Genomic DNA, 144,179 nt, shown 5'->3' on the forward strand with positions numbered 1-144,179 from the left:
CATATTGATCTCAAAGACTTTTGGAGAGTCTGCTTTTTAGATCTGCTTTAGATCTGAAAATAACATACCAAGAGTCAAACATGTCTGGGCCCATCACAAGTCAGGACCTGGACAACTTGCTGTGGTTAATGGACCCATGAATTCTGCTCTCTTCCAGAATATCCTGAAGAAAAAGGGCATTGAATTTAAGGATCTGAAATTTTAAAAACGTTTCTGTGCAAACATTTAAATTCCCGTTCCGTACGTTTCCTCTTCCTGAACACTTATTTAATCACTTACACTGTCTTGTTTATTATGTTGTCATTTATACCATACATTTGAACATATTTACTATGTAGAATTGAGAACCAAGGTTTTAAATGTGAATTTAGATAATAATTGCCTAATATAATTAAAACGTCTTTAGGAGTGAGGGGAAGAAAACCCTCCAAATATATTTAGTTCGTATATAATGGATTGGACAGCAGTAACCAGATGTTAACTCAGTCATTACAAAGGCAAAAAATACTTTGATTCATTAAAAAATTCAACATTAACGGGTTATAATCTCTATTATTTTTCTTAAAGCAGAAATTCTTATTTATATTTCCACTGAAATAACATAAACCAGTCATTAGCAGATAATTATTGAATGTCGAGGTAATAATTTAGGCCTGAGGACAAACGTCACAGGTTTGGATTCAGGGTCAGAGGTGACCTAGATGTTGGGGATTTGATGAGATTTGTTTATTTCACTTGTTTGAGACGTGACCCGGACTTGTCCCTCAAAAAATTAAGACTTGGACAAAATGACTTGTGAACATGTCTGACTAAAACTCAGTAGTTTTCCAGAGGCCTTGATGTGTTTTCAGAAGAGACATCTGACTGACTCAAACCACCTGTGACACGGGTTTAAAATCCAACTTCCCGCTCTGGTTGTAATCATCAGTTCTGACTGCAAGAAGCAGAACTGGACCAACGATTTGGGAAGGAAACAACCCAGCCTAGTTTACTGTAAGCAGTCAGCATGGTTTGATGAATGACCGTGGAAGATTGTAACCAACATTTCCTGCCTCAAAGCTGTGAGCGAGCAGAACTGTGTGGTAATTTTTATGTAAGAGAAGTCTTTAAAATTACCTCAGCTTTGTTTCACAGCAGTTCTCACAGCTCAAAGTGTCTCAGTACATGTTGTAATTATTTTTCAACGCTCCACGTTCACCAGGAAACTTCGTTGAAATAACAAAATGTCCCTCCTTTGTCACAAAATGTTTAGTATTGAGCGAGCAGAGAGTGGCATCAGCATCAGCAGCAAATTCCCAGTTACAGAAACTGTCAGGTCACACAGTGGAACCAGTTTACATCCACTGCCATCATCATGGTTCTTTTGGGCCTTTAATTTACTATCTGAACCATTATTTCCCAGGTTGGAATAAATAAGAGAGAAAACAACAGACCCATTCAATAAATTAGAATATTATTACAGAGTTAATTTATTTCAGTAACTCAGTTCTCTAAGTGAAGCACAATACATTGATTAATTAACCACAAACTGATGTTTTCAGGCCTTTATTTCTGTAAATTATGACAATTTTTCTGCTTCCAGCCAATGAGATATGACATTTAAGATTAGAATATTACATCAGACCAATAAATAAAAACATTTTAGTACAGAAATGTGGGTTTAATGAAAAGTATGTTAAATACCTGCTTAAAGGTCATTTCCAAAAGCTACTTTTAATCTGACAAACGAGCCTCACTGGAGTGCAGATTCTGATTTATTGAAAATGATTGCATACTGGTTTTTAAAACAACTGGATGCACAAGTTCACGTTTTTTTTATAGATTTTCTCTAAACTGAGTTGGATCACAGTCATATAGAGAGTCAAACGTGGCACAAAGAGATGATAAGGCAGCAAGATGGATTCACCTCTGCTGCTCCACCCATGAATGCATTTATTTAGTTTTTTTTAGAAATGTGCCATTATTTGGGGGGCATAAACTCGCTCTCTAGAGGAATAAGATTTATAACCAGGGATCACCGTCACGCCTGATAATTAACTGCAGGGTCCAGCCTAATGCTCGTCTGCTTTATTCCATTCCTCAGCCAGTTCAGATGAGTTGAGCTGAAGTTGAATAACTGGTGCATGGCATGATACTGCCACCACCATGCTTGAGAGTTGGTCCAATGTTCTTTGGTTTGAACGCCTCACCTTGACTCCAAACATAGCTCTTTACATTGTGGCCAGACAGCTCATATATCGCTGTAAATATATATGACTAAGTATTATTTAAGCATATTAATAATGTTTTCCTCTTTAGTTTGGACATTCGAGTCTGAAGTCCCACAGCTACCATGAATCCATCCCTTCAGTGATGAAAGAAATACTCCAAAAAAAGGTAAGAATTTACAACAAATCAGTTATCTGTTGAAAAAATACCTGTTTTATCATCATGAGTTTAACTACCGTGGGCGGTCATATGATGCCTGTGAGGAGATGTGTGTGATCAACGGCAGGAGAGGAAACAGAAAAATCCCACAATGCAGCTTAAAAATGTGATTTTGGTTAATTTATCACTTTGTGGCTGTTAAGCAATGATAGGTCTGGTTTGGCTATTAACAGCTATTAATAACCCACAACAACTTCTCTCCAAAATATAAGAATTTCTTAACAAAAATAACTCTTAAACTAGGCCAATAACACTCAACTAAAACTACTAAGCAAAAATGACGAGAAATTAGGAAAACTAATTAACTATAGAAAAAGGAACAGGGAATAAATCAACTACAAACATGGCTGCGAGGAACGTTTCTCAGCCTCACAAGACGGCGAACCAATGAACAGACATGATGAAGTCTCCGTCGTTTTCTGTCTGACTTCATCTGTCTCTCCGATTATTGTGGAAGAAATTTGGCCCAGACAGATGCTGGGTTAAAATAATCTAAAGGACATCATGTCTTTATTTAGACTCTATTTCTTTAAACTTTAGCACCTAAAAACAAAAGTTTTTCCATGGTATTACTTAGTTTTACATTCATAGACGAGGTAAAAGAATACAACCTCAATAACTTCTGCTTTTAGACTAAAAACAGGATCTGGTCTTTTGTCGGTTTTTAAAATGATTTCGATCTAATCTCAAATAGACAAAAATACAAAAGAGATTTTCACACCATCATTAGTTATTTAACAACCATGAGGCCAAAAACGAAAATCTGCCAAGGGGCCCGGGTCCCACATCATCACCCCTCCACCACCGTGCTACAGTTGGCATGAGGTGTTTGGGTTTTCTACCAACATGTCGCTGTGCTTTATGACCAAACAGCTCTTCTTTGGTCTCATCTGTCCAGAAATCTTTACGGTGATTTTCTGCTTAAACCTTTTCTAGGAATTATTTAGTATTCCTCTAATTTTTCTGTCCTGAACCTAAATAGCTGAGGTCTGCAGGAGCTGTGATAAGAGCTCCTAGGTTTTTAGTCTGTCCTCTGAGCACTTCACGCTCTGACATTGGGTTGACTTTAACTGGGACATCTACAGGAAAGATTTGTCTCAAATGTTTTCCCCTCATGAAGAATCTTTTCCTTTCTTGAATGATGACCTTAAAATACTTTAGAGATGACTTTATAACCCTTCCAGATTAACGTGCAGCAAGTGTTGCTTCTCTAAAGTCCTTGCTGATCCCACCTTGATGTTGTGTTCACAAACTGACAACTCCTGCTTTTTTTTTTAGACCCGATGACTCTTGCTGTAGTTCCTCCTTCACCAGATTCATGAGCTGCAATTTACACCTAAAGCCTAGATGTGTGCAGGCGAACAGCTTCTACTGACAGCTAATCAAATTCACAAAGCAGCTTTTTTTTTTTTAAACAGATTTATTTACTTCAATAGTACATACAGGATAAACAGTAAAGATTCAGGAAAACATTGATGAACCCTCTCCCTCTAAAGAGTAAAATACAGGAGAACTTTAGAGCAGAATCAGTGTGAAGGTAACAGTTTAAATGAAAGATTTACTGCATGAAGAGGAGGCACAGAGCTGTGTACGAAACAACCTGGCAGTTTTTATTCGAAGTTTGGTTTGTTTGCATCTTCTGAATCGATCATGTTGAACGTTTCACGTCGATTTATGGGTTAATTCATTAAAACACGCTGCAGCTGAGACACGAGTCGACTTTCAGTTCAGCCATCTGAGGTATAATTTGTTACACGTCATAAAAATCAAACTTAATGGAAAAAAGAAAACACTAGTGTTTAATCACATTTCTAACAAGCATAGACATGCTAACACTACTTTTGTTTAGCTAATAATGGCTTCAGTAAAGCGGGTTAGTAAAGTACATCATTTTCACTCAACTCTGGACAAAATCTGCTGAATTTTCCAGTTTGAGGCTCCTCTGAGGAGGCGGTTGAGTCACTGGGAAGTCTGGAAGTCAATTACTAAAGATTTTCTGTGATTGATCGCTTCGCATTAGCTTATAGGGAGTGTTGGATGAGCCCCGCCCCTCTGGCACGTCTGGAAGGTCAAAACAAACGTCACCAGAGTGATTTTACAGGTGGCTGGTGACCCTGGGTTTGTACTGAAGATGTGAAATAAACTCAAACTAAGGTTAATGCATCGTTTTTTAAAAAGGAAAAGTATAAAAAGTCAGAAAAACATGCCACTGAGATCAGCATTGCCGCTGATATTCGCTGCTTTTTTTTTTTGAAAGGTTTTTGGTGTAATTAGGAAAATAAAACAGCAGATTATTGTGAAAATGTTTCAGAAATGAAACGTGACTGTTCACCTTCGAAACAATGAAAAACGTGATACATTTGATTTAGCTGCACTAAGAAATGTTTCAAATGTGTCCCCACTGCTCAACCTTTGTTCCAGATGGAGGAAGTTAGCACCACCTGGCGTTTCCCAGGAAACGGATTTCTCACATTTATTCACCGACAGACTGCGGCGACAGGCGGCGCCAAGCGGCTCACAGGTTCACAGCGAGACTGACGACAAAACCCAACATTCTAGAGCGTCCCGGTTCTGCTAGAAGCGACGAGGTCAGCTCCACCCCTACAGCATGGTTAACGCAGTATGTGCGAGTCAAGAATCTTGTGCGTACAGGTTTGTGGTTTGTTTAAATGTGTGCGCTTAAGTTGCTGAGTTGTTGTTGCAGACAGATTCAGCGTCGACTTCTCTCGCTCTGGTTGCGGAGGTCGAGCCGACTCCGGAGCTACTTCAGGTCATCGGTGAGAGCGGCGGCGAGAGGTCAGCTGGACGAGGAGTGAAGATGTCCCTCATCAGAGCTGCAGGAGACACAGATGCAGTCACTGTAACGTAAAAAAGGTGAAGGAAAGATCTCTGATGGTGCAGACCTGATGTTGGAGCTGAATCTGGATTTAAAGCATCCATGTCGAACATTATGATTTAATGTGAAAACTCTTTTGTTGCAGAAGCAGAAAATCACACTGAAAAAAAATCGTTTTAAACAAAATCACCAGGAGCAGAATTAACAATCGCTATGATATAAATAAAAATGAAGCATTTTTAGTAATTTTTACTTTAAATTGATCAGACTTTCTAAGAACATTTAATTGCTAATCCCTGTTTTCCCGTTAAGGGAATAGGAGTCAAACTGGGACCCATGGGCCAAAGTTGGAAGCATGCGCCACCAAAACTACGTATCCCATAATGCCTCACTGGTACCACAGATGTGTCTTTTATTTGACATTTAATTCCATATGTGTTTATAGTATTGCGCTTTGCACATTTTAGATTCAGTGTTTCTTAAGTTTGTTTCCATATATAAAGGTTTAGTGTTTTTTAGGATGAGAAAACTTCCTTCTTCCCAGATGCTACAGATTTTAACCCCTCAGGTACATTTAGAAACCCATTTATTTATTTTACAGGCTTGTGTCAATCTCCTCATTTTGGTTAAATGCTTATGTTGCCTGAATCCCACGTAGGAGAGAAAACGGGAAGTGGGACATTAAGAATAAAATCTCAAATAAGGGTCTAGATCTTTAAGGAGGGATCTTTTAGTAAAGCGCTGTATGCGTCTGTGGCCACCAGGGGCATCAGACCATAGAGTTTTCGGTCTTTTCAGCGATCTTCTAAGAGATCTCTAAGAACATTAAATCAGAGTCTGCAGATGCATTGTGGGAGGTTCCTGTTAGAGCGTTTGTTTTTACCTGCAGTGTCGCACAGTTCTGACACGCCTCCCAAAACCGGATCCCTGTCTGTGAGCAGCTGACTGCGTCCGGAGTCCAGTATCAGATCCGACTGGTCTGTGTCTTCCAGGGAACCCTGAACAAATATTTGAACAAAAAGAAAAATGTCAGAGAGGTTTCTACATTGTTGTTGAAATCTAAAGTATCAGATGTGTTGGCGCGGTGCTGGTGGTGTAGGGGTTAAGCGCGCAACCATATACGGAGGCTCCAGTCCTCGAAGCGGCCGTCCCGGGTTCGAGTCCCGGACCTGGCGACATTTGCTGAATGTCTCCCCCTCTTTCCTGTCTACCTACTGTCAAAAATAAATAAAGGCCACTAGTGCCGTAAAAATATCTTTCAAGTATCAGATGTGTTTTTCCAGATATTTTAGCATTAATTGGCATCTAAATGAATTATTTCTAGAATAAAAACTGACATATTTTATATGTTCTGTCTGCAGATCCTCATGACCAGCATGAGGTCTCGCTGCTACAGTTCATGACGACAGAGGAGAATTTCTCAGCTATTTCTTCTTTATAACTTTACCAACAAGATGAACAAATTCAGAGCAAAAACTAAATACGTAGACAGCTACTGTTAGGTACGGTGGAAGATCTGGACATTTAAATTAAAAAGCTGCCGCTCTCTGCCAGGAAGAAAGGACATCTGCTGACAAAGCAGAAAAACTAAATCTAAATGCTTTTAATTTTAACGTCAAAACAACCAAAACAGGCGTTAATATGGAGGAAAGGTTCCTGGATGTTCGTGGCTCAGGTACCGTTATCTCAGTGGAGCAGATGTTCCTGAACTCACCAGCAGTCTGTGGCTGAGGTGAAGTTCTTCTTCTATCGAGGACGGATCTTGTTTCTGTCTCTTGTCCCGAATCTTCAGCTGAGGCGTCGTCTCTTTGTCCGAGGCGTGAGTCCTGAACGAGAGACGGACAAACAGCTGCGTTCAGTAGAGAAATAAATACATAAAATAAAACTATTCAGACGGTAAATAAACAAGTTTTTAAGCTACATGAAAGTACATGAAAATCCTGAAAATTGATATTTTTATATTGCTTTGTCTAATTTATTATTTATTCAATTTAATTTTTTATCAGAAGAAAAAAACGGGTTCCTTTTTATAACAAATTAAGTTTTTAAAGAATCAAAGCAGCTGTATGTAGCTTCTGCTGGTTGCACAAGAAATATCAATATTTAACTGTTCAGTAATAGTTTGACTGTGCATCAAAAATAATAAAAAAAAAGGAACAAATATGTAGAAACAAAACACGCTGGTGCCCATTGTTGAGTATGGTGGGGGATCTGTGATGCTCTGGGCCTGCTTCTCATTCAAAAGGCATTTATAAAACAGTGTCTGTATTTATTTAAACCAACTGCCTGAAAACATTCAGCCTGACCCTGACCCTGACCCTGACCCTAACCTGGCAAAATTAAAGGAGGAAAATGTTTCCTCTGGCGCCCTCTTCAGTTTTAGACGAGAGAAACACTAAATATGTAAAATTATGTCACTTAAAAATGTTGGGTTTCCTGTGGTGACCCTTCAAAAGGAATGAAACAAAAATCTGATTAATTCTTTCCCTCTTGTTCAGTTTTTCTGCATTTGGATCTCCAAAGAACCGGGATGCCCAGGTCCAGTCCAGTCCAGTCCAGAGAGCTTCTAGATATTCTAGATCAGCAGTCATTTAGCTCTGCAGAAGCCTGGTAGTGAGCCACTTATTTGATTCAGGTGTGCTGGTGAAGGGACGCATCATGAAAGGTAGTAGCTCTCCAGGACTGGAGTTAGGCACCAGATCTAACTCCGGTTGTTCTGATGGGAAGTGATCCGACTCACCTCTTCCTGCTAACGGTCACTGCAGGAGTCACATCGGAGCTTTCAAACAACGGGGTCGAGGGCTTGTCTGCTTCCTCGGGCAAATCGCTGAGGAAGGTCAGCTGGAAGTCGTCGTCCATGGAGATGTAAGGCGCGTACATCTCCAGCTCCTGTCCTTCGATGTCCTGAGAAAAGATGGAAAACTGGGAGTTAAACCAAGATCAGGTAGAATGAAGGAATGTGTTCTGATCCATTTACTGCTTCCCACCTCTATAGCACCTCGTTTCTTCTTCTGAACATCCTCTGGGCAGACGGTGAAGAACTTCTCCACCTCGCTGGTGTCCATCACCTCCTCCTCACAGGGGCTCTGAGACCAAACGGAGATCAGGTGTTAAATCAGACCCTGAAGCTTCCAGTAGGTTAAACAGTTAAAGGAAGGAGTTAGGTTACCAGGTCGGGCTCAGAAGAGGAGGCCTGGCCCGGATTCAGGCCGTCGAAGATGGGCGACAGCAGCTGCCTCAGCAGTGGGCTGCACAGATCTTTAGGATGGTCCGGAACGGTGTTTGGACTTTGGGGACTGGAGAATGACAGCTCGGCTGGAGCTGATGGAGACAAAATGAGCAGCATTTAAAAAGATTTGAAACGAAGAGTCCAATCAGGGGTCTAAACGCTGGGGAGGCGATAAACGGCGGTCTCACCTCTGCTCAGCGGCACAATGGCGTCTCCTGCCTCAGGAGCCAGCTGCAGGAGCTCCTCTGGCTTCTCATTCAGTTTGAAGAAGAGCTTCTCAACGTCGCCGCTGCCGACGTCCTTCTCGCCAACCGGCTCCCCGTCGGACTCGCAGGTGTCGGATATCCCGCTGTCGTCTGCGTCGTGCTCCTGGGAGAGAGGTTCGCTTTTAGGCAGGAGTCTACCGCTGGTCTGCTCGATGGAGAAGACCACGTCTGGCTGCTCCACAGCACTGCAAACAAACATCAGGGATGATTGTTAGAGAAGCAGCTGCTGCTTCTCCATTTCCCTCCTCCTGTCACCGCTCTGAAAATAAACGCTCTCTGACGCTCAGCGCACCTGAGGATGAAGTTGAGGCAGACGATGGCTTCAGGCTGCGACGTCTTGTTGTTGTAGAGGACGGTCGCTTGAGTCTCCGCCCACACGAAGCCGCCGTTGTTGGCCAGGAAGCGATAGCAGCTGGTGTTCACCTGACCTTTGGAGATCACTGGAGAGAGAGGAGAGGAAGAGGACGAAACTATTCAAATGTTTAATGTTGCAAAGCTTTATTTTTCTGGAGAAACAGTTAAAGTTCAACACAAACAACATATTAGATCATGTCAGCATTCATTTAGTTTTACTGCATTAAGGGGAAATATTCACAAAACTTCATTCTGTTTTTTTGTTCCCAAAGACATGATTTTGTTCCTGGGATTGATTATATAATCAGTTTTTATCCATTATTGGAGGTTTTTCGTAGCAACATTTACTTCACTTATTTTTAACATTTATTAACCTTTTTTCAAGTTTTCAAATTTTAGATTAAAAACTTTCTATAATTTAGTCAAATTTTCCTCACATCTGTAATAAAACTAACTTTTTTTTCTTAACATTAGATTTGTATTTTTAAATTAGTGTTAATCTTTTAATTATATGTATCTATTTTTATTGTGTGAAGTTTTTTTTAAATTGAGATTTTGGATTATCTTGGAGAATTTATACTTTAATTTTACACATTTTATGTAGTATTAACTTAAATTCTTAACATTTTTAAATTTATATACATATTTTATTTACTGCCTTTTTATGCTTTATATTTTAACAGTTTCTATATATTTCTTTACTTCTACATTGTAATTTATTTTAATATTTCCCCAATGCTTTTATTAAAACTAGATTTCTTGTCCTCATTTTTTTTTTTACACAATATAAATATTTTTATTATGTGTCAACAGCTTTTTTAACATTTTAAATCATTAATCAGCTAACTCACGTGTATGCAGGCTCTTCTTGACGCGATCGGAGTCGAGCGCATGATAAAACTCGTAGGTTGAGCGTCCAATCAGGTCCTCAGGTTTGTATCCCACCAGCTCTGTGACCCTAAAAACATGTTGAAGTGAAACATCTGCAGAATAAAAACTGTATTTTTTCTTATTTTTTCCTCCTTTTATCCATGAAGGCAGAGCTGAGCATCCCACCTGCCCTCGCAGTGAGTGAAGCGCAGGTCCATGGTGTGGCGGGTGAGGAAGGTACAGGTGTCCAGGGGGAACTCCACGCTGGACGGGTGAGGGATGGGCTCACACAGCAGCGTCATCACTCTGGCTGCAGGGGGCGACGCCGAGCTGCCGCCAAATGGACGGATGTGGCCGGTGCAGTGGAGCACCTAAAGGGAAAAATAAAACTGTCATTACCATCCTAAAAGAACAATACGTTTATTTTCTAAAAGATGTCTCACTTTGCCTGTTTGACGTCATTAAGAAAACAAGAACTATATTGTGGACTTCAGGCTTTGAAAATGCAGGCATTTTCCTTGCAAAAAGTCTTTTAGACCAAAAAAGGCATTTCCATGAGCTTTTTTAAATAAAATGCGATGGACTGGCGACCTGTCCAGGGTGTCCCCCGCCTCCCACCCATAGACTTCTGGAAATAGGCACCAGCTTCCCCGCGACCCGCTATGGAAGAAGCGGTAGAAAATGAGAAATGACTATAATGTTCTCCTGCAACCTGTTAGGACCCTTCATTATTAGTACTGAGGGGGAACATCCGCTGGAATTGGTCTTGGAACTAAAGGGTCACAGTCCCGGTCCACTGCAGAGTTCGGCAGGACGTGTTCTGAGTCTCTGATATCTCCAGATGAAGTGTTGACGGAGAGGCACGTCCGGAGACCTTGGCTGCCCTTCAGAGATACACTTACTGACTCGTATCGCTTTCAGCCTGGACCTCAGCCTCACATATTGGGACAAATTTAGCTTTTACACCCCAGCAGTGAGGACCTCTCAGCTGGTCTGGAGTCTGTGAAAAGCCTTCAAATGTCCATGTGAGGAGAAACTGCTTGTTTCTATCCTGTTTGTACAAACACCAACTAATTTCAGGGTTCTGTCCTTTTAATTTGACTTTTAACCACAAAGATTTGCTTCACCTTCATGCAGGTTAGGAATGGATTAATAGCAGACTATACTGATCAACCTCCTGACCGTACAGCATCTCTGTGTGTCAGAACCTACCTTCCAGGTGGCAGATTTGATGTTGACGGTGCGCCCCCTGTTGGTCAGGGTGCTCTTCATCCGCAGGAAGAAGTTTCTCTCGCTCGGTTGTTCTGCCATCAGTTTCTTACTCAGACCTGAGAACATTAAAGAGGACATCAGTGTTTCACACACAGAAATTACAAAAGGGAGAAAATGTAATATTTAGGCCGTAGGAACTTCAGAATAAGTTAATTTGCTCCCCACATGCTGAAAACAGAGACCTAAGCCTGGCTTCTGTTTTCAGGGATTTGTGTTGTAGAGATGAACGGCGGGTCAGACCTGGACGTGGAGTCAGGAGGTCTCGGAGCTCCTCCTGATCACAGGGATGAACAAAGTCGTAAATGCTCTGACCCAGCAGCTCCAGCTGTGGACGTCAGAAACAGAAAAACACGCTGGTCACAGACTCAAAATAAACATTTAATTTGTTGGCTAAAAAGTTTATTTGAAGTGTTTCTGCAATGTTTCTGGTGCTGCTCAGATAATCAGCAGCAATCTAATGATTAATCTGATCAGAACACAAGGATGACCCATTTACATAAACTAGGAGCCAGTAGAGGCTTTCCTTCAGAACTGTCCAGTTAAAGAACCATTTGTTCAGAATAAGAGGAGTAAGAACCACGCAGAACCTGTGTGATGCCGATGTGCTTGTTGACGTTTTCCGTCAGAAAGACCATGTCCCCCTCCTCGGTCATCACCATGATGAAGCCAGCCAGCGCTTGAGGGAAGAACCCGTCCATCGGATCTTCGTCCTTCTCCTCTTCGTCCTTCTCCCCTTTGTCCTCCTCTTCGTCCTTCTCCTCTTCGTCCTTCTCCTCTTTGTCCTTCTCCTCTTCGTCCTTCTCCTCTTCGTCCTTCTCCTCTTCCACACCTTGTTCTGTTGGGAAAAAATAAAATAAAACATTCAATTTTAATGCGTCTTTAATATTTTATTTAAACATGCAGGATTACCGATCTTTAATCAGCATATTGTGGCATTAAATGTAATTTCAGGCTTGCAGTTAAAACAGGTTCAGCTTTAAAAGCAGAAGCAAAACTCACAATACTGACGTCTGTAATTTAGATGCACGCAATTACGTTAGAGGGGAATTAGCTTCAGTGTCCTGTAGCCTGACGGACTCCTAACGAGACCGGATCAGAGCGGCTACAGGTGAAGGTTCACCAGACCTCAGGAGGAGCTTTAAGGATTAAAGACAATCTGAGCTCCCACTGACAGACACAGCAGGGTTCCAGCTGATGATTAAAGCACTCACTTTACTGATCATCATCAGTGTGAGTGTTGGCAGTTTGCTGCTCTGGAGCATAGAGGTACATGTGAACACAACGTCAAGATGGAAAGACATCAGCAATGACCTTCGAGAAGCAACTGTTGCTGCATGACACTGGGAAGGGTTGAAAGGTCATCTCTAAAGTATCTGAAGTTCATCATTCAAGAAAGGAAAAGATCCTTCACAAGAGTGGAGTTGATCTTCCCAGGCGTGGACCAACCCAATGTCAGAGCGTGAAGTGCTCAGACAAGAGGAGCTCCATCTCAGTGTCTGCAGACCTCAGCTGGCATGATACATGTTCAGGTTCAGGACAGGAAAATTAGAGGAATACTGAATAATTAGGAAGATGCATTAAAGCAGAAAGCTTCTTTTGTGTTTCTGGATCAATGTCCTTTGGACAAATGAGACCAAAAACAAGATGTTTGGTCATAAAGCACAGCAACATGTTGGGAGGAAACCCAAACACCTCATTCCGACAGCAGCACAGTGGTGGAGGGGTGATGATGCGGGCTTGTTCTGCAGCAGCACAGGGCCCCTCGCAGATTTTCCTTTTTTGCTTCATGCTTGTTTAATAACTAATAACGATGTGTTTTTGTACATTTGTAAAATCTGACAACTTGATGCTTTTATCAGCACAAAACCTTTAGAGGATTCAACCCATCAACCTTTCTTACCGGGGCGCAGGAGCTGCTGCATTCGCAGGAAGCTGAGGGTCACCCTCATGATGCCAGCTTTGTCCAGGTGAGTGCAGACTCGGCGCGGCAGCGGCAGGGTGCGGGCGAGCTCGTAGAACACCTCGGTTTCCTGACTGCGCCGACATCTGGCCGCATCACGAGAGCGCAGCTTCCTCTGCTCCGAGCTGCTCCTGCAGGAGGAGGAAGAATCGGGACGTGAATGAAGCATTAAAAACGAAGATGAAAAATCAGAGGAGTATTATTAGAAGGTTGAAAGGAGGGGAGTGAGGGTAAGAAAAGGAGAGCAACTCCTGCAGTCTGGAACCAGCAGGGAATTACAAATAGACATTTTATGCACCATGTTTTTACTCTACAGCCATATTCTCCCTTTCAGTCCCATTTAGGTTCCAGCATCGTTTCTAAGGGTCTTTCTCAGCAGCCAAGGAATTAAACTTCAGCCTCCTTGGAAAACTTTTATCCTAATCTGCTCTGAAGGACATGAAACTAATGAGGATTTTAAAGAAATCTGCTCCAGCATCCTGCAGTTTCTGGGATCCTAAACACACTCGGACGTTATGTTCTGTGCTGGGGTGATGGTGATGATGGTGATGATGGTGATGACCACAGGGCTGGCTTCAGTGAACATTTCTCCAGACTCACAGTGCAGCCGAGGGCAAAAAAAACCCCAGAACTGAGACCAAATGTCCCAAACTGCAGAGAACAGAACGTTTTCTATTTCAGCTGCTGGGATACTTCCAAAACCTCCACCCCCCTTCCTTTCCACTTCCTTCATGCTTCCCTCTGACCCAGATCGATGCAGCCGGGACGAGAGGAGAGCCCAGCTTCTCTGATTGTTTTCAGAACAGAACCAAAGAACAAGCTGCAAACCCCTGGCCTCTGTTCCCGTCAGCAGAAACAGGAACGATTAAAGTAAACAAAGCAATAAAAACAGGCTCACTGTGACTCATCGTCGGGCCTGGGAAATCACAACCAGAACCTGGGCCAGCAGCAGATAGACGCCAGACCAGAAATATCTTCACAGAGTCAGCAGAGCAGAACACAATGTGAAGCGGCACCGTAGATCCGACTGAGGTTATTTACAGACACGGATCGGCTTTCTGTTCAGGTATGGAGTCACAAAAACATAAGAGCAACGATCCAACACGCAGCCCCGATAAACCGGGTCAATATTAACAGCAACATTCTCTCAATTTGTTCATCTCAGTCCAGGAAAAAACAAACCAGGAAGCTATGGATGAAAGTTATTGATTTATAATTTAATCTGAAGATGATGATCTTATCGATCGACTAACGATTAATTGATAAGTGCCCATTTTCCTAAAAACCCGAGTTTTCTCCTGTATTAAGAGACTCGCTCCACAACCTGAAGGGTTCATTATATTTTAACTGTTTATTGTACCAGCTGTATTAAATACTGACTGAACAGACAGAAACGTGGTTTCCTCACGCATGATTAAACTGAGACATATTTATTAAAATATAACAAAACAGGAACATTTTAATTAACTGAATAGAATAAAATGAACAGAATAAAATATGTGAAACACAAACTATTACTTAACAATTAATAGTAAGTCGATTATTTGTTTGCATCCAGCAGGAAACTCCTCTGTGGACGTCGAGCCGCCCCAAACTGGCCCCAGAAACCTGCAGAAGACTCTGATTTCAGTCCCTCGCCGCCTGTCTCCATGGAGACGTGAGCTCGGCGTTGGCGGCTTGAAGAATAATTAATGTGCATTATACTAATCTGGCGGCCATTTTTAGATCGACCTGTTCAGTGAAATCTAACCGACCTATTTTGAATTTAATTTCCTTCCAATTTTAAATAAAATGTTATTGTTGTTCTCTGGTCAATATTTGCTACATTAATGATATGAAAACACAAATGAATGTTTGTATGCGTTAGAAGGGAAAATCAGAATGAGTCCAAATCCAAATCAGCGGATGAAATCCAGAAATCGGCATCAGCCGGTAAAAACCTGATCGGTGCATTTTTAATGGGAAAGATTTCAGGTTGTAACAGAATGTCAGGACAGTAAAACCCTTCCAGACCAACGAGTTGATGTCACATTCAGCCATTAATTAACGGAGTTATGATGATTCTGACAGCAGTGAAAAGGAAAACGTTGCTCTGGTTTGAGCTAATCTGAGTAAAATCTGAGGCACAGTCAGTCCACCCAAACATGCATGTCCCACGCCCACTTCACAAGTCCAAAGGCAAAACAATCTTGTTCAGCCCAGTGGAAAAATACCAGCAGGATCTCTAACTTGTGACATGGGGCGCAGCCTGGAACCAGCCCCTTGTTCTTCCTCCTCCTACGGTTGAGTTCAGGCACAAATATGGAGCGGTGGGGGAGGGTGGGTGGTTGCTTACTGGGTTTTCTGCAGACCCAGTAAACTCTGCACCTTCTGAGTCTTCGATTAGGATCAGAACCAGAGCAGAAATAAAACAAATCACAGAGAGACGCTCCAACGTTTTGTGGGAAGCAAATAAAAAAAATGACTCAGACACTCGGCCTGCTTCAAGTCGCCACTGTGGACCAAATCATACTCAAACCCGGTGTCTTTGTTTGCTCAGTACTGTAGGAGACCATGACATTCCTCTCAGAGGAAGGAAGGTGGAAAATGGAAAACCAAAGGAGGATTTCTGGTGGTTTCCATCAGAGTAAAAGACAAATGGGAGCTTTCACATGTCGTCATCATTCTGCAGGCAGTTCCGCTGTTATTGACCAGTTAGTTGATTAAAGCAGCAGAGGAATCATCAGGCTGGGAGAGGAGGGTAGCTACGGCTCCATCCGAGATGTTTAGTACATCCTTCCTGACTCCTGGAGCTGCAGGGTTTCTTTTTTAACTTCAGCCGGGAGGAACCATCTAAAACGCCCTAGTTCTCACCAGTATCAGGGGATTTCTGCTGCAGAACACCTAAATGGTTCCTGCTGGTTCTTCCGACTACATTGCCTCGTTTGGGTTGAGACTCCCAGCACCATCTTCTGAGAGAAACAGAACCGTTCATTGACATGCCTGAGGGCTCATGTGGCCAACACGTGCTCACGTGTCCTAGGGAGTGAGATGTTGTGAAAGTTCCTGCAGGGGGAGGAGGGAGGTGGGTGAGAGTTGAAGCTGCGGTGCTCCTCCTCCTCTCCCTTTCAGTAACCACAGAGGGCCTCTTTACCTCCTCGTTTTGAAAAGGAAGAAGCACGACAGGCATGTTGAACTCAGAAAAACCAACGACGCTCATGTTTACTGCGTGTTTCAACGGCATGTATGACGTCAGCGAGGGGTCAGATGTCAAATACCTGGAGCTGATTACAGTCAAACAAAACCTCTGTGGAGGTTGGTGGAATGTGTCCAGGAGCCAGGAGAAGGTTGCTGAAGAAGCAACCGTGACCCAGACACACCCAGTTTGTCTCTGCAGCTAATCCACCTGAAACCAGCCAGAACATCAGAGGTAGGATCAGAGTAGAGTTACGCTTAATCCCGAATGCCATTACTGCAGCCAAGAAGCAGAACAAAACAGAACACCCAAACAACCCAGTCAGGCTGACTAGTCGGGTTTAAGGTTCTTGAGTTATTTATTCTTCTGCTAACAGCGTCCTTCCTGCCACTGAGATCCGGTAGCAACCAGAGTCCAACTGGGAGTAATTTCACCCCAGTAGAAATCCAGCTGTTCTGTTTCTGGCTTTAGAGGTTTGTTGGAGAACGTTAGAGAACTACCAGCATCATGAAGACCAAGAATCACAGCCGACAGGTCAATATCTCAAGCTCTGATCAATCCGTCATCTGAACGTCACTCAGAGAAGAAGCCAAGAAGCCCATGACAACTCTGGAGGAGCTGCAGACTCAGATGGAAGAATCTGTCAGCTAGGTAATTATTAGTCATGCCCTCCTGAGGTCTGGTCTTAATGGTAAAATAGCAAAAAGGCCGGTTTACAGTCGTGCCACCGACTATGGAGGGAATGCAGAAGAACACGCTCCAAACCAGAGAAATATTTTACTTGTTGTCCTACATGCAAAACAATGTAGGAAAGATAAACCTCCACATCTCCCTGAGCACAGTGAAACATGGTGGTAGAAGCATCATGCTGAGGGGGCGTGCATTTCTTCTGCAGGGCCAGGCAAGCTGGTCAGAGTTGATTGATGGATGGAGCTAAATCAAGGGCAAAGAAGAAAACTTGTTAGAAGCTGCAGAACACCTAAGACTGGGGTGGAGGTTCACCTTCCAGCAGGAGAACCACCCTGAACATACAGAACGGTTTAGATCAAAGCATTCATGCCCCAATTAAAGTCCAGACCTCAATCCAAGTGAAAATCTATGGCAAAGCATGAAAACCTTCACAAATGCTCTTAATCTGTTGAGCTATTTTGCACAAACAAATCTTCAGTGTGTAGCCGAGTAAAGCTGGTGGAGACGTTCCCCAAAAGACAGTGGCTCTGCTAGGATCACTGCACTACGCTGGGTTGCTCCGTCACTTTAAATGCATTAAAAACTTTTAAATGTTTTGACAGCTGCTTCATAAACCTGAACTGCTGCAGGCTGGAGGTTGCATCAGGATACACCTGAGACATAAGACACCCTTTAATCTCAGGTTCAACACTAATATTATACAATATAGTCACAGGTTTCATTTATCAGAGCCCACAGACCTCATATCTGGCTGAAGATTTCAACAGCGCTTAGATCATTTGGCCTTAATTGTTCTCCTTCTTGTTTTTACAGTTTAACCAGTTTGCAGCTGAACTCCACCTGGCTGTTGAGCCACAGTGACGTCCTTAAACTGAAGTACACCGTGTACCGAGAACAGGAAGTTCTGGCGTGTTGTTAAAAGAACAAAAACACGCCGCGTAAACAGGCGGAGACACTTTTCAGTTTAATCACGTTACAACGGACCACAGACGCAGAGAAGATCCAGATTACAGTCCAAAAATCGCTGCCGTGTGGACACGCCTGGCCATGCCCACTCCCACAGCTGTCCTGAAACTTCACTGGGCCTCAGGCTGCGGAGGAATGAGCTTCAGAAAAACTCCAGCTGAGAGCTGCATATCGGCTCAGCAGATTATTCAAATGGAGGAGCTTCTGGGGCTGAAGGAGGAATGTGCTTTTGCTTTCAGAGCCACTCCCAGGGGTCACCACAAGTACTCAGGGGTCAAGAGACGACAGAGAGGCAAAGAAATGGCAGAACATTTTTTTTTATTTTGATTTAATTAAGGTAAAAAAAAAATTAAACAAGATATATTGGATTTTTAGTCTGATTTATGCAGAGTAATCAGTGCAGAGTGAAGCTGAGGCATGAGAACATTGATGAAATGTTGCTGATCTAAGCCTGAAGTTGAATCCAACTCAGACGAAGCGTCCAGCCTTTAAATGGACTTTGGACCCAGACAGTCGATGTGCTTATTGTTTTATTTTTACAGCAACAGAGCACGCAGTGATCTGACACATAAACAGGTTAATGTCGGCTATACTGTAGCTCACAGAAGTTCCTGAAAGCCCTTATATTCTGCTGCATCACAAGTCATTCCAGGTGGTGAGAAACGGCTTGGAGCCACAGTCTGTCGAACAAAGATCTGGATTTCTGAGGAGGTTCAGGCTCCAAAATGTGGAGCCTGAACCTCGTCATTAATTAATTAGGATTGCATAAATACATTAAATGAAGTAGATTTTATTTTGTGTAGAAGATGTTGGATTTAATGCCATTTAACAGGATCATTTCTATCCAAAAAACACATAATTTGTCCTCTCTGCCTCGCCTCCATTTTGATGCTCCCCTGATCACGGCTGCAGAGACAAACCTCTCTTTGAGCACACCTGAATCACCTCTGCAGAGCAAGAAGACATGCTGAGGAGGTAATTGAACCATCTGAATCAGCTGCATTGAAGCAAGGACACATCTAAAACCCACAGGACAGCGGTCCTGGAGGACCAAAGTTCAGACGCCGGCCCTGGAGGACTGGAGGTTGGACGCTGCTGCTGTAATCTGTAGTTCTAAGGAATATCTGTGTTTGCCATTTGTTCAGATCTTTGACGCCTTCCAAACAAACAGGCAGTTATTACTGCAGTGATCTGCAGTTTATCTTATTAAATCAGATGCACACATGTGGAGTCAGATTTTTAGATTTCAAAGCAGGGGGGAAAAAATCAACCGGAGCTCACGATGAAGTCTGATATGTGAAGAACCCTGACCTTAAAATCCAACATGGCTGCCATATTTACAAAGGATATTCAGAATCAGAATCAGAATCAGCTTTATTAACCAAGTTCATACATACAAACAAGTAATTTGACTCCGGTACACTTTGCTCTTTTGTTCTGTTTTTGTATTACAGAATATACATATTTACAATGTACAAATATACGCATATATAATAAAAAGGTGCATTTGCAACATCTGCATGCTGTTGTTTTGTACTCTATTTAATGTTCATCAGAGAAACAGCCTGGGGGAAGAAACTGTCTCTGTGGCGGCTGGTTTTAGTGAACAGTGCTCTGTAGCGCCACCTGAAGGTAAAACTCTGAACAGTTTATGTGCAGGGTGTGTGGGGTCTGCAGAGATTTAGCAGCTCTTTTCCTGACCCTTGACCTGTATAAGTCCTGGATGGAGGGAAGGTCAGCTCTGATTATTCTCTCTGCAGTCCTGATTATTCGTTGCAGTCCGGACCTGTCCTGTTTTGTGGATGATCCAAACCACATTGAGATGGATGAAGACAGGACAGACTGAATGATGGCAGTGTAGAAGATGACCAGCAGCTCCTGTGGAAGGTTGAACTTCTTGAGTTGCCTCAGGAAGTACAGTCTCTGCTGGGCCTTCTTTTGAACAGTGTCTATGTGTGAAGACCATCTCAGGTCCTCAGAGATGGTGGTTCCTAAGAACCTGAAGTGGTCCACGGCTGATACAGTGTTGTTGAGGATGGTGAGGGGGGTGTATGGGGGTGGTGTTCTCCGAACGTCCACCACCATTTCCACAGTCTTGAGTGGGTTCAGTTCAAGGTAGTTCTGACAGCTCCAGTGTACCAGCCGATCCACCTGCTGTCTGTATGCAGACGTTGAGCTGGGTGAGCTTCTGGTGGAGGATGTCTGGTATGATAGTGTTGAAGGCCGAGCTGAAGTCTACAAACAGGATCCTGGCGTACGTCCCTGGGTGGTCGAGGTGTTGCAGGATGAAGTGTAGACCTAAGTTAACAGCATCATCTGCCGACCTGTTTGCTCGGTAAGCAAACTGCAGGAGGTCCAGCAGGGGGCCTGTGATGTCTTTCAGGTGCTTCAACACCAGCCGCTCAAAGGATTTCATGACCAGAGACGTCAGGGCTACAGGCCTGTAGTCATTTAATCCTACGATGGTGGGTTTCTTGGGAACCGGGATGATGGTGGATCGTTTGAGGCAGGAGGGGACCTCACATTTCTCCAGTGACTTGTTGAAGATCCAGGTGAAGATCGGAGCAAGTTGATTTGAACAGGCTTTCAGATATGATGGGGAGACGTTATCAGGTCCTCCAGCTTTCTTTGTTTTCATGAGCTGAAAGAGCCTGTTTACATCTTCCTCGGAGATCTTTAGTGCAGGTAGAGGATCTGAAGGTGGGGGGTTGGTTGCTTTATGGGAAGAACTTGTTCCTGAATGGGATGTGGAGGAGATGATTTGAGGTGTGAATGGCTTCTTGTCATGTCTACAGTAGAAGCCATTCAGACGGTTGGCCAGGAGACGACTCTGTTCAGGATGGGTGGAGGGGCTCCTATAGGCAGTCAGGTTTCTCAGATCAGTCCATATAGCTGAAGTGTCACCAGTAGAAAGGATGTTCTTCAGCTTCTCACTGTAGCTTCTCTTAGCTGCTTTGATCTCCTTTGTTAGTCTGTTCCTGGCCTGCCTGTACCGCACCCGATCTCCACTGCTGTGAGCTTCTTCCTTTTCCCTGCGCAGATTCCTGAGGTGTGGAGTAAACCATGGCTTGTTGTTCCCAAAGGTGCAGAAGGTCCTTTAAATGAGTCCTTTAAAGCTGTGTAACAATGGTCCAGTGTGTTTTTGTCTCTGGTGGGACAATTAATATGTTGTCTGTATTTGGGGAGTTCATTGGAGAGGTTTGCGCTGTTAAAATCTCCCAGTATTATGATGAAAGAGTCCGTGTGTTTTTTTTCTACGTCTGTAATCAGCTCAGCAAGATGTTTTTCAGCAGCAGAAGTGCAGCCATGCGGTGGAAAATATGAGCCAATTATTATAAACGAGGAAAACTCTCTCGGTGAATAAAACGGTTTACAGATTATAGAAAATGACTCCGGATCAGGACAACATGTTTTTCCCAGCACTTTTACGTCTCTGCACCAACCTTTGTTTATATAAAAGCAGATTCCGCCTCCTCGCCTCTTCCCTGATAGCTCCACGCTGCGATCCGCTCTGAACAGCTGGAAGTCCGGCATCAGCAGTGCGCGGTCCGGGATGTTTCCACTCAGCCATGTCTCGGTGAAGCAGAGAACCGCTGATCCGCGGAGGTCCGTGTTTTTACCGGTGAGAAGAAAGCAGCTCGTCCATCTTGTTGTTTAGAGAGCGGACATTTGCCAGGTGGATTGAAGGCAGTGGTGTTCGTAGTCCTCTTTTGCGGAGCTTTACCAGCATGGTTTCCACTCTGGCGCTTTTGGCGCAGTATCCCATATAGAGCTGCAGCTCCGCTCGCCAGGAGCTCAGTGAACTTCGGATCGATGAAAGATGGTGAAAAAAACCCAAGAGAGGACTTTCTGATGTTGAGAAGATCCTCTCTACTGAATGAAGCCACAGGATTGTGGCTCGAAAAACATAAAAACACACAAAATACAAAAACAAAGAGAGAGCGAAGCTCCGAGGCTGCCATCGTCGCAGGTTCATTGATAGCTGCAGAAATAAACTACATATTTACACTTATGTTTTGCACATAGAGTCCCTCTGTTAGAAATGTCTATAGGCCTGCATTGTAGTTAGCAAGGTTACTGATCACAACTATTAGTAAACCCCATTAGTATTCTAACCTACAACCGCAACACAATTAAGCCAAGTGAGTTCAAACTTCCACACTAAATGCACCATTTGTTAACATCCAGCAACAGGCTTGAAATGCACAATGTTAACCAAACCCCAACTGGACTGGATTCTGAATTTAAAGAAAACCTGCAAAATAAGTACGATTCTGCTGCAAAGCTGTAAAACTAAAAGTGATATAAAGTCTTTAAAAATGTGCAAACAGGAAGAGAGTTAGACTGCAGGAACTCTGCAGTCCAGACCCAACAAAACAAACATAAAAAAAACAGAAATTGGTAATAGGGAGGAGTTTCAGAGAACACACTGTCCTCGATCAGAGAACAAACTGTGGCCATGATCTGTTATTGCTTAACGAAACTGGTGATTTAAATATCTGTGTGTTTATGGCCTCTGTGTGCTCTGATGTTACAGCCTCCCACAACCTGGCTGGGACTCTAATCTGGATTGTGGTCATGTCTGTGAATTATAATTACTGGAAAAATGGAGAATTACCAGCAGCTCAGCTTTATTACTGTCCTCCTGCAGCGGGAGGAGGGACACAAATACAAACTCTGAAGTTAAAAAGAGCCACGTTTACATATAATAGAACAAAAACAGAGATATTATTTCACAGAGGCTTTTATAGAAATGTGTACTTCAAGACATTCAAATTAGATCATAATGCATCACACAAAAATATAAACATAGTTTAGGTTTCCCCTGGAAGTCCTCAGACCAAAGAAGAACGATTTGACCTCTTCCTGCAGGTCAGTTTTACAGGAAATGTTGTAAACACAAGGCGCAAATGTGCACAAAAACGTAAATTCAGCAGACATCTCTGCTCAAAGCAACATGAATTAAAAGTAAGGCTAAATTCACGCAGGAAGCCTTCATCCGTGACTGTGACGTAAACAATGGCGCAGAAACATGAAGCAGAGCCCACCCACACGCCAGATATCTCCTAAAGGAGCAATTCGGCCATTTTTACAGCAAATGCAGTGCGACTAAATGGAGAGCTAAACTTAAAAATGCAGCAGAGGATTATTTATTTAATCAAGCCACCAGGGAGCAGCAGCTGTTGCTCCCGCAGGCTGCTCCGTCACCCCCCCAGCCGAAGTCGTTGCGGATATTTCGAGCTAATTCTCCCACATCTGAACCATTTAAACGCGGCAGTTTGATTTAAAATGGTAAAAATCTCACCGTTTAACCGCCACGACCACATCCTCCTTCTCCATGTTTCATCAGAACACCAGAGCAAAGGCTCTCGTTTTCTTACGACGTTGACTGAAGCGCAGGAAAACAACGAATAAACAGACCACTGCGCGAGGCAAGGTAGCAACGGCTAGCACAAGCTACTTCCGCTGACCCTTTCAGAATAAAAGCCGCGCCCAAGAGCCGCGCCGCCGCTGTTCGTTAACGCTGTGAAAAATAATGCAAGTGAATATCCACTATATCCTCTTGGTCTCTTAACAAAGGCATAGGCAAACTAGGCTGGTGCTAGGGGTCATAACCTATAACTGCAGCATTCCTTGTGCTAAGCCAAGTCAACATCAGAACCATCTTAGAAAGAGTGGAGAGGCACAGAATCCCAGCTATTTGAGAACCAGTGCAACGTTTCCACAATCAGTTATGATCTGAGGAGCCATGTCATCTCCTTCTGTTGGTCAACTGAGTTTTATCAAGTCCAAAGTATAAGCAGATGTCCATCAGGAAATCTAAGAGTATCGTTGTGCTTCAAACGTCTGACAAGCTTAATAGAGATACTGATTTCATTTTCCAGCAGGACTTAGCCCCGATCCACACTGCCAAAACCACCAGTACGTGCTTCAATTACTGTTGTAACCACGGTGCTTGAATTACCAGCAAACTGACCTGACCTATGGAGAATCTATGGAGTATTGTCAAGATAAAGATAGACACCAGAACCAGATGAGCATTGGGCTTCTATTACACCTCAGCAGAACCAGAGGCTGATTGCCTCCATACCTTGCTGAATTGATGCAGTAATTTATGCAAAATGAGCCCCAACCAACCCATACTTAGTTTCTGCATCTGTTGTTATTAGTATTATGTTATGTTGTAATCTCCCTAGCAACTGGATTTGGGGGTTTCATGTGCTGTAAACCAGCAAAACTAACTGAAATGAACGCTTGAAATAAACCACACTCTGTTCTGGATTGTACTCTTTAATTTGAATTGTTAAAATAAATGAACATTTCAACGATGTTCCAGTGTATTGACATGCAGTGTGCTGTATCTGATGGGATATTCAAAATGTTGGATTTGTTTTATGCAAATGTCAAGGACTCATACATCTCTACAGCAAGACCTCCTCTAGGCAAATCAGATCACAATCTTGTTTTTCTCTGCTCGAAATATAAGCCCCTTGTTCAGAGGCAACCTGTAATAAAGAGGACTGTGAGAAAATGGTCACAGGAAGCTGAAGCTCTGCAAGGTTGCTTTGAGGCTACAGACTGGGACGCACTGTGGCAGCCACATGGAGAGGACATCAATGCCATGACTGAGTGTGTAACAGACTATATAAACTTCTGTGTGGATAACATCATCCCCACCAGAACCATGAGATGCTTCCCCAAAAACAAACCTTGGACCACCAGTGACCTGAAGGTGTCATGGAGTGACATTTTTGGACTTTATGGTTTCTTTTGCTAGTCCTTAGATCTTAGGTTGTTGTGCTACCTCCAGTTCTCGGTTTCCTTTAGTTCATGTTTATTCTTGATTCTGTTTTATCTTGGTCTGTAGTTTTCGTTTAGGTCTGTTTCACTTTTTTGTTAATCAGTCCCTTTCCTCATGTCTTAGTCTTATTAGGTTCACCTGCTCCCTCTGTCTCCCTGCGTCCATGTCACACCTGTTCCCTGTTTCTTTGATTACCTGCCTTTTGTTCCCCTCTCTGTGCTCTGTGTATATTAGTTGTTCTGTTTGCTTAGTTCCTCGCTGGTTCGTTCTGTTGGCTGGTTCGTAATGTCGGGGGAGGACTGTGGGTCGGACCAAAGCGCAGACAAGAGCTTGGTAGCCGCATCTTAGTACTTCATGAACTCTGCAGGTCACTTAAGGCAAAAACATAGCAAAAACGTAGCATAGTCTCCAAATGAAGCAAAACAAAGCATAGACATGGTAGGGAACGGGGTAGTAACAGAACGAACCAGCGAGGAACTAAGCAAACAGAACAACTAATATACACAGAGCACAGAGAGGGGAACAAAAGGCAGGTAATCAAAGAAACAGGGAACAGGTGTGACAAGGACGCAGGGAGACAGAGGGAGCAGGTGAACCTAATAAGACTAAGACATGAGGAAAGGGACTGATTAACAAAACAGTGAAACAGACCAAAACGAAAACTACAGACCAAGATAAAACAGAATCAAGAATAAACATGAACTAAAGGAAACCGAGAACTGGAGGTAGCACAACAACCTAAGATCTAAGGACTAGCAAAAGAAACCATAAAGTCCAAAAATGACCCTCCATGACAGAAGGACCTGCTTAACAAGAAAAAAAGAGCCTTCAGAGAGGGAGACAGAGAATTATTGAGGAGTTTACAGAAGCAACTTAAAGTCAAGATAAGAGACAGCAAGGAGGTGTACAAGAAGAAGCTGGAGAGCAATCTCCAGCAAAACAATATCAGAGATGTGTGGACAGGGATGAAGAAGATCACAGGCTTCAAGCAGAAGGATGATCAGACAAATGGAGGTCTGGACAGAGCCAATGAACTGAACATATTCTTCAATAGGTTCAGTTCAGAAACAAGCTTCACATCCTCCTCTCCTGCTCACAGCCAAACAGACATTCCATCTTCCTTTGACCCACAGGACCCACAGCTGTCCAGTAACTCAAATGTTTTATCTTCCACCTCAGCCCTAGACCCTTCTGCTTCTACATGTTTGCCTTCAACTCACCCATCAGTCCTGAATAACTATAGACCTGTTGCCCTGACATCTCACATCATGAAGGTCCTAGAGACTCCTGTTGGCCCACCTGAGTAAGCAAACAGTAAACCATCAGGACCCCCTTCAGTTTGCTTATCGCTGTGGAGTTGGAGTTGAAGATGCCATCATACACCTGCTTCAACAAACCCACTGTCATCTGGACAAAGCCAGCAGCACTGTGAGGATCCTGTTCTTTGATTACTCCAGAACATTTAATACAATCCAACCTGATTTGCTTTGTCAGAAACTCCAGAAGACTCAGATGGAGGCCTCAACAATCTCCTGGATCAAAGACTACCTGACAAACAGACCACAGTTTGTGAGACTGAAGGGTTGTGAGTCTAACCAGGTAGTCAGCAGCACAGGAGCACCACAGTGGACGGTACTCTCACCATTCCTTTTCAATCTGTACACCTCAGACTTCCAGTACAAGACAGACTCCTGTCATCTGCAGAAATACTCGGATGATTCTGCAGTCGTGGGGTGGATCAGAGATGGACAAGAAGATGAGTACTGGAAGGTGGTGGACCGCTTTGTGGCATGGTGTGGAAACAATCATCTCATTTTGAACGTGACTAAAACAAAGGAGATGATTGTAGATTTTAAGAGAAACAGGAATAAGTCAAAAACTATTTCTATCATGGGAGAAGAGGTGGAGGTGGTGGAGGAGTATAAATACCTCGGTGTTCACCTGGACAACAGACTAGAGTGGAGATGCAACTGTGAAGCCATCTACAAGAAGGGACAGAGCAGACTGTACTTCTTGAGGAAGCTTAGGTCCTTTGGTGTTTGCAGCAAGATGCTGCATATCTTCTATAAGTCTGTTGTGGAGAGTGAGATCTCTTCTCCATCATCTGCTGGGGAAGCAGCATCAGAACCAGGGACTTAAAAAAGCTCAACAATCTGATAAAAAAGGTTGGTTCTGTTCTGGGGACTCCTCTGGAACCTCTGGAGATCATTGTGGAAAGAAGGATTCTTCATAAAATGAAGAACATTATGGAGAACCCTGAGCATCCTCTTCATGAGACTGTCCTACAACAACAGAGTGTCTTCAATCAGAGGCTTCTTCAGATCTGCTGTAAGACGGAGCACTACAGGAGATCCTTCCTGCCCACAGCCATCAGCATCTACAACAGCTCTTTGAGGAAACCTTAATAATATGAGCTACAACAACATTTAATTTACCTTTGGGATTAATAAAGTATTTTTGAATTGAATCGAATATATGGTGCGTTCGTGTTACCTCGGAATTCGGACTTTAGAATGAGGGTACACTCATCTTCCATGTTGTGTGCAGCGTCCAGGCAAACCGTTGTTAGCAATACGTGGTATTTCTTTCCGTTTTGTTAATTCAGACACCCTACCAACATATTCACTGACTGGTGTTGTAAAAGTGAAGCTCAATGAGATGAAAAATAACCCAAACTACCAAGAAACGCTCCATTGCTGCAGCTATCAAACCCATGAGACAGCCCTTATGGGGATTTAATGTCGGGATTATAGAAGTTTCTGAGTTGGGTTTCTGTGTTTTGAGGACCTTCAACATATTTTTTTCCTGACCTTGGAGTTGGAAACTCCTACTTCCCAGTGTGACTGGAACGCACCATGAAACTAGGTCACAGTAGTGAAGAAGGCTTTTATTTTGTATTTGTCTCTGTTTTCTCCGGCTCCCAGTCAGTAACCTGACTCTTTTGACGATGCCGTGACGCCTACGCACCCGCCCTACGTCACTTTCACGTCCTGTTTATATCGTTTTTCCGGAGAGGGGTCTTGGCTGGGGAAGGTATGGCTATTTCGTACCTTCCCAATGCCATGTCGTAGCTGTAAACGAACTATTGCGGACTAAACCATGAGGAATCGGTTTAGTTTTCGTTGTGTCCCGGTGTTACAGAAATTATGGAAAGAAATACAATATAAAAAGCTAAAATCTCATGTACAGCGTAATGAAATTTTGCAATATTATCTGACAACTTTCCGTTGCACTGTATTTTTCATTGATTTGTTTCGATCCCTTTATGGACTAGGTGAGTCTGATGAAAGGATAGATTAGGACCCAGGATCAAAAGAACTCTGAACGGCTTCTTACTAATAAATATAATTTATTGGAGCCGCATAACCGCATTTTTATCATTAGATGGACGAAATTTTAAGTTTTAAATTGTTGAAGAATGTACGAAACGTCCCCCGGCTGTGTACGAATAGACGTAAACGGCACCATTTCGTACCAGAACAACTCGGCGAGGCGAAATGACCACGCAGAGCCACTCCTGTTTGTTCGTTTTTTAGGCAAATATGACAATAAAACACAAATTTATACCTGGAAACCAATGTATCTGGCTGCACTGATGAACAAAGAATAAAACAAATTATGATTTTTTTATTCATCTTCCTTGCAAAATTCTTTCAATCGGCAACACATGTTCCTGATTTTTCTGAAGTATATAGATATAAATAGTATATATATAGTACATGCTAAGGTGTACTTAGTATATAGAGTGCCGTATAATCTGCCGTCTATCTGAGAACACCGATGATTTCTCTTAAAATATGTCTTTGATTAAATGTTTTTATTGACCAGTGCGTCACCATTTCTCATGTTAATTATTTTAATGTTCATTATGTTGTATTTGATCTGAAACAGTTTTAGAAAGGGTCATGTCGTCAGAGGGCCGCAGGCTGCTCTTCCTCACACCAAACAATTCCGCCCTCTGCTGGCCAACTAGGGTCATAGCCAAATGTTTTGTCAGCGACTTCAAACTTTTTTTTGTTGACGTGTCACTTTTTTTTTGATTATTGTGCAGTAAATCGGGTTCATATTAGTTCACTGGTTAAAACTTTCGATTTCCGAAATTTCCATTTTATTGTTGCCCGAAATGATGAACCAACATCATTCCTGTACTGTTATCAATAAAGGTGAAGCAGTCTACCTGAAATACCTCCACTAGTCTCATTATTGGTGTCTGCAGACAGATACACCTGAAATCATTGTCTTGTGTTGCAATGGTTAACTCAGAAGAACAAGCAGGAAACTGCTGCTGAGAATATCATAGCTTTCTGGACCATCAAGAACTTTAGGGTAAGAGGTCCAGCTGAAGAGAAGGCTTTAGGGTGTTCATCTCCTCGTGAGGAAGGTGCCACCAGTGCAGAGCTTGCTAAGCTTCTGCAGCAGCCGTGTGTGAGTCCATCTGCAAAGGGCAGCAAAGAAGTCACTTCTGTCCTGCTTCTCCGCAGGAGCTAACCAAGATAGTTGGCTGAATGAAAACCTTGTCTTGCCATTTGGACAAATATCCTAGAGAAGATGGGTGGCTAAGCAGTTAACTGATGAATGTATTCTGATCAGGGTTTCATATAGCTCATTCAACCAAAACAGCTCTACTTGGAGACTTAAGTGATGTTCTGGTGCAAAGTGATGTAGGAAATGAAATTGTGCTGCTAAATTTGATTCAGTCGACCACTAGATCATGTTGGACAGGCTGAGCCATTAAACTATATTTATCAGACCGTATGTTTTCTGTAGCCGTTTCAAATCCCAGATTGTCTTCCATGTCTACTTCATTATGGTGTACCACAGGGTTCTGTTGTGGGGCTCTTGGTATTTCTGCTGTAGCTGCTTGGCATATTTTAAGCATCTTGAAAAACTTTTTTAAACATGTCTAGACATGATATTCTATTGAGGTTTCAATAAAAGCATTTCACACTGATAACATTTTTAACACTTCTTAAGAACCTCAGAAACATGACTTATGTGTCAGCCAAAATCTTTGGCTACAACACAAAGCCTGGCATATCTTAAGGTGATAAACGTCTTTGTAGTTTTAATCTAAATTATGGATTCATTTTTAACTTGACTAACAGTTGTACATATTCATTTTAACAGTTGCTTTGATCAAACAACTAGTTCAGAATCATGGAAGAGATCAAGTATTGAAACAGGACAGAGAGACGAGATAATCCAGTTTATTCTGACAGTGCATTTGTGATCAGCGTTTTTAAAAGAAAAACTGCACAGTTTGCAGAAACCCCAACGGGTTGTGTTTGCCTTCAATGTGGTGAAAAGGCATTGATCTGAAACTCACTCCAGAACCCCGATCCAGTTTTAAGCTGAGCTCAGAGGACATGCCGTTGCTTTGACAACAAAGATGAGGAACACTGGGGTCCTTTGATGCCTCTGCAGCCGCTCAGAAATTAGGCCAGGAATCCGGTGGTTTTCCTGGCGCTCCGAGTTCCCAACCTGGCATCCTACTGTCCTGGAAGCCGGTCTGTTGTTTTCAACAAAATGCTCCTGGATTGAAACTAGAGAGATTTAGATGAATGAAAGAAGCTTGCCTGAATTATATGAGCTACAAATTACTGACAATGAGCATCAGTATCTGCTGGACATCTGATCTCATTATAAACATGCTTCAGCAGAACAGAAGCACCACACAGCTGGATGGAGATAATCTGATCTGATTTTACTTTAAAGCAGCCTCCACAACAATTTAGCTGCAACAATTGATCATTAGCTTCTCACTAGGGCAATAAACTCCAGTAAAGTAGATGTATTTTAGAGTAATATAACGTCGGAGAAAAGGAGACAAATAGACATAGCCGGCCCAAGGTCGGCTTTATCCCAGGGCAGTATATGGTTTTGGACCCCACTCACAGTTAAGTTTATCCCCCCCATCAGCCTCCACCACTAACATCTCTCTGAACATGTCCCTGCTTGATTGTTTACTCGTTCCTAACATGAGACAGGTTACATGTTGTAACTTTCACTTTGCAATCAATAATGAATAAATAACACTTCACATAAACCATTTTTAGAGGGGGGACAACTTCATTACTGAGGTGTATTTAACCCTCCAGGTTGGAGGAGTCACGTTTATTCTTATATGTGCAAACAAAAAATGTATGTTGGCCATTAGTTGTTCGGGTTTCTTTGCAAAAAGTTCAATTGTTTTCTAAAAGTAATTTAGATACAAGCAGCAGAAATCGGAAATCTGGCACATTTATTCATATAATAATAATAGTTAAATATTAAACTAAAGATTTGTTTTCTTTGAATGTTTGATCACAACTAATACATTTGTCTGTTTTTTAAATTTAAATAAATTCATATATTTAAAGTGATCAGTTGGATAATATCTGGGGTCCTTTCATGACCTTTTACACAGTTACGCATTTCCTGCATTGTGATGTTATCTGTTGCATGTCTGCTTTCTTCAGAGCCGGATCATAGGGAAACACAATCTGGTACCAAGGAAAAGATGGATGGAAGGAAGGAAAGACAAAAGGAGGGACGGGAGGTAGGACAAAAAGGAGGAATCAAGGGCACAAGGAATGAAGGAAGGACACATAGAAGGATGAAGGACAGTAAGATATATATGAGAACGGACAAAAATAGGGAAGTTGGACATAAGGAAAAGAAAGGAGAGAAGTACACAAGGAAGAAGAAAGAACAAAAAGAAAGAAACAAAAAATGAATTAAGGATTAAAGGATGAAGAAGAAGGGAGTTAAGAGAGGTAGGAAACAAGGAAAGACGCAAAGACTCAAGGAAGGAAAGAATGATGTGCACAGATGAATGAGGAAGAACACAAAGAAGCAAAGAAAGGAAGAAAAGAAGAAAGGTAATAAGGAGGAAAGGAAGCAAAGAAAAGGCAGAGGTAAGAAATAGTTCAGGGAAGAAAAGAGGGAGGACAAAAGGAAGAAAGCAATTTAGAAAAGGAATGAAGGAAGGACAGAAAAGAGGATGGATTGAGGAAGGACAAAAACAGAAAAGGAAGGACACATTTAAACTGTGGTACAAAGAATAAAGTCTGGAAATACAAATATGTCTGCAAATTCTTGCTCCCTTTCTATCATTCTATCCAAACCTGGAAAATATTGAAATCAAATTCCAGATTTTTCCAAAGTGCCCTGGAAACCTGCAAATACGATAACACAATTCAAGTGCTCTTGGGGGCCCCCTGGTGGCCTTGAGGCCCTAAGCAGTGGCACAGTTTGCTTATGACTCTGGCCGGCTTTCTTTAAGGCTTGCATCTCAAATTCCAACTAAAGTTTCTCATTTTCAAATGATTTCCAGGTTTCTTTTTAAGCCTTAAGTGAATGATCAGAACAGAAAGATGGGATCAGAACTGAATTCTGCAGAGCTTGGACAGAGCCTGGAACGTCTCCGAACCTAGAGCCTTTCTGGATGTGGGATCGGTATGGAGAGCGAAGGGAAGCCGCTCCAGCAGCACAATAAAAACAACATCCCGCCTGCAGCCGCTCAGAGGTGTGCACTGTGAATTTATTGGATGTGCAAATTCTTGCAAGAGGCAGCTCAAGTGACACAGTAAGTCCAAGATGCTACACCGTGACGGGCTCGTGGTTCTGTGTGTTGGATCGTGTTTGTGTGTGGGTGTGCTGTTCAGTGGGAAGCAGGATACATCCGAACCGTTCCAACTGCTCTCAGGGACAAAACACCAAATAAAAAACAGTGACATTTTCTGGCTCCCTACATAACTGCTCTCGCTATGTACAATAGAAGCTTATTCATATATTTATACTCTTCATCTCTACTCCTTCGTTGCTGCCGAGTCATCATCTCCTTTTTGTATTTATAGAGCATTTAATATTTACAGTATAAATTACTATGCAGTCCGGTGATAAATAACTTAAATAAAATGACGTGGCGTTCACAGTCTGTTGCATGAGATGAAGCTGAGGCTCGCTCCTTCAGGGTTACTGACAGAGAGGATGAGGAGGGTTGGAGCTGAAGCTCTGGGAGGGAAAAAGGTGGAAAACAGGTCCTGAACACCAGCATTGCAGTATTTTAAATTCAATGTTTCTAAACTAAAACTAGAGATGCTGAATCAAATCTGATTTAATCTGATGGAGTTAAAACAGAATGAAAGAATTATTCCAGAAAACACATCTGCCGGTTACATTTGCACATTTTCTTACAGAAGTGTTTTGCAGAGCAGTTACAGACATGATAAAAAAGAAAGTACACGCTCCTTCACATCTCAGATTTGATGTATCAGGACATATTATACTGATCTGGTCTTCACCGGCCTCCAAAAACATTTAAATCGTAGCTCAGGTGCTGGACGAACACTTCAGGTTCCACCCATCTATCGTCTTTACCCTCTTATCCTTGATGGGACCTTATTTATTAAACAGAGATGAAGCCAAAATAGAAAAGATTTGCATCAGAAACTAAGTACACCCCATAACACTTCTGACTTTATCAGTCTCATCTCCGTGGAGAAACTTCGGTACAACCTTCTTAACGTTGCTTCTGGTTTTTGAAGTTTCTAGACAGATCATTTCCTGCGGCTGTAAAATGAGCCCTGATCATCACCCCTCCTCCACCATGCATGACAATCGGCATGAGGTGTTTGGGGTGATATGCTGTGATTGCTTTTCTCCTGACATACTGCTGTGCATTATGTCCAAATGTCTCTACTCGGGTCTCCTCTGTCCAAAGGACATCCTTCCAGAAGTCTTCTGGTTCACTCAGATGCAGCTTAGCAAACGTAAGTCCTGCTGCCACATTCTCGTCAGAGACAAAATAGACTTTTTACTTCAACCTTTCCACCAAGACACCCTGTCATGAAGTTTAACATTTAACATGCCAGCTGAAGCCTGCAGTGGCTGAAATGGAGCTACTGGGTTTGCAGTTATTCTGTGCGTTGCATGATTTGAATTTGCAGGGACGTCTACTTCTGGGAGGACTTATGAATAATCTTTCTCTTGCTTTCATGATGGATTTGAAATGCTTTGAAAATGACCTCATGAACCTTCCCAGATTGACGTGCAGCAACAGTTGCTTCTCTGTGGTCACTGCTGATGTCTTTCCACCTTGGCCTTGTGGTCTATATCAGCTGCCAGAACTCCTGCCTTCATAAAGCTGCTCACACCGAAGACGACCAGTTGATCAAGTGCATTTGAACAGCAGCACCAGGCTTTCCCCTTTTAACCCAATGAAAACAGAAAAGGTGTACTTAGCTTTTCTTTACACAAACTGTGTATTTGGGAATCATCTTTGTATAACAAATCATGACGACTGCTACTACTGAGGTAATATTTAAAAGAGGGTGTACTTTCTTTTAAAGGTGTCTGTATGAGCAGTCAGTATTTAACCTGCGCTCTCTGAAGAATCGGGGGAAATCTCATTTAGAAGTTGAGCTAACAGTAATACCAGAGATGTCCTCCAGGGGTAATTTGTACACTCAATGGAGATGAAAGTACTAAAGTACTTTTGAAATGTGTTAACATCTGCACGTATAATTAAAACTAATTCAGTTGATGTTTTAAGAACATTTAAACCAATAAAAATGTAAATTTAGGCATTTGGTAATGGGTTCTTGCTCATCTGGGAGTTTCCCCTGATTCTTTATCTTGAGATGTCTCTGACTCCCGTCTGCTGCATGTAAGATACTAGCAGCTCTAAACTACTCTGCAAAACCCTGTCTCTCAAACAACAAATGCATCTTAAACAAAACAGGAACAAATGTGGAAATTGTTTCCCAAGTCCAGGAATCTGCATCAGGGTTTCAGGCTTCATGAGCAGTTTTCCACCTCCGAGGTTCAGCGAGCACAGAGACACACCGAGGGGTTAATACTGGAGTGGTAGAGGGGGCTTTGGTCCTGGTCGTTGGCCCCGAAAGAAGGTTTAAGAGGTGGAAGGTGGTGTCGAACAGATAAGACAACGGTGAACTGAAGAGATGGAAGAGGGAGGGATGAGTGCAAAGCTTCTCCTCCAGCTATACCACCGTCCCACTTGGAGAGTTCCCGTTCTGTGCCGTCAGGTTCTGAACAAGGCAGAGAAAACAGGAATTAGACCATCTGAGTCAGAATATCTGCTGCCAGATCGTCTCTGAGCTAAATAAAGGACTGAACTATTTTATTCCACAGGGGAGACAATTTCACACTCATCCATTTTCTTTGTTAAACTTTGATGCAGGTCACCAGTGGCGGTTATTGACCCTGATAATAGAGCTCTCTGCCCTGAGCGCCTTGCCATCATGGGGCGGCACTTTCACCTAAAAAAAAAAATCTCTTTAGACGTTCAATCAATAGGGATTTAGCGCTCCCCTGTGGTGTCCATAGTGAAAGTTCTGTAGGAAAACATGGCTGCATCCTTTCTCCAGCACACCTGAATCAGATGATTGTCTCGTTTCCAGGCTTCTACAGAGCAGACTGACCGAATGCTGATGCGGGAATTCAGCCATTTGGTTCAGGTCTGTTGGAGAAGGGGTGCATCTAACAGTAGTTCTCCAGGACTGGACTGGATACCCCTGTTCTGTTCTACAAGGAAGTGACATTAGCTAAAACACAGTTTGAGATCTAAAAGCTACTTCCTTTTATTTGTAAAAATATATTTAAAAAACCTGGGCTGAATTATTCTGTCAGAGGGGGCAACTCCAGTCCTAGTGGGTCGGCGTCCTTCAACTTTTAGATGTGTTCCTGGTCCAGCACACCTGAATCAGTTACCTCCTCAGTATGCAGTCAAGTTCTCCAGAGTCCTGCTAATGACTTAATTATTATATTCAGGTGTTAAGCCAGTGACATGTCCAAAAGTTGAAGTACCCCAGTTTGACACCTGTCTTTTAAACTGGGAACAGCTTCTTTAAAACAGCTTTAATATGTGAAAAATATTTCTGAGTATTATAAAAAATATTACGCTGTTTATCACCCGACGCACATTTGTGAAGGTTTGCAGATGTGCCAAGCAGTAAGAATGTTGCGCATGAACCAGATGGAGAGGCTTTGGCTGGTTTTGCGTCATTAGAGAAAGGGCTAGGGTCATTTGGGGTTAAGGGTTGAATATTTCCCCACAAACAACCAGAAGAGACGCTGAATTGGTGGGACCTGAATAGAGCACCTGCAGCTAGTTCCTTCTGTCCTACAGATGCCTGTGAAGACTAACTTGGACATCTGTTCCTCTTGTTTAGATGCCACAGGCTCAGGGTGAGACAGGTAAAATAATTAGAAGACGAGGCCCGGCTGAAAGAACCCCAGAGAGATTGCTTGGGTGCTTGCTTCTTCAGACAAGATGTTTCCATTCATTAGAAGAATCCCAGGATGACATGGCTGATAACCAACTATTTTACTACATCATCTATAGCAGGGATCTTAAACTCCAGTCCTCAGGGGAACATTTTCTTGCAACCTTTAGATGTTTCTGCTTCAGCATCCCGAAATTGAAAATAAGGCTACCGGGACTCTGTAGAACTCGGTGTGTTGGACCCGGAGCATATCTTAAAGTTGTAGGACACCAGCACCCAGGGATTGAAGTTTAAGACCTCTGAGAAACCTGAAAATATATTTGGTTCCAGTTTTAGATGTAATACTCAGCAGAATAAAGTCTTTCTCAAAGACGTACCGCCTTCCCCGGCCGCGCCCAGGTACAGATCAGTCCCTCCTGGCAGGCCGTGATGATGCAGTCGTCCATGAACACCAGGACGGTCAGCCTCTCGTGTGCAATCTTCTTGCAGACCAGCGGCTCCAGCAGCGGCACCTCGTGCATACGGGGGCACAGCGTGGTTCCGAGGACTTTGGCGCCGTCCAGCCGGTTGCTCCTGGGTGCCACGTTGATCTTGTCATTGCTTTTGCTGATGTTGCCCAGGCTGTGGTAACGCTTGTGCTCCTTCTCAACCCCTCCGCTTCCAGATTTGTCCGACTTGCGCTCCTGCAGGGACAGCGTGGCAAAGCGGCCGATGCTAAACGGGGTGCTGTTCCCACTGCTGCTGTTCCCTCCCCCTCCTCCGCCTCCCCCGCTGCCCTCAGAGGCGCCTTGAGCCTTGGAGGCATTCGCCACTGCAGGGTGGGGCAGGGAGTTGGAGCGGGACAGGGAGCGAGGCAGCGGTAATGGAAGTGTCGGTGGGTTGGAGGTGCCGGTGTTGGTGCTCGGTGGGTGATGGTGGCCCTCCACCCCACCGCTCCCTCCACCACCTGAGCTGCTGTTGACCCCCCCGCTGCCAGAATTGGGCAGAGAAGGCCCGAAAGTGTTAGTAAAGGCCCGGGACAGAGGCAGGCGGGGGTAGAGCACATCATCTGTCAGGTCCCACAGACAGAACTGGGTGTCCTGCCCCACTGAGCCGAACCGGTAGGTCACAGAAGGCGAACCGCCACCTTTAGAACTGTGCCGAGAGAGCCGCGACAATGTGCTGCTTGTTCGAACCCGACCAAAGTGCATGGAGTTATTTTGCGCCCCCTGATGGAGGTCTTCCTCACTGCCGCTGAGCTCCATTGGCTCGTCGTCTTCCAGCGAAGTCGTGAAGGGATCAAATGCCACAACGTTAACCCAAGACTTGTGGCCGTGGCCCCTCGCCACCACTCGACTCTCAGCAAACGACCAGACGGTGACCAGATCGTCTTCACCGCCGGTAGCCAGGTATTTCCCGTCAGGGCTCCAGGACACACAGAGAAGCCCACCAAAGTAGCTCTTCATCACCCCCTGCAGCTCCATCGAGTCAAAGTGAAAGACGCGCAGGCAGCCATCCTGACCCACGCACGCCACGTGCACGCCGTCTGGGGAAAACGCAAACTCGTTGAGGCCTCCCTCGCCCACGGCCCACCGCAGCAGGGGGTTGCGTGCCGTTTTGCTCTTGCAGGCGTAGACGGCAAAGCCCTCGCCCTGCCGCAGCAGGGAGTACTGCGGGGCTGTTGTTCCACAGGGGTGGTCCACGTTGTAAAGGTAGAGGTGGCCACTGGCATGGGAGGCCAGGAACAGGTTCTCTGACTTAGGAAGCCATTTCAGGCACGTCACCTTGGATTTGTCTATCAACCTCTGGAACACAGGAAAGGGTTGCACAGAAAAGAGGGAATGGTGTTTATTATAGTATTATAAATAATATAAAAATTCACAGTCGTAGTTACACAGAAATTAAGGCAAAATGGAAAAGCTGCAGAGTGTCCAGGCTGTATGTCTGGAAAAGAATCCTAAGTCATCACCCCTCCGCCACTGTGCTTGACAGCTAATGTAAGGTGTTTGGTGTTCTCCAAATATAGTGCTGTGTATTTTGTCCAAACATCCCATCTTTGGTCTCATCTGTCTGAAGGACATTGATCCAGACTCCCTGTGGGTCATTCAGATCTAACTTTACAAACTAATTAATGTAGCCATGTTGTTCTCAGAGAGGACGAGGCTTTTTACTTCAACCCTTCCAATCAAGCCACACTTGTTCAGTGTTTTTCTAATTGTCCTGTCATGAACTTTATCATGCTATCTGAGGCCTGGGTCTGAATCTGCTGCAACCTCCACGTCTGAGAAGTTCGGCAGCTGCCTCAAATGTTTTCCACTTGTGAATTATCTTTCTCCTCGTAGAATAACAAACTTTGAACAAGTACTCGTACTCGTCGTCTTCCGCTTTATCCGGGACCAGGTCGCAGTGTAGCAGACTCAACAGAGACACCCAGACATCCCTCTCCCCAGACACCTCCTCCAGCTCCTCCGGGGGGGAGCCCAAGGCGTTCCCAGGCCAGCCGAGAGACATGGTCCCTCCAGCGTGTCCTGGGCCGTCCCCTGGGCATCCTTCCGGTGGGACGTGCCTGGAACACCTCCAGAGGAAGGCGTCCAGGAGGCATCTGTTATAGATGCCCGAGCCACCTCAACTGGCTCCTCTCGATGTGGAGGAGCAGCGGCTCTACTCCGAGCCCCTTCTGGATGGCCGAGCTACTCACCCTATCTCTAAGGGAGTGTCCAGCCACCCTACGGAGGAAGCTCATTTCAGCCGCTTGTATCCGGGATCTCGTTCTTTCGGTCATGACCCAAAGTTCATGACCATAGGTGAGGGTAGGAACGTAGACCGACCGGTAAATCGAGAGCTTAGCTTTTCGGCTCAGCTCTCTCTTCACCACAACAGACCGGCACAGTGCCCCCATTACTGCGGCAGCCGCACCGATCCGTCTGTCAATCTCCTGCTCCATTCTTCCCTCACTCTTGAACAAGACCCCGAGATTCTTAAACTCCTCCACTTGAGGCAGGAACTCCCCTCCAACCTGAAGAGGACAAGCCACCCTTTTCCAGTCGAGAACCATGGCCTCGGACTTGGAGGAGCTGATTTTCATCCCTGCCGCTTCACACTCGGCTGCGAACCGCCACAGTGCGGTACTACTTTGAACAAGTAGTAATTCCATTATTATTTATTACACCAAGATGAAGCCCAAATGGAGAGGTTATGTGTAGAACACTAAGTACACCCCTGCTGCTTCCAAACGATTTTCCAAAGAAAAAGAAGCAACCAGGTGCAAATAATAACATGCATTCGATTACCTGAACAGGTGAGATGTTAAAACCCCCAAAGCACGTTTTAGAAAGGTTGAAGGAGCAAACCTCATTTGGCTGCATGGCTTAGGTTGGCAAAGTGAGATCTGAATAAACCAACATCCCTTGGACAGGTCACAGGAGACACGTTTAGTCATAATGCTCTGCACCATGCTGGGAGAAAACCAAACAAAGCAGATCAGCACAAACACCTCATACTGTCTGTACGGTGGTGGAGGGATGATGATCTGGGCTTGTCAACCATGAACTCCTCTGTGTACCAAACTTTTCTAGAGTCAAATGTGAGACCAGCTGAAGCTTGACCTAAACCTCTGTCAGAACAATGTGAGAAACCGACATTGAATCATCGGGTCTACCAAGATTTTTATTCAAAGCGTTTCCTACTTGGCTTGATCTGTTTAAGAACAGAGTTAAATCTGTTGTGTGATTTTCTACACATATAAATTTAGATTTAAATAATTGTAGAACCTGGTAAAGGCCAGGTTCTGATCTCATAGACATGAAAATAAACGTTTTTTATTTTCTTCTGAATGTAGGTGGACTTATGGAGTTTGTGCAAAAGGAAAGTGCATCCAGAGTTTTTAAAGCTGTTTTCCACTTTTCAGAGGAATATTTGTACAGTTTTGTTTTACTTTACAAGGCAGATTTGTTAGCAGCTGTGCATCCTTTATTGCACTGAAAAACAGTTCATAAACAGCATGGAAAAAAGGTCTAGAAGAGTGGCCTCTTAAACTGAATAAATGCGACAGAATTCCTACCTCCTCATTGAAGAGCTTGCTGGTTTCCTTCTTGATGGGGTCGAGATACTGGACCTGCCCGGCAGAGAAACCCACGATGAGCGCCACGCTCTCGGCTGTGGCAGAGTACTGATTGAAGTCGTGACACGTTGGCTGAGTCCCCTTGTAGATTCTCTTGTCTATGGGTTTACTAAGGTCCACGGCCTGCAGGGAGCAGAGCGGAGACATCTGTGAGCAGAAAGCAACTTCTCAGCGACACTCAGGGGGTCGCATGTTCCTTAATCAGGTCAATATCTAACAAACAGAGGGGTTATTAGCGGCTTTAGGGTTAAGGCTTCACTTTCAGTTCCTTGGCAAGTTGTACTTTAACAACAGGTTTCAGAAGCCATTCACAAGGTGCTGGTATAATCCTGGCTGGATTATTTGACCACTCTTCTTGTCAGAAGTTCCTTTAATTTGCCTGTTTCCTGCCACTAACCTGGCTTTTAAACAAAATAAATCAATTTTTAACAGGGTTTAGGTCGGGACTTTAGCAAAGCTATTTCAGTAGCTTAATGCTACCCAGCTTTAGTTGTTCCATAACCAGCGTTGGTGTGTTTTGGGACCTTTGTTCTGCTAGTACCACCAACCGTGTCCAAGTTTCAACCATTCCACCCCCTCAGATGAAAAGAAATCGGTTGGGATGTTCAGGGACATGGCTGCATTATGGCTCAATGGTTAGCACTGTTGCCTTGCAGCAAGAAAGTCCTGGGTTCGAATTGCTGCCTTGGGTCTTTTTGCATGTTCTCCTCATGCATGTGTGGCTCCAGGTACTCTGGCTTCCTCCCAGAGTCCAAAAGCATGACTGTTAGCTGAACTGGTCTCTTTAAATTACCCCTAGGTGAGAGTGTGTGTGCACGGTTGTTTGTGCTGTGTGTCTCTGTGGCCGTGTGATGGACTGCTGATCTGCCCAGGGACTATCCGGTGTCTTAATAAGTGCTGGAGATAGACACCAGCACCCCCCATCAACCTGCAGATGTTCAGTAAGCACCAAACGTCCACCAAGGCTCCAGACCACCCTGAACTGCAAACTGCTGGAAGACCAGTTAAGTCAGTTTAATATAACAAGGAACTAAGAAGGTACCGACCACAACAACACCTTCAAGCTTGACTGCCAGTGGTAGGATGTTCTTGGAACCCACCACCAGAACAGCTTCATTGCCTGCTGCCAGTATTTGGCAAACTGGATGAAACAGTGAAGAGGGATTCTCAATAATCAATAGAAAAATCTTTAATGGCATCACAGCGGCCATCTCTTCCTTTGATTTATCTTTAATGATGAGCTTTGAGGTCTGAAGGCCTCTCTACCATCACCCTAATCTTTAGCTCCCTCCATAGATCCTCTATCAGATTCAAATCAGGACTCTGGACATTACCTCCAAAATGTTAATGTTACTTCCAGTCAGAAGAAACATTGTAAAAGTAAAAGATTACTTTAAACTTTAAAACATTTTTATATTAACTGTAAGATTTAGCGATCAGTTCGACAGTTTTCTTTGTCTTTCACCCGATCACACCTTTGATTTTCCAACTTCCTGCCCTAAAAACGAAGCAGCTGGTGTGAAGGCAGGACTGCCAGGGTGGCAGGTGTAGCTAAGAGACATGGCAACTTTAAAAAACCCAGAAACTTTAAACAAGCTGTAGCAATAAACAACATCACACTGAGCAATGTTTCAAAGATATTACAAAGAAACCGTTAAAATATCTCTCTACTTGTTCCTGTTCACATCAATCTAGTTTTAACTCTGCAGCACAGCTCACTGCTAAAGGAAGTTAGAGAGGAACAATAAGGCAGATAAAAACTGTAGACCACGAGTGGATCAACACATCTGGCACATCTGGATGGACTGTATCTCAAAGAATCTCTGTTCTGTGTAGAATCAGGTGTGACCTAATTAAACAGTACGAAACGGACTCACACTTTTTACACATTTATTTTGTTTTTGCTTTTTATCACACATAAATGTTTCAGATCATCAAAAAATAACAATTTTAGACAAAGATAAGTAAGACGAGTAAATATGAAAGGCAGGTTTTAAATGATGATTTGATCTATTAATGGAAGATTTCAAAAAGAAACATCATGCTCTGATCTTAAGAAGTTTAAGAACAAAGTCACTGCCATCTATCAGTCTAGAACGGAAAACAAAGCAATTTCTTTGGTTCTGGGACTCCACAGAACCACAGTTGGAGCCTGTAAGAGTGGAGTGCCTTCCCAGGAGAGGCCAGGAGACCAAAATAATTTCATGAGCACATTCATGACTCATCCAGGAGGTCACAAAAGACCCCAGAACAACATCTAAAGCTCTGAAGGTCTATCTGCCTCAATTAAGGTCAGAGGTCATGATTTAACAATAAGAAAGAGACACTGGGCAAAAATGGCCTGCATAGGAGAGTTCCACGGCCAGAACTACTGCTGACCCAAAAGAAAACATTTACCAAAAAGCATCGTAATGATCCCAAAGACTTGTGGGAGAATATTCTGTGGACTGACGAGACAAATGTGGGCCTTTTAAGAAGGTTTACGCCTCGTTACATCTGGTTTTATAACTTGCAGCATTTCAGAAAAAGAACATCATACCCACAGTGAAGCATGGTGGTGGTAGTGTGATTATTTAGGTGACCCGCTGTAAGTGATGGAACCATTAATGCTGCTCTCTAGTAGAAAATCCTAAAGACAAATATCCAACCAACAGTTCATGACCTAAAGCTGAAACACACAGGGCTTATGCAGCAGGACAATGATCCAAAATACACATGGAAGTGTCTAGTCAAAGTCCGGACTTAAATCTGACAGAGATGCTGCTGCTTGACCTTAAACAAGTCGTTCATACTTAAAAAAATCCTCCAATGTGGCTGAATTCAAACAGAATTGCTCCGCAGTTTGGAAACGACTCGTTGCCAATTGTCCCAAACGCTTGATTGGACTCTCAGGAGGAAACTATATTTTCATACAAGAGCAGGTTAGTTTGACTTTTCCCTACTTAATAAATGAAAGTCTAATTTGAAAACTACTTTTGTATTTACCCAGGAAGATTTGTTTGATGATTTGAAATATTTAAGTGTGACAAAAAAGCAAAAATAGAAGAAATCTTTAAGGGTATAAATACTTTTCACTGCTATGTAGGATTAGAGTCTCAAGAAGGACTTGTGAAAAGGACAACAGCTTCTACTGACAGTAATAATTGCAGTAACATCAATGCTGATTCAAAGAAATCAGGTGAGAATGAAAAATGTTCTTCATGAAGAACCAGATCCAGATTATTCTGCTTTGATCACAAGAATATTTCACTGTTTACGTGGCTCAGCAGATCAAAAATGTCAATATTTAGATGCTTACATGGACTTTCTGTAAAATCAGCAGTAACTGGTGTGTAAACCTTCAGCTGATGAATATTTCAGGGTCCATCAGCAGCCTTCTAACTGTATGAAGTGAGGACTGGTAAACATTCAGCTGCAGCCAGCAGCAGATGCTCTTTGGTGAGAAGGCAGTAAAAGGAGAGCTGTTAGAGCCTCTCTGGTTGCTTCCTGCTCCTCCAGCATCACTGTGGCCCTCCTGCAGAGTCCTCTGACACACTGCATCCATTTTAGCACCCCACATCCAGGAGGCCCCGTGATAAAACATGATCAAATCAGGCTCCCAGCAGCCGACCATAGGGTTAGCAAGCTGGGCTAAGCATGAGGCAGAGGAGGCTCACCTTCTTGATGTTGGTGTAGGTGTAGAAATACAGCTCCCTGCCGATGTTGAAGCACACCCGCTCCGACTCCTCGCTTGGGTCTTCGGGCTGCAGCTTCACCATGGAGACCCGGACCGGCGGCAGGAAGCCCGCCGGGGAGGAGTTGGCCGCTGTATTGGAGGAGGAAGAGGAAGCGGCGGCCCCGGGCCCCTGCAGCAGCCCGACCCCTGCACCGGGGATCGGTCCGGGTCCTGGCCCGGGCCCCAGCGTGGCTCCGGCGGTCGGGCCCCGCGGCAGGCCGCCCCGCTGTTGCGAGTCGGAGAGGGTGAGCAGCTTGTAGAAACCCTCTCTGGTCCGGAACTGGGATTTAATCTCATTGATATCCTTCAGAGCGCCGCCATCTCCGGCCATTTTCAGTGCAAACGAGCCTCACAGGAAACACAGATTCTGACCTGGAAATAAAAAACACTGCGATAAAAAAGAAAGGAAAAGAACTAGAACCGAATCAGGACTGATGGAGAAGAGCAGCAGCAGCCGAGCTCAGCCAGGCCCGCTCCAGCACACCTGGTCCTATCCGGTGCATCTTACAGCCGCACCGCTGCCGCCTGCTGCCTAACCCCGCAGAGGCAGCTTCTCTGAGCCGGTCCAAGCATCATCCTCGGCCGGTCTTTACCTCCGATCATCTAGTGTGCGTAGAGTGCGTGAGACGGTGAGCTGCTGCTGCTGGTCGAACCTGGCACTGCGTCGGTGGTCCGAGAGAGGGCGGGTATATCCGGGCTGGATCACCCAAACGCGACCACCTGAAAACTGCTGCTAAACAGTCCAATTAAAACACACAAAAAAACAATGGTAGAAGTACTGATTCCTACTCCTCCCAAATGGATTGTAAATAATAAATTAAATTCACTCTATTTAGAAAGCACGGGCGAATCCAGAAAGCTTTGTGGCCAGATGGGGGTCACTAATCTTGGTGCGGCAAAACAAAAACAAAACCCAGAAGACAATTCCAGGACATTTTTATGTACATGGCTGTGGCAATGTCTCTTTTCAAAGACACTGAATGTTGTCTGTTCATTTTCATTTTGCTTGACAAACCTCTCAAGGCTGCAATTATCCCTGTTGCTGGTGCACCTTTCCTACCACACGTTTTCCTTCCACTCAACTTTTAATGAGTATGCTATAACTTTACAATACAATCACAAAGCAAATAAACACAGATACAGACACAGAAAAACTAATCAAATGATAAAATCAAACAGAGGTAATTAAAAAAAGTAAAATAAAATAAAGAGAATAGAATGATGGACAAGAAAATGAAAGGAGAATTGGACTGAAAACGCAACTAATCATGCCTAGATGGCCCAGTCAAAGGCCACTCTAAACAAATAAGTTATTAATCTTGATTTAAAGCAACTTAGGGTTTCGGCGCTTTTACAGTTTTCTGGGAGTTTATTCCAGATTAGTGAAGCATAAGAACTAAAAGCTGCTTCTCCATGTTTGGTTCTGGTTCTGGTTCTGCAGAGTAGATTTGAGCCAGAAGACCTGAGAGGTCTGGCTGGTTGATCCACTAACAACAAGTCTGTAATGTATTTTGGTGCTAAGCCATTCAGTGATTTATAGACTAACAGAAGTATTTTAAAGTCTATTCTCTGAGCTACAGGGAGCCAGTGTAGGGACTTTAGAAGAGTTAAGAGTCCTTAACAGTAAAAATATAATCTAGTCAATCCAATTCACAACTCGTTCCAGTTGATCTTAGGGCCAACTGGAAGGAAGCCCAACGGCCATCAAGCCCTCATCCTGAGCAAAAGCACATGGCGACAGTGGAAAGGACTCCCTTCTAACCTCCAGCAGAACCAGGACATTTCCCGTAGAAGTTAAACAGATACAGCTAATGGGAATAGTGTGGTATGGGATTTGGTAGAAAAACATCTTACTGTGTTTAAGGAATTTGAGAAAAAGCAGAACAGAGTTGTTTGGTTGGGGTAAAATGAGGAAAGTTTGACTTTAGCTGATTCATTTGGCATTTCAATACCTTTTACAGTTTTTTGAAAACAGTGATATTCTTCTTAGTTTTTACCCTGGAATATTTGACTAAAAATGTGAAGGCACACATATTTTATCCTTGCGGAACATTCAGAGTCTGGACTAGTTCAGTTCCTCATTATCTCAAGATGAAATTTCGAGCCTATTGTCTCATACCAACAGTTTCATTGTATTAAAAAAAAAGATTTTCAGCTGCAAATTTAGTTTTGGCTCACCTTCAGATGGGGATTGGAACATTGTTTTTGTCATTATAATAAATTAATTATCCCACTACCTTGAGATAACGAGGCCTACATCTTTTTTTTTGAAACAACTGTTTAATTATCTTGAGATATAAAGCTTTGGCCCTTGAAATACCAGGTTAACACAATTATTTTACCCTAGAAATTATGTAAATGATGCTGGCAGTTCAAAACAAATGAATTATTGTTGTATATTTCATCTTATGACCATAGTGAATAACAAATATGTACATTAAATATGTGAATTAAAGCACTTGTTTCTGCACCATAATAACATTTAGTCTGAGAATCTCTCATTTTTATTTTAAGTTATTCCATTTTACTCAGACTCTAAATGCTAAAATGAAATTCCATATTTTCCATACATTCAGGAGTTTAAAATCCCTGATGGATATTGCAAAAAAATAGTTCATTTATACATGACATATGAATGTAAATAATCATAGAGCCACAGTGGCTTGTTCTTGTTACATTCAGCTATTCAATCTTGACCTCGTTTATTTTCCCCGTCAGCATGCGTTTAGTTCCCCCCACAGGGAGCCATAAGTATTGATACATGGAGAACAATGACTCATATTTGTCACCACACCATTAATTCCTGCTCTGATTAAAGAAGAGTTCAGTTATTTTACCTTGCAGATACACCCTGCCCTCTCATTCTACCTTCAAAATGAAGACACAGCCAACCTCACGTTGTGTTATTTATCTTTATTAGAGTGTAATGGCAGTAACACACATGATGCAACACTGACACACAAGCTCAGGCCACACAACACAGCAGAACAGCTCGTTGGGGGAACTTATGGAAGCCATATCTGTCAGTCCCTGCAGGCTGTGATCAATAATACTGTGCAGGAATGAAGGAGACACTCCTTCATTTTTAGAGTGGGACCTTCCTTCACTAATCTTTCAGGGTTTTCTCAGCTCCCTGGTATCTCCAGATTCTTCCTGATGTCACCAACAGAGTTTAAAAGAGCATAAATAAAGAGCAGGCTCCCTCCAATGGAGGGATAAGAGCTACAAACAATCTCCTTATTTCATCACTTCCTCCTCCGCCTGAAGATAAGATGCTGTGACAGATTCGCAGCGATGCCCACTGACCGTAAACAAATGTTCACAAATGATCATGCCTGGTGTTTTGTCTGTTCATTCCCAGCTGATTCCTGAGAATCAGGGAGGTTCCTGAGTCAGCACTCAGGGGGATCAGGGCAGCAGGACGTAGTTCTCAGCGATTTCCAGGAGATACAGGTTGGACAGGCCCAGCTGGTCCTCAACCTGACGCGTTTCCAACACCACCATCCTGCAGTGAGAAGATCAGAGGGTCCACTGTTCAGAATAGCAATCTTAAATTTAAAATGAGGGCACCATACGTCCGCCTGTGTTGTTCTTTCTTTACGTATTTAAACAAATAAATATTTGATATTTTATGGTTTGACAATCGTCAAAAAAAGATGAGAGCCTTTTATGCATCCATGCTGAAATGATTAAAATCTCACAATTAAATAATCTGAAGGTGTAAAGACTTCAGAGGCCTGTTGCAGAAGTGTATAACCATGACTGTTATTAAAGAAATTAAATATTATTAAATGAGGCATAATTCTTTAAAGTGTCAAATGATATCAATGATTATAGTACATGAATAACAAATGAAGAATGGAATACAGGATGATTTATTTGATTATCAAGCTAAATATGTATCGACTTTGTGACTTAATTATGATTTTATACTGATTATTGATAAATAGAAATGCAATACATTTTGAATTTCATAATAAGTTCTAAACTTTGTTAATCAACTTTAAATGTAACAGAACAATGTTAACTGATGCATGAGTAGAAAGGATAAAGGTAAAAAGTGATGATGTTGATCCGTAACTGAAGTAATGTTGCAGAAATGATGTTATAAGATTTGTCAAAGAGATGAAATGTTGAAGTAAGCAAGGAACAGAATGGATGCTGACAGTTAGGGTATTAGAGATGGAGACTTCCTGAGATATTCTATATTCATATGGTCTTCATTTTAATATAAAACAGGACCAACAGGGTTTTATGTCCAGTTTGTTTTAATTCATCCATAGATTAGAAAAGTAATTTACAACAATATCAGACACTCTTCATTGGAAGAGCAGCAAAATTATGTCTATTATTCCTCTTCCTCTCCTCTTTTTCTGCATCCATCAGGGCATCCAGGTTGCTTTCCTTCCTGTTTCTTTTCCTGCTTCTAAACCGCCACCAGGTTTCAGGAGATGGTAAATATTTGAAGTCATAAACAGAGCTGCTCTTTAAGAATGTGCTGCGCTGTCCTTGCTATTATTACATAAACAGAATCAAATGGCTTTCCCTCACGCTATGCCTGATGTAAATATGGTCAACCCACATCTAACAACTCACGTCGGGGCTTAAGAGTCTAGCTCCGCACCAGGAAAACGTAAAGAGAAAGTAGGATTTGCTTAAGAAGGTCTGCATGGTGAAGCAGTGGGCAGCACCGTTTCATTGCAGCAAGAAGGTCCTGGGTTTGAATCTGGGCCGGGGGTCTTTCTGCATGGAGTTTGCAGGTTTTTCCTGTGCAGGCGTGGATTCTCTCAGGGTAATCTGAATGGCTTCAGGTATGAGTGTGTGCATGGTTGTTTGTCTGTCCTGTGTGTCTCTGCTGGGTCGGCCATGTGGCATCTGTTTGGTCCTGTGATGGTGATGCAGGATTGTTGGATGTTTAACTGAAGCACAGAAGCAATGCAGTGTGGTTGTTTTTTCACGCGTTGAATAGGGTAGGAAAATATATATAATATACAGTATATGAGTAAATATCTGCCATAACAGCAACATTAATATTGGATTTTGATATTGGCCCAAATGTTCACATCGGTGCATCCCAACTTGTTTTCATCAGTGATTAATGATGAAGACCAGAGGCCTGCAGCTGGACTATCAGACTGATGAGAATGACTTCCCTTTAAATGACCTAGCTGGTTGCAATAAAAGGTATCAGAGGACAGGAACAGCGCCACCTTCAGTAGCCACACGTATCTACAGCAGGTTTGGGTGAGAGAAGGTGTGACCTACTTGTCTGATTTCAGTATTCTGTGGATCTTTCTGTGGTCCGTCAACTCCTCCAGAACCTCCGTGAAACTTTTTGTTCTCCTCTGCCAGCCGTGACGCCAAACAGCCAAAAGTGTGTCCTCAAAATACACTACAGACAAGAAAGGTGTCATGAACCTTTTTATTCTGTAATAGAGGAGATTTAAACTCCAACAGCATTTAGTAGGCAAGGATATGGGCAGAGAAAAGAGAAAGATGTGCTGTGAACATATACATGGGTTTAATAGGACATATTATGGGCAGGTAAAAAGTCAAACAACAAGAATAATAACGGGTCCCTAACCAATCAGTTATTAGCAGTATTTATCAGCAGATTGCTGTTGGTTGTTCTCACCTATAGATTCAACATCATGAGCGAAGGTGGTCTCCTGCGGTGCATGTCGGTTGCTCTTCAGCTCTCCTTCCAAATTAACTATTTGTACCGACCCTGCAGAAAACACAACTTTTGAGTTAGAACACAACTGAAGCATGAAAATCTGGAAGTGGACAATTTATGGACCATCTACCCTGTGCTCATAATACCAAACTCTGAAAACATCTCAGAATGGACTTCATTTCTTAGGAACATCGGGACTATTGATAAAAGACAACAAAGTCTGTTCAGATCTGTACTGGGTGTGTTTCCTACTTATACAGGTGTTTCAGACGTCCTTTATCTGCTGTTCATTGTTTAAAAAAAAAAAAGAAAATCTAGAAAAGGAAAAAAGCTAAAAAGATAAAGAAATGATAAAAGAGAAAAAAATTAATCAAGATGAGGCACCTATTTGACAAATATTTCTATTTTGTCAGTAAAACTCCAGCCAGATCCAGTTGGATCTGGGTCTCAGGAGGTTTCTTCCAGCCTCTGTGCTGCTTGACGGAGCTGGAAAAGTTGGAAATGAAAGCTGTAGATCACGAGCTGATGAAGCCAACAGGACCACATCATCCACATAAAGTAGAGATGCAATCCTAAGGCCACAAAAAAAGATCCCCTTAACACCGTGACTGATGACCAATGTCCACACGATGCTGCAGAGTCGCATTAGCCAACACAACCCTTCAACATCTTGAACCTTAAAGAACTCCGGGCAAATCTCATCCACCCCTGGGGCCTTACCACCGAGGAGCTTTTTAATCACCTTGGTGACCTCAGGACCAGAGATTGGAGAGCGTGCCCCAAGGTTCCCAGGCTCTGCTTCCTCAGTGGAAGACGTGCTGGTGCAATTGAGGCAGTCTTTGAAGTACTCTGCCCACCGACCCACAACGTCCAGAGTTGAGGTCAACAGCACACCCTCCCCACTGTAAACAGTGTTGGACTCCCTCTTCTGGAACCCATCAGCTGCTTCCGGAGTCCCACAGGCCAGGAAGACCCGGTAGGACTTCTTCTTCAGCCTGACAGCATCCCTCACCTGCCACGTGTTTGGGTCTGCCAGGTCTGACTGGCATCCTCCCTGACCATTGGAGCTAGCTCACCACCAGGTAGTGGTCAGTGGAAAGCTCAGCTCCTCTCTTCGTCCAAGTGTCCAAGACATGCGTGCACAGATCACATGCCACGACAACAAAGTCGATCATCGAACTGCAGCCTAGGGTGTCCTGGTGCCAAGAGCACATATGGACACCCTTATGCTTGAACATGGTGTTAGCTATGGGCAATTCATCAAGAGCACAAAAGTCCAATAACAAAACACCACTCGGGTTCAGAACGGGAGGGCCATTCCTCCCAACCACACCCCTCCAGGTCTCACTGTCATTGCCAACGTGAGCGTTAAATTCCCCCAGCAGAACAAGGGAGTCCCCGGGAGGGGCGGTCTCCAACACCCCCTCCAAGGACTCCAAAAAGGGTGGGTGGTCTGAACTGCTGTTTGGTGCATAAGCACGAACAACAGTCAGAACCTGTCCCCCCACCCGTAGGCGGAGGGAGGCTACCCTATCATTCACCGGGGTGAAACCAACGTACAGGCACCTAGATGGGAGGCAACAAGTATGCCCACCCCAGCTCGACGCCTCCCACCAAGGGCAACTCCAGAGTGCCCTCTCAAGGAGACTGGTTCCAGATGTTGGACCATGTTTTGCTTAATATTGGACCATTTGTAAGTTGCTGGACACCACCCGGCTTTCTGGGATCATCGGCCATTTTGTACCCCAGGATAGTCCGCTACTTCAAATCCCAGCGGGCACCGCGGCTGATATGACGGGGCCCCTCCAGTTCTGACGTCACAATGGGCTATTTAACAAAGTGAGCCCTTTAAGGAGGTGCTTTCCAGCTGTAACCGAGACGCGGTTATCACGCAACTGGAGCATCAATTCTGGAGAAGAAATCTCGCCTGGACTTTCATTCATTCTTTATTAGGAAGAGCTTGGGCAGGGTAGAGTAGAGTAGGATTTTAGTGCAATTTAGAATCACCATTTATATTCTAATGTGTTCTGAATTGTATGTGCATGCCATTGTTTTTTATTTTTCATTTCATTGCTGTTGAATTTCGGAGGCCGCCGAGTCTCACAAGTTGTATTTTTACTGTCTGGACACCTGAACGCAGGTGCGCTGTGAAACTGGACTGCTATGATAACCTTATGGTGAAAATCAACCATTTTATTTGTCTTCAACTTCGTGCTTTACTAGCTTGCCGCCAAAAGTTTTATTATCCTTTGGGTTCTGGATGATTGTCTTTTTGAAACAACTCCTGTGTCCAAGTTTCAACCATCTGATCCAAACTTTCACTCAGATGTTAGGTACCAAGTTGAGAAAAACCCAGGAACCACCTGGGTTTAAACCTGCCTACTGGAACATCAGCGCCATTGTCCACAATGAAGTCAGTTTTACATCATTACATCACCGTGGTCTGAGAGGGTGCCGACTATAAAGAAAGCTGCCAACATTTACACCTTCAAGTTTGACTGAAATTTGTGCTGAAGGTGTAACTTGCTAGGGGTCTTTCACCCAAATACGAGCTGAGGGTGTATGTATACATTTGAGCCTCAATGTCTTACTCCCTTTGTGGTTTAAATTTAAATTAGTTTAAATTAGTTTTTTTAATTTAAATGACCATTTATAAGAATTTTAAATCTGTGAACCTAATTATTGTTGTTCAGACATCATTAAAGTTGCTGTTCACTGTTCAATCATTTTGCCCTGGAAAAAGAACAGCTCAAATAAATAATTAAAATCCAAAAACTACTATGACATTCATGAGTTTATTTGTTACATTCTCCGTTATACACACATAACAAAGTGAAATCCAACCTGAATTACTCCATGGACTGTGCATGCATGCAACCATACACATCCCTACACATTCATGCCAAAAATGAGTGTATGTAAACTTCTGACCTGAACGATGTCAAATCTGGCATAAAAATGGGGGGAAATTATTTGTCTTACAAGGTATCAGTAAAGTGGGCAAGGACAAGTATGCATGAATGCTTAAGGCATTAGAACCAACCAACCAACCAACCAACAGACCAGCCATCCGACCGACCGACCGACCGACCGACCGACCGACCGACCGACCAACCAACAGACCAGCCATCCAACCAACCGACCGACAGACCGACCAGCCAACAGACCAGCCATCCAACCAACCGACCGACCGACCGACCAGCCAATAGACCAGCCATCCAACCAACCGACCGACCGACCGACCAGCCAACAGACCAGCCATCCAACCAACCGACCGACCGACTGACCGACCGACCGACCAACCAACCAACAGACCAGCCATCCAACCAACCGACCGACCGACTGACCGACCGACCGACCGACCGACCAACCAACAGACCAGCCATCCAACCAACCGACCGACCGACCAACCAGCCAACCAGCCAACCATATTTCATGGTTTTGAAAGGGTTGGGAAATATATATATATATTGATAAATATCGGTTATAACAGCAATATTAATATCAAATATCGGCCCAGATTTAAAAACTAAAAATATAAAATATAAATATATAAACACATAAAGACCAAATAAACACTTCAGCGAAAAAGATATTGGCAGGAAACTCTTGTGTTACTTACTCTCCATGAGCACGAGCAGTGAGCTGCTGTCCAACTGGTTAACCTGAATGAAGTCAGGAGAAGGTTTCTCTGTAAGAACAAAAACACCCCTCACAATCAGTGACAACAGAACCAACAGCAGCTGGGAAACTTGTTGAATGAATCTGAGGGAACATCACCTACCCATACCAGAGTTAAAGAACCAGGAGGTGTTGGAGTTCAGGTTGATGTATTCTACGGTGACTGGTACGTTGGGGTTGGACCCCCGAGACACGCCGATGCACACCATTGGGTACTCCTGCTGGGGCAGCACCACCATCTCAAACACCCGCAGAGGGCTAGGCAGGGGGAACTCAAAATGCTGCAAGACAGACAGAGAGTTTTCACTGAAAACAGAGCAGCTGAAATCGACTCAGCGACACTCTCTAGCTTCTCTTTACAAAGTTAAAGTAAGTCAGGTTTATTTCCATGAGATCACAGTTCTCATCATCACAGGGATGTAAAAAAGAAAGTACATCCACTTTTCAATTCAATTCAGTTTTATTTATATAGCGCCAATTCACAACACATGTCGTCTCAAGGCTCTTCACAACAGTCAGGTTCATACATTCCTATTAATCCTAACTATTGAACAGTTCAGTCAGATTCAGTTTTTTATTCAAATTGGATAAAAAGTTTTTCTATCGAAGGAAACCCAGCAGATTGCATTGAGTCAGAGACTTGCAGCATTCACTCCTCCTGGATGAGCATGTAGAGACAGTGGACAGTCACTGGCGTTGACTTTGCAGCAATCCCTCATACTGAGCATGCATGTAGCGACAGTGGAGAGGAAAAACTCCCTTTTAACAGGAAGAATCCTCCAGCAGAACCAGAACCAGGCTCAGTGTGAGCGGCAATCTGCCACGACCGACTGGGGGTTTGAGAGAACAGAGCAGAGACACAAAGAGAACAAAGAAGCACTGATCCAGGAGTCCTTTCTATGGGAAGGAAAAGTAAATGTTAATGGATGTAGCTCCTTTAGTCGTTTCATCTAAAAAGAAAGAATAGATAAACTCTCAGCCAGTTTCCAAGTCTAGAGGATGAAAAAGAGCACATAGTTAGTCACAGTAGACGCTCAGTCAGTAGCCATGTCTAGGAGAGAGAAAAGGAGAGAGAATTCCAGAATTTTAAAAAATGACCTGGATATACAATTATAAAACGTTATAAAAGTATTTAAATCTAACCTCAAATGAACAAAAAGAAAAAACAAAAGACACCAGCAATGACCTTAGAAAAGAAACTGTAGCAGCCTCTGGGAGGGGCTTTAAGGTCATTTCCAAATGTCCACCATTTTACAGAGATTTTAAAACATTTTAGACTGCAGCCAATCTTCACAGAAGTGGATGTTACAGTAAATCCCCCCCCCCCCCCCAGGGTCAGAGCGTACCATCCTTAGAGATATGACAAAGATCCAGAAGCTCCAACTCAGACTACAGGTCTCAATCAGCATGAGAGGATAATTAGAAAAGCCCTGAAGGGTTGAAGGAGAACAGTTCTCCTGTCTAGTAAGATTATGGCAGCAAGACTTAAATTTGGCAATGTGTGTCTGAATGGACAACAAGACCTATGGAACAACATCCTTTGGACAGATGAGACCAACGTAGAGATGCTGGCCTTCATGCACATCACCATATTTGGAGAAAACTTAACACCATATCTGTTCTGATGCATAAAACCAAAAAAATTAAAGATGTTGAACTTTTTTTAATCACAGTTGTTCTTACACTTTAAAATAAAATGTACAGATGTATATCAAATCTGAAATCCTAATTTGGTTCTGTGGTTACTTCCATTAAATTAATTAATCCAGGCCTCTTTTTTATCAGTAAACCAATTATTTTGGGACTTTGATTCTGTCCTTTTGACCCTGTAAATGAGTCTCAGTGGTTTACACAAGCATGGTTTCACCGATTTCAGCCTAAAATGTCCATCAGGACCTGATTGATCCTCTCATGCACATAACAGCAAAGACATTCAACATCCCTGCCTTTAGTTCTACACAGATATAAGCATGTTCTTTAAATGTGCATACCCTGATTAGCATGAACTTGTGCATGGGCTCGTACCACTGCAGCAGAACCACGCTGGAATCCAGAGCACAGCAGAGGAACACATATCCTTGCTGAAGACTTCCTCCTGAAACAGAAAAACCCAGGTTTGGAAAGACAACAAAACTTTTTAAAATCACATCTTGAAATATTTGTACAGTCATGGGTTTTTGTGCTCACCAACTGTGCAGGTCTTGCAGCCTTTGGTATCCGGTATTTTGCTCGTTATTGGACATTTTCTAAACCAAGCAAAGTCTTAATGAGGCAAAGTTTTCCACCTTTTCAGAGCAACGAAAGGAGGATTAAATAAAGTCCACCTTTACCTTGACAACAGCCTGTGAGTCGATAAGGGAACCATCCTCTGATCTTTCCGTGCCTGTTCGTATAATTCTTTTAGTGAATGTGAGTGAAGCTGCGACGATTTACCTGTAAACAACCAAGTATTACATTTTCTAGCAGTTTTAGAGAAATGTATTTACCAAAAGCCTCCTGGAACAGATGGACCTACAACTGCCACATTAATTTAACTATATGTGTAGCAGACGCTGTTTCACTGAATAACGACCCAGTATTGGTCAGGTTTACTGATTGCAAGAACCATCCTGAAGTAAAGTTCACAACCTGAAGACACGGGGGTGATCTGATAAATCAGCATTCAGGCGTGATAAGGACAAAGTCTGTGCTATTCAGTTAAAAGAAATAATCTCTTGTCCTCTTCTCTTGATGATGACCTGCAAACCAAGATCTGCAACATAAATTTTGCCTGCAGGAACAACTCAGCATGAGGTTGAATGTTTGATGGTTCAAGAAGCAGCGGAGTAAAGACAAGCTGCTAATAATAATAGCATTAATATTAATAATGACAACAAGTACAGACACTTTAAAGAAGAAAGCAGGAGAAAAATAAATCGTTTTTGAGTCTGGTGGAAATGAAGAGCGCAGTTAAATCAGACTTTTGAGAAATCAAATCAACTTTAAAGTTTTTAAACAAGTCATGTGAAAAAAATGAGGATATCCCATTAAATATTCAGTTCTTAATGAAGAAATGCTCACAAATTGATGTCTTATTCCATGTTTTCATTTATCACTGGAAAGGAAAGTGAATTATTGCACTTTCAGATGTCAATGAGACATTTCTTGTAGAACATCTACCATCTCTGACATCAGTCTGGGGAAACGTTTTATCTCTCTCCTCACTTTCAGCTGTGAGATGTTTGAGGGTTCCTTGCATGCCCAGCCTGGTTCATCCTCAGCATATCAATAAGATGAAGATCTGGGCAATGACTAGGCCCAGGACCTTTCCATTTCTTTATTCTTGGTGGTTTTACTGGTGTGTTTTGGGTCATCGTCATGAGCTTGATTGGGCAGCCAGACTTGGGCTTGTTGGCAGATGTTTTGAATGCCCCCCACTTATTGACTGTTTCCTGTACAGTGGCACGGCTGATTTCAGATTTTCTTTAAATCTCTTATCAGTGTCAGAGGCTGCTAAAATCTTCTTCCTCTTTGGATCTCAACATAATGTTCACTCTCACATCAAGATTAGTTGAATTTCTCATTCTTGTTAAAAATTACATTAAACTTCTACATGCTCAAATATGCTAGAAAAACACGCAGGCTGTCGTAGGATGTCCTAATTTTTTTCACAACTTCATTCCAGGAGACAGTGCCACAAACACTGAAACATCTGTCACCCAGTAGTCGGTGGTTTAGTGTGAAGAATCGGAAGCTGGCCATCATGAGGTTCTGGTTCCAAGCTAGAGATATTTTAATGACTCAAAACCTCCTTAAATGTATAAAAAGTCAGAAATAGTTTTAGTTTTGCATCTACTTTTTTGCTTTGAAACACTGACTCTGAACATACAAACTCAGCGATGATCAGCCTTTTTATTTACCTGATACAGACATGAGGACATTACTAATGGTGTAGACCCAGGTGCACTTTCCAGGATATAACTGCAAAAGAGGACACAAACATGCAGTGTCTCATTTCTAAGCAATCCAACATTTTTTGTTTCACAGCTGTGACTTTCAGGGGTCAAACAACATCTTGTGCCATGAGACCAAATTGTCCGAATAATTCTGGAGCCTTGCAGTAAATCCGGTCAGGACCTTACCAGCTCCATCGTGGCCTCGGAGCCATTGAGGTTCAGGGTGTAGATCCCTTCCTCTGCACCAAGGATCAGATGCTGCTCTGAAAGAGGAAGAGGAGACACGTCATGTTCAGCTAGATGGTTGAGAAGATGAAAAACAACTGGAAGGTTGGGTCAAAAAACAACCTTTGGACATGGAGTTTTCCCAGGTTGTGGAGCAGTTTATCTTCAGAGGGCAGCCGTGAAAAATCTTTTTAAAGAAGACCTGAAGACAAAAAGAGAAAGGTGTTTACCATTCAGCTCAAAACCATTAATAGGTGTTTCCTAACATCTCAGTTGCAGAAACCAAGGAGAAACGCACAGGAGGTTTCTTCAATACAGGGCTGGGACATTCTGGAAGTTCCTGGGAAAAGAAAAAACTCTTTAAAAAAATCTGTCAGAATGAACCAGGATGGAGGAGATAAGAAAACGGAAAATTATGTTTCCTGACCAGGAAATCTTTACTCTTCAAAAAGAAAAATGTGTGCTAATTTTTACAATTTTTTTCTGAAAGGACATTTCTTTACAAAATTATGGTTGATCTAAATCATGAAGATACATAAATGATTTGATTTTTCTTAAAACCTAATCTTCTGTACTACCTTTGGTTTCCGTCTGCGGAAGTCTTTAGGAGGGAGTTCAGGAGGAAGGGAGTCTGCTGGGCTGGTGTAATTGTGGACTGGTAATGTTGGAGGGTCTAGATCACACAAACAACAATTTTAACAAAAACATCATACTGGACATCAAAGACTTTAGATGCAGGAAACAGCCTCAACGACCTCTAAAGGTGGAAGAAGGTTACATTTAGTCATGTTGAGCTGATAGGGGGATAGTTACATTGTAATGTTGCCATCTGCATAGAAACGGTTACTATGTTATCCTATTAACACACATGACTTAGTAAGTATAGATAAATCTGAGGTTCTGCCACCAAAGACACGTTTGATGAGAATATTTACATAATCACCGTTTATATTACTACACACCACTGGATTACATAGTTACTGTCTATAGAGCTGAGGTCAGACGTTTACATACACTCCATGTGTGAATCAATCTTATAAATTTTAATGATTCACATAAATAGATCCTTTTTACGGTTAAGCCCCAAATTATTCACACCCCTGGCAAATTTAGGTTTAAAGTAATCTTTTCATTTTATCAACATGTTTCCTCTGACTGGAAGCAATATTTTGAGGTGAACCAGCCCCTACTGAGAATCTGTGAAGGGAGCTAAAAATTAGGGTGATGGCAAGGAGGCCCTCCAACCTTTAACACTTGGAGCTCATCACCAAAGATCAATCACACAGACACAAGAAGAAACAATTATAAGGAAAGTTTCAGTGTTGTAATGCCAATAAAGATTTGTCAGCCGACTACAGAGAAGGGTGGAAATGATTTTCAACATGCTGTTTTTTGAATAAAACTGATACAATTTGGTAGGAGAACTCAGACACAGAGAGGGAAAGAATCGGTCTGAATGTTTGTTTAATGATGAAAGTAAAAAACTTTAAAAAACTGTCCTCCACAAAGAGGTGAAACTGGTAGCACTGGAGGCATGGAGAGCAGGGAGCAACAGACAGTTGGGATCAACTGAAGGAACTGGGCAGGAACAAAGAGAACCAGTAAGTATTTATACTGAGGCAGGGGTAGAGAAATGAAAGACAAACCAGAGGAGCTAATCTGAGCAAATGAGCTGCAACTGAGGCAGAGAGAAGGCAGACCAGAAACGCAGAGACCAAGGGATGTATCTTACAGAAAATAAATCTGTCCTTTATCCTTCGAATCAAACCAGAGAACCAGTTCCTAAATCAGTCGGGTGGTACAGACGGCTCTCGAGGCCTCGGATGTCCCCACAGGCGTCATCGACACAAGCCCCCGATACTCACTTCACAAAAACCCGCCTGGATTACTGGACCCACACTGCGAAGCATTGACACACTGGAAACATCACTAATATAAATACTGAATCTAAATCTGCCAGGGGTATCAATAATTTTGGCCATAACTGAATAACGTCTATTATCATTTTCAATAGTAAAAACTTCCACGGTGACTCTGGTGTTCTGGCTGTTTCAGTTTCACAACAGGCTTGAGCTTTGGTGGTTTCTGTGTTGCTCCTGAACATCTGAACCTGTCTCCTGTAATCTGAGGGGGCAGTTTGGATGTTTTCTCAGACACACTAGGTTCCTTGGACTTTCACATTGTTCTGAAGAACCATAATCCAATCCAGTTAATTTATAAAGCACATAAAAAAAAAAACAAGTGGTTGACCAACGTGCTGTACATTGATAGAATAAATAAAAATTGTAAATAGGCAACAGACATACAACGATGGTAGACAAAGCAACAACTCATGCTGTGTTGAACACCAGGGAAGAAAAAGGGTCTTCTCAAAGGATTTAAAGGCAGACAGTGAAGGAACCAGCCCAATATGTAGAGGCAACCCTTTCCATAACTCAGGGGCCGCAACCGCAAAAAGCCAGATTACCTCTGACCCTCGACATGCAGCGCATTACAAGAAACAAGGCGCGAATGATCTCTTTAAAATCCTTCTTGGACAAAATTGTCTTGATTTTGGTTGTTTGTAGCAGCTGGAAAAAGCCTGTTTTTACTGCTGAGCGGACATGTGTCAAATCTAAGGTCGTCATCTAATTTCACCCCCAGATTGGTGGTGGTGGATTTCAAATATGGAGTCGAAGAGCCAAGGTTCACATGGTGCGTGTCACAAGGGCGACTCAGGCGAAATAATATGACCTCAGTCTTCTTATCATTGAAGTTCCAAAAGTTCAACTTTAAAGGCAATCCAACAAAGGATGAACAGATTTAGCATTATGTTGTTTCAAATGAATATAGACTTGACAATCATCTGCACATCAATGAAAAGAAATTCCAAATCTCACAAAAATGGAAACCAAGACCAGGAGATACAGAAAGACAAGAAGAGGCCCTAGTACAGACCCCTGAGGCACCCCACAGGTGTCAGCATAAATGAGTCTGTGTCTACAAAGAGAGAGGTAAGAAGAAAACTGTTCAATGGAAGCACCTTTGATACCAACACAGTAGACGAGAAATTATAATGCCCTGATCCACTGTGCTAAAGGCAGTCGTAAGGTCTAAAAGAACAAGGACAACATAATCACCAGCATCAGTAGCTAAATATATATGTATATATATATATAATATATATATATTCACTTACCAGACGTTAATCAGCCTTGTTTGTATCAAATTAACAGGGTTTCTTAAACCTTGTTTTAAAGATTTAGGTGAAAATAGTTAGAAGTTTGGCTTCTCAGAGCCTGAAAATATTCAGATGTTACCGATGAGCAGAATACATCTTAGCTGCCATCAAGTGTCAGTGAATAAAGACGGGGCTGCTCACCTGAGTGTCGAGAGGCTCGAGGATGGGGTGTAGGTCGGACGTGGGTTCCACTGGAGGTCCTGATGAGAGGGGTGGGGGCACACAGGGAGCTGGGTTTTCTTAACCGGTCCTCCTCTCCTGCCATGCTCTCCTCTGAGCTGGTTCGAGCTTTGGGCTGCAAGCAAAAAATAAAAAAAACCAAAAATGTAAAACTGATCAGTGAAATGACTGGAATACTAAGAAAGTATCATTTATCAGTTAAGGGAATCTACATTAAAACAACATAAATTTCCAGATCTTCCACATCCATTATGGTGTCAGAAGATAAATGACCTGGTTTCAAAATTCTTTAAATCTAATCTCAAGCGTATAAAAAACCCACAGCAGATTCCACACTCATCCAGTTTGGGTCAAGCTTCAGCTGTGGATGGTCTCACATTTGACTCCTGAAGTCTATGGAGCTAAATTGGGGCCATAAAGTTTGTTCAAAAGAAAAACATTTAAACCAGAAAGATTATTTTGAACCTCCCCAAAACAATTTGAAAAACTGGAAAAAACGTTTTGCAACAGAAAAAAAACTGCTGTGAAACTGGAAAAAAAAAAATTTCAAAACTACTTTTCAGATTTAGGTTTTTTTTTCGAACTTGCAGATTTTTTTTTCGGCTTCAAACTTTTGGCCCTGTTTTGGCGTGGGGGGCGGGGCCTCAGAATCATGACTGACAGCTCAACACAGCGGCTAAACAACATATTCCCAGCTGTTGCATTCAGGGACCGTGGGAACTGGGATTATCTGTAATACATCATCGATATTCTATATATATGTGATTGGTTTTGAAAGATAACATGCTTCACCGATAGAAGCAGCTTACGTGAATACGTTGTGCGCATCTCAGAGGAGAAAATATGATCTTGACAGATTTGCACAGCATTTTAAGTCCGTGTTGGAGATCTCCCATGCTCTCAACGTAAAGCAAAAGAACCGCTAGACTAAGCGGCGGGAATGAAACCAGATGCAAAACGAGCCGGTATTTTCCGAATATCCTTGCATAATTAAGCCTGGACTTGTTTTCACATGGACTGGACTCGGGTTTTGGTTTCTGGTGCATTTTTGATTTAAACGTGTTTGGTCTCCATGTAGTGAAGTGACTCACAGCCAGGGGCAAATTGGCATTCGGGGCAACCGATGAAATCCCCGGTGGACCGCTGGCTTAGTGGGACGGTGGTTCATTTATATATATATATAATAGCCCGGGCTTTTTTTTCTGATCTCCGCTCTTCATTGTCAGCTCAGCTGGCCGCCCTGCAGCACATGTTCATGTGTTACAGATCAGCTGTGCGCCAGTGCGCAGCAGAGCTGATCTGCTTGACTGGAACAGAGGAGAGGTTTGTCTGAGCTACCGCACCCTGTTGACGGTCAGACCTCTCGGAGTTTCTCCAATCCTTGGTCCCCAGAAGCGATCAGACTCTATCTAACACTGACTCTTAAAGGAACGACTCTCAAACAGTTTCTAGCTTTCAGCTCCTTTAATCTAAATGAGGCAGAGGAATGATTACAGAGATCAGCGCCGAGGTTCGTCTCGGACTGTAGCGTCTGTGAAAGGATGAGAAAGAGCCTCGATAGAAGCTCACATGTAGTTTTATATCTGGTTCTCCAATGCAATGGATGTTCCCTCCCTCAGTGATTATCAGTAGACTATGTGTCACCATCGTGGTGTCTATCTGGTAGATTGTGTAATAGAGGGTGTCCATACTTAATCTAAGTGTGCTGCTGCATTCAAACCAGTTACAGCCTGCTCCACCATCAAACCCAGTGCCCCAGCCACAGATCATTCATGACAGTCCTTGGGCCATTTATCCTTGTAATGTGTGTCGTTGAGCATTCTTATCCTATTCTAATAAAAAGGAAATATTAGAACTTATGCTTTATGTCATTAAGGTATAAATGGGAAAAACTGCTATGAGTAATATTAATAAAGGTTATCCTTAACAGGTTGATATGGCATAGTTTAGGGCACAATGGTCCAGAAAAATATCAGCGACCCAGAAACTGTCGCCTCTTGCAATACTTGATGTCGCGCTCGCCCTGCGTCTGTGCAGGGCGGTTATTAAAAACTAAACATTCACAAAATAAGAAATGCCTAAACCACCGGGGATTTGGTGGACCGAATGCCAATTTGCCCCTGGCTGTGAGTCACTTCACTAAATGGAGACCAAACACGTTTAAATCAAAAATGCACCAGAAACCGAAACCCGAGTCCAGTCCATGTGATAACAAGTCGAGGCTTAATTATGCAAGGATATTCGGAAAATACCGGCTCGTTTTGCATCTGGTTTCATTCCCGCCGCTTAGTCTAGCGGTTCTTTTGCTTTACGTTGAGAGGATGGGAAATCTCCAACACGGACTTAAAATGCTGTGCAAATCTGTCAAGATCATATTTTCTCCTCTGAGATGCGCGTTGTGTTTTCACGTAAGCTGCTTCTATCGGTGAAGCATGTTATCTTTCAAAACCAATCACATATATTTAGAATATCGATGATGTATTACAGATAATCCCAGTTCCCACGGTCCCTGAATGCAACAGCTGGGAATATGTTGTTTAGCCGCTGTGTTGAGCTGTCAGTCATGATTCTGAGGCCCCGCCCCCCACGCCAAAACAGGGCCAAAAGTTTGAAGCCGAAAAAAAAATCTGCAAGTTCGAAAAAAAAAACCTGAATCTGAAAAGTAGTTTTGAAATTTTTTTTTTCCAGTTTCAAATTTATTTTTTTTTTTCAGTTAAAAAACTTTTTTTCCAGTTTTCTAATTTTTTTGGGGAGGTTCAAAATAAATTTTTCAGGTTCAAATGTTTTTTGTTTGAACAAACTTTATGGCCCCAATTTAGCTCCATAGCATACTTTGGTATGCAGAGGAGTTCATGGTCGACTCAGTCGCTGCAAGGTGTCCAGAGGTGCAAAACAAGCTCAAACCATCGTTTCTCAAGCCTTGTTTTCCATTCCACACCATGCTTGTTCAGTCTTTCTCTAATCTTCCTGTCATGAACTTGAACATTTAATGCGCTAACTGAGGCCTGAAGCATCTGAGATGAGTCTGAGCACTGGAGGAATATACTGAGACATCCACTCCTGTCTTAAACCTTTCTCTCTGTAGAATGATGGACTTTAGATGGTTTGGAAATGTCCTTCTAATCTTTCCCAGATTGTTGGGCAGCAAAAGTTGCTTTTTCAAGGTCATTGCTGATGCCTTGCCTTCATGTACCTGTATGTTTCACTGCAGCAAACTACCAGATCTGCTGTTTCTGTTGAGGTGCTCACACTGGTGATCACTTTGGTGCGTTTTTTGTACACTTGAGGTTCGATTGAAATAATTTTAGAACCTGGTTTAAAACAAGATAATTTTGTTTTAATACCAAAAACCATCAAATTAAAACAGGGTGCACTATTTGTTTCGACTGAGTGTGAAAACTTGTTAAGCGTTGGTGTTGATTATCACCTTTGGAGGAAGCGGAGGAGGAGTTTCATCTTCTGGCATTATGAGACTGTCAGAAAGAGAAAGTTGGTTCATTAGCTGCCTTCATCAAACCTGGGCTGCACATTATATTGGCATCACAATATCTGTGAGTGCAATATTCATACTGCAAAGGACTGTTTAGTAACTGTTGGCTAATATGTTCTGAACTTGTATTTTAAATGCTAATGCAATGTTTAGCCAGTTGGACAGAGTCTCAGGGCAATAGATGCTCACAAATAACATTTTCCAGAAGGCTAAAGGTCACAGACATGAAAGCACAGATGAGAGAGAGCGGAAAGGAGAAAATATTGCAACTGATATCGTCATTGCAAAGTTTCCTGATGTGCAGCGGTAAAAGATGCATAAATAAAGAGAGGAGTTTGTTCATCTCACCATGAGGGCTGCATTGTAGGGCTGAAGAGAGACGCAGAGAAAATATCAATTTATTTTATGTTTTTAGAACTTTCTTCATATAATCAACAACACAAAACAAGCCAACAACGCAATTCTACAAAATTAAGATCCATGTTTTTCTTTTAGAAATGCTTCGCTCCTTTGCCGTTCCACTTCATAAAACTATCATCTTACATGTCCACGTCATCGTAGTCGTCAGAGTCCGAGTCCTGGTCCTGGTCCTGGTCCCTGGGAGATGAAAGGACGTTTATCAGTTCGACGGAAAGAAGCTTTATTGTGATCCAGGACTAATCTGATCATTTAATCTTTTACCTCGGCGGACTGTTGAAGCTGCCTGTTGATTCTGTTGCTCTTAACTGTGAAAACCAAAGAGAAACATGTTGTCAGTTAGGATCCATCCCATCATCTCCCTGACCACAGGATCCAGCAGAATATTTCTGACCCACACCAGCTGCTCGCTGCCTCTGAACATCATATGAAGGCAGGAATTATTTTTATTTTCTTCCTAATTACTCTTAATGTAACAGTAATTTCAATCATGCATTGATTTAACCTCTTCCAACCACATTTACTTCATCACACTGTTATAAATGATGAGAAATTAAAAGGTTAAGCTGTGAACATTTCCAAAAGGAATCGGTCAAACTAGAAAATGTTAAATCACAATTTATTTGTCTTGATTTTTAAAAAAAGGGCAGCAATGGCTTCAGCAGTATAATATTTTAAAAAGGAGTCGGGTGGAAAAGATAAGCTGTTCGTTTTGCATTAGTTTCAAAATCAACTATCATTACTATCAATATTTGATGGTTTTGATATCATAGGTTTGCTAACAGGTTTGTTGTTTAATGTCTGTAAACCTTTTCTTTTTGTACATAAATATTGTAAAAATCTAAAAAATAAAAGGACTAAAGCAAACAGATCTCAGTATCATTGTTTCCTCATCCAGAACCAACAGATTTGTCTTTGGAAGTCCAATCGGGCTCATGGCTATAATTGTGTGTTTGTGTTTATCTGTAACATGGAGCAAATTTACTGCTTTTTTAAAAATTCATTTAAGCTTGTTTGGTCCCAGGTCATGTGACATTCAGGTTAACTGAAGTTTTTTTGTGTCTGAATGATTCATGTGTTAGAGTTAATTGTTTTAACAAACACATTCCTCTGAAAATGAGAAATAAAAGGGACACAGTCCAAATAAACGTTTTGAGAAACCTTCAAGAAACCCGAAGAACGATTAATCGAGACAATCCTTAACAGATGAGACGAAAGTCTGGCTGCTTTGAGGGAAAATATACAGAAATGAGGGAAGATTCAAGACCTTTTGCTGTAAATGTCCTAAAACAAATCGAATGCTTACCGTTACATGTGGAGATCCAGTCTTCATCGGCCTCTGAGTGTAAATCTGTCCGACTGAGCAGCCGCAGAAAAAGATGGAATCGTTTTTATCATTTTAAAAAGGATCAGAGCTGAAGCAGAGCAAACGGTATTTGGACCAACATCTATAGTTACACATTTAAAAACTCAACAACGTGGATCGGGAGTTAAAAAAGGAAAATCTTTCATTTTAACTGAAATTAATTAATAATTAACAATTAGGAATGTTCTGGTTGTTTAACTCAGTGTGAGAATTTTATTTGACTTATAAAGCAACCGTGGATGGCAAACTAAAAGAAACTAAAACCGAGTTGGTTTCTTACAGCTGATGTCAGAATTGGTCCTCTCGGCCCGGTTGTGTTTGTTGATCGACTGGATTCTTCTTAAAGATGCAGGAGGTGCCACCTAAAATCACAAATAGAGATATGTTCCAAACAAACCCAGTTTCTGAGATGGAGGACAAGGGAGGAAGGAAATCAAATTCAGATGTTTCACCTCCATCTCGTCATCTTCTGTCGACACGCAGCTCTTGTGTTTCTCAGGATTTTTGAACTTGTCCAACAGGTCCAGAGTCTGTTCCTGGTTCAGACACTGCTGGGTCAGAAAAGGGTGCTGCAGACCAAGAAAGAACAAATAAACATCAGATCAAATGAAGGGCAAAATGAAGAAACAAAGCTGAAAAACCGGAGGTAGGAAAGTACATCTGCAGTTCATAACTGGAAAACATTTAAGACAGCTGTCAATCTTCCCAGGAAAGGATGTCCCAGCAAATTCATCCCAAATCCAGACTCAGAGAAACGGCAACGGACCCAGGACCTCCATCTCAGACTCTACAGGCCTCACCAGCATGGTAAATGTTTAAGTTCTTGACAGGAAAGTTTGAAAAAGACTAAACAAACATGGCTACTTGGAAGAGTTGAAGGAGAATGTCTCTTTTCTCTAAAAAATGCATAACAGCAGGGTTTAGGCTTTCAAAGCTGCATCTAAATGAGCCACAAAACCCCTGGAGTAATGTTCTTTGGACAGATGAGTCCAAAGTAGAGACATGTGGTCATAATTCACAGCTCCATGTTTGGAAAAAAAACAAAATACAGCATAGTAGCACAAACACTTCATGCCAACTGTCAAGCACGGTGGTGGAGGAATAATGATTTGGGCTTGTTGTGTAGCCTCAGGATCTTGGTACCTTGCAGACAGCCATGATCTCCTCTGTATACCAAAGTCTTCTAGAGTCAAATGTGAGGTGATCAGTCCAGCAGTTAAGGTTTCCCCAAAACTGGGTCTTCAACAGAACAATGAACCCAAAACACGGCAGCAAATCTAAAACAGAATGGCTGAGAAAAAGAATGAACCAAGGTGCTGCAATGGCCTAGTCAAAGTCGACTGAACTGCTGTGAACTTAGGAAAGCTGTGAAAAATACATGCCAGCAAACCTCACTGAACTGAAGCAACGTTTGAAAGAAGGGACAAAGTTCCTCATCAAAGATGTGAGGGAGTGATAACGTCGGGTGAAAAATAACTGCTCAGTTTTTGCGGCTAAAGCTGGTTCTACAAGCGGCTTAAACAAATAATCAATCTGTTTTCTACCTGCGACGGGAAGCTCAGTTTCAGTACAACAGAAAACTCCACTCACAACCAACATCAGCAAAATGTGCCTTTCCAACCAAACTGCCAAGATAACCCACCAAAATGGAATAAAATCAAAAACACTTCTTTAAAAAATACATCTGAAAGGGGGACAAAGAAGCTTTTGCTCCTCGCTGGTGTGTCTCTGTATCTACAGCCTGAAGGAAGCAGTTCAAACTCCCTGGGCTGAGCCCACCTGCTGCTCGCCTACAACATGTACTTTGTGAAGCCCCGAGGAAGGCCTGTTGTTTTACTGCCCACCACCACCTCCCTACTTCACTTTGCAGAGTAACTGATTGTACATTTCCACAACAAGCAAGCACGCAAACAAAAACTATTCAGCTCATTTTAATTTATTATGCGAATCAGTTATTCCAGGGGCACTGTTTCTTTGCAGCAAGAAGGTCCTGGGTTCGACTCCCGACCGGAGTTTGCATGTTCTCCCTGTGCATGCGTGGGTTCTCACCAAGTACTCCGTTAGGTTAATTGGTCTCTCTAAATTGCCTTTAGGTGTATGAATGAGTGTGTGCATGGCTGTTTGTGTGTTGCCCTGCAATGGACTGGCAACCTGTCCAGGGTGGACCCCGCCTCTTGCCCGTAGACTGCTGGAGATAGGCACCAGCTCATCTGTGACCCACTATGGAAGCAGCGGTATAGAAGATGAATGAATGAATAAGTTAATCCATGTAATTAATTGTTTTTTTGCTTACAGGCCTAGTTGAAAGATGCATCTGTTGACATAGAGTTCTGGTTCGGTCCATATTTCTTTCTTCACTGTAGCTGCATGAGAAACCCTAATGTCGGTGCTGGGAGTCGGTTTTGGTGTCACATTTTAAAGTGGCCCTACAGAACGTGGAGTTGCGTACTTAGTTCTGCACACAAACAATCTGCACATGTTCAGGTATAAACAACACTGTGTTTGGTACCGAACCGACGGCGCTGTACTGGATAATTTGGTATGAATATATGCACTGTTATGCCTATAGATGCGAGGTGATTATATTTTTCAGTTAAAACTGCTAATGTTGGTCTTTGATGGAGGGTGAGAGGACGCCCAGTTTGCTGGATCTTGGGGTGTACTTAGTTTTTGTACAAACAGCTTACATGTGTGTTGTTTTTTTTACTTTAAACCTGGTACAGAACAGATAGTTTCAATGTATTTGAAACACCAAACTTGCTTTTAACCATGACTGTATATTTACTGTAAATACCTTAGAAAAGATAAAGTGCTTGTTTAAAGACCTTACAGTTACACAGCAGCACTTTCATCTCCAGTGATCCTCCTGAAGGTTTTCTGCTCCCTAAAGACAGCTGAGGGAAAGATCTGTTTGCTCCCTGCTGCTGATATTCTGTGTCTGTCTCCTGTTTAATGCTGAAAATGTACCAGAGACATTTCCCACCTGCTGCCTGTTGTGATGCTAAAGGACCAAGAAGAAGAAACCACAGCAGCATGTTTGTTGGACAAACTGAGTAAAAGTACAGCAAAACTCAGAAGAAGAGGATCAGTTTCTTTTAAATTTAAGGATGAACGATATGTAAATTTGGGGTGATTTATGGCCGATAACTGATATATATATATATATATATATATATTTCGCTACACTTTCGACACCATGAAAATATGACAACACATCTAACATTGCTTCTCTGCTTCAGTTAAACATCCCACAATTCTGTGCTACATGACCAAATAAATACCACATAGCCAAACCCCCATCGGCTGATACCGATGTTAATGCCGATATATCGAGCATCCCTGTTTAAACTACAAGAAAATATGAGCTGAAGGTATCCGTTTTTCTAGAATCAACCAGCTGCTGAATCTGATGCAGTCGTGACATCCTAAAAGGCTCAGATGGTACGGATGTGCCTGCATGGTACTCACTGAGAGCATCTTGGCAGCGCTGGGTCTCTTCTTGGGGTTCCTCACCAACATGGCCTTCACAAAGTTGTAAAAGTTGGATGACCTGAGGGCAGGTGACATGTCATGAGATCAGGGACCAACAGTACATACATACTGATTATTATAAAGCAGAGGTTTATTGCATCCTCTGTTCTCAGGTTTGCATTAATAAATCATCTATTCAAGCTAGGAAGCATCACCTAATCATGACTGGATCATTAAACAAGATGTTTGTGGACTTTTGTCTTTACCATTTGGATTTGTCCTTCAGTTTTGGGGGCTGGTAACCGCTCTTGGACATGAGAAACAGGACTCTACAGGGGAAACAAAGACACAGAGCGATGAGACGCTGACAGGAACCAGTGCAGAAACCTCGGTTCTCCTGAGTTTCATCTAGCTAAGTGAGGGCAGTGAGCCTGGACATGTGGGTGGTGGAAACACTTGACGTCATAATGAAGGAAACTGCTTATGTGCACAGGTGAGTTCACGTGCACGCAGAAGCTCGGAGGGGAAACATTTGAGGTTGTTCCTCGCCCGGTGACATTTTCAGACAGCTAGGTCTGATATTTTCTTGCACGTGTTATGGCTGAAATTAAAGCAGTTCGTGGGTGCACGCTTTGTAGGACTGATGAGGGATTTTCTTTAAACTGTAGTCAATATTTTCATTAATTTTGAAAGAGTTTAACAGGTTTAACAGCTGTAAGGCAAGTTTATATTTCAAGTAACTTTCCCATCAAACCTAAAACCGATATTCTGAGTAAAAACCACAGATTTATCACAGATTTATGCTCTCTGATCATATCTTTATAATAATCCAAAACTCAACGGTGTGGAAATGTAAAAGGAAGCAAAGATTTCCAAATCTGTCAAATCAGTGGCTTCATTTTCAAATAAAGACATAACTATAAACATTACAGATCTTTACCCTCACTGTGGGGCTGTACTGAGGAGTTTGGTGGTCCAGTCCACATGTGTTTTGTGGATCTGGAGAAGGTTTACAACCATGCTGATTAACATGTTTTGTTGGGGGAGCTGCTGGAGTGTGGGTATCTCGGTTGGTTTTACGGGTCATTCAGTCCTTGGCCACCAAAAGCAAGAGACTGGACCTAACCCATGGAATAACTCCAAGACTAATCCACTGCTGACCAAAGCTAACATAAAGGTAGGTGGGTGTGTGGGTGAATTAGGATGAATGTTTAGATAGATAAAGAATATTGTCTCATTTTAAATTTTATGCCAGACACACTAACATTTCTCCATAAAAACTGCTGGTAGAAGATAATGTAATTAGTTTTATTAAAAACCCAAGTATCTCAAGAGAAACAATGGTGCAGCAAAAACTGCTAATATAGATGTGTGGGAAGACATCCTTTTATCAACAATACATAACATCATTGTAAAATTCAGATCTAAAGAGATCTCTGTGTGTAAGAAACACATCCAACGTTCTCGGTCTCTGCAGCTTCAGGTGAGGCCTCAGGGTCTTTTCAGACGGCCATATTCACAGAGATCTCTGCTCACCTTAAGTGTGTAAAACTAGATATTGCACGTTCATCCAATTATCAAACTACAAACAAAGGAAAATCTGTTCCCAAAATAACTACAGAGCATTTTACAACGGAGCATGAAATACATCCACATCCTTTTATTTATGTAAAAGCGCCGTTCTGCACGTTTTTCTTCAGGTGTCAGGTGTGTTTCTTAAAGTTTTGAGGAGTGCCTCAGCAGGTCAAAACCTGGAGCTCACTGAGAGAAAAAAGGTGTTTTTCGTCTCTCCTTTATCATTTCTGCACCTGCTGTCTTTGCGGCTCATGCAAGAAAAATTGCAACCTGATGCAAACATCGGTGTAAATTGCTCATGTCTGCAGTGCAGAACATGAAAAAATAGAGCAAATAGCATTTCTTTGTGAATTTCTCCCAGGCTGTTGAATGTATCTCACAGAAGAAGCCAAATTGGAACATGTTACAGAAATGCCACACACTTCAGTTCAAATGTACACAGAACACATCGACATAACCATCGACATAACCTATATAATCTATAAACTACTGTATAAAAGACAGGACGTAAAACTAAACAGTCATGGAGCAGAATCACTTACAGAAAAGTAGAAAAAGGAACATAATTTGTCCGGTTCAGAGAGTCACGCTAATGGTTTATTTAAAAAACATTGCTTCCTGTGTTTATTCCATGTGCACAAAGATACGGTCGAGGTAAAATCAGTACTTCCTGTTTCAGTTGTTTTACATATCAGTACGATCTGGTTCTGAAAATATTTTATCCCAACCTCCAGAGTGCAAAACACACACATCAGATTCCAACCTGTCCTTATCCATTAAACAGCTTTGTGTGAAAAACTAAGTACACCCAAAGATTTAACAGCTTACGGAACCAGCAGTTTCTGCTTGGCTTCTTCAGTCCCTCAAAAAGTTGAGGAGAAATTTCTGTCTGATCTTTAAAACGTTGCTTCATAGTTGCATGTCCCTCTTTGGGCCAAACTTCAGCCGTCGGACAAATGGCCTCACATTTTACTCTAGAAGAGTTTATGGAGTTCACGTCAACTCAATGACTGCAAAGTGGCTGCAAAACAAGCCCATATCATCGGCCCTCCACCACCGTGCTTGACAGCATAAATGAGGATTTTGTGCTGATATACTGTTTGTTTATTCCCAAACTCCAAGCTGCCATACTCCTTTTAGAGAGAATAGGTTTTCTCCTCCAGTCTTACGTGTTCAGGTTTATTTAATAAACGTTAACATTTAACGGAGGCTTGTAAAGTCTGAGATGGAGCTCTTGGATCCTTTGGTGTTTCTCTGAGTCTGAGACTGGGATGAATTTGCTCTTATTTCCAGTCCTGGGCAGATTGACACGTTTTAAATGTTTTCCTCTGGTTGATTTTACTGTAGTATTATGAACTTCAGACAGTTTGGAAAAGACCATATAACTCTTCCCAGGCTAATAGAAATCAATCATTTCTTTTCTAGGATGCTGATGTCTTTCCCCCTTGGCATTGAGCTGACACGTGTTTCATTTCAACAACTTTCCCAGACTCCTGCTGTGCAGAGCTGGCTGCACTGAGGATCAATTCATCAGTTGTTCTTAGTTTTTCACACAGTTTCCTCATTTTGGCTTCATCTTCGTTTAGTAAATAACAGTAATAATAACGTAGGACCTGGTGATGCTGATCATTTTATTTCTGTTCTGATATGTAAAATCATAGAAATGGAGGAGGGCGTACTTTCTATTTACCAGAAATGCAGCTACATGTCAAACCTCTGCAAAAGGTGGTGTTACAGGAACCCGACAAAGCAGCAGATACTGAGGAGCTACTGCTGATTGCGAAGTGTGTTGTGAATTATTTGCTTCTCCTGTCTGCAGATGTTTGTTTGAAGGTGACGGTGTGTCTGTCAGAGTCTAATCACCGCAGCGGGTGGACGTCAAACATTGGAGGCTGCAGCTCTGCAAGCTCGATGGCGGTGATGCCCACAGACCAGATGTCACACAGCTCGTTATAGCCGCCTTTAATCTCCACAGCTGCTACCTCTGGAGCCATCCTGAAGACAGGAGGAAGACAGCAACAATGAAGACAAAATGCACCAAGTTGTCTTGAAGAAGGGGACATTTAAAAACGTTTCTTTCCAATCATGGCTGGCATGTAGAAAAGGCATGAAGTTGGACTCTTCAGCTGAGGTTAGATTTGCATCATTGCCAGTCAGGTTTTATCATGTCCTTGGCATTTTAAGAGAGTGTTACCTTATTTTAACCATGAACACACTTAGTAGCTAGCTGAATTAATTTTGATGTTATCGCAAAGCTGCAGAGAGAGAGGTGTGTCTGCGCTTTGATCTTACCAGTATGGCGTCCCGATGAAGGACATCCTCCGAGCTAGAGTGGCTGTGATCTGAGCTGAGATCCCAAAATCAGCTGCACAACAGAGCAATTAAATAGGAATTTAAAAAAAGACATTTAAAATCTAGAATATGCAACATTTCACATCTTTGCTGCTGAGGTCCAGTGTGCCAAATTTACTGCCTAAGAGAAGTTTGAGTGAAAATAACCAGTAAGTGTTTTAAATATTTGTGTTTTTGAAGCACAAACGTAAAACCAGCCACACTTTTTACGAGACAAAGATGTTGCTTGGAGAAATGCCTCCTTTGTGGTGAGTGACTCATGTTAACCACACCAGTACAGTGCAGTGCAGATGCTGCAAACTTCCACCTACCTAGTTTGACCTCGCCCTGATCATTCAGAAGGATGTTGGCACCCTGCAAGGAAAAGAAATGAAACCTGAGAGCAGATGCACCACAGAAACCTTTTATTGTTCTCGACTCTCTTGTCTATCTACTCAGTGATCTATCAGCAAACCCACATAGGATAAAGAGTACAAATCTACCCTCAGTCAGATAAAAAATGTTTTAAACTGATTTTTTCATGATGAAGTACCTGATGGTTTACCAAGAACTTTCTGTCATGAATCTGCTTCTGTAAAAGCCTGCACAGATCTCCTCATTGATGTTTTCCAGGAATATGTTGAGCCTGATTATTCAGCAGAGCTTTCTCAGCAGTCTTGTTCCTGCAGTTCCAGTTTACTCTCTACTCTCCGCTACAGCACTGAACCAAGGTTTTAATCTCAACGTTTTATCTGAAGTCCAAAGAAAGAGTTAATCTAAACAGAACTGTTGAGGTGCTGACCTTAATATCTCTGTGGATTTTCTTCTGTGCATGCAGATAGTCCAGACCCTGCTCACACAAACACACAGAAAATACAGAAAATGTGAGCCGATGAACAAGGTTTTCAGACCACAAAACAAGCCTAAAAATAAAATGTGTTATTACCTGTAGCATCTCCCTGCAGATGTAGGCTATCTGCGACTCAGACAGAGGACCAGTCACTGCAGAACAAAGTTCACTTGTTTAATAATTAAAATAAAACACAAAAAGTAGGTAAACCAAGCAGTCAGTGGTCGTAAAACCTAACAAGATGTCAGAATGTGAACATGGAAACATGGACTCACTTTGACATGCTCCTGCAGTCTTTTTAAACCAGACTCAATTGTGTTTCCCTCTTTTCTTTATTCAGCAACAGTCATTAAAATATATTTTTGATTAATTGTATCTTAAAAATACATTTCAGTCAAACATATCAAATTAAACATGCTTATAATTCTTGTAATTCTAATGTAGTTATTAATGCATTTGCTTGTGCCCAAACCTTTCAGCTGTGACCAACATAACTGTGGAAGAAACTAGCGACCATATTTATCAGCAGAGAAGTAATTTTAAAAACACTTCTGAAACCAAAGAAATTAAAGTCACGCCCTCTAAAACAGGAAGTCACCACTAAATGATGACGCTGTGTCCATTAAAAGCCCCATCCTGAAGCTCTTCATGCCTGTAGACACATAATGGATTATTTCTCTGAACAAGGAAGACTTTAGTAACTAAAACATGTTGAGGATTTTAAACCTTCCTCCATGAATAATCCTGGATGGATTTTAGAGTCATCTGTGAAAGAAACTTTTAAGTTTTAATCTGCTTAAGTTCTCTTCCTTTAAAATCAATATTTTTGCTGACATCTGCAGAAAAAAGAAGTAATTTTGTATCGAACAGAAACAAAGTCTGAAATGCAGGTTTCCCAGATGTTTATCTCATATCTTCACACAAACCAACACACGCATTCCCTCACCATGGTAGATATCCTGGAGGGATCCTCCTCCACAGAACTCCATACAGATCCACAGTTTATTGGCTCTGCAGGAAGACGGAAAAGTCTGAATTAGCTACCGTGTTCAAAATTAATAAAAATATAGAGAAACCATAACATCTGTTACGGTTTGTGAGATATAGGACCCCAGAATGCAGACCAGAAGGCAGCATGACGGTAAGTGCAACAGATTTAATAACAAATAAAAAACTCACTCACTACAGGAGGCGGGAACAAAACAAACGGACAGGCAAGACAGGCATGGCATGATCAAAAAACAAGACATGAGCATGAAAACAAGACATGAGCATGAGAAATGTTTCTGCCATGACTAACTGAACAGGTGTGTATAAATGGAGCATGGTACAGGTGGAAAACAAAACTGATTAACATGGTGCAGGTGAACCGAATAAACTTAATTGACAGACAGAACAAAATGTGGCTGCAGCAAAAACAGAGACTCTAATATACAAACAAAACTTGACAAAACATGAACAAGACGACGAAACAAAAGCATGACTAGGAAAATAAACAGAAACATGATTCAAAACTTGAACAGTGAAAAACATAAGGAAAAAACCCAAAACCAAAAACCAAACAACCCCAAATCATGACACTAACCGTATGTAGCTGCCATAATAAGCCACAATGTTGGGATGTTTGCAGCTCTTAACGATGATGATTTCCTGCTGGATGATGGAGAAATCATCTTCTGCGAGGACAGACACAAAGGAACAGTGGTTTAAAATGCTCTGAAGATAAGATGCTTGCAGCAGTATTTTCATTCGCAAAGCAACAAGTAAGTTCTGATCCGGTAAATTGCAGAAAGCTTCAACTTGTTTACAAAACATCACGTTCTGTTTAGGGTTCTGACGTTTTTCTGATATGTTCTTCATCCTGAACACCTGTGGTCATGTTGAAGATGGGGGTGGAAGGTTTCTTTTTTTCCAACCACAGTTTCTCTTGTTTACAATTTACAACATACAGTCATGGTGGGGCAGAAGCACCTTCTTTCCATTCTAGGGTTTTCAATGTCAAAACAATAAAAATTATCTGTTTTTACCAGGTTTAATAAATATTTCAATATAATTTCAGGTTAGAACATATCAGAACAAATTCCACCCTGTCAGTATCATCAAACTAACATGAGGCTCAAAATGACAAAAGGTGCTTTTTTTGACTGTCTACCAGTCTGGGACAAACAGGTGAGCATTAACACAATGCCACGGTGGAAAGATATCAGCAATGACCTTTAATGACACAACTGTTTGTGGGTTTTTAAGAAGTATTAACAGCTCTGAGTTTTCATACTTTATCAGTTTACAACCAGAGACCTCAATGTATTTTTAAGTCCTGCTAGAGATTCTCGGATTGGACTTTGACTGGGCCATTCTAACACGTGGAAATGCTTGGATCTAAATCATTCTCTAACTGTACGTTTGGGGTAGATGTCCTTCTGGAAGGGGAAATTCCACCCTAGTTGTTTCCAGCAGGTTTTTCAATATTGTCCAGTATTCAGCTCCATCTTCCTATGAACTCTGACCAGCTTCCTTGTTCCTGCTACAGAAAAGCATCCCCAACAGCAGGATATTTCCACCACCAGGGTTTACTGTGAGTAAGGTGTGTTCAGTGTTATCTTTTAACCACACAGAGTCCTGCATGTAGAACAAAATGTTACATTTTAGTCTCATTTGACCCGAGCTCCTTCTTTAACATGCAACATTTATCATCTCCGTCCCTTCCTTTCCTCTCACCTTGTCTCAGTTCTTGCTCTCAGCTTCGTCACCTGCCATAATGATTATAAAAACTCTCTTCTTTTTGGTCTCTCTCAAAAATCCCTCCAAAAGCTCCAAATGATCCAGAATTCAGCTGCTCGTTTCATCACAGCAACTTATTCATTTTACCTCCTCACCCCAGTTCTACAGCAGCTCCTCCAGTTCATCCACAACCTTGATTACCTATCTGATCAGCTTCATGTCGCCGCTTCGTTAGATCCTCCTGTTCTATCTGCTTCACTGTTCCCTCTGATCGTCTCAGCAGCACGGGGGGCAGAGCTTTCTCTTGTTCTGCTCCCAGACTCTGGAACTCCCCACCAGACATCCATAATACTGACACCGGTGGTAAGACCCTACTTCACTGCTCCAAATAACTTACTTGATATTTTTAGCTGGTTTTACTTTTAATGTTTTCATTTGTACAGTGACCTTAAGTGTTACGGAAGTCACTTGTAAATAAAATGCATTATCATTAAAGCTGAACTTAGTGGATGAGGGGTTCTGGAAGCGGAGAGAAGAGAGGTTTCCAACAGGAGAACTGAGATATTTACTGGTTTGATGAAGTGTTTGTTAAATACAAGATCTCATCTAGAATTCAAAATAAACTTCTTTCCGGAGCCATAAACTGATTCCACATCAATCGTTTTAAGTTACAGAAAGGACACATCGGCTCAAATAAAAAGTTGGGTTTGCAGAATAATTTTTTGATTCACATCAAATTAAATTTTGTTTTCTTTGATTTAATTATGAACAGACGGCACGACTTAAAGGGGTAAAACCAAACACAATAACGGTGTTTCCAAACACTTAGTCTTAGCTTTATAAAATCATATTACTATTAAAATTTACTTTGATGACCTCACATTTTGAAAGAGTCGTCGCTATTTTTCACCGTTTGCAGATAATTAAGTCCGCCTACTCTCAAATTGTATCATTTTTCTCTTAATCTTAGCTTAATTATAACCAGGAAAATATTTCCAACAAGTCCTATTTTGGAAACAGGCCTGGTCTCATTATTGATATGACCAAAAACTAGAAACAGTTTTCAGTTTTAGATATGGGGGATATGGTATGGCTTTCTGCCCACGAGACAAAAAAACAAAAAACAAAATACCAAACCCTCTTCTGTCTGTTGCGCCCCAATGAGCCGTGTTTGGGCCTGGCAGACAGAAAGGCTCGCCCAGGCCGCCATTCAGGCAAGAACATGTTGGAGATATCACGAGCTACTTTACCTAACTTCTCCATTAATATCTACAGCAGTGTGTATTTTATTTCTCAGATTAAAAGAGATCCTAAAGATTAAAACAAAGCACAACAGTCAGCATGAGAGCATTATGATAACGGCCACTACTGGATGATATGAGTTCAGTCCTTTTCTGAGCTAAACTATTGCAGTAAATACAAACACTCATACATACATTCAGATACACTACCACACACATTTATATATATGTATGCATACATATATATATATATATATATATATATATATATGCATATATATATATACAGGTCCTTCTCAAAATATTAGCATATTGTGATAAAGTTCATTATTTTCCATAATGTCATGATGAAAATTTAACATTCATATATTTTAGATTCATTGCACACTAACTGAAATATTTCAGGTCTTTTATTGTCTTAATATGGATGATTTTGGCATACAGCTCATGAAAACCCAAAATTCCTATCTCACAAAATTAGCATATTTCATCCGACCAATAAAAGAAAAGTGTTTTTAATACAAAAAACATCAACCTTCAAATAATCATGTACAGTTATGCACTCAATACTTGGTCGGGAATCCTTTTGCAGAAATGACTGCTTCAATGCGGCGTGGCATGGAGGCAATCAGCCTGTGGCACTGCTGAGGTCTTATGGAGGCCCAGGATGCTTCGATAGCGGCCTTTAGCTCATCCAGAGTGTTGGGTCTTGAGTCTCTCAACGTTCTCTTCACAATATCCCACAGATTCTCTATGGGGTTCAGGTCAGGAGAGTTGGCAGGCCAATTGAGCACAGTGATACCATGGTCAGTAAACCATTTACCAGTGGTTTTGGCACTGTGAGCAGGTGCCAGGTCGTGCTGAAAAATGAAATCTTCATCTCCATAAATCTTTTCAGCAGATGGAAGCATGAAGTGCTCCAAAATCTCCTGATAGCTAGCTGCATTGACCCTGCCCTTGATAAAACACAGTGGACCAACACAAGCAGCTGACACGGCACCCCAGACCATCACTGACTGTGGGTACTTGACACTGGACTTCTGGCATTTTGGCATTTCCTTCTCCCCAGTCTTCCTCCAGACTCTGGCACCTTGATTTCCGAATGACATGCAGAATTTGCTTTCATCCGAAAAAAGTACTTTGGACCACTGAGCAACAGTCCAGTGCTGCTTCTCTGTAGCCCAGGTCAGGCGCTTCTGCCGCTGTTTCTGGTTCAAAAGTGGCTTGACCTGGGGAATGCGGCACCTGTAGCCCATTTCCTGCACACGCCTGTGCACGGTGGCTCTGGATGTTTCTACTCCACACTCAGTCCACTGCTTCCACAGGTCCCCCAAGGTCTGGAATTGGCCCTTCTCCAAAATCTTCCTCAGGGTCCGGTCACCTCTTCTCGTTGTGCAGCGTTTTCTGCCACACTTTTTCCTTCCCACAGACTTCCCACTGAGGTGCCTTGATACAGCACTCTGGGAACAGCCTATTCGTTCAGAAATGTCTTTCTGTGTCTTACCCTCTTGCTTGAGGGTGTCAATAGTGGCCTTCTGGACAGCAGTCAGGTCGGCAGTCTTACCCATGATTGGGGTTTTGAGTGATGAACCAGGCTGGGAGTTTTAAAGGCCTCAGGAATCTTTTGCAGGTGTTCAGAGTTAACTCGTTGATTCAGATGATTAGGTTCATAGCTCGTTTAGAGACCCTTTTAATGATATGCTAATTTTGTGAGATAGGAATTTTGGGTTTTCATGAGCTGTATGCCAAAATCATCCGTATTAAGACAATAAAAGACCTGAAATATTTCAGTTAGTGTGCAATGAATCTAAAATATATGAATGTTAAATTTCCATCATGACATTATGGGACCGGTGCAAAGAGGATTGGGTGGCGGACGAAGGTGGAGACCTCAGCGGCCCGATCCCCGGATGCTTAGGCTGGCTCTAGGGACGTGGAATGTCACCTCGCTGGGGGGGAAGGAGCCTGAGCTTGTGCGGGAGGTCGAGAGATATCGACTAGAAATAATCGGGCTCGCCTCCACGCACAGCGTGGGCTCTGGAACCCATCTCCTTGAGAGGGGTTGGACTCTCTTCTACTCTGGAGTGGCCCACAGGGAGAGGCGGCGGGCTGGTGTGGGTTTGCTTGTTGCCCCCCAGCTCAGCCGTCTCGTGTTGGGGTTTACCCCAGTGGATGAGAGGGTCGTATCCCTGCGCCTTCGGGTTGGGGAGAGGTCTCTGACTATCATTTCAGCCTACGGGCCGAGTGGTAGTGCGGAGTACCCTGCCTTCTTGGCGTCCCTGTCGGGGGTGCTGGATAGTGCCCCTCCCGGGGACTCCATTATTCTGCTGGGGGACTTCAACGCCCACGTGGGGAACGACAGTGACACCTGGAGAGGCGTGATTGGGAGGAATGGCCTCCCCGATCTGAATCCGAGTGGTGTTTTGTTATTGGACTTCTGTGCTAGTCACGGATTGTCCATAACGAACACCATGTTCAAACATAAGGGTGTCCATCAGTGCACTTGGCACCAGGACACCCTAGGCAGGAGGTCGATGATCGACTTTGTTGTCGTATCATCAGACCTTCGGCCGCATGTTTTGGACACTCGGGTGAAGAGAGGGGCTGAGCTGTCCACTGATCATCACCTGGTGGTGAGTTGGATCCGCTGGAGGAGGAGAAAGCCAGACAGACTTGGCAGGCCCAAGCGCATAGTGAGGGTCTGCTGGGAACGCCTGGCGGAGCCCTCGGCCAGGGATGTATTCAACTCCCACCTCCGGGAGAGCTTTGACCAGATCCCGGGGGATGTTGGAGACATAGAGTCCGATTGGACCATGTTCTCTGCATCTATTGTCGATGCTGCTGCCCATAGCTGCGGCCGTAAGGTCTGCGGTGCCTGTCGCGGCGGCAATCCCAGAACCCGGTGGTGGACACTGGCAGTAAGGGATGCTGTTAAGCTGAAGAAGGAGTCCTATCGGCTGTGGTTGGCTTGTGGGACTCCTGAGTCGGCTGACGGGTACCGTGAGGCCAAGCGTGCTGCGGCCCGGGCTGTGGCAGAGGCAAAAACTCGGGCCTGGGAAGAGTTCGGTGAGGCCATGGAGAAGGACTACCGGTTGGCCTCGAAGCGATTCTGGCAAACCGTCCGGCGCCTCAGGAGGGGGAAGCAGTGCTTTGCCAACACTGTTTATAGTGGGGGCGGGAGACTGCTGACCTCGACTGAGGACATTATCGGGCGGTGGAAGGAGTACTTCGAGGATCTCCTCAATCCTGCCATCACGCATTCCGTGGTGGAAACAGAGGCTGGGGACTCGGGATTGGACTCTTTCATCACCCAGGCTGAAGTCACCGAGGTGGTTAAAAAGCTCTGCGGTGGCAAGGCTTCGGGGGTGGATGAGATCCGCCCTGAGTACCTCAAGTCTCTGGATGTTGTAGGGCTGTCATGGTTGACACGCCTCTTCAACATTGCGTGGCGGTCGGGGACAGTGCCTCTGGACTGGCAGACTGGGGGTGGTGGTCCCCCTTTATAAGAAGGGGGACCGGAGGGTGTGTTCCAACTACAGGGGGATCACACTCCTCAGCCTCCCTGGTAAGGCCTATGCCAGGGTATTGGAGAGGAGAGTCCGACCGATAGTCGAACCTCGGCTTCAGGAGGAGCAGTGTGGTTTTCGTCCCAGCCGTGGAACACCTACCCTGAATGATGTTTGAACTGTGTGTGACCAAGCATGTATAAATAAAGAGAGAGGGGGCTAATACTTCGTAGTCTGTAGTGCACATCTACCCTTGCCGCAAGTAAAACTGACTCTGTGTCGTTCCTTACCTCTGAGTTGATTAAATAATACCTATCAAGTTGACTCAATCAGGAGGTCACAGAAGAATCTAGAACAACATCTTAAGCTATCCAGACCTCACTGACTCAGTTAGGGCTTCATGCTTCAACAATAAAAAAGAGAGACTGGGCCAAAAATGGCCTCCTTGGGAGAGATTTGTGGCCAGAAACACTGATGACCCAAAATGTTTGGAGAAAAGGGTTTGTGGATACTTCTTGGAAGATGAGAGTCTTGTTCCAACTGGTGTAAAACTAACAGTATTTTCATACCTACAGTCCAACATGGTGCTGGGAGTGTGATGGTGTGGGGCTGCATTGCTGTTTCAAGACATCGACTACTCACTGGTAATTGATGGAACAATTAATTCCAGAAAATCCCAAAAGGAGAAAGTCCGGCCATCAGTCTGTGACCTCTAGTACACTCGGGTTAGGCAGGAAAATGAGCTGAAACGCCTCTGCAAATCCATCTCTGAATGGCCCAAAACAGAACTAAATTAATGCTTTGGAGTGGCCTAGTCAAAGTCCGGACTTGAATCCAGTTGACATGGTTTCATGAAAAAAAAACCACTTAAAAACGTTCCATCTAGGCTGAACTAAAACAATCAGCGGCAGGTATCACAAACGGTGGATGGCGGTTGCTCCTGCTGAAGGTGGAACAACCAGTTATTAGGTTTAGGGGGAAATTAGTTTTACACTTTGTTAGGGATCATGTTTTTCCTCTTAATAAATGAAATCGTCTTTAAAAACAGTTTTTTATGTTTACTCAGGTTATCCTTGTCTGATGTTCAACTTTGTTTCGTCTGAAACATTTCAGTGTGAGAAAAAGTACAAACAGAAGAAATGTGAATATAAAATTTCACATGGAAATAACAAAGAGGAAGAGAACAATTTGCATGAAAAATGTCTGTTTAAAACCAAAATGTCCACTTGAGTTTTTACAACCAGAAAATAGTTGATGAACACTCCTTCAGGGTCCAACCAGAAATCCAGGATTTATTTTATTTTTTTTACTTTTATATATAAGTATTTTAAAATACCAATAAACTAAAGTGATCTACAGATTTGAAAGTTTTTATTTTGGATATTGTTTGGTAATTCAAAACAATCTCTGGTTTTAATTCAGATTAAATGACTAAAGAGAGTTTTTCCTCTCAGAGGACGGTATGAGATGCACTCGCTGCATAAGTGATGCAACTGCATGGGCTATAGTTAACCTCCTAAACCCCAAAGTGTTTCTATGACGTTTGTGCTTGAAATAACAAACACAAATCTAATTGAGTTTTTCTCAGAAATGATTAATTCTATTTAAATAATCATTATGTTTTTCAAACGGGAGTGACATTTCTGATCTTTCATTGCTGCTGGTTGAGTTAATCCTGGGTGGATTGTGATAAAAAGGAGATCAATTTTTAACAGAAATTATATGAAAACATTTAGAGAAAAATTCTCACCTGGCTCCATCTTGATGACTTTAATAGCTGCCAGCTCTCCATTCTGCTTGTTTCGGGCCTGAAAGAAAAATCCAAACACAACACACAAATATTTAATACACTGTAACGTGAGTTACAAGACAACTGAGGTCTGTGGCATTACTTACAAAGTGTACAAGCACACACTAACAGACAATTATAGTAAGCATTCATGCATACATGCAGCCAAACACACATGCATGTCATGACCTTTAAAGATGTGAAAGCAGAGGGTCATGTGATTTCTGTTTACAGGATTGTCGCGGTTATAAAAAGAAATAAACTTTGGTTGTTCAAAGTTTTTCAAATGTAACATTTCTTGTTTTCCGCCTGTTTTATTGTGTTTGCATGAAGTTAATGATGGCAGAGAAGCAACAAAGTTATTTAACAATCATCAATAAAGTGATGCCACTTAATAAATGAGAAGAAAAACTTTCAGACAATAACTAAATATACCAAAATAATTCAAATAAACACATTTTTTGTGTTTGAATTAAACATATTATAAAATAGTTTGTCCTATGTGTCTCTGTGTTGCCCTGTGATGGAATGGTGACCTGTCCAGGGTGGACCCTGTCTGTCGCCCGTGGACCGCTGGAGATACGCACCAGCCCCCCCATGACCCTGTACGGAAGAAGCGGGTATAGAAAATGGATGAAAGAATATTATAAAATATTAATACTATAATCCTGCTATGTTTAATTCTTTAAAGCCACTACTAAAAGAGGTAAAATATCTTTCTAATAAACCTAACATACAGTCCCAGACAGAAGTGTATGTTCACTCATCATGAGAAGCAGTTAATTTATTATTTTTGATCTGGGTGGAAGGAATATGCAACAACCTAAACTCAGCCCTGGAGACACTGTCTAAGCCACACATGGTCAGGATTATACAGAAAGGCTTAAATGTAGACATACATTCACCTATATTCCTTTAATAAGTCTCATTAAAGGTTTGAGTATGCTTAATTTGACAAGACCAATGCCTCTTAACATCTGGTTAGTGATCAGGATTGGCTGCAGCTGGTAGCTTCTCTCTGCCAACACAAAAAGGGTCTTTGGACAGGACTCATTGGCCTGAATGACACTCATTGATGGAAGGAACTTGGTTAGGATATTCCAGAACAACGCAGGAACCACCGAGGATTAAACCAGCAATGAACTGGAAACGGTGCCGCGGTTTGACATCACCATGGACTGAGGGTGCAGACCAAGACCAAGACGCCCCTGCTGTAACTCAGCTGACATTTGCAGACACCTACAAGGGTTGGACAATGAAACTGAAACACCTGGTTTTAGACCACAATAATTTATTAGTATGGTGTAGGGCCTCCTTTTGCAGCCAATACAGCGTCAATTCATCTTGGAAATGACATATACAAGTCCTGCACAGTGGTCAGAGGTATTTTAAGCCATTCTTCTTGCAGGATAGTGGCCAGGTCACTACGTGATACTGGTGGAGGAAAACGTTTCCTGACTCGCTCCTCCAAAACACCCCAAAGTGTCTCAATAATATTTAGATCTGGTGCCTGTGCAGGCCATGGGAGATGTTCAACTTCGCTTTCATGTTCATCAAACCAATCTTTCACCAGTCTTGCTGTGTGTATTGGTGCATTGTCATCCTGATACACGGCACCGCCTTCAGGATACAATGTTTGAACCTTTGAATGCACATGGTCCTCAAGAATGGTTCGGTAGTCCTTGGTAGTGACGCGCCCATCTAGCACAAGTATTGGGCCAAGGGAATGCCATGATATGGCAGCCCAAACCATCACTGAGCCACCCCCATGCTTCACTCTGGGCACGCAACAGTCTGGGTGGTACGCTTCTTTGGGGCTTCTCCACACCGTAACTCTCCCGGATGTGGGGAAAACAGTAAAGGTGGACTCATCAGAGAACAATACATGTTTCACATTGTCCACAGCCCAAGATTTGCGCTCCTTGCACCATTGAAACTAACGTTTGGCATTGGCATGAGTGACCAAAGATTTGGCTATAGCAGCCCGGCCGTGTATATTGACCCTGTGGAGCTCCCGACGGACAGTTCTGGTTGAAACAGGAGAGTTGAGGTGCACATTTAATTCTGCCGTGATTTGAGCAGCCGCGGTTTTATGTTTTTTGGATACAATCCGGGTTAGCACCCGAACATCCCTTTCAGACAGTTTCCTCTTGCGTCCACAGTTAATCCTGTTGGATGTGGTTCGTCCTTCTTGGTGGTATGCTGACATTACCCTGGATACCGTGGCTCTCGATACATCACAAAGACTTGCTGTCTTGGTCACAGATGCACCAGCAAGACGTGCACCAACAATTTGTCCTCTTTTGAACTCTGGTATGTCACCCATAATGTTGTGTGCATTTCAATATTTTGAGCAAAACTGTGCTCTTACCCTGCTAATTGAACGTTCACACTCTGCTCTTACTGGTGCAATGTGCAATCAATGAAGACTGGCTACCAGGCTGGTCCAATTTAGCCATGAAACCTCCCACACTAAAATGACAGGTGTTTCAGTTTCATTGTCTAACCCCTGTACATGAACAAGCCAAATGCATTCAGGAGAAAGGTTTAATGATCAGACGAGTCAAACATTGACCTGTTTGGCAACAACGGCTAGAAGCATGTTTGGAAGAGGGTTGAACAAAGTTGGTAGCACTGCTGCCTTGCAGCAACAAGGTCTTAGGTTTGAATCCCATGCTGGGGCCTTTCCACATGGAGTTTGCATATTCTCTTTGTGATTGCATGGATTCTCTTTGGGTACACCGGCTTCTTCCCATAGTCAAAAGACACGACCGAGGGAGGAAGCCACCTTGCAAGGAGAAGCAGCTAAAGATAGATGGACGAATCTTTGGAAGAGTCGGGATGAGGCTTTCAAAGCTAAGAAGCCTGTACCATCTGTCAAGCATGGTGGTGGTAGCATAATGCTCAGGATTTGTTTCTCTGCCAGTATTATTTGTGGATTAGGCAAGGAAGATATAATAAAGAAAGCACACTTATCAATTCTTCACCTTCATGTCAAATCCTTAGCTATCTAACATGAGAATGACAAACATTAAAAGTGATTCTGGAATGGACAAAGACATTAAGCTTCAAGAACGGACTTCCCAACCGACCCAACCTCAACCCTCTAGACAATATATGGACTATGCTTAAAAGCTGGGTCCGTGACAGGAAGCCACCAAATTTAAATGAACTTTACCAACTAATCAACTCCTAGACAGTATCATGAAAGTTGATGGCTACAAAAAGATTGAGGTGAAGAGGCAAACTGATGAGGAAAGTTAAATCTAACTGTTGGGATTGGAGAAAGGACACAAACTTGCCCTCTCAGACTCTGTGTTGTCTAATGACTCCACCCTGGAAAGAGATTGGTTCAGATAAACCATTAAAATAAAGACACTAAGATGGTTTTAGACCTTTTCACAAGTTTGTTTACAATTTTTGTTAAACAGTGAAGCACTTTTGCTATAAAACTGCTAAGGACAGTATAAAGTCAAACATCAGAAGAAAATATATAACAACATGAAGACATGAAAGAGACTTCTTTTATAAATTAGGAATAAATTCCACTTACAAAGTGGGTACATAAAGCAAAAATAACCATATTTTACACATGACAGATCCCTCCCACGATGAGTAAAGGAAACACAGATGTACAATGTGACTCCTGAAATAGCAAACAGTCATAGGCGTACTGAGCCAGTCAGGGCAGGACAGGTTGTACAGACTGAAACGGAAACTCCACTGCTTCAGAGAGGGAGTTTTCAAAACACCACACGTTTGTGTTTGAAACTCACGTTTCTCCAAAGTAACAGATGCAATAAAAGTGTTGAAAAGAGCATAAAGATCATTTTTAAACCAACACAGATGTCACAGCACAACTAGAATCAAGTGATTCACTGACAAATAACGTCAAATGTGGCCTACACATTTACTTTATCACTCAGCCGCTGTGTTGGTAACTTTTACATAATAAGAAAAGCTTCATCAGCAAGTCAAGTCAACGAGTCTTATGATATTATTTAAAAGAGAACAGAAAGCCTTTTAGGGACTCTACTTAAACAGCGGCCACCTCCGTGTGATGAGCTCAATTAGTCGGAAAACTTAAACCACCGGCGTTTTACTGTAATGGAAGCTGACACTTTGCAGTCGGAGACATTTAGATGTTGCCGTTGGTCTGTAGCCTGATTTAAGCATTACTATGACAGTAAAATGGAAAGTCGGCGTGTTGCAGTTGCAGTAGGGGGGTGGTCACAAACAAATTGCATCAGACAGACACTTACTTAAATTAACCTTCGCTACGCTTTAATGCTGCCTCGCTGATCACAAACACGCCATAAGATTACACTATCAGATGTCTTTAGACCTGCAGATGTGGTCAAATCTTCTGTTTTTACCAAATGAAAATCCGATGTGACTAAATATAACTGAGGTATATACATCTAAATTTCCTCATTAAAACAAAATGTACATAAATGGCAAAAAAACTCATTTAAATAAAGGCCCATGACAGTTGGTCGGGGGACTCGATTTGTTTCTCATCAAACTTCATTTGTCTCATAAACGTCTTCTGAAATGGTATGAGAAAAAAATTATTCCACGTAGGTAATAATTTTTGACAAGTGTGGTAATAGAAATGAAATGTCACATCAGCAAACCAACAAATTTAACCAAGGGTTTAAAACATGAAGGAAATCACAGAGAAGGTTTTGCATCGGGTGAAGAAAGTACTTGGCAACATATGGTACCCCTGGTGAAGATGTGTAAAAAGCGATACTGAAAATATTAGAAAACAATTAATTTGAATACATTAATATTGTAACTTTTGCCCAACTCTGTCCTAGGATGGCCTCTGAACACACTGCAGGTGGTAGGAGACAGAAGGACTGTGGCAAAAATGTTGGACTATATCTCCCACCCCATACATAAACTTATTGCAGAACTGGAGAGCTCCTTCAGTAACAGACTGCAGCATCCTTGGTGCACAAAGGAGAGTTATCACAGGTCCTTCCTCCCAGCAGATGTTAGACTTTATAACCATCACTGCTCTCAACAAATTCAATAAGTGTTTACATCCCTGTTGTTCTTTTCTGTTTTTTTCATTTATGGTAAATAGTACGTTGTTTCTTATGCACAAATATATCCTCACCTGTTGTCCATTTTAGAATTCTCCTGCTCAGCTGCACATTTCTTTGAATCTCAGTATGCTGTTTTTAATAAATGCACATTATCTTTTCCTTTTGCTGTAAATCCGCCCTTACTGTACAGTCTCTTGTTTTTATTTTCAGTTTTTATATTCTTTTCTTTGAATGTACATTTTTCAAATTGCCTGTCACTTTGCTGCTGGTCATTTCTGTTGTAGTCTATTCTCTTCAGTTACTAGTTGTTAATACTCTGTACAACCCCCGCTTTACCTATAGGAAAGAAACTAGTCTATAACACAAATGATACGCAGTATATCGCAAATTTATCATCAAAATATCAGAGTGACACTTGTAGTTTAACGAAGGATAAAAAGCTTTAGAAGGTAAAGAACTTCTGAGGTGATATTCTCATTAAGTCACGACAACTTAGATGTTTCAATGATAAAACACTAGATGCCAGCCAGAAGCAACTTTTTCATTAAAATATTAAGATAAATATTGAAATGCTTCTGTTGATTTAGAAAGATGCTTTTGAATTATTTATTTATCACATATCATGTCATTATTGCAATACTCACTGATTTTTTGGCATATCACATGCTTTTCTGATTTTGTGCAGCCCTATTATGGACATAGTGTATAAACAGAGAGAGGGATCTTTAACCATGCCTCTCTGGACAACCTCAGCAAGGTCCTGGGTGCTCTCAGCCAACATGTGTCCTACAAGATTTGGATCTGGGGACTGAGATGATGGGTTGATTGTGTTTAGTGAACCACTTCTGAATTGATTTGGTATATATTTTCCTGTCTCTCTGGTACTGATCCAGATGCTTTGTCTTGCTGCCTACATCCTTCTCTGGATCTTCTTCCTCTGACTCTGACAGCAGGCATAAACTGAGCAGCAGGTCCTCCATTGTTGTTGTGTTTGTGTCTCTATAAATCACATCATCTTACAATTGCGGACTGTGCTTTGCCTTGCTATTGACGATCCCGTCCATATTGAGACGGTACTCAATTGTAATGGAAAACGAACCAAACTGTGTGGTGCCGACCTGACCGGAGTCGAATAGAGTAGAATAGGTATTAATGGAAAAGGGTCATTAATTGTAGTTTCTGAATCTTAAAAACATCGTAAAACATTTTTTCTGCTTTATTAAACCATGAACATCACCTGATATGTGAGTGACAAACATAACCTGAATGCATTTTACTGGTATATTTATATTTACTGCAGTCCAAGTTGATAACAACGAATCTGAGATACACTGTGCAGCCCTGCTGCTGATGCATTATTGTGCTGCAGATTTTTTCAAAGACTTTAGGACATTAGGAAGAGAACCAGGTATTATTGTCTTTCTGCTGGGCTGAATGAATACATCTGCCGTGGGTGTGAATAATTTTGGGCTCAACTGTATATCTTAGCCTCGACAAAACTATCTATGAAAGAAAGAACCATACTTTCAGATCAAACATAGTGATTCATTTTGACACAGGGCATCAGAAAAAATAAATCTCATGTTTCCAACCTCCTTGTTGAATGTGACCACACTATCTGAAAATGTTTGCATAATGAAACTGAGTTGTCACTAAATTGTCTGGAACAGGCGCTCTGGTGCTTAGTTAAGTGTAATTTCACATGCTGACATTTAAAATCACGGCATTAAGTCCAAAATATAAAATGGGAGCAGAGTTGGGTTTAACTTGACAAAATATTTGAGATTCTGTTTGAACCTGGAGATGCTGGAAGTTACACTGAGCCTCAGCATCACTCTGATGATGATCTGTGGACTGTGTTTCTGGGAAAGTTTAGCCACACATATAATTACAGAGCAGATTGCGTGTCTCTGTGCGGGGCTTTGTTGAACATTCTTGCACAATAATTCTGATTAAGAGAGCCACACAACACCTTCGAAAAAGCTAAATATCTTCTGGGAAGCCTTAAAAAGAACCAGTTCAGCTGTATTGTATCTGTGCTTGCAGACAGTGGAGAATCTCTGCATGATTTAGAGACCATAACAGTAACAACAACGGAAAATGTGTTGAACTCAAGGAGTGTCACTGGCAGTAAGACCAAAGAGGTCAACGAGGGGAAAGACACAGTAAACAAGCAAACACACAAAAGATAAATGTCAGAGTGGAAGCCACGGACCTTCCACCAAACATTTCCACCCTGCAAGCTGTTTACCAGATCATCATCAGATCATCTCAGCAGAGGCTGGGGGGAGGGGGGGTGATGAAACACTCTGATTTTTCATTTAAACTCGTTAAACAAGGACAATCTTCACAATCCACTGTAATATAAATGAGAAGACGAAGGAAAAAGAGGAAGTGAATCCTGTCTCCTTTCTTTCACTACAATTCACAAACATTTGACCTGCTCCAATGTACCAGAATATAATAAAGGATCTGGTCCTTAGCAAATCCTAAAATTATTTAAATCATGTCACAGGTGTCCACACTGTCATTTATTAAACAGACATCAAGCCAAAATAGAAAGGCTGTGTGTGAAAAAGTAAATACACTCTATGAGCCAATGTCTTGTAGAACCACTATTAGCAGCACTAACGCTCAGGCTCTGTCCGGCTTCATCTTCGCCTTGTTGTGGAATAATGGTCGGCCCACTTTTCCTTCCTAGGTTGTTTCAGGTCTCAGCTTGAAGTCTGGGTCATTGCAGAGTTCTTCTGTTATGGATCTGTTGTGGATCTGCTGCTGTATTTGGTATTTTGACCTTGGGGTAAGATCTACTGCAACGCCCATTCTGGGAAGATTCACAGCTATCTTAAAATGTTTTCCAGTTTATGGACTATAAATGGTTTGGAATTGGTTGTAATAGCCTTTCTTCCTTTCTTAGATTGATGGATAATAGTATTTGCTTTTCTAAGGTCATTGCTGATGTCTCTCTGCCTTGGCATTGTGTCAACCACAAGCCTTTATGCTCCAGAGCAGCAGACTGCCAAAACTCCTGCTTTTGAAGGGATGGTTGCAGTAATGATAACCAGCTGATCACTTTCTGTCAGAACAGCAAGGGTGTACTTAGTTTTTAAAAAACCCAGTTACTCCATTTTGTCTTCATCTTTGTTGAAGAAATTCTTAAACCTGAAGACCAGATCATTTTAATGATCGTCTCCAACATAAAACCATCGACCTGAAAAATGTCCTTTCACCTGTTCGGCTGCTGCGATTGTTTAAAACCACACACCCAACTCTCAACCACATTTAGCTGTTATTTTCCACACTAAAAATCAATGAACCCTCCTGATTCTTACACTCAACAGTCATTTAACGGCTGTTTTTATTTCTGTTGTTAAATTACAACACCAGTTACATGGGGAAAAAATGTATACTTAATTATAATTTCACTCATAGGGATGAAATATATAGGTTTAATTTTTAATATAGATGATTAAAAGTAAAGCAGATAAGTTGAAATGATATATCTGTGTTTGCATATGAAGTATATATAAAGAACACAGACACACCCAACCCCGTTACTGTGAGCAGCAATGCCTATAGTTCAAGGATAAGACCACAATGGGTCAAGGTACTTGAAAGCACCATAAAACTAAAGAAAACCAGCAAATGTAATATATCTTTCAATCTTTGTGTCTCATTTCGCTCCAACAACAAATGCAAACAGATGAGGTGAGGACTGAAATGAGGAGACAGGGTCACTGGTATTAAACTCACTGAGCCGCTTTTATTACTGGGTTGTTGCTTTAAACTAACTTTAAACAAAAAGTGAGATGTAACGCTGGTGCATCTATTTTTCTTCAGCTGACCACGGTATTTCCTTAGCTTTAAAAATGTATATGATGATGTAAGAACAGAAAGTGCAACGCCTTCACAATGTTGAAGTTCTTCCAGGTTCTTTGCGAAACATTGTTCAGACTATTTGTGGCAGAGAAGAGTGGAGACACAAATTGGACAACTAAGTCTCTTGATTTGTTGCTGACCTGTCCAGTCCTACTTCCTATTCTTCCCCTGCATTTCAAACAGGCTCATCAGATTAATAAAAACGCAGATGGAAAAACTATTTCTAGTTGCTACTGTTAGGCCATCAGCCATATGCTTGAAGGTGATTCTAACTTTAAATCTTTATCCAATCCGAATGCAATGAGAGCAAACAACAGGCTTTAAAATATGCCAAAGTCGAGAGGACCTAGATCATCATCTTTATTTGATATCATGAAACAGAAGTGTTGTTTTTTTAACCAAAGTGAGTGTGAAAGAATCAGCTGAAGATACCAGATATTTACATACATTGTCTAAAAAGGAAATTAAATCCTGTTTTAATTAGGATTACCAAAAGTATTTCTACTTGTTCAATGCCAGAATAACAGATTTTATTATTTTCTTCACCAGCTTCTCACAACAGTTTGCTTGAATTTTGGCCCATTGCTCCAGTCAGAACTGGTGTAACTGGATCAGGTTTTTAGGCCTCCTTGCTCACACACGACTTTTCAGATCTGTTCGCAAATCTTCTAAGGACTAAGGAGTAAGATCAGGGATTTGTGGAGGCCACTCCCAAACATTAATTTTGTTGTTTTTAAGCCCCTTTGTAAATAATTTGGCGGTGTGTTGAGGGTCAGTGTCCTTTTGGAAGACCCATTTGTGATCAAGCTTTAACTTTCTGGTTGATGTTTTGAAATGTTTTTTGATACTGAATGTTCTTTCCACATTACGCAATTTATTTTGTGACGTGCACAAGCTCGTTCTGCAGCAGAACGCCCCCACGTCATCATGCTGCCACCCCCGTACTTCATTTAGGATTGTGTTCTAAGGCTTGCAAACTCCCCCCTTTTTCCTCCAGATGCAGCTATGGTCACTGTGGCCAAATGCTTTAATTTTAGTTTTATCAGAGTACAGGACATGTTATATGACCCTGTGTGGATTTGACAACTAATCTTGCTTTCTATGTTAATTTGGAGCAACAGCTTCTTCCTCTCTGAGGGGCCATTTAGCACATGTTGGTACAGGACAGTGGAAAATGAAAATCTCACACAATCTTCAGCCAGCATTTTCACAATAGCTTTTGTTTTTGTTCAGAAGTCAACTCACTCATTTCACACCAAAACACGATAATCTCTGAGACCGAGATGCGGTCCCCTTCCTGGCTGGACATTCCCATTCTGTTTATTCTAATCTATATTTCTTTGAACAGATGAATGTGGCATCTTCAGGCACCTGGAAATTTACTCATGGATGAACAAGACTTGTGGAGTTCCACAATTATCTCCCCAACTTGTTGCTTGTTTGATTATGTTTAAGTTGTTTCCCTTCACATACATCTAAAGGCATTTCTTCCAGTTAACTTAAATGTTGACACTATACAGATTCCAATCCACTGCACATTATACAGTGTAGGTAAATATCTGGTTTGTGAGTGATAGTTTAGTAGTGGTACTGCCTGGGGAATGAAGTTGCTGTACCTTCTGGCAGTTCTTCAGTCAAAGCATCATCTTCTACCGGATGGCAGGAGATTAAACCGTCCAAAGGAAACCTTACCGTCAGGGGTGAAAGTAGTTTTAAATTCTTGCCGGTACTTAGGGGCGGAGCTAGAGGGGGGTGCTGGGGAGGCATCGGGGGCATGGGGCATATATATATCTATATATGTATATATAGATATATATAGATATATATCTATATATATATATATATGTATGTGTGTGTGTGTGTGTTGATTGTTACTCTCATCTGTGGCCCCTTCGAGATCTCTCTCAGCAAAGTCCAAACTCAAACTAATTAAAACGTATGAATATTTTACTTTAATGTAGGCTGTCTTTATAAGGCAGAAATTAGAATCACTTGACAATGTAATATATATCTCAATTGTTAAAGAGCTGCCATGTATGAAAAAATGATAAACCATTTTCTGAAGCATAACTTTTCATCTTCTGTTTCTTCTTTTGAACAAAGAAGTTATTGTTCTCTACATTGTGGTCAAGTTTTGATTTCATTTAAATTAAAAATTTGAAAGTTCGGTTGTTTTCGCGGTTTTTATTTAAAAGTCTGTAGATGGTAAGTGATTTATTGTTCGTCCTATCCTAACGCAAGCGGTGGTTTTTTTTGTCTGTGCCCCGCCTGTGTAAAATCTCCCAGTTCATTAAATCGAACGCAACAATCTCCTTGGCAACCGCTCTGTTTTGGAGGTAAGCGCGCATGCGCTCTCGTGTAGTGTTTGTGAAATCTCTGGTCATAAATGGTGTTTTCGAGCTGTACTGTGTTGTTGTAATTCAGCAAAATAACATGAAACAACTAGTTTCTCTCCCTTTGCTTTTAACTGGGGTATTTAGCAGCGAGCAGACAGACATTAAACGTAGCGGTGCTTGTTTTAAACGCTGGCTGTTCACAACAGCCTCGAGCTCCGAGGGGAGAGAAGCAAAGCAAGAGCATTGAGGCTCCTGCATAGCAGAACAGTTCAGAAACAATCTGAAATGAGGGGAAAATAACTATATTTATAAACAGATTAAGTCGTGTTTCAGACGGCCTGTTGGTAGCGGATCTGTTCTTCTGTTCAATAGCTACAACTCTTTTGAATATTTAATCCTTAGTTTTCCTCATCCAAATTGCAAAGCACTAAAGCCACTTCTGTTTGTTGTTTTGTACCGTCCACCAGGCCCTTACTCTCAATTTTAGATCAGTTTTCAGACCTTTTATCTGATTTAGTGTTAAATACAGATAAGGTTATTATAGTGCCTTGCGAAAGTATTCGGCCACCTTGAACTTTTCAACCTCTTGCCACATTTCAGGATTCAAACATAAAGATATAAAATTCAAATTTTTGGTGAAGAATCTACAACACGTGGGACACAGTCGTGAAGCGGAATGAAATTTATTGGATGTGTCAAACTTGTTTAACAAATAAAAAACTGAAAAGTGGGACTTGCAATATTATTCGGCCCCCTTGCGTTAATACTTTGTAGCTCCACCCTTTGCTCCAATTACAGCTGCAAGTCTCTTGGCGTTTGTCTCTATCAGTTTTCACATTGAGAGACTGAAATTCTTGCTCATTCTTCCTTGCAAAACAGCTGGAGCTCAGTGAGGTTGGATAGAGAGCGTTAGTGAACAGCAGTCTTCAGCTCTTTCCACAGATTCTTGATTGGATTCAGGTCTGGACTTTGACTTGGCCATTCCAACACCTGGATACGTTTATTTGTGAACCATTCCATTGTAGATTTGGCTTTATGTTTTGGATCATTGTCTTGTTGGAAGATAAATCTCCGTCCCAGTCTCAGGTCTCTTTCAGACTCCAACAGGTTTTCTCCCAGAATGGTCCTGTATTTGGCCCCATCCATCTTCCCATCAATTTTGACCATCTTCCCTGTCCCTGCTGACGAAAAGCAGGCCCAAACCATGATGCTGCCACCACCATGTTTGACAGTGGGGATGATGTGTTCAGGGTGATGAGCTGTGTTGCTTTTACACCAAACATATCGTTTTGCATTGTTGCCAAACAGTTAAATTTTGGTTTCATCTGACCAGAGCACCTTCTTCCACATGTTTGGTGTGTCTCCCAGGTGGCTTGTGGCCAACTTTAAACGGGACTTTTTATGGATATCTTTGAGAAATGGCTTTCTTCTTGCCACTCTTCCATAAAGGCCAGATTTGTGCAGTGTACGACTGATTGTTGTCCTATGGACAGACTTTCCCACCTCAGCTGTAGATCTCTGCAGTTCACTCAGAGTGATCATGGGCCTCTTGGCTGCATCTCTGATCAGTCTTCTCCTTGTTCGAGATGAAGGTTTAGAGGGACGGCTGGGTCTTGGTAGATTTGCAGTGGTCTGATACTCCTTCCATTTCAATATAATTTCTTGCACAGTGCTCCTTGGGATGTTTAAAGCTTGGGAAATCTTTTTGTATCCAAATCCGGCTTTAAACTTCTCCACAACAGTATCTCGGACCTGCCTGGTGTGTTCCTTGGTCTTCATGATGCTCTCTGCGCTTTGAACAGAACCCTGAGACTATCACAGAGCAGGTGCATTTATACGGAGACTTGATTAAACACAGGTGGATTCTATTTATCATCATCAGTCATTTGGGACAACATTGGATCATTCAGAGATCCTTAATGAACTTCTGGGGTGAGTTTGCTGCACTGAGAGTAAAGGGGCGGAATAATATTGCACGTCCCACTTTTCGGTTTTTTATTTGTTAAAAATGTTTGACACATCCAATAAATTTCATTCCACTTCACGACTGTGTCCCACTTGTTGTAGATTCTTCACCAAAAATTTTATTTTTATATCTTTTTGTTTGAAGCCTGAAATGTGGCAAGAGGATGACCAGTTCAAGGGGGCCGAGTACTTTTGCAAGGCACTGTATAGTGGGTGATTTTAACATTCATGTTGACACTGAAAGCTAAATATAGCGTTTAATGGCTTTGCTCAAAACATTAACAAACCTACCCACCTTTGTCTTCATTCTCTGGACCTTGTGCTGACATTTGGCATTGAGTGTAAAGGCATAACAATATTTTCTCATAACCCTGTCCTGTCTGACCATTTCTTAATAACCTTTGAGTTTAATTTAACCGAGTACTCCACACCTGAAAGAAACTGTTCCACTTTTAATTTTCTCATTATCACAGAAAAGCACAGTGGAGGGCAATAATTTTGTTTCTTCCCCTTCACAAATTGATTCTCCTGTTCATAGTGTTACTTCATCATTGCGTGATGCATTAGACAATGCAGCCCCCTTGAAAAAGAAGGTAATCATTCATAGGAGGCTAGCTCCCTGGTTTAATTCAGAGCTGCATACTTTAAAGCACAATGTTAGAAAATTGGAGAGAAAATGGCGCTCTACACACCTAGAGGATTCCTACTTAATCTGAAAAAATAGCCTACTGTTGTATAAAAACACACTTCGCCAAGCTAGAACAGCTTATTTCTCATCATTAATAGAAGAGAACAAGAATAATCCTAGGTTTCTCTTTAGTACAGTTGCTAAACTTACACAGTCATAGCTCTGTTGAGCCATCCATTCCCTTAGCTCTCAGCAGTCATGACTTTATGGGATTCTTCTTAAATAAAATTTATTTTATTAAAAAGAAAATCTTTGACATACTCCAGAAGATGATTACTTCATCCTCAGCAAGTGAGACAACATTGGAAATAACTGCAGAACCTGATTTGTGTTTGGACTGTTTTGATCCTGTGAAGCTTCCTGAGTTATCAGAAATATTAGCTTCATCTAAACCTTCAACTTGTATGTTAGACCCAATCCCAACCAAATTATTTAAGGAAGTGTTCCCTCTGATTACCAGCCCCATTTTAGATATGATTAATCTATCTTTAGTAAATGGATATGTACCACACGTTAGCTGTAATTAATCCTTTACTTAAGAAACCTTCGCTTGATCGAGATGACTTGAAAAATTACAGACCTATATCCAATCTTCCATTCTTATCTAACATTATTGAGAAAATAGTTGCTAATCAAATTTGTGAGCATTTATACAGCAATGACCTGTTTGAAGAGTTTCAGTCAGGTTTCAGAGCTCATCATAGCACTGAAACAGCTCTGCTGAAAGTCACTAATGATATTCTTATGGCCTCAGATAATGGACTTGTGTCTGTTCTGGTTCTGTTAGATCTCAGTGCTGCATTTGATCCAGTTGACCATAATATTCTCTTAGAAAGGCTGGAATATGCTGTAGGGATCAGGGGAACAGAACTAGGCTGGTTTAAATCTTATCTGTCTGACAGATTCCAGTTTGTTCATGTAAATGATAAATCATCTTTAAACTCCAGGGTTAATTGTGGAGTACCACAGGGTTCAGTACTTGGGCCAATTCTCTTTACTATATATATGCTTCCAATAGGTCAAATGATCAGGCAGGATAGGATAAATTTTCACTGTTACGCTGATGATACTCAGCTTTACTTATCCATAAATCCTGATGAACCCAACCAGTTAGATAGACTACAAGCATGTCTTGAAGATATAAAAACTTGGATGACTTTAAATGTTTTGCTTCTAAATTCAGACAAGACAGAAGTTGTCGTCTTTGGACCGGAGTCTTTAAAAAAGAAACTACTTAGTCAATCACTTAACCTGGATGGCATTAAATTGACCTCTGATAATAAAGTAAAAAACCTTGGTGTTATTTTTGACCAGAACATGTTATGTAAATCCCATATTAAACAGGTTTCTCGGATTTCCTTCTTTCATCTCAGGAACATTGCCAAAATTAGAAATATCCTATCCAGGAGTGACGCTGAAAAACTAGTCCATGCATTTGTTACTTCAAGGCTGGACTATTGTAATTCTTTACTATCAGGATGTCCACAAAATGCAGTTAAAAGCCTTCAGCTGATTCAAAATGCTGCAGCAAGAGTTCTGATGAAAATTAAAAGAGAGATCATATTTCTCCTATTTTAGCTTCCCTTCATTGGCTCCCTGTTAAATCCAGAATATAATTTAAAATTCTCCTCCTCACATATAAAGCCCTTAATGATCTAGCTCCATCATACATCAGAGATCTGATTGGTCCATATGTTCCTAACAGAGCACTTCGTTCTCAGACTGCAGGTTTACTGGTGGTTCCTAGAGTCTCTAGAAGTAGAATGGGAGGCAGATCCTTTAGTTATCAGGCTCCTCTCCTGTGGAACCAGCTCCCAGTTTTAGTCCGTGAGGCAGACACCCTGTCTACTTTTAAGGCTAGGCTTACAACTTTCCTTTTTGATAAAGCTTATAGTTAGAGTGGCTTAGGTTATCCTGAGCTATCTTCCTTATTTTTTACCTCCGCCTTCCTCCCTCCCTGTTGGATGGAGTAAGGGGGAGTCAGGTTTGGTCTAATCAGGCTGTGGTTTGTAGTATAACAATGGCCATCAGTTGGCTCTAGATGGACAAACTTTATTAGTTTATTATTTTACTTAGTGCCCCAACACGTGGCCCGTTCTGGGGTGGCCGAGCTCTGGCACTCAGTGGTGTGGTCTGGCGGCCCCGCACCATTCCGGACCCTTTGTGGGGTGCCTTGAGATAACGTTGTAAATAAGCGCTTTATAAATAAATAAACTGAAACTATCTCTGTAGTTATGCTGCTATAGGCTTAGGCTGCTGGAGGACATAATGACCACTTTCACCCTCTTTGCTACATTCTCACACTACTCTCCAATTTTGCATTATTTGCTGTTATTTCAGCTTTTAACTTTGTTCTCTCTTTTCTCTTCCTAGAAGCTACACCTGGCCTGACTCTGTGTCTACCTGTGACACCTTTCTGGAGAGGGGCATCGTCCAAGCTTCTGCTGGCAACAACTTAATGCTCACCTTCTACCGATGAGCCACATGGCCCTGTCTTTTAGTGTTTAAACCTTTCTCTCTCCTAGACATGGCGATTGACTGAGCTTAACTGTAACTAACTCTATGTGCTCTCTTTCAGACTCTAACCTTGAAAACTGGCTCAGAGTTTATTTGTTCTTTCTTTCTAGATGAAACGACTAAAGGAGATACATCCATTAACATTTACTTTTCCTTCCCATAGAAAGTACTCCTGGATCAGTGCTTCTTTGTTCTCTTTGTGTCTCTGCTCTGTTCTCTCAAACCTCCAGTCGGTCGTGGCAGATGGCCGCTCACACTGATTCTGGTTCTGGTTCTGCTGGAGGTTTCTTCCTGTTAAAAGGGAGTTTTTCCTCTCCACTGTCGCTACATGCATGCTCAGTATGAGGGATTGCTGCAAAGTCAACGCCAGTCACTGTCCACTGTCTCTACATGCTCATCCAGGAGGAGTGAATGCTGCAAGTCACTGACTGGATGCAATCTGCTGGGTTTCCTTAGACAGAAAAACTTTTTATCCAGTTTGAATAAATAACTGAATCTGACTGAACTGTTCAATGGTTAAGATTAATTGGAATGTATGAACCTGACTGTTGTGAAGTGCCTTGAGACGACATGTGTTGTGAATTGGCGCTATATAAATAAAACTGAATTGAATTAAAATTGTGTGCTTGTGGGTTTTGGCAGCCATAACTGATTCTGGATGACGGCTTCCTAGCAGACAGCCGTTCCTCCCTCTTCCTAGTACTGCGTACCGGTGCAGAATCTTTTACTGGTACGCAGTACCGGACCGTACCGGCTCACTTTCACCCCTGCTTACAGTAATCTCTTTCATCAAGCATCTGCTTTTGAAAATGGTTTCTGAAAAGTAGAGAAAGACCCCAAGAACCTTCGTACCCTGACTCACCACACATTTCATTCTTCCTGTCAGTCACACTGTATCAACATGTGATGCATCTTCTCAGGATGCTCGCAGAAGTGCTGTTGTGGATGCAGGGGGGGATTCTCACTCGTTTCAGCCTTCTGAGGAAGCGCTTCCTCTACTGAGGTTTCTTAAAACCAAACCTTGCAGATTTCTACCTCTTGCACGCCACGGCCATTAAACAAGTCCAGAATAAAAATCAATCCATTTAAATAATCAAGTCCTCATACTGCTATAAAGGAGTAGTTCAGACTAGCTATGGGCAATATGGACTTAAATTTTAAGGCAATATTGTTATCACAATAGTTTTTATTGTGATAACCATAAAACTGATGATTTGTTAGGCAACTGTATGGCTGGGACTGCATGTCACATCCACGCAAACACAAATACTACTTAAAAATACCCAACAGGCTTCTTCAAGGCACCAGCTACATAAAGAAGTGGGATTTTTATCCAAACTGCACACAGTAACTGCATTTAATCAAATTTTTTATTCAATTTATTGATATTTTGCGATAAATGAAAATTCTTATGATAATATATTTTTCACAATGACGATAAACAATACGATAAATACCCATCTCTAGTTCAGACATTTCAGAAGTACGGCTCTGTTGGGTTCCGTTCTGTTAGTCCATAACAACACTGTTCTAAAAAATGCTTACCTTGTTCTTCTGAAACGAAGACACATACGTCCACCGGGTATACGAACACTTGTAGCCAGTGTTATCTTGTCTCCTGTTGGTGCTACAGGACAGCTACAGAAAGCTAAACTTTTATGTTTTTTCAATACATTCCTGCTGCCATCATTAATACTTATTGGTTTAGCATTAAGACTAAAAAAAACATTTTCATATTTTAATTGTATAATTTCAATCTTTATGACAAAGCTCCAGCAGGACTACCGCTCAACCTGGATTCGTCTTCGTTAAGGTGCTGGAAACCAAAAATAGTCCAAAAGCAAACAGAGGATTTCTGCACAAGATTTCACCTTTTAATGTGAGCTTTTAGTCGGAGTATGCTCTAATGAAGGCCTCTCCGACCAAAAGCTCACATTAAAAGGTGAAATCTTGTACAGAATATCAATGCGGAAATCCTCTGTTTTCCAATCTTTTTTATAAAGAAAGTTATACATTTGAAAACATGTTCTTCTGGGGTATAGAAAAAGATGCAGAGTATTTTATTTGGTATTGACTCTAGTCTCTTGACAACCCCAAGCCATACTGCCCAAGTGTCTTGTGAAAAACCCGAACGATTGATCATAACGTCTAAAACGAAGCTTTAAAAAGATCTAAACTGTCTAATAAAATAAATGGTCCAGGCATAAAGCTCTAAAACTCAAAACCTCAGGACAGCTTTAGGGTCACAGTCCATCATCAGAACCTCAGTAAGGAATACCACGTTAAGTCACATGGTTGTCTGCTCACATTTAGTTAAAAAATTACAATAAACACAACAAAAGTAAAACAGAACTACAGATTAATGTTTTTTTCATCTGAAGTCTTTAGAAAGAAAAGAGCAGAAGATTGAAGGATTCAAAGAGTCGGCTAAAACTAGCAGAAAGGAACAGGAAGGGTAGCAACTATTTAAAAATGCCCCAAGTAAACACATTACAGACCCTTACAGCAAAATGTTCCTGGTTCAGTTTAAACCAAAGGTGTGCAATTAAAAGCAGTTAGAAGCTAAATAAATGTTCTGCAAGACCAAATGGAGAAATAGTAACAAGTTAGATGCAAGTGCAGAAACATGAAAAATTGTTTGTCTTTGTAAGAATTTTGCAGGTCTTTTTTTTTTTTCAGAAAAGACTACAATAAAATTAAAATGAACTAATAATGTCTTTTATAATCTCCATTTCTAACGTACCTTTAAAAACCTTTTATTTTGCTGGTTATTAAACACAAGGGTACGTTTTAACATTCTTGTGATTGTCCCTTATTTATAACAAAACCGTGCATGCACACACACGAACACATAGACACACACTATCCTTTCAGGGACCTTGCACTGACTTCCATTCATTGCTATAGCCTGACCCCGAACCTGATCCTAAACCTGACCTACTTCACACCTTAGTCCTAATCCTAACCATTAACCCACAGAATCCATTTCCCCTTATTTGGGCCCAAGCAAAATGTCCACAAAAAGGTGGTGTCCCGTCAGGGATTGATCCACACAAGGTTAGATAGACATGCGGGCACACACACACATGAACATACATGAACACACACACACACATGAACATACATGAACACACACACACACACACACACACACACACACACGCATAGGCACACAACACAGATGCCAGTTATGGTTACTGGCATTTGACTACAATTTGTTTGAAGTTCTCAGCATCAAAAGTGGTCTCTCTTCCTCTTTTTGGGTTAAAGATAAATCCAAACCAACCAAACTTCAAGCTCATCTCATTGTGAAGACGCACACACACACGCGCAGTTGCGCACGCACGCACACACACACCAGACCACACTGTTTCAGCAGAAACCTGACATGGTTATTGTGCCTCTGCAGGCAGATTTTCTTGTGTGTTTTTCTGCTCCTGTATCTCACTTCTTCATTTTGCTTCTCAGGTCGTGCATACACCAGGTGCAGCCTGCAGCTTCTGCGGGGCTCCGAGCCTGAAACTACAGAGCTGCACCATGTTGTAGAGCAGCTTAGTAGCACAAGCCACATCAGATAAGGACAGTCAGGTTTTTACCGTCAGTGGAGGAAGATCCTGACAAGGCAAGATGTAAAGTTGCATTCTTTTAAATCTGAGTCAGTTCCCAAAACACAGAAAAAAATTAAGCTGTGATCCAATGGAGTGATATTTCATTCAGCCACAGGACTGCGAAAATGCTCTTTATCTTTACCTTGAAAGCAGCCACTCTCCTTTATTTAAGAGGTCTTAATCGATCATTCTTCAGGTTTTCTGAAGGTCTTCATTTTTAGACCGTTTGTGCAGAGCATATTGTTTCATGTGTGCTTTAGGATTTGGAGAAATTGAAGGGTTTACTTTCTGCAGGACTTTTCTTCTGTTGCCAATCCTGCTGTGTAGCAGCATTAGTTTCTTTACAATGACTCCTACTGTTCAGGAAGTAGCCTGCAGTGAGAGTAGTCAAGAGATGTTAGTCTCCTAATTATGTTGATGCTACAATTCGCTTTTATAACAGGATACAAACGTAACAGAGTCCAATCTAATAATACAAGAAACAGTCACTGCTTTTATAAGCCTCATTCAATTCAGTTTGCCAATTACAATAAATGTCATTTCAAAGACCTTTATTAAATAAACAGGTCCAAGTCACACCCAGTTATTTAGAATCCAAAATGGACCAAATTCAACTCAAACCAATACAATCACACATTCAGATTCTGATCTAGTTCTAATTGTGGGTTGTTGACTGCAGTCCAATCAAAGCCAGATGATGTAGTGCCCATTGTTAAGAAGTTGTCTGAATAGTTGATCAGTCTGGATCGTGTTGTTCTCAGCGTCAGCACTTTTTTCCACACACTTTCCAAGTCTCTACAGGTCTGAAGGACTCTGCATTATTATATGACTTGTTACAATAAAATCAAAACAATTACTTGTGAAACAAGAATAAATAGTGCTTTTATGCCTTCTTTTAATGCTGGAAACCAGGAAGGACAAGCAAACTAGAACACCTCAAAGGCTAAATCAGATAGTTGCTGCCAAAGACCCCAGGGAACCTTCTTTTGTTTTTGTTTTTTAATCCTAATCGATTCAAAGATTCAGCAAATAAAACTATCCATGTCTGCAGTCGATTGACATGCTCTGTCTCGGCGCCCTTCAACACATTATGTCTTATATGTCTTAACAGTGAGAACTGACGAGCATAAAATTACACACCACGCAGCAATGGTCCCTGTGGGTTTTAACCTTCTGACATTTACCGGTCGGTTGGGGGTTGGCACACGGTGAAGCTTGTGCTTTAGATGCTCATGCAGTAGTAGTAAAGAGCCTGCGTTCAGCTTGATTGCAGACAAAAGCGCTGTTAGAAATTGGAGATAATACTGTCCCCATGGATTCATGTAGTAAGTTACAACTATACAGATATTTTTGTGGTTTGATACGACAGGTTAGCAAAAATAAAAACTCACAAAAAAACACTGCACCAGTTAAAACCAAAGAACAATGTTCACCTATTACATAAAAGATGGTGCAGCAGATGTAGACGGACAGATCCTGGAGGAAAGAGTTGAATTATAATTAAACAGACATGGTGGTGATCCTGCGACTCATGAAGATGAAGAAAATCTAACACCTGGTTTCTTCTGTGTGCCGACAGAAACATTTTAACCAAAAACCTGTACAGGTGGCATGTTGATTCTGTAGCAAGGATCTATTCAGTACAAATGTTTTCAGCAGTAATAAAATCATATTTTATTTGATTATTTATCTGAACCAGTACCAGGCTACAGCAGGATAGGTTGGTACCGGTTTAGACTAGTTTCTGCTCTAATTCTCAGTTTTAGTCTGAGTTCACCACTTATTAATGTTTAATCGTTTTATTATTAGCCACATTAGCTGCTAATTCCTTTACCACTGAATAAAGGAGTAATGTGGAGTGGTGGTGGAACAGTCGCTATTTAATGGCCAATCGGACGTCTGCTTACGCACATTTTCCTGTTAGTAGCTCCCTGCAGTTGAACAGAGAGTTGCGGACTTCGCGCCAACTCCACGATGGGAGAGTATCTTGATTAGGGAACTCTGACCAACTTAACACCATAACCTTAACTTATGCCATCCAGCTAGTTCACTGTTAAGGACACAGGTGCATTACTGACCTTTTTTAATTGTTGCTGTGTGAGCAGAGCCAGCATCAGGGCTCTGTATTCTTCTGTCTTTCCTGTTCATCTGCCTGATGGACAAAATACCTCCAAACAACACTGTTGCAATTGCCTTGTTGGCCAAAGAGGATCGCAAAGGCTTTTTCCTAGCCGTACACGCCATGTTTGCAAGTTTAAAATTTTAAGCAACAGCTTACTGTTTTGTTTCTCAGGTAATGACTGTTCAGGTGAACGTCTGCAAGGAGAAAACCAGCTGAGTGTCTGTGTGTCTGCAGCTCTGCTGTGTGAAGCTGCATACCAGCTTGGAGAGATGAAAATGGCCCAGTCTCTAGTTAATAATAAAAAATGATACCTTAAAATGTCTTTCTAAGTACATCTTAATGCATTATAATAAAACCAGCTCTTGTGTGCTTATAAAGAAGTCAAGCATACAAGTGGAGAAAAATAAATGGTGTCAGAACTCTCCAGCAGTTAAATGGTATCTGAAAGTCATGTATTCTATGTATATGTATTCTAGCAAAGACCAGAAACCTGAGAGACTCATCATCCTCCTGTTGATCATTGATGGTATGTCAAACATTTATTGATAGCTCTTGAGAATTGACTTTTAGTTAAAATCCCAAAGATAAGATTTGTCCTGTAGAGTACCTTGACATGACATTGGTTGTGAATTGGTGATACATAAATAAACAGAATAATAGAAATTGTGTCTAAGAGACAGATGGCTGCTGGTAAACATAATCCATGAAAATAGGGTCTAGTTGTCTGTTATGAGTTGACACAACACTGGTTCAGAAAATTAATGAAAACCATCCAACGGAAATCCAAAGAAAAACTCTGAAAGACCTTAAGATAGTCTGGAAATCCACTGATTAAAACCACTTTATCAGATGTTTGAGAAGGTCTGGTTTCTTGAACATCTGAAGAAATGACGTATGACTTCAGAAGCTTGGACAGTTGTGTACATCACAGGTAAAGGTAACCTCAATAAAACCAGGTTCCTGTTATGTTTCAATGTGGAACTGATGACAAAAAAAGAAAGCCCAGATGAGTTTATGAAGATTAAGATCAGGTCTTAAAACATAAATATAAAAGGATAATCTGTTGGCTCTTAGAATGTGTTCAGAAATGAGGGCACTGACAGGAAGTGACCAAGCAAACCTATACATGATAAGAGTGAATGCTACTGGACTAAACTTAGTGTGCTGAGGTGAGGTACTTTATCATAAACACACTGTGGTTTGTGTGCACCGTCTGACTCAAGTATGACACAACAACAAAGGTGGGAAAAGAATCACCACTTGGCTGAATGGCATCATCAAATCTATTTTCAATTATTGCATTTGTAGCAAATATATCAGAATTTAAACAGTGTTTGATAACACACACTCAGCTGTTTGTTTGACATGAAATTACACATTATGGCTTAATGTTTTAAAAAGGCATGAACTTGTTTGGAGCTACACAGAATCATACAGTGTGTTTGATGGCATTTATGGTGTGCCTGAATACTCATAATAAAGTTTGTGATAAGTTTGCTAAAATAATAATAATGCTTTTGATTTGTTAAAATGTCCTTTCAGTGTCAACACATTGGCTCTCCTGGAGTGTATATTACCATGCAGGTCCAGCATATCAAGGTTTTCTTTGACAGATCTGGTTTACCTAATCTCAACTTGAAACGTTAGCAAAGGATTACTGACCACTGATATATGAGTGTTCGTGTGGATTACAATAAGGCAGAAAGAAGACTGGCCATTGAAAAAAAATGTTGGTGAATGCAGAGTGCAATATGCTTAACAATATTTTAGCCAACTTAATAAATTCTTAATATATCTATTATTGCCTCATTGGTCATTTTAATGTAAAAAAAGGCTGAGAAAATAAAAATGTCTGCAACAATCCCCACCCACATAATAGAGTGTAATGCACTCTGGACTCTAAAAGATAACAAGGGTATATTTTAGGAGGAAGGTATTTTAACTTCCGTTAGTTTCTAATCTTCCTCTCCCAACAGGAACTACCTTTAACTTTATGATTCTCTGTTTTATTCTGCTGATATATTTCTCATGGGTTGTCTGCCAGCAAGATATGACAATGTAACTCAGAGATGAAAAGAGAAAATACAATTGGCTAATTGGTTGGGAGGCAGTGCTTCCATGGTCTTGATCTCTGATCTGAACAAGTTGGGTTTTTCAGCATCAGTTAGTATGGAGATGAACAGGCTTGAAGTGAGCCATCTTAGTGAATCCAAAAACCCCATGTTGAACCTGAAATTACCTCACTAAACCCCTAACCCTGCTTCATAATCACCTGACTGCTGACTACTGGAGGAAAGGTAGTGACTGTTCGTAAATACGCCGCATTTCAACACCAGAGCTATCTCTTTAAAGAGTTCAGTAACAAGGACACACAGATAAATATAAAACCTGCTGCTACCAAAGCTGATATATTTGTTGAAGGTTTCAGTTAAATATTTATATTGGTTTAAAAATAGTTTGACATGTTTCCACTGGGCCGTCACTACACCAAACACAGTAGTCAATATTATGATCATATCTCCTCAAACAAACATAAATCTCAAAGTATAAGTATATAAAATTTGGATACAGATTTAGGCAGGAAAAACTATAGTGTTATCCCAGTGCAGTCATATGATGTGTTGCATTGTGGGATCAGTGTGCAGAAACTGCACATGAACTGGGAGATGCAGTACAAGTTTAACGAGTTACTATTTCCATTCCAGTGCAAGAGACAAACACATGTAAAATAATCTTAACATAGTGAGAGCTTTTCTTAGCCCAGAGGAATGTTGACTGGGTGCATACCATAAACTCCAGTTCCTACAGTCTGTGAGCATAAATCCAATTTTTAATCAGGTCCAGGCATCTTTCACCACCTGTTAATTCCTGACTTTCCTCAGTGGTGTGCTTTATAACTAAAACAAGTTTTAATAACTTTTTTATCTTATGTATGATTTATCTATTTGCAGGTCCATTTTAATTTAATTCAGAAAAACGTTCTTAATCCCGAGGTGAAATTAAATGTTTTAACTCAAACTATCTATTTAAACTACTAATACTACTATTTGGAATTGCTACTTGCATTATTAATAATATTAGTAAATACTGCTAATACAAAAACAATTGCTAGCCTGCAACCTTAATAACTCGATGAAATCGGTTGAGTATCCACAAGCGGCTGTCACACTGATCTTTATTTTGCCATCCATGGCGGTGATTTGAACAATGGGGATTAGTTGAATCTAAAAGTGAGGAAATAACTAAGACTTTATGGACCATCACATCCTGTCATGTCGTTAAACCATGTACGTCTTGTTCTGAATAGTGTGTGTACACAGAGAACAATGGTGTGGAATCCACAGCGATTAAGCCATGACGTTTTTGGCTCATTGCTGAGCTATATGAGACAGTTGCATTGATTCTGCAACACTTGCAGTGCACATGACGTGTGAGCACTGGGACACTAATGGTGCAGTTTGACATGTTCAAAAACTCAGTGGCAGCCTGGGTTAGATGGTAATCACTGTTAAATAAGAGGAAAGCAGTGGGGGGGTGTTACATTTCTTTGACAAATCACCTTCCATCCCCATTGAAATAAAAGGCACATGTGTAACAGTGTGATGGGGTAAAGATGGATAACCTCTTACCCAACTGGCATGATAAACTGAATCTGACTGCATTGTTCTATAAGTAGAATCGAATTGAAAATACAGTCACATTCAATCACATTCACATTTTTGAACGTCTTTTTGCAGCACTACTGGCCTTTATTTTTCGCATTTTTACATAGTAAGCTGACAGGAAAGGGGTGGGGAAAAGGGGAAGACATGCAGCACAGGTTGCTGGGGCCAGTTAAACCCGCAACGGCTGCGTCGAGGACCGAAGCCTCTGAATATGGGTCACGTGTTTTAACCCCTTGGCCACCACCGTGCCCTAACCCACATTTTTGGACTAAAAATGTTTTTTAGTGGTCTGATGTAATTATTTTAATGTTAAATGTCGCTGCAAGTGGAAAATCTTTATTTTAACAGAAATAAAGGCTTGAAAACAGTTTGTGTAAAATACGTTTCACTTGGTAATTTAAGATTCTGAAGTAAATGAACTTTTCAATAACATTCCAATTTGAATGGGTGTGTATCTAATTGATTGAATTATTCTGTATGATTGGACTGATCTGACTATACATGTTTGTTTGTAAACCAGATCCTTCTGACTGGTAATGATGACATTTACCGAGATAGATGCTATATAAAAAAACTGAATTTGAATATTTTTATTTTATTTTGTAAAAGAGACATCACTGATACTTCTCTTACGTCTTAACCAGCGTCAGCTAACTGGGACTGTGCAGCAACAGGTGGGGAAGGACCAGAGCTGCATTGCTCCGTGCAGCAGGAAAAACATTCCTCCAGCACTTTAAACTGTAAAATGTAATGATATTTGTGTGATTTTGCATTTGTATTTACTTATTTTAATACATGGGACAAAAAAGGAATACAAAAAAAGTTATTTAGTATTAGAAAGTTTCTGATTAGTTTCATATATCATGAACTATGACCTATTTATTTAAAGCATTTAGCCGAATTGTAATCTACCAAATAAGATAAAGCAGATAATTTGGTATTGTTATCTAAGATGAATTTGTAGTTTTTTGGTAAGATAAAAACACACTGAAATGAAATTAACTGAAATATTTTTATGTCTTATGAAATAAAAATAATAAAGCTGTCTGTTGCATGATAATGCAAAAGTGTTGCATCTCAGCTACATTGTGTGAAACAACATACTTGATTGAAACAAGTTGCAGCTTCTGTGTGCAGTCTCACATAGGTTCGTGGATGATTTTTGTTTCGTGAAGGTCGGCCAAAAAGACAAACCCTTACTCTACAGAACTGAAGAATAAGGTCACCTTAACTGCTTGGAGAGGAAGTCTGTTCACTCTGCAGAGAACTAACTTTGCATCTGCTTTGTGTAAATTTGTTTCTTTGCAGAACATGGAACAAAACAGCCTGGCATTTATTAGGATGCAGGATGTGAGTGGAAATGTTTTTGGAAAATAAATCCCAGAACAAACACATTTATGGGAGTGTTACCTAACAGGTGAGACAAAAAACCTGGAGGACACATGACTCAGTAGCTGAAGAGAAGATATACATAAATCTTAAAGGTATTTATAATTAAACATATAAAACACTTGATATTCTGATCTGGACTGACTTGGACAAAGCCAGACTAAATATAAAAGACAGCTTGAACATTTTCTCCACTCAACCAGGACAAAAGTCAGTCTTCACATATGGAGATTGCATTAAAAGGCTCTAAAGAAGACCTTGACCTTTCTTCTGGATCACTTGAGATCACTGAAACTGACCCAGCACATGTAGGACTGAGGCAAGGCAACGGCATTACACGGTACATGAAGACCTTTTCACACAAAGGCAACGTGACAATAACGAATACCCACCATTAACTAGTGCACTTTCCAAGCAGAAATGATCTCCACAGCCTGAGTGTGCATTCAAGGAACAAATTGGTTTTAATTAAGAAAGGCTTCTATCTTCATTAATCTTAAACACCCAAATTATCTTTTCAGTTTTTCCTTTATAAAAGCATCTATTATGAAGGAAAAACAGTGAAAGGCATACCTTTGGGCAGCACAATGTTGCTGCTGCTGTGTTGACTGTGTGACAGGCAGTGCATCCTCTTGTCCTTCACAGAACTACAGTTAGATGCCCTGTTATAGCCAATCTGCAGACCTGATGGGTCATTACAGTCTGGACCTCTCCTGTTTTGTGGCTGAGCCAAACCACACAGGGATGGACGAACACAGGACAGACTGAATGAGGGCCGCTTAGAAGATGACCAGCAACCAGAGTTTCAAATATGGGTCGGCTGAGGTGTAGTCATCTGTGTACAGAGAGGAGTGGGGAGAGAACACACCCCTGGGGGTGCTGGGGGTTCTTGTGCAGGAGAAGATGCTCCACAGCATCACCTTCTGCTGCCGGTCAGTCAGGAATCTGGTGATCCACTGGCAGGTGGAGGCCTGGACGGTGAGCTGCGCGAGCTTCGGGTGGAGGATGTCTGACTGAATCATCCATCAACCTGATATTAATTGCTTTATACCAACATTTTCCAGACACTTGGCTTTCTTACCATTATGCAATGTCCCGACCACTCTCCACGAGCTTTAGCATCTCAGCTTCTAGCAACATGGTATGGACATTAATGCCAGATAAAGTTGTTCCAACTGGCCAAAAATATTACTGATCTAAAGAACAAGAATGCCTTACACTGGAAATGCAGAACACTGTGATGTTCTTCCTGACTGCAGTGCTGTACACACTGAAGTATTATCAGAACTGAATTCAGAAAAGAATGGTTTAGAATTACTTATCTGCTTTAAAAATAATGCAAACGCGGATTATGATTTATTTTTGCTTTTAAATCTGGATTTATAGGTTTTCTAGCACCAAAATATAGCAGTGATTTTTTTTTTATCATCAAAAACAGATTTTAAAATGTTTTATAGATTATGGCAGCAATGTCAACAACTGACTACAAGCCCTTAACTAACTGGGACCAAGTCTGCATTAGTAACTTGTTTAGTCTGCAAGTTTTAGGACACTGATCTCCTTCAGGACTTCATTAACATTTACATTTGTTTGGATTATGTGATGCGATTTGGAAGCAGAAGGCTGACAAGAGGCCCTAAAAACAGTGTATACACAAATAACATGAGGATCCAGCATCACCCTTGGTGAAGGGTTTTCTTCACACTGAAGTGAAACCTTGCAGAAGTAAGTCTTACAAACATGGATCACCTCCCTGACTAGAGAGGAACTGGTCATTTCTGCCTTTTCTGTTTGCCTCAGTCTTCAGGAGAAAAAATAAACGACAATGCAAAGTTGTCTCTCCAGACTAAATACAGTCATATTCAATAAATCAGAATGTGTGTTCAGATGAGGCTCTTTTGTCTAATTGAAAGTACCTTTAAAAATAACAGGAATTAAACATACTTTCATTAAGCTCACATTTCTGTATTAAAAATGCACTTTTTTTGTCTGATGTAATATTCTAATCTTAAATGCCATGTTTTCATTGGCTGTAAGCTGAAAATGATCATAATTAACAGAAATAAAGGCTTGAAAACATCCATCTGTGTGGAATTAATCTGTATAATTTGTTTCACTTCATTTACCGAAGTACTTTTCAGTAAACGTTACATTAATATTTTTATTTATTGAATGTGTCTGTATGTAAACCCTAAAGCCAGTTCCCTCAGTAGTCTTGAAGCTTTTACACTGAACCATTAAAGCCAGAACGTTACCTGCATGTGGAGAAGAAAACAGACTCAGATTGTTTAACATTATTCCAATAAATGGTTTATTTGTGCTTTTCTTATGGATGTGTTTCTATGGATTTTCACTTTTCCAGTGTGCTCCTCCAGGAGACAATTTCACCAAATAAATTTGAAGTCTGGTATAAAATCTACATTTTATCTTAACTATGCTGTGCTACAATTTTAATTGTCATCAAAAATGTTCTTTAACCTCGATGTCTTATTACCAGAAATCAGAGCAGAGGCCTAAAAGCCTTAATGTGTTTAAATGGAAGAAGATTTTTTAAGTTAAATCTAATTACTGATTTTAAAAGTTTCCCTTAAAGTTAAACGAAATGCCAAAATGCTCATTTTCATCTCCAGGTTATTATTATGTAAATAAATTCTATTTCAGCATTAAAAATGTAATATTTAAAAAAGAAATAAAACCACATATAAGGAACAAAATGTGACATACAGTATGTCAGTAATGTGGTCCCCAGGAACTACGCCTGGTCAGGCTTCCAGTATTACAATGTTTATACAAATGTTTTACAAAGTTACATACTTAGAACCAATGAGATTTTATTTTACACAATTCTGGAGTAGCGCCACAGTGAGTTTTCTGTCCAGGGAGGTCCGTTTGAAATAAAATCAATTGGATCAGGCTACATGTTTCAGTTTCGAAGTTTTGAGCAACTGCAGTGAAACTGAGGAACTTTTACCAAAGGTTATCATACCAAGACGATCTCACACACACCCCTACCAGTAAAGTTGTAATCAGGATCTGCAAAGACAACCTTAGTTGACATTTGCAACATAATCAAACTAACTATGAACTTAGGTTGCTGATGGTCGCTAAAATAAGATCAAATATTTCTCAGCAAAGTGTCGACATGCATTTAATTTAACATGATAGTTCAACGCTTCAGCTCTATGGTTGTCCTCAAGGTCAGTGTTCAGTTTATTGAACTAAAACCTTCCCTTTGTGCTTGAGTCCTATTTAAAGTGGTTCTTCTTGTGCTTTTAAACCACAAAGCAGAAGAGAATAAAATCATGAACATACAGAAAACTGACGGTTACAAACAGGGAAACAGTCTTCATAGGCGATTATGATGCTGATGTGGGCTCTGACTGATGCAGCTTGCTGTTGTTGCTGTCTTGGAGGAAAGTAGCCGAGAATCCTTTAAAACAGGCGTGTTCATTTCTGTCACTAAAAGGCCGGAGTCCTGCATGTTTTGGATGTGTGCTTGCTCCAACACGGCTTATTGGAACGGCTGAATTTGCTCCTTAGTATGTCATCGAGGTGTACTGAACCAGAACATCTAAAATAGTTTTCACTTACACAACAAGCCAGATGAATAGAGAAGACAGAAACAATCCAAACAAGGCAGTCGTGAGTTCCTTGTTTAAATTTCAAACATCCAGTCGTTTACTGATTAAATACACCCTGGCATCAGTGAAACTGTTCGATACGATCCTATGAGGTTTTTTATTTAAATCCGTATTTTAACGGTAGAAATCGTCGCCATTTTGGTCTGATTCCTGTCACCAGGATTGTCAACTAAAATAAAAGGACATTAAACGTTTCCAGTGGTAGAATAACATTTTTTAAATATTCACATAAAACACACAGAATTTTAGCTATTTCTTTGCAAAATTTAAACGGTATTTTGAAATATTCATACTTTTAGACCTTTATGCAGCAGAAATCAGGGCCACACTAAAATAAAATGTGTAAAATGATGAAAAATGTTTTATCTCATGCAAATTAATGAAGACTAAAAGGTCATTACGAAAACTCAATAAATATATATTTGCAGTTCGGTTTTTACAAATGAACTTCACTTGTCAGGCTGTCTGCCATATGATTTTTGCAGTCAACAAACTAAAAACTATTTAAACGACTTTGCATTCTGAGACTACATAAGGAAATTATAAAACCTTTTTAAATGTAACTACTAGCTGCAAACCAAAATCCTTATTTTAAACATCCTTCCAGTACCTTCATAGTTAAATATATAATGATAAATAGAGAACATGAGCATGTTTAAGCCTTTTCGTAAGACAGCTCTGCGTTAAGTTCGCAAATATGACTGCCTCTTCAAGCTGCTTCAACCCAGACTCGCTCTAAAGCGCGCCTAAATAATAAAGCCAGGACTACAGAATCGGCGGCTGACAGTAGTGATTTTGGTTATATTCACACTGCTTCCACTTCACATCTAATCTCCAACTTGGCTGTATAAATACCGCTGAATTAGAGGGTTTACAGCAGAGAATTAACTTCTACCCCATCCATAGCATAGAGCCTTCCATTCATCACACAAACAAGGCAAGAAGACATCCCAAGTCTGGCTGGAAAATATTTGGAGCAAGGAGTTTCTTGATTGTTCTTCCATCCAAAGACTAGTTTTGGTTCAACGTCAACAATTTAAGGTCCAGACAGAAGATGCGAAAACTAAAACATTCTGTCGTTAACGCTGCTGAAGACCAAGCACAGCCTGAACAGTAGCAGCAGGCCCTGAGACACTGCAAGAACCACTGAGGAACCACCTGCAGGTCCCAACTCTTCTAAACCCAACATGATCAAATATCAGCAGATGTTCCAAGACAAATTCAGTATGTAATCCATCCCCCCACTGGTGACCAACACCTCCACAGATATCCCAGATTTATGCAACAACTAAACATCTGCAGGAGAGAAGCCCACATCATTTTTATTTGGTAGCTTTTATTAAAAGTCTATTTTAGATACAAAACTTTCAAAAGAAACAACAAGCAAATGTCCAATTACTCAATAATGGGAACCAGAAATTAGCTTAGCATTAAGACATATTTCTGGTAAATAAAGCTCTAGTCTGACAACATCATAAAAACTTTATCAAGACTACTAGCCTCAGTATTACAGAAGATTGAATGTATTTAAGGGTGTCCAAAAATATAAGCCCCAGACCTAATGTTTGCTGTTTCACCAATTCTGTTACAACCTAAACATGAGGAAGTAAATGAATTAATTTCATAAAACTGAATTAAAATCTCATTTGAGAAGCTTTAATAAAAGCGTAAAACGTTATTTTACACAACTGAATGTCTGATCTTTAAAAGAAGATGTAATCCAGTCCGATTAAAACACACAATTAAGACCAACTGTTTTAACTGGATTCTTTTATATAAATACTTTCACTTCACATCAAACCACTTCCTCTGGCAGGGCAAGCTGCACTGAACTTGTAATTGTGACGAACCAGTTAAACTACAAACCATCATCATAATTCAACTCATAGAGGAACTCAAGCTTAAAAATGCAGGACTCAAACCGTACACTTCACGCTCAACAGGACACTGAGCAACTGAGAAAATATGCAGAAGACACGCTTCAGCTGAGATATAAGCACCTAACCTAACTCCTGCTGCACTGTAAAACCTGACTCTTTCAAACTTTCACAAAGTTTCTGAGACATGGAGTATTTTTTTGACCGCGCTAGTTTTGCAGCTGTAACAAGCAGCATCTGAGGACTCTGACCTTGTAGACTTCTCCGTAGGTTCCTCCTCCGACTCTCAACAAGATCTCAAAATCATCCTGAGGGTTCTTGGTGGAGATATCCAGAGCTGCCCTCTGATGGAAATCCATTTTAAAGTTCTGTGACATTAATAAACTCCCTTAAGGTGTCAATACAGCCCCTCATACACTCACTGTCATTCACATCTGAGCCTGAGAGGCACTCAGAGGAGGGAGCTGCTGTGTCTGGCTTGTTCTTGGCTCAACCGCTGCCACACACACCTTCCTGTTTGTTTCTCAGCCTGCAGATCCTCCCTACCTCTGTCACTCCTTCCCTCCGCCTATCTCACACCTTCCTCTATTCTCTTAAGCATTTTTGCTGCTAATTTGCATAATCCAATTTTGCTTCCTGTTCAGTGGGTGTTTGTGTGTGAGATATATAATGGCTGAAATGGCTTTGAAAAGCTCTTTGTGCACTTGTGCTTACAATTTGCAGTTACATTAAAGAAAGTTTAGTGTACGCACATATGAGCACACACTTTAGGCACGTCTGAGTGCTTGCACATGTGTGGCTTGTAGCTGATTACCTGCAGTTTGGGGTTTTTTTAGTGCAAGTTTCAGTCTGAGCTTCACACCCACTGATCTATGTGTGTGTGTGTGAGTTGCAGCTCTGCAAAGAGTCACTCATGCTTGGAGCTCCCTTTTCTGCTTCCTGTTCATATCCTGTTCAAACAAGGGGCACCCGTTACATCCTGTTAACAAGTAATAATAACTTTAACATCATCTTGTTTAACTGTTTTATTATGTACATATTTTTATTGTTAAGATTAAAAAATGGCATTAATAACGTTGTGACACGTGTTTGCAGTTATCTGTATCACCTTAAAGCTCTGCAACATTTTTATACGTTTTGCATTTGTCCCTAAAACAGACTGAGGGTTCTCATCTGATGATTGGATTTTTTTAATGAGAAATGCTGCAGTTCATGACGCCCACCTGACAAAGGACTTCTTCCAAGAGAAAAGCGTCACTCTTTTGGACCATACTTCGAGTTTCCCTGATCTACATCCAATTAAAAACATTTTAGGATTGATGGCAAGGGAAGTTTACAAAAATTGACATCAGTTCCAGTAAGTGGATGCCCTTTGTGAGGCTATGTTCAACGCTTGGAGCAACATTCACACTGGCCTTCTGGAAACACTTGCATCAAGCATACCTAAACAATTGTTTGAAGTGATCAACAGCAATGGTGGAGCTACTCATTACGGGTTCCTTTGATGACCCAAGTGTTGGCCCTAGCCATAGGACGAACAAAATGGACCGAACTGCACAAGAGAACAAAAGACACTGGTAAAAACTCTGAATCCCAGAATGCAGTTTTAAACCATTCCTATGCAGTTCCCAGGAAGGAGGAGTTTCACAGCTGGCATCCTTGTGATGTCATAGAGGTATAAAACTCTGGGTATGTCCCAATTCAGGGGCTGGATCCTTAGAAGGACCCGGTCTACGTGGACCAGGTCCTTTGTTGACCGCTAAAACCACTAAGGCCGCAAGTGAGCGGCTGCGAATTGGGACGGTCTAGCCTTTACCAGCTGTTCCCGCCCTCACCTCAGTGTAACAGCTGTCGCTTACCAACCGTGGCTGCGAGGAGGACTTACAATGGAGCCTGAACTTCTGGTGGTTTTATTTTTAATTTCTGAGGAACTCCAGTTGTGTCATCGTTGCAGACATCTCCTTTATTTCCGGCTGAGAGATAATTATGTTTAGGTTAAAAAAGAGGTTTGATTTATCTTAACAACTAGACAGCAATTTTATGGCTAATGTATGTCAACATCGTACTCATACTCGTCGTCTACCGCTTATCCGGGACCAGGTCGCGGGCGCAGCAGACTCAGCAGAGATACCCAGACGTCCCTCTCCCCAGACACCTCCTCCAGCGTGTCCTGGGCCGTCCCCTGGGCCTCCTCCCGGTGGGACGTATCTGGAACACCTCCCGAGGAAGGCGTCTAGGAGGCATCCGGTATAGATGCCCGAGCCACCTCAACTGGCTCCTCTCGATGTGGAGGAGCAGCGGCTCTACTCCGAGCCCCTCCCGGATGGCCGAGCTCCTCACCCTATCTCTAAGGGAGTGCCCGGCCACCCTACAGAGGAAGCTCATTTCAGCCACCTGTATCCGGGATCTCGTTCTTTCGGTCATGACCCAAAGTTCATGGCCATAGGTGAGGGTAGGAAGGTAGACCGACCGGTAAATCGAGAGCTTCGCTTTTCGGCTCAGCTCTCTCTTCACCACAATGGACCGGAACAGTGCCCCCATAACTGCGGCAGCCGCACTGATCCGTCTGTCAATCTCCCGCTCAATTCTTGCCTCACTCGATAACTCCCCGCCAACTTGAAGAGGACAAGCCACCCTTCTCTGGTGGAGTACCATGGCCTATGACTTGGAGGAGCTGATCTTCATCCCAGCCGCTTCACACTTGGCTGCGAACCGCCCCAGTGCGTGCTGTAAGTCTTGGCTAGAGGGGGCCAGCAGGACCACGTCATCTGCAAAAAGAAGAGATGAAATCCACTGGTCCCCAAACCGGATGCCCTCCGGCCCTTGGCTGCGTCTAGAAATCCTGTCTATAACAGTTATGAACAAGACCGGTGACAAAGGGCAGCCCTGCTGGAGTCCAACATGCACCGGGAACAGGTCCGACTTAGTGCCGGCAATGCGGACCAGACTCCTGCTCCACTTGTACAGGGACCGGATGTCTCCTAATAAAGGGCCGACGATTCCATACTCCTGGAGCACCCCCCACAGGGCATCACGAGGGACACAGCCGAATGCTTTCTCCAGGTCCACAAAACACATGTGGACCGGTTGGGCAAACTCCCATGAACCCTCGAGCACCCTGTAGAGGGTATAGAGCTGGTCCAGTGTTCCACGGCCAGGACGAAAACCACACTGCTCCTCCTGAAGCCGAGGTTCGACTATCGGCCAGACTCGCCTCTCCAATACCTTGGCGTAAGCCTTACCAGGGAGGCTGAGGAGTGTGATCCCCCAGTAGTTGGAACACACCCTCCGGTCACCCTTCTTATGAAGGGGGACCACCACCACAGTCTGCCAGTCCAGAGGCACTGTCCCCGACCACCACGAAATGTTGAAGAGGCGTGTCAACCATGACAGCCCCACAACATCCAGAGATTTGAGGTACACAGGGCGGATCTCATCCACCCCCGAAGTCTTGCCACCGCGGAGCTTTTTAACCACCTCGGTGACTTCAGCCTGGGTGATGAAAGAGTCCAACCCCGAGTCCCCCGCCTCTGTTTCCACCAGGGAATGCGTGATGGCAGGATTGAGGAGATCCTCGAAGTACTCCTTCCACCGCCCGATAATGTCCTCAGTTGAGATCAGCAGCCTCCCACCCCCACTGTAAACAGTGTTGGCGAAACACTGCTTCCCCCTCCTGAGGCGCCGGACGGTTTGCCAGAATCGCTTCGAGGCCAACCGGTAGTCCTTCTCCATGGCATCACCGAACTCCTCCCAGGCCCGTGTTTTTGGCTTTGCCACAGCCCGAGCCGCGGCACGCTTGGCCCCATAGTACCCGTCAGCCACCTAAGGAGTCCCACATGCCAACCACCACTGATAGGACTCCTTCTTCAGCTTGAAAGCGTCCCTTACTGCCGGTGTCCACCACCGGGTTCTGAGATTGCCGCCGCAGGAGGAATAATGGAGTCCCCAGGAGGGGCACTATCCAGAACACCCGACAGGGACGCCATGAAGGCCGGGTACTCCGCACTACCATTTGGCCCGTAGGCCGAAACGACAGTCAGAGACCTGTCCCCAACCCGAAGGCGGAGGGATGCGACCCTCTCATCCACTGGGGTAAACCCCAACACGAGACGGCTGAGCTGGGGGGCAACAAGCAAACCCACCCCAGCCCACCACCTCTCCCCGTGGGCCACTCCAGAGTAGAAGAGTCCAGCCCCTCTCGAGGAGATGGGTTCCAGAGCCCATGCTGTGCGTGGAGGCGAGCCCGACTATTTCTAGTCGATATCTCTCGACCTCCCGCACAAGCTCAGGCTCCTTCCCCCCCAGTGAGATGACATTCCACGTCCCTAGAGCCAGCCTAAGCATCTGGGGATCGGGCCGCTGAGGTCTCCACCTTCGTCCGCAGCCCAATCCTCTTTGCACCGGTCCCTCACGGTTCCCCCTGCAGGTGGTGGGCCCACTGGGGGATGGCCTCGCGTCTCTCGTTCGGGCTTGGCCCGGCCGGGTCCCACGAGGAGCAACCCGGCCACCAAGTGCTCTCCAACGAGTCCCAACCCCAGGCCTGGCTCCAGGGAGGGATCCCGGCTCTGCTGTACCGGGCGACGTCACGTGCCTCGATGTACTAGTCCTCATGAAGGATTCTTTAACCGCTCTTTGTCTGACCTGTCACCTAGAGCCTGTTTGCCATGGGAGACCCTACCAGGGGCATTTAAGCCCCAGACAACATCATTTGAGCACTCAAACCCCTCCACCACGTTAAGGTGGTGGTTCAAGGAGGGGGTATGTCGACATATTTTGAAAGTTGTTCATATATATCATTTATATTTCTATAAAATAAAGTATGTCGACATATTTTATAGAAATATAAATGATATTTATAAACAACTTTCAATTTTAAGATATAGTAGGAATCATAAGTATTTGATCCCCTCTGGCTGGTCTTAGATAATTATACAATACTGCAGTGTTTTCGGTGTATTGGTATCTACTTGCTTTGATCACTTAAAATATCCAGTAGCATGCCTTAAAAATAATGTGTTTTGCCATCTCCATTCTTCCCTTATCTAGACCAGACCGCTTTACTACAGAATCAACCTGAGTGTCCCAGTCCTGGTCTGCTTCTTCAACCAGGAGGACCCCAGGCCTGATTTTCGGCTGAGCAGGGAGTCTCTGGCAGTGCTGCTCAATCTTTTGCACCAGGATAGGCGACATGGATGGGTGCTACTATTGAGACCTTGGTTTTTCTTTTCTGGCTGGCAAGTGGCACATCCTACAGAGTGGTCTGCAGAGTGTTTGGGATGCCTCGATCTACTGTCCATCGCATCGTCCACAGAGTTACAGAGGAGATGGTGGCTATTCGTCACCAGGTCATCTACCTTCCAAAGACCCCTGAGGACTTGGATGCAGTGTCCAGTGGGTTTGCTGGGCTGGCACGCCACAAAGCTTTTCTTAAAGCTGTGGGTGCAATTGACAACTGCTGCATCCGCATCAGGTGTCCAAGCAGCCCTGATGGTCAGTGCTACAGGAACAGGAAACTCTTTTAAATTGTTTTCAGGTCATAACAGCATGCACCATCCTCTACAACATCTGCCTTGGTGTTGGGGATGTCATGGCACCAGAGGATGACCCAGAGGAGGCTGTAGAAGAGGATGAGGGTGAGATCGGGACTGAGGCAGTTAGTGTTGCTCTCTGGCAGGACCAGCTTTCAGCTGAGGTGTCCACCCTGGAGGAGGTACCACCAGAACATGACTACTGTATGCAGGCAAGTATAATATTATAGATGTGATTAATATTTGAGGGGTACAACTAATTGTAAAATTTTGTGAGCACCATCTTCTAATTCTGCATATTTCCGATTACCTCTTAGTGATGTGGCAGCCGTCAATTCAGCCAGCCCTTTAAGCCCACTTGATGGACGATGACGTAGACAGCGGAAAGAGGCGGAAAGAGGCATCACAAACATCTGCAGACCATCTGTGTGATGCTTTGCTCACAATTCAGAAAAAACAAACCACATCCATGTCTCTGACCTTGCGAGAGATTTAGCCACACCGCCAGAGACTTTCTGTTCAGAAAGACATCTGGCTCTTTGTTCTGTTCAAGAGGTTTTTCCAGGAACCGGTCATTCAGGTTGATCCTGCTGTCGCCGTCTAAATACTTGTACATAGTTTTATTTTATGCCTTTTGTGTCTTGTAATCTTGATCTGTTTGAATGTTGTTTTTTCCACATTCTGCTTAAAATGCTATTTCTAATTTTCAAAATAAATTTTGTATTCATAAATGTAAATGAAGTTGATGTATTGTTGGGTCAAATGTCAATAAAATACATTAGTGACAAAAACTATTTTGAAATTTATTAGAACAGCTTTAAACTATCTGAACAAAAGTTTATATTATTTCTTATATAACACTTTATTTCTGTACCATTCTTTCTAAGATAGAAAACAGTCCATTCTCTGTCCCTCCTCTCCTCTGCTTCTCTCTGTGCCCTCGTGTCCTCCCTGATCAACTCCATCATCTCCTCATCTCTGTCCCTCTTTCTTTTCTGACCCGTTCCTGCTGGCTCACTCCTTCTCCTTCTCCATCTGGTTGCCCTCCACTCCGCTTGGCCCTGGAGTGTCCTCAGGGATGGAGGCAATCAGGACAGGAGGTGTTGTGGAAGACCTCTGTCCCAACACCTCATCCATAAGGACCAACCAGAGCCATGTAGAAGCAGTGGGCTTTTCACTGACTCCCTCTCCTGACCCTGGATACTTACAATCCTAAAGTTATTGGGAATAAAACAAATGAGAAACTAATACAATCAGAAATATATTTTTTATTTGTGTGTGACATGAGAAATTCTGAACATACTTTATATTTCTTTTTCATATTGTCCCACTTTTTTTTGGCCAGCAAGGGGGTGACCTTCCCCTGTTGGACCATCTTCTCCAGAATTGTCCTAAACTGAAAGAAGTATGTTAATCACTGGATGGATATTTATGAAAGTTAGAAAGATAGGAGTTATTGAAACTGGACAGAAACTGACTGCAAATAATGTTGCTATTGTACCTCCAAGCCACGGTGGCTGAGTTTTTAGCTCCAGTAAAAGAGTAGTCGTTCTCACCCCTGAGCTTCATAAACTGGACCGTCTGCTCCTTCGTCCTTGAAAAAAGAAAATACAAAAAAACTGCCCATTTCTTCAGGTTAACCTTAATATCACCTGTAATGTCAAATCAATTTTCAGTAACAAATGACACAATAAATTAAAAATAATACTAACATAAACTGTTAGAAATCACTTGTGCTTAACGTTCACTGTGATGAGTGGCAGCAGGAGGTTAGTACCGGGAGTCAGGTCAGATCTCTCCAAGTTTAGCTTGCCTCACCGCCAGGAAGGCTAGCGAGGGAAGCCGGCTGTTACTACGGCGTCAGCGGAAAACTCCAAATATGTCGGAGCACGTTTGAAATTAAGTGATGTCTAGATAAATCAAGCAGATATTTCCCATCTACAGTTATATTACTGCACTAAAAACAAAGTAAAAGTTAATGTGTCACAGAAAGTGTAATTTTCCACAATTTACTCACAGCTTTTGCTGCTATGGTCCGCCATGGCTTCCCCTGCTTGACCAATCCGCTTCGACCCGCAATGAATCATGAGAAATGATGGACCACGAAGGATACTCACAACTCATCCTTCAAATCAGGCAAAAGAAGGACACAATTCAATCATGAATTGGGACAGCCTTCGTCGCCACGCTGTGACGTATTGCCTTTGAAGGATCCAGCCCCTGAAATGGGACATACCCTCTATGCACAGCAGCAGCAGGTTGCATCGAGGAAACTGCAACTTCATAGAAACCTTGGATCAATAAACAGAATCTGTGCCAAAGATTCCCTAAGAAAAGATGTTGTCCCTAACTATGCTGATGAAGCGCTTTTACCCCCACTGCGTGAAGAAGACAGCATTGAAAATGCAGCATTCACACCTAACACGTACGCCAGTATGAGCAGACACTTGCTCCAGCTTCCACATCTTGTCTGTTCGTCGCTGCCAAGCATCTCATCTCCCCTATCGGACGTCCTCCTGTTTATCAGAATGGTTCACATAAGAGGTTGTGTCTGGGCAAAGAAAATTGGTTTAGGATAAAACGATTTTAATATAGTTTTTTTTATTGTCTTGCTTTGTTTGCGGCACCTAACTATTTGAGTGCTAACAGGCCATCTAGCCCGGAGGAACGCAAAGATTTGTTTTGTTAAGTTGATGAGTGGTAAAGATTCACTTTACTCTTGCTGCATGAGGTTGATCCGTTTTATCTGAGGGGTTCGTGCTCTGTGCTGGTTGGTGTCATTAAAATGTTCGTTTGTGCTGTTGTTGTTTCTGAGATTTTACAACTTTTAAATTCAGACAATCACATGACTACATCTGAATTGATTGTCTGTGGTCTACGCCAGACATCAACACCATCATCTGGGGCAATGAATTTTACCAGCTGCAGGCAACCTGCACATGCTATGACCCGAACTGATGACGCATATCGTCTGCAATCGTTATAACTTAATGTTCATATTTTTTATATTAAATAATAATGTCATCAGCCTAAATTAAAAGTAATATCTCAGAAACCATGAACGAAAATTTTAACGGCACTAACGAAGAACTAAAAAAGTAGACCGGTCTAGTTCATTCAGGAGCAAACTGGGGGATTGTTACCTCTGAATGACCTAAAAAATAGTATTTAATATCTAGAAACCATAGTAGCACAAATGATAATTTTCACGGCACAAACCAGCTCAGCCCATTTGCCTGAATTTTTCATGTGGGTTTCAGCTTCATGTGGTATTCATGTGGTATTTGTTTGGTCATGTGATAGTGATGTAGCGGAGAATTGTGGTGTGTTTCACTCAAGCAGAGAAGCAATGTCAGAGGTGGTTGCTAATATATGGATACATATGGATATCGGCCGAAGTTTTCAGATCAGTGCATCCCTAATTACAACCATGTCTGGGTACCACACCATATTTTTACTCTTTATTTTGCTTCGAAGGTATCGTCTTAGATGAGTCAAAACAGATAAACAGCAGCCGTAAAATTAAAGCAATTAAACCACCATGAAGAACTAAATATTACATGTTGCTTTATGATGTTATTATGGCTGGGCATAAATTAATGGAAGATTGTGATATCTCCCACCCATAATTGTAATGTCTTAATTATGAAGTCCTGACTGTATCGTCCCTTAACTTTAATTTCTATTCTTTTGCTAGAATTTACACTTAAGTGTCCAAAACAGGGCCATTGATGGGGGAAGTCAGACTCCTTGCTTGTGTGCACAAACTTGACCATTAAAGCTGATTCTGGGTCTAATAAAGCGGCCAGCGGTAGTCTAAACTTAAAATGTGTTCCCTTTCAGGTGCTGAATGTTTCCCCCCAATGTCCTCATTGCATTTGCAGTTAGTCTCTGGACAGAGGAATGTATGTGGGAATGAAAACAAATTGTCCGGCACAGCCTGTGTAAAGCAGATTGAGACAAAACACCAACGTGGGGTAGCGAAGGAACAAAGTAATCCAGCACCATTTAAAATCACACCTCACTGCAGTTCAACAGAGTACCATGAATAAAACTAATGGAACTATTCATTATTTTTTAAAGAAAAGGTCATACCTTTATAAGGAACACACTTATTGCTGTTCAAAATTATAAAACAGAGAAACTTTGCTGTAAAAGTTCATCTTTATGTTACCTGAATTCTAACTTCATGTTATGATGACCTGAATGGAAAACCTACATACATGCGAAGAACATAAACCTTCCTTCTCCGCTTCAGTTAAACACCCTACAGTCCTGCACTGCATCGCTGTCTCTGCCTAAACAAATACCACTAGGCCAAATGCCACCCCTCCCTCTCCTGAAACACAAACACAAACAGCAACAAGATGGTAATAGATATTGATTTTAATATTAGCCCAGATTTACTTATCAGACTGATACCAATATTTTTAAAAATGGCTAAAACCGGCTATCCCGATGTTAATTCCGATATATCGTGCATCAGTTTAAACACTTTACTGATACTGAAAAAAGTTAATTTTAAGTGTTTCACACTGCAGGGTGTTGCTGTCAGAATGGCAGTTAGTGTCTAGATATATGTTGAACTCCAGTTGTCTGCCTATTCTGAGCAATACATTATTCCAAATAGTAACAAGTTGAGGATGCTGCACAACAACTTTGCTTTTTATTTAAAGCACTGAATACATCTGGACTGCCAGCATCGAGGATGGCGACTTAGAGCTCACCCAAGCATGAGGGAAATGCCCAACACACATCTTAATCATATTGGTGATTAAGATCACAGCTGTAGGACGTTCCCAGTTTGGGGTATGGAAGGATTACTAAATAATGGTAAATGGCCAGCACTTGTATAGCACTTTATCGAGTTTGAAGGCTCCAAAGTGCTTTACACTACAATCAGTCATCCACCCATTCACACACTGACAGTGGTAAGCTACATTGTAGCCACAGTTGCATCATAAGGAAATCTGCAATAGCATAATGATAAATACAATATATTCTCTGTGAGTTTTTTGTGCAGACCATGACAACATGCTAAATAAAAAGGAACCACCTTGTTTGAATGAAACATGAGGCAAAAAAACCTTGTGATTAACATTTGGTAGCATTTATTATCATAAAGGTTTGAACTAAAAAGACCCCTGTTACTGAGATGTTAAAGATGTTTAAATGAAGTAGGAAATTAAACGAGTGGGCTCATTAAAGGTTAAGAAAGCAAGCACATTAAAAAGAGCCAAGATGTGTATGGTTTTCTATAGTGTAAGGATAACATTGTCACCATTTGACATTTATCATCTCAAGGCAAACAAGTCTAGAGGCAGCCTACAGGCTCGGTTATACTTGTTCGCTCACCCACATGTGACAGACATAAAACAGGCCAGTTAACCACAAATAACTGCCTCAACCACAAGTGAGACAAAAGAAACGACTGAAGGAGTTACTGACAGAGAAAATGAAGTTTGTAAATAACAAAGGGTGTAAAGAATACTGGAGTCCTGAGTTCAAGTGAGCCATGGCACCTTGTTAGCAGTCTGGAGCATCACCCAAACATCTGGGCCAAGACGGTTTTATCTTCTGTTATCTTATCTGTGTTTTCATAACATTAGTGATAGAAATCTGACTAGCTGAAATGTATGAGACTTTTACAACAGCACAAATGTTACCTGCAGGGCTCTATAAAATGCTAATTAGCTGTAGCCTTTGTCAACATCTTTCACATCGGAGCAAAATAAACTGCATCTAAAAGGGTCCGAGCTGCGGGAGAATCTTCTGTTACATCTGGTTATATTATATTTGTATCTACCACACTGTGAAAAAGTATTTGCCCCCTTTAAGATGTTATCAGCTTTTGATTTTCTGTCACACTTGAGTATTTTGGATCAAATAGATTTTATCATCAGACAAATATAATGTCAGTAAATTCAAAATTCCCATTTTTGAAATGATTTCATTTTTATAGAGAGGAGAGTAAGCTCTCCTAACCAAGCCTGATAAATGCCAAAGACTTTGTAAATGATGTTTCTTTTTCAGCTCTTCTAGCCTACTTCCTGTTGCCACACAGGTTCTATTCAAGTGATTTGTCTATTTCTCTATTCAGGTTATCTTTGTTTTATGTTAAAACCTTTTTAATGATCTAAAATCTGTTGGTATAGATTATCTGTCATCCAGGACATGACAACCCTTAGTGAGGACAGCTGGACCTTTGTTGTTCTTCCTTGAAAATATTTCACCACTCATCCAAAAGGGTTCCTTAATTGTGAAGATAGGTTGGAAGCTTCAGGTTTAGTAGCTATAGTCGGAACCATTGTGCTAATTGAGCTGTTGGGTTCTCAAGAACAACTGACCCTTCCCTACATTTGTATGAAATCTTGGATTGTTGTCCTTCAGGTCTCGGGGCTGTTGCTGGGCAATACAGACTTTCTGCTCCATCCAAAGATTTTCAATAGGGTTCAGGTCTGGAGACTGGAGACCACTCCAGGACCTTCAGATGCTTCTTCTGGAGCCACTCCTTAGTTGCCCTGGCTGTGTGAATGGGGTCGTTGTCATGCTGGAAGACCCAGCCACGACCCATCTTCAGTGTCCTTGCTGAGGGATGGAGGTTGATGGCTAAGATCTCCCGATCTCTCATCAGACCACATGACCTTCTCCCATTCCTCCTCTGGATCATCCAGATGGTCATTGGCAAACTTCAGACGGGCCTGGACATGCGCTGGCTTGAGCAGGGGGACGTAGTGTTCGCTGCAGGATTTTAATCCATGGTGGCGTACTGTGTTACTAATGGTCTTCTTTAAGAGTGTCCCAGCTCTCTTCAGGTCATTGACTAGGTCCTGCCGTGTAGTTCTGGGCTGATGTCTCACCTTCCTCATTATCACTGATGCTCCACGAGGTGAGATCTTGCATGGAGCCCCAGACCGAGGAAGATTGACCTTCATCTTGAACTTCTTCCATTTTTTTTTAGAATTGCTCCAACAATTGTTACCTTCCCACCAAGCTGCTTGGCTATTTTCCTGTAGCCGATCCCAGCCTTGTGTCCCTGATGTTCTTACACAGCTCTCTGGTCTTGGCCATTGTGGAGAGGTTGGAGTTTATTTATTTGAATGTGTGGACAGGTGTCTTTTATACAGATAACGAGTTCAAACAGGTGCAGTTTATCCAGGTAATGAGTGGAGAACAGGAGGGCTTCTTAAAGAAGAACTAACTGATTCTTATTGGTTGTTAGGTGATCAAATACTGATGTCATGCAATAAAATGTAAAGTCATTACTCAAAAATCACACAATGTGATTTTCTGGATTTTTGTCTTAGATGCCGTCACTCACAGTTGAAGAGCATCTATGATACAAATTAAAGACTTCTACATGCTCTAGAAGTGGGAAAACCCACAAATCTGCAATGAGTCAAATACTTGTTCTCCCCACTATATAATATGTAGATTTTAATGCAATCAGTAAGCAGAGAAAAATCTAAATACATCTGTTATAAAAATATTGATGAATATTTACTGAAAAAAGCTGATGTTTTTAAGCAGGTTTCTCTGGTAGATGACAGCCTCAAACTTTTCTGGATGAAAATCTGCCAGTCTGGAGTGCATTTTGACTGTAGCCAAAAGTCTCATGGTTGACAGCGGACACCTTGAAAGGGTTCTTGAAACACTAGCGAACTAAGATAAAAGCTGCTTCCAAAAGGTGTTAGGTCCAGTATTTAAATGCATGGGCCTTAAACTTTCACACGCTGAGCTGGAATCTCAGGCAATTCACACACTCCTCCATCACACACACACACACTTGACCTACAGGTCCTTCTCAAAATATTAGCATATTGTGATAAAGTTCATTATTTTCCATGTCATGTTCCATATTTTTAATGTCATGATGAAAATTTAACATTCATATATTTTAGATTCATTGCACACTAACTGAAATATTTCAGGTCTTTTATTGTCTTAATACGGATGATTTTGGCATACAGCTCATGAAAACCCAAAATTCCTATCTCACAAAATTAGCATATTATTAAAAGGGTCTCTAAACGAGCTATGAACCTAATCATCTGAATCAACGAGTTAACTCTAAACACCTGCAAAAGATTCCTGAGGCCTTTAAAACTCCCAGCCTGGTTCATCACTCAAAACCCCAATCATGGGTAAGACTGCCGACCTGACTGCTGTCCAGAAGGCCACTATTGACACCCTCAAGCAAGAGGGTAAGACACAGAAAGAACATTTCTGAACGAATAGGCTGTTCCCAGAGTGCTGTATCAAGGCACCTCAGTGGGAAGTCTGTAGGAAGGAAAAAGTGTGGCAGAAAACGCTGCACAACGAGAAGAGGTGACCGGACCCTGAGGAAGATTGTGGAGAAGGGCCGATTCCAGACCTTGGGGGACCTGCAGGAAGCAGTGGACTGAGTCTGGAGTAGAAACATCCAGAGCCACCGTGCACAGGCGTGTGCAGGAAATGGGCTACAGGTGCCTGCATTCCCCAGGTCAAGCCACTTTTGAACCAGAAACAGCGGCAGAAGCGCCTGACCTGGGCTACAGAGAAGCAGCACTGGACTGTTGCTCAGTGGTCCAAAGTACTTTTTTCGGATGAAAGCAAATTCTGCATGTCATTCAGGAAATCAAGGTGCCAGAGTCTGGAGGAAGACTGGGGAGAAGGAAATGCCAAAATGCCAGAAGTCCAGTGTCAAGTACCCACAGTCAGTGATGGTCTGGGGTGCCGTGTCAGCTGCTGGTGTTGGTCCACTGTGTTTTATCAAGGGCAGGGTCAATGCAGCTAGCTATCAGGAGATTTTGGAGCACTTCATGCTTCCATCTGCTGAAAAGCTTTATGGAGATGAAGATTTCATTTTTCAGCACGACCTGGCACCTGCTCACAGTGCCAAAACCACTGGTAAATGGTTTACTGACCATGGTATCACTGTGCTCAATTGGCCTGCCAACTCTCCTGACCTGAACCCCATAGAGAATCTGTGGGATATTGTGAAGAGAACGTTGAGAGACTCAAGACCCAACACTCTGGATGAGCTAAAGGCTGCTATCGAAGCATCCTGGGCCTCCATAAGACCTCAGCAGTGCCACCGGCTGATTGCCTCCATGCCACGCCGCATTGAAGCAGTCATTTCTGCCAAAGGATTCCCGACCAAGTATTGAATGCATAACTGTACATGATTATTTGAAGGTTGACGTTTTTTGTATTAAAAACACTTTTCTTTTATTGGTTGGATGAAATATGCTAATTTTGTGAGATAGGAATTTTGGGTTTTCATGAGCTGTATGCCACAATCATCCGTATTAAGACAATAAAAGACCTGAAATATTTCAGTTAGTGTGCAATGAATCTAAAATATATGAATGTTAAATTTTCATCATTACATTATGGAAAATAATGAACTTTATCACAATATGCTAATATTTTGAGAAGGACCTGTATATGCTTCTGTCCTCAACGCAGCTATCCCAGGTTCAAGTCCCGACCCCAGCCACCTGTGCTGCATGTCTTCACCCTCTCTGCCCATCACTTCCTGTCTGCATACTTTTAAATAACAAAAAAGTAAATAAATAAAGGCTCCTAGTGCCACAAAAAAATCTTAACAAAAATAGGTACACCTGTTTAAAATCAAGAGTTTTATTTATCATGACATAACTGAAAGTATTCAAATTTCTCTCCTAAAACTCTGCATGTAGACTGTAGGTGTAAGTACAGCAGAAATACCTGCAAAATATCCATAACGGCATGAAAAGGACCTTTGACGCAAATTTGCCAACGTAAATCGTGTCTCCCTCTCCCCTTTCAAGCAAGCATATTGTTTTTGAGCTGCAACTGCAGCTAAAAGTGGTTTGACAAACTATGTGCTCAGTGGGCTGAATACAGAAGCACATAACACTTTTTCATTTTCTTTGTTTTACTTGGAAAATTATGTATTTTCTTCCTTCAACTTCACAATTATGAACTACTTTGTAATGGTCTATCACATAAAATCACAATAACAATAGACTGACATTTGTGGCGGTAACATGAGAAAATGCGAAACAATTTAAGGGGTATACATACTTTCGCAAGGTCCTGTATACAGATTTGTTTTACTAAACTTTGGTAGGAGTTATTTTCTGTTGTCTTGATTTATTTTATCAAATGTTGAAACAACCAATCCATTTGGATGTCACTATAAATCCAGTTACAGTCTTCTTTGGTGGTATAATTTAAATATGTGCAAAACTATGTTTTCATTCCCTCGCAGCTTTAAAGATTTGATCTATGCCTTTTTCCATAATTCTTGAATCAGGATCCTTAGCTGAACCTCACCATGGCTGAACCGCAGGGTTTTAGATCATAGTGTACATGTTATCTCAGCTTTCATTATGGTGACATAATGAGAATAAAAAATCTTGAATATATTGTAATTTCCCCTACCAGATAAGTTTGAAGTGTTTAGTTTTAAGACAGGGGAGTATCTCTCACATGTACTGATTGATATCTTACACAAAACCACAGAGTACACAGGATACAATTTAATATGACTTTAATTTAGAAAAAGTAATACTTATAAGATTGTCATTTTACAAACAAAATTAATAATAGCATAGCAACCTAATTCATATTCTTCTTTTATGTGAAATTTAAACAAATAAAATATTTATTTTTACTTCTGTAATACAACAACTTATTAGCCTATGTCGGCCTCTAGTGGGGATCACAACTAACTGCAGGTCTAAACTTATACACTGCTGAAAAAAGAAAGGGAACACTTAAACAACACAATATAACTCCAAGTAAATCAAACTTCTGTGAAATCAAACTGTCCACTTAGGAAGCAACACTGATTGACAATCAATTTCACATCTTGTTGTCCAAATGGAAAAGACAACAGGGGGAAATCTTTGGTGATTAGCAAGACACACTCAATAAAGGAGTGGTTCTGCAGGTGGGGACCACAGACCACTTCTCAGTACCGATGCTTTCTGGCTGATGTTTTGGTCACTTTTGAATGTTGGTGGTGCTTTCACACTCGTGGTAGCATGAGACGGACTCTACAACCCACACAAGTGGCTCAGGTAGTGCAGCTCATCCAGGATGGCACATCAATACGAGCTGTGGCAAGAAGGTTTGCTGTGTCTGTCAGCGTAGTGTCCAGAGCCTGGAGGTGCTACCAGGAGACAGGCCAGTACACCAGGAGACGTGGAGGAGGCCGTAGGAGGGCAACAACCCAGCAGCAGGACCGCTACCTCCACCTTTGTACAAGGAGGAACAGGAGGAGCCCTGCCAGAGTCCTGCAAAATGACCACCAGCAGGCCACAAATGTGCATGTGTCTGCACAAACGGTTAGAAACCGACTCCATGAGGATGGTATGAGGGCCCGACGTCCACAAATGGGGGTTGTGCTCACAGCCCAACACCGTGCAGGACGCTTGGCATTTGCCAGAGAACACCAGGATTGGTAAATTCACCACTGGCACCCTGTGCTCTTCACAGATGAAAGCAGGTTCACACTGAGCACATGTGACAGACGTGACAGAGTCTGGAGACACCGTGGAGAGAGATCTGCTGCCTGCAACATCCTTCAGCATGACCGGTTTGGCAGTGGGTCAGTAATGGTGTGGGGTGGCATTTCTTTGGAGGGCTGCATGGTCCTCCATGTGCTCACCAGAGGTAGCCTGACTGCCATTAGGTACCGAGATGAGATCCTCAGACCCCTTGTGAGACCATATGCTGGTGCGGTTGGCCCTGGGTTCCTCCTAATGCAGGACAATGCTAGACCTCATGTGGCTGGAGTGTGTCAGCAGTTCCTGCAAGATGAAGACGTTGAAGCTATGGACTGGCCCGCCCGTTCCCCAGACCTGAATCCGATTGAGCACATCTGGAACATCATGTCTCGCTCCATCCATCAACGTCACATTGCACCACAGACTGTCCAGGAGTTGGATGCTTTAGTCCAGGTCTGGGAGGAGATCCCTCAGGAGACCATCCGCCGTCTCATCAGGAGCATCTCCAGGCGTTGTAGGGAGGTCATACAGGAACGTGGAGGTCACACACAATACTGAGCCTCATTTTGACTTGTTTTAAGGACATTACATCAAAGTTGGATCAGCCTCTAGTGTGTTTTTCTACTTTAATTTAGTGTGTGACTCCAAATCCAGGCCTCCATTGGTTAATAAATTTGATTTCCATTGATGATTTTTGTGTGATTTTGTTGTCAGCACATTCAACTTTGTACAGAACAAAGTATTCAATGAGAATATTTCATTCATTCAGATCTAGGATGTGTTATTTGAGTGTTCCCTTTATTTTTTTGAGCAGTGGAGTTGTGCTTTAAAAGTGCAATAAACTTCTATTTTATTCTTATAATGGAGATACAGAGCGGTGTCATTGCTGCAGGCAGGTCTGCAGCAGATGGACCATTTACTAACAATTTGTGTTCTTCCCACAAAAATAAAGGGTTTGAAAACAAGATGATCCAGCAATGATGTATAACTTAAAACAACTCGTTCTTTCTGTATCATTTATAGAAATAAGATATTTAAGAAAACGGAACATAACAGCCAACATTTTCTCTTGAACTCGAACACTTAATTTATCATTGAACATATATGAGAGGTACACCGTTCCTGGAGGTAATGCAATACCAAGTCGATGCGTGGAGTGGACGGAGCAAGCCCCTATTCCATCTCCCTGATCCAAAAATCAATTTAATATATGGTCCCCGGGTAGGGGACGTATCAGATATTAAACTGATAAGAACAGATACTACACTTGATCTTAGCCAAAAGGCCGAGAAGCGATACCACAAATACCTCGGAGGAGACCAGGTCATTCTGACAGACCTCAGTCTGACTCACGGTTCTACATTAAACATTTTGCGACACACACAAAAACGGGGGAAAAGGTTTAATTTAACCTTTGTTGACCATGTGACGCGTATGTTGTTCTACTGCAGTGAAAGTATTTACCATTAGAGAGAATTCGTGTTTCTTCCTGGACACGTGATACGTTTTTAGACCAATAGGAAGCCGAGAAGCAAAAACTACTAACACCTATTTTCTTTTTAGAAACATGTATTTGCTTGGCAGAAGAGTTAGCGGTGTTTTTTTTTTTTAGTTAATAAACTTAAAAGTAGAAAAGTGTAAAACCGTTGGAACAAATAGACTGACCCGTGAGCGCCTTCTAACAGAAAAGCTAGACAGATGTACTGATATCCATCTATTGTAGTTTGAAATTTTCCCACGAAATCCATGCCAACCAATTCAAAAGGGTGAGTTACCTTAATCAGAATCAGCTTTATTTGCCAGGTATGTGTACACATCCAAGAAATTTGAATTTGGATTGTACAATGCTCATAATGTGCATACTTATTCAATAACACAATAACAAAGAAAAAAGTCAGGCTACAAAATATATAGGCAGCAGTTTCCGTTAACTTAGTTTTCCCACTGAGGCTTTGTACTGATTTTAATGTCCTCTCAATATATTATAAGTTATGATGTCTGTCTGTTTATATAAAAGAATATCAAGCTTACCTTTATTGGTGTGTACTCCACCTCTTGCTTAATTGTCACTTTGCTAGCCCGGCATGCCACACACTGACTCACCTGAGAGGAAAAATGACATCACATTTCAGAAGATTTGAAATCAATTCAAACCAATCTAGTAGATAACGTCATTTCTATTTACGTATTACATGCAGTTGTTAACTTTATTCACTTTCATTTTGAAAAGGTCTTACAATGTAGTAAAATTCAACGAGAAAAGATGGGGTGAAATGTCAAAGAAAAAATGCATTGAAAAAACAGGTACATTTTAAGAACGTGATAAGTAAATTGAACAGTTTTGGAAATTTTAAGGGTTTCTAAGATGATACAAAGGACCAAGTGCACGTTGATGTGGATAATTAAAATCGACAGGAAAGAAAAATACAAATTTTACGGCAGATTAATCCTTCTCTTTAAAAATTTGTAGTATGAATACTTTTTGGCAGAGAAAAACCAAGACTTTTGCCCATTTGAAAAATTGTGAAATACCCCCAAATTGTACTTTTGGGGATCTTTTTCAGTGTGGGAGTGTCTGTGCTCAGCAAGACGTCTTAAATATGATCCCCTCAATGAAATGAAGCAATTTTAGACAGAAATAGTGTCTCATAAGTAAGAAAATAATACATGATCAATTTTTGGCAGGTGAAATAGTTCTATTTGGTCCATTTGGGGACCTTTTTCAGTGTGGGAATGATTGTTTGTTGCAGGATCAGTAAAGTATATTCCCTTTGAATGAAATAAAGTTATTTTAGGCAGAAATTGCATTTTATGAGTCAGGAAACAAGCCTTAATCACTTTTTGGCAGGTGAAATAACTAGACACGACTTTGCTGTAACAATGACCATACAGATATAACTGTTTTATTTGTCTTTCTTTTGTTGACTTCAAGAGCTAAACCACCAAGAAAGAACTCTCAAAACCAGACTGTTATGATTCTGGCCCGTCTGCCTGCTCTGTCTTCATGTAATCGGCTAATCTGCTTCACCTGTCTGCTGTTGCACTGGAGTGCAATCAATCATGCCATGCACCTGTTTTTCTGCAGTTATATTCAGCCCTCAGACAGGAAGACAGTGCCAGATTTTTGAAAACCTACCAGTTAGTAGATGTCCAGCATTCCTTCCTGCCTGACCACGTTTTTGACCACTTTTTGCATCTTGGATTTCCCTGCCTTGCCTGACCCTCATTGGATGTCTCTCGCCTCTGGATTACGACCTTGTTTCTGCCTCTCGACCAAAGCCTCCTGCCTCACCCCTGGATTTGTCTGCCTGAGTCTGCCTCCCTGGTTTCACCCAGTTACTGCCTCCCCTTGACTACCGAGCCTTGGATCTTTTCCCCTGTCAGCAATCCGAGTTCTGGCTGCGGCGTGTTCTGCACCGATCCTCCTGGTCTGGAGACTGCCAGGACCGCAACCCGCAAAGGAGCCTATTCTGATTCCTCCGTCCTACACGGACTCTGTTAAGGTGGGTGGCTTCTTTGGAATCATATATATTTACCTAAGCTTTTTCAAGCCACTAACCTGCCTCTCCGTTCCCAGTGATCCCGGGTTCCCGGCTGGTGGAGTCCTGAGTATTTGTGCGCTGCTCCTGAATAAATCATTTAACTCTTATTCTGTTTCTGGCTGAAATTCTGGGTCCTCCATCCTGAACCTTACAGAGACACTCAGCTGACAGGCTGGGCGCGCTCCTGCAGCAAGCGGGGACGCGCCCGATCTTACCCGATCAGTTTTTGGCAGACCATCACTTTACGGCACAACACCGGCATGGTTGGCCGACATGGTGGAGGCACCACAAGCTAAAAAAGCACTAAAAACCTTAAAAGGGTTAAAAATACTATACGCCAATAAAAATAAGAAACAAGAAAAGATACCTAAGACGCAACAATTAAAATGGTCTAAAAATATCACAAGACACAATAAATATACTATAAACAGTAAGCAATTTAAAAAGGCGTGAAGAAAGTTTCAACTACTTCAAGTTGATCTTTTCTGCACAAAAGAGAAAAACACTTCTGTCAGATGAAAGCGACTAAACCACAACAGGTAAGATTCTCACCACCCAGAGGTGTCGATCGCTGTCTTAGCCAAAAGACCGAGAAGCAAAGATTATTGTTTTATTATTAATATATAATTTATCATTGAACATATATGAGAGGTGCACCGTTCCTGGAGGTAATGCAATACCAGGTCGATGCGTGGAGTGGACGGAGCAAGCCCCTATTCCATCTCCCTGTTCCAAAAATCAATTTAATATATGGTCCCCGGGTAGGGGACGTATCAGATATTAAACTGATAAGACCAGATTTTCTTTCGAAAAAATTTATTGACACATACATTCAGAGCACAGTTCTTCAGGTAATACAATACATTACAATAATACAATAATAAAACAATAGGATTAGTCCTCTGATCTTAAGAGATGTTTAAAACGTCATATATATTGTTTTTTTAAAGTGACAGTGCAATTTTTAAAATATGTGTAGGAGCGGGGTGACTCCTTAAAAAGTCATAGAAAACCATCTCATTCTCCCAAACAGTCATGGTGCTCAGAGGGGATCCCCACCCTGATGCTCCTTCCCACCTGCCTCACCCGGAGAGCCAGGCCGGCGCTGCTTTAACCTTTGTTTGTGTGGCTCCGGCTCCTTCGTCCGAATGGGCACAGAGGCGATGCTTCTTTGTGGCTGTGTCCTAGGCCTGCCGCCTGCAGCTGTGGTCGACTTCCTTGTTGCTGCTGCCATCTGGATCACAGCCACGGGGGGAATCTGCTTGTGCTTCCTTACCAGCAAGTTTCTGGAGGTCCATATGGCGTCTTTAATGGCGGCAAGGGTGAGCCACATCTCGGCAAAGTCCTTTTTCTCTGTGTGTATGCCACGGCTCACCCCGTAAAGCACTAGTTGTGCTGTGAGGACCTCCCTTGCCGGTAAGTACGGGAATTGTAAGGAGCCGGCCTTTGCCCACTGGTCTACGGCAGCGCTGCACTCCCAGAGCAGGTGCCTCACCGATTCAGGCGCGCCACAACCTGGTCGGGGGCACACAGATGTTACTGACATGCCCCGAGAGTGCATGACGGTCCTGACTGGGAGGATCTCGTGAGCCACCATCCATGACAAGTCTCGAAGTCTGTTTGGGAGCCTGGGATGGTTCACATTGAGCCAAACTGTCTTGGGCTCCCCAAAAGAGAGGCCGCGCACTGGAGTCACTTGTTCCCGCTCCTGCACAACAGAAATGAGAGAGCGGTGGTTAATTAAAATGTTCTGCTCTTCTTTTTCCAAGTTAAAATGCAATAAAAACTTCTTTATAAGAGAGTAAGCTGGGGGCATGTTAAAAGCCACAGGTATTCTAAGATCAGGGCTTAAAAGTTTCAACTGTCTCAAAAAAGATCCCATCCAAAATCTCGTCATCGCTTTGGTTTTTGGATTGCTGGAGGGATCCATAGCCTGCTTCAGGTGGGTGCTTGTGTATAAGCTTCCTAAAAACAGGTACAGGTCAGGGACCCCTTTTCCTCCCTTCTCCTTTGGCTTCTTCATTATGTCTCTTCTCAGTCTTTCCCATTTGGAGCCCCACAAGAAATAAAAAATGGCACGTTCCAATTCTAAAATCACTCTCCTGGGTGGTAAAAAAACAGAACTGGTCAATAAAAGCAAAGGTAAAATCACTGCTTTAATGATTAAAACCTTGCCTTCAAAAGTCAATTTCCTAAGTCCCCAGAATCCCAGTCGTTGCTTTACTTTACCTATCATGTCCACCCAGTTTGTGTCTCCTCCACCCACATTGTTAAATTTGATGCCCAGTATTCGTTGGTCAGTCTGTGTCACATCTAGTGGAAGTCCTGTCGTTTCGGTTGTCGCCCACGGTCCATAAAATTGTGCTCTCGTTTTATTTTTATTTAGTTTTGAGCCAGAGGCTTGTCCAAACCAGTCGGTCACGTCAAGAGCTCTGTTTACAGATAAAAGGTCAGTACATAAAATGTTGATGTCATCCATGTATAAAATGCATTTTGTTGTTTGTCCTCCTCCTCCTGGTATTCCTACCCCCCTGATTTGTGGGTCTCTTCTCAAGATCTGTGCCAACGGTTCTATACAAATCACGTACAGGAGGGCAGATAACGGACAACCCTGACGGACACCGCAGTTAATTTTTACTGCTTTTGTCAGATGCCCGTTTACCATGAATTTGCTGGAAATGTCCCGATACAGCAGTCCCACCCAGACTAAAAACCTTTCAGGAAAACCCATTTTATGCAGTACCTGGAAAAGGTACTGGTGCGAGACCCGATCAAAGGCTTTCTCAAAATCTAAATTTAGGACTACTAGCCGAATGTTTCTGTCACTCGCAAAACAGATGGTGTCTCGAATCAGTACGAGGCTGTCGGTGATCTTCCTGCCTTCAATGGCACAGGCTTGATCCGGGTGGATGATTTCTTTTAAAACGAAACGCATACGTATGGCTAAAAGTTTGCTAAAAAGTTTGCAGTCACAGTTTAAAAGGGTAATGGGTCTCCAGTTTCTCAAGTCAGTCTTGTCTTTATCTTTATAGATAAGAGTCACTATCCCTTCTCTAAAACTGTCTGGGAGTCTGTCCAGTTGGCTAAAATCTGTAAAAACAACAAGTAAGTCAGGTGCTAAAATGTCCCAAAAAGTCAAGTAAAACTCTAGAGGGAGTCCATCTGATCCTGGGGACTTCCCTCTCTTAAAACTTTTAAGACATTTATCGAGCTCTAAACTGGTAAAATCCTGACCTAAAAGCATGCCATCTTTGACAGTTTTTTCGATAAAACTTAAGGTTTCTGTGATGTTCTCCATGGATACAGCTTTTTCTTTATATAATTTGCAATAAAAATCTTCTACTGTTTTGGTTATTTCTTTTGTACTTTTAGCTAGACATCCATGTTCCTGTCTTAGCTCTGAGATAAAGCATGGTTTACTTAAAATTTTCTTAAAAAAGTATCTCGTACATTTTTCTCCTTCTTCTATTTCCCTCTCTCTACTTCTTAAGATAACTCCTGTGCTTTTTATGTCAGTCAAGGCTGACATTTCTCTTTTAATTTCTTTAATTTCGTTATTAAAATTAATTCCCTGTTGATTTAAAATGTAGTACCGTTGCAAACGTTTCTGCAGCCCCATCATGCGTCTGTTTTCTTTTTCTTTTTTCCTTTTCCCGGCCAGTCGAAAGAAAGTCTGGGTCCTTCCCTTGACCATCTCCCACCACAGTGCACGTGTTTCGTATAAGTCCTGGAGGGTCTGCCACTCCCGATACTGCTCCCTATATTGGTCGGCCAAAGCCTGGTCGTCCAAAAGGGAGCAGTTGAGCTTCCACAGACCTCTCCCTGTCGTCACACCCAAAGAAAGTGAAAGAGTGCAGGACAGCATTAAGTGATCGGAAAAGAACACCGGTGTCAATCTAGCATCCGTTGGTGAACAGTCCCGAGTAAAAACATAGTCTATGCGAGAGGCTTTGGAACCATCATCACTGACCCAGGTGAAGCCCTCCTCTCTAGGATGCATTGCTTTAAAACAATCGACTAGTTTAAAATCCCTAACTATTCCCTGCAGTAAAAGCGATGTCTTATCCACCTTAAAATCTTGTTTTGCTCTTTTCCTATCTTTTCTGCTTAAAATGCAATTAAAATCTCCCCCGACGATAAGTGGTTTCTTTCCAAGCATGTGGGGCCGCAGCTCCTCTAAAAGGTCATACCTGTCATGTTTGTCATAAAAACCATAAATATTTAAGAGGTTAAAATCCTGTCCCATAAAAGTCAAATTTGCTAAAAGTGCTCGTCCTTCTCTCACCACAGTGCTTCCCTTCACCAGAACCTGAGGATTTTTTATTAAAATGGCCACTCCATCATTTTTATTGTCGTTTGATCCACTCCAGATCGACGTCTGTGGCCACATGTTCTGCCACTGGGTATAGTTAGTTAAAAAAGGTATTGCACATTCTTGAATTAAAAGCACATCTGACTTTACAGAACTTAAAAAGGATAAAACACTTTGGGCTCTAACTCTTGACTTCACACTTCTAACATTGATTGTTGAGAAGGTGAGGGCCATGAGTATGGTTAAAGTGACTAGGTTTGACATTTTAGAAGTTTAAACGGTTAAATATAAATAAATACACTTAAAATCCAAAAGGGGTGTGGTGTCTAGTTTAGGTAATTTCTTGTGAATGGAGCTCCTCCTTCACTTCACAGGGTGGGCAAGGAAGGGATTGAGCTCCATTCCCCTTCCGGACTCTAGGTGTTGGCCTCTGTTGCAAGGTTTTATTTAACATAGTGTCCTTTGGGGTTGATTGAAGAGCTATGTTCAAAAAAGAGACCTCATTTGGTGAGTCAGAGGGGAAGACTCTGGGCTCCTCCTCAGATGAGTTATCTGAGGGGTTCCCAAGCCTACCCCTCTTTTCCAAGGCAACGATGATCTCAGGAGACAACTCTGATGCTGGCCTCTTTGCCAGCTGGGCATCGGGGAGGGGGGCATCCTCACTACTCTCATCTGATTCCATTTCCTCATCCTGAGACATAGCTCCGCCTTCTGCCTGCATGTCCTCATCTTCATTGGATGTTTCAGTGTGTGGGGACATTTCAGGCCCCTCCCCTGTTCCCGCCTCCACCTGTTCCTCTCCTCCAATCACAGGTTTTGGCGGGAAATTTAAATTTTCTGGCCCAGCTGCTTCAATTAGCTCTTCAACTGTTTGTAATTTGGCTTACCTTTTCAGTTTGTTCATTTACTTTTCTATTTTTAAGCTTGTTTGCAAAGGACTTTGGGCAGTCTCGAAAAAGGTGGTCCTCCTCTCCACACAGGTTGCATTTTCTTCCATTTGTACATTCATCGAAAGTGTGTCCAACTTCTCTACATTTCCCACAAAACAATTTGTCACAAGCTTCAACCAGGTGGCCGTGCTCTCCACATCTCCGGCAGAGCTTAGGCTGTCCCTGGTAATGAATATTCGGCCCCCTTGAACTTTTCAACCTCTTGCCACATTTCAGGCTTCAAACATAAAAATATAAAATTCTAATTTTTTGTGAAGAATCAACAACAAGTGGGACACAATCATGAAGTGGAATGAAATTTATTGGATGTATCAAACTTGTTTAACAAATAAAAACCTGAAAAGTGGGGCGTGCAATATTATTCAGCCCCTTTACTTTCAGTGCAGCAAACTCACTCCAGAAGTTCAGTGAGGATCTCTGAATGATCCAATGTTGTCCCAAAGGACTGATGATGATAAATAGAATCCACCTGTGTGTAATCAAGTCTCCGTATAAATGCACCTGCTCTGTGATAGTCTCAGGGTTCTGTTCAAAGCACAGAGAGCATCATGGAGACCAAGGAACACACCATGCAAGTCCGAGATACTGTTGTGGAGAAGTTTAAAGCTGGATTTGGATACAAAAAGATTTCCCAAGCTTTAAACATCCCAAGGAGCACTGTGCAAGCAATCATATTGAAATGGAAGGAGTATCAGACCACTGCAAATCTACCAAGACCCGGCCGTCCCTCTAAACTTTCATCTCGAACAAGGAGAAGACTGATCAGAGATGCAGCCAAGAGGCCCATGATCACTCTGGATGAACTGCAGAGATCTACAGCTGAGGTGGGAGAGTCTGTCCATAGGACAACAATCAGTCGTACACTGCACAAATCTGGCCTTTATGGAAGAGTGGCAAGAAGAAAGCCATTTCTCAAAGATATCCATAAAAAGTCTCGTTTAAAGTTTGCCACAAGCCACCTGGGAGACACACCAAACATGTGGAAGAAGGTGCTCTGGTCAGATGAAACCAAAATCCAACTGTTTGGCCACAATGCAAAATGATATGTTTGGCGTAAAAGCAACACAGCTCATCATCCTGAACACACCATCCCCACTGTCAAACATGGTGGTGGCAGCATCATGGTTTGGGCCTACTTTTCATCAGCAGGGACAGGGAAGATGGTCAAAATTGATGGGAAGATGGATGGGGCCAAATACAGGACCATTCTGGAAGAAAACCTGTTGGAGTCTGCAAGAGACCTGAGACTGGGACGGAGATTTATCTTCCAACAAGACAATGATCCACAACATAAAGCCAAATCTACAATGGAATGGTTCACAAATAAACGTATCCAGGTGTTGGAATGGCCTAGTCAAAGTCCAGACCTGAATCCAATCGAGAATTTGTGGAAAGAGCTGAAGACTGCTGTTCACGAACGCTCTCCATCCAACCTCACTGAGCTCAAGCTGTTTTTCAAGGAAGAATGAGAAGAATTTCAGTCTCTCGATGTGAAAACTGATAGAAACAAACCCCAAGAGACTTGCAGCTGTAACTGCAGCAAAGGGTGGCGCTACAAAGTATTAACGCAAGGGGGCCGAATAATATTGCACGCCCCACTTTTCAGTTTTTTATTTGTTAAAAACGTTTGACACATACAATAAATGTCATTCCACTTCATGATTGTGTCCCACTTGTTGTTGATTCTTCACATAAAATTTGAATTTTATATTTTTATGTTTGAAGCCTGAAATGTGACAAGAGGTTGAAAAGTGCAAGGGGGCTGAATACTTTCACAAGGCACTGTAATATTCACAATTTCACAAAAAAAGGCAACAACAACAACAACAGATGAATGTTGACGTTACCATTTCTCATGGTCCTTTTTATCAAGCTACATATCCTTCTTAATTAGATCATATAATGTGGAAAATAGTTGATGAAGTAATCTTTAAAAAGAAAGAAAAGAGTGTCAGGATGTGACATTTTGGACTTTGTGTTTTGTTTTGTTTACTGTTAACTAGAGGTTTCTTGTTTATGGTTTTGTATTCATGTTTTCTGTTTTTCCTACAGTTCTGGT

The 144,179-nt window shown here is 41.9% G+C and overlaps 3 protein-coding genes, 2 long non-coding RNA genes, 1 other non-coding gene and 1 pseudogene across 11 annotated transcripts; 2 read left to right on the forward strand and 5 right to left on the reverse strand.

Annotated features, from left to right (window-relative positions):
- Window positions 1-3,827: 3,827 nt before the first annotated feature.
- On the reverse strand, window positions 3,828-23,507 carry hif1al (hypoxia inducible factor 1 subunit alpha, like). 2 transcript variants are annotated; one of them, XM_047391114.1, is made up of 15 exons: window positions 23,351-23,507; window positions 13,155-13,345; window positions 11,842-12,089; window positions 11,495-11,579; window positions 11,195-11,310; window positions 10,169-10,353; window positions 9,964-10,070; window positions 9,051-9,198; window positions 8,681-8,943; window positions 8,433-8,584; window positions 8,251-8,349; window positions 8,004-8,167; window positions 6,978-7,089; window positions 6,147-6,261; window positions 3,828-5,261 (listed from the first exon to the last, which is right to left on the reverse strand). In XM_047391114.1, exons 1-15 carry the CDS (start codon window positions 23,383-23,385, stop codon window positions 5,194-5,196), a joined length of 2,088 nt encoding a protein of 695 aa, XP_047247070.1. In that variant the 5' UTR covers window positions 23,386-23,507; the 3' UTR covers window positions 3,828-5,193. The 2 variants fall into 2 exon arrangements, with proteins under 2 accessions (XP_047247070.1, XP_047247069.1); XM_047391113.1 differs by having other exon boundaries at window positions 3,828-5,285.
- Window positions 16,072-18,413, forward strand: LOC124883784. 2 transcript variants are annotated; one of them, XR_007042313.1, is made up of 2 exons: window positions 16,072-17,040; window positions 17,893-18,413. It is a non-coding gene; the product is annotated as an uncharacterized LOC124883784 (long non-coding RNA). The 2 variants fall into 2 exon arrangements; XR_007042314.1 differs by having other exon boundaries at window positions 16,072-16,623.
- An 8,841-nt stretch (window positions 23,508-32,348) lies between the features above and the next one.
- zmp:0000000529 (WD repeat-containing protein 20) lies at window positions 32,349-44,987 on the reverse strand. The gene is made up of 5 exons (XM_047391799.1): window positions 44,374-44,987; window positions 43,831-44,261; window positions 40,115-40,297; window positions 36,453-37,859; window positions 32,349-34,878 (listed from the first exon to the last, which is right to left on the reverse strand). Exons 2-5 carry the CDS (start codon window positions 44,218-44,220, stop codon window positions 34,831-34,833), a joined length of 2,028 nt encoding a protein of 675 aa, XP_047247755.1. The 5' UTR covers window positions 44,221-44,261; window positions 44,374-44,987; the 3' UTR covers window positions 32,349-34,830.
- A 1,800-nt stretch (window positions 44,988-46,787) lies between these two features.
- On the reverse strand, window positions 46,788-116,820 carry LOC124884671 (mitogen-activated protein kinase kinase kinase kinase 5). Of its 4 annotated transcripts, none has more exons than XM_047392723.1 (32): window positions 116,560-116,820; window positions 83,526-83,583; window positions 75,893-75,983; window positions 75,254-75,318; window positions 74,404-74,459; window positions 74,260-74,307; window positions 73,790-73,832; window positions 73,419-73,491; window positions 72,990-73,121; window positions 69,818-69,880; window positions 69,549-69,630; window positions 66,533-66,649; window positions 66,361-66,442; window positions 66,021-66,073; window positions 64,979-65,022; window positions 64,841-64,894; window positions 64,646-64,666; window positions 64,235-64,280; window positions 60,769-60,922; window positions 57,986-58,080; window positions 57,706-57,747; window positions 57,531-57,609; window positions 57,369-57,445; window positions 57,147-57,207; window positions 55,578-55,680; window positions 55,435-55,493; window positions 55,239-55,342; window positions 53,357-53,528; window positions 53,189-53,257; window positions 49,525-49,617; window positions 49,155-49,281; window positions 46,788-47,394 (listed from the first exon to the last, which is right to left on the reverse strand). In XM_047392723.1, the coding sequence occupies exons 1-32, from the start codon at window positions 116,683-116,685 to the stop codon at window positions 47,298-47,300; spliced, it is 2,586 nt and encodes an 861-aa protein (XP_047248679.1). In that variant the 5' UTR covers window positions 116,686-116,820; the 3' UTR covers window positions 46,788-47,297. The 4 variants fall into 4 exon arrangements, with proteins under 4 accessions (XP_047248679.1, XP_047248678.1, XP_047248680.1 ...); XM_047392722.1 differs by having other exon boundaries at window positions 53,351-53,528; window positions 116,560-116,819; XM_047392724.1 differs by lacking the exon at window positions 57,706-57,747 and having other exon boundaries at window positions 53,351-53,528; window positions 116,560-116,819.
- Window positions 116,821-134,422: 17,602 nt separating this feature from the next.
- LOC124884793 lies at window positions 134,423-134,613 on the reverse strand. Its single transcript, XR_007042514.1, has one exon. It is a non-coding gene; the product is annotated as a U2 spliceosomal RNA (small nuclear RNA).
- Window positions 134,614-136,449: 1,836 nt separating this feature from the next.
- LOC124883458 lies at window positions 136,450-136,965 on the forward strand. Its single transcript, XR_007042208.1, has 2 exons — window positions 136,450-136,819; window positions 136,894-136,965. It is a non-coding gene; the product is annotated as an uncharacterized LOC124883458 (long non-coding RNA).
- Window positions 136,966-137,504: 539 nt separating this feature from the next.
- LOC124884799 lies at window positions 137,505-137,678 on the reverse strand (annotated as a pseudogene).
- Window positions 137,679-144,179: the final 6,501 nt, after the last annotated feature.

This window comes from Girardinichthys multiradiatus, chromosome 18 (assembly GCF_021462225.1).
Source record: "Girardinichthys multiradiatus isolate DD_20200921_A chromosome 18, DD_fGirMul_XY1, whole genome shotgun sequence".
In the NCBI taxonomy this organism is placed as follows: Eukaryota; Metazoa; Chordata; class Actinopteri; order Cyprinodontiformes; family Goodeidae; genus Girardinichthys; species Girardinichthys multiradiatus.

Coding starts and splice junctions, on each gene's coding strand:
- LOC124884671 (XM_047392722.1), bottom strand. CDS start 116,685: ATGTCACAGAACTTTAAAATGGATTTCCATCAGAGGGCAGCTCTGGAT. Junction 65,023..66,020: donor CTGGATCTCCACATGTAACG/GTAAGCATTCGA, acceptor TGGTTTTCACAG/TTAAGAGCAACAGAATCAAC. Junction 55,494..55,577: donor ACTCACAGGCTGTTGTCAAG/GTAAAGGTGGAC, acceptor TGCTTGGTTTAG/AAAATGTCCAATAACGAGCA.
- zmp:0000000529 (XM_047391799.1), bottom strand. CDS start 44,220: ATGGCCGGAGATGGCGGCGCTCTGAAGGATATCAATGAGATTAAATCC. Junction 37,860..40,114: donor GCAAGCTCTTCAATGAGGAG/GTAGGAATTCTG, acceptor CCTGTGTTCCAG/AGGTTGATAGACAAATCCAA. Junction 34,879..36,452: donor GGGCGCGGCCGGGGAAGGCG/GTACGTCTTTGA, acceptor TGCCTTGTTCAG/AACCTGACGGCACAGAACGG.
- hif1al (XM_047391113.1), bottom strand. CDS start 23,385: ATGGAGAAGGAGGATGTGGTCGTGGCGGTTAAACG. Junction 8,944..9,050: donor TGCCTCAACTTCATCCTCAG/GTGCGCTGAGCG, acceptor GTTTGTTTGCAG/TGCTGTGGAGCAGCCAGACG. Junction 8,585..8,680: donor CATTGTGCCGCTGAGCAGAG/GTGAGACCGCCG, acceptor TGTCTCCATCAG/CTCCAGCCGAGCTGTCATTC.